Consider the following 139,229-nt stretch of genomic DNA (forward strand, 5'->3'; position numbering starts at 1 on the left):
AAATTTAATGTTTTGCATTAGAGCTCAGTTTTGTCGATGTTTTATGAAAAAGTTTCAACTTTTTACATTAGTTTTCACATACACAAGATGTGAAGTGATCTAATCTTTTGAGAAGTGTAGTCTTCAAGAGAAAGTAGTGAAAAAATGTTTTGTAAACTCACATGAGTAATCTTTATTAGTGAGCGGGAGGAGAGACTTAAAGCAAAAATGATGAAAAATTCCAATTTCTACTAAAATTATGATGAATCTCAGCACCGCAGAGAAATTAATTTTAGTAGAAATTGGTAGACACAGCAATTTTGTAAAGTAGAAATTATGTGCTTCAGAAATCTTGGGCTTCAATTAAATATATATCAATTTGCGCACAGTTTGGCCTTGTATTAAATATATCAATTTGTGCATATTTTTCTTCCTCGCGTTGGTGACAAGTCTAAGTTCGGCGCATGCAAACACCCATGGAAACACTCAGCACACCAAAACTTGTTCAAGCTCAACCGACACCCATGCAATTCCTCAACACACCCAAGCCAGCTCAAACTTATCCAATACTAGAATGACAAGGAGAGCTAGCAAGAAGAAAGGATAAGCCAATGCAAGAAGCTTAGAGAATTACATAACACTCTTGTGAACATCATTGCTTGCTAAATATAAGCTATGTAGGTAACAATGGTAAATGAAGGGTTCACTATGCCACCTAGACAAAGATAAATAATAAAATAGCAGTTGCTTTAGCTATTTGTCTTACCTCTTGGAATAGCAAATTTTTATGGCAAATTAAATGCCACATACATAGGCTTGTCAAAAGGACACATTTGAGGTAGCATAACAAACACTAGTCTTTAGCTCTAAGAGAAGCTATAATGTAATATTTACTATTAATAATAACAATATATATTGTAAATATCATATAGCTAGGTGCAACTCCACTCTACATGTGGAGAGGCAGAGAAATGATGGGGTGAGAGACAAACATATAGGTGCAACTCCACTCTACACTCAACAAACCAACAAATATATATATTTTCCATTTCTTTAATTGCATGCGTTAAACACATCTTTTAATGTATTTATACTTTATCTTTTTTTATTCTTATTTGATTTTTACTTCAAATTTTGCTCACAAAATTGATTGGTGCCTTTGGCTACAATTTAAGGTCACACAACCCCAACATTAAGTACAAAAATGGTATTATAATAAACATTTTGAGATCCTTTGAAGATTTGGAATTTGGAATTTTTGAAGCTACTTGTCACCAAACCACAATTTTAATGACAAACTATATAAAATCTATAAATAAGGAAACCGACTATATGGCACCTTCAGAACCCCAAAATCTTTGAGGACGAAATCAGATTTAGAGGAGAGATTTCATGACATTTTATTTTATCGGTGGATAAGATTTTCATAAGAATCAAATTTAGTGATGCATCTCCTGCATGGTTGCATGCCATGTGCAATATTATTATTAATTAGGGTTCTGTTAACGTTACTAGCATAAGATATTAAGTCACTATAATTAGGTGGGCAGGATTAGGCGACATGATTAAGAGATTAATTTTTCGTGGTTATCCAAGTTACAAATCTTATGCTATACTTGCCATTTTTATATTCACCTAGTTTTTCGAATTTCTGATATTGAACCTGCAAAAGAGTATTTGTACGCTTTGCAATAGTGCTTAAAGATTTTGAACCTCTACACTAATTACCAATTAATTTTAAGTTGGATGCACACACTCTAATACGCCCATGTATGTATCAATCAATTATCTTATAATTATATATATATATTCTCAAAATGATATCACTCTTCTTCTTTTTTTCTTTTTCATATTTCAAAACTAATGCTAGCAAAAATTAATTGGGATGCCAAACAGGATATAAAACTAGCACTTGAAAGTTTCATATTGTTCGATTGAAGATAATAATACACAATAGGTTTTCAATATCGAGAGGGTGCAATTTTTGGCATGAGCAATCCTAGAATGCATCCTCTAGATCTTTCCCCTTTCCAATTTATGCTTTATTAATTTTACTTGATTTTCCTTGGTTCAGAAAATTCCCAGCCAACAAAAGATCTTATAAATCCAGCTAACCATGTTTCAGCTCTAGTCAATCACTTGGACCAAACAAAATTCCCAGCAAGTGCATGATAGTATCTCCTAATTATACAATGATTTTTGTCAATTATGTAAAATAAGAAATTAAATCTCTTCATTAATCAAGGAAATAAATCTTCATGATTAAGTAGGAGACTCATGTTGACACTCCTCCTTAAGTTGGTGCATATATGTCACCAATGCCCAACTTGGTAAGTGAGTCATGAAATACTCTTCCACAAACAGCTTTTGTTAAGGCATCTGCCAGTTGATCTTCTGATTTTACGAATGATAGGCGGATGATTTTATTCTCAATTTTTTCTTTGATGAAATGTCTATCCACCTTAGCATGTTTAGTTCGATCATGTTGAACTGGATTATGGGCAATATTGATAGTTGACTTGTTGTCACAATGCAGATTGGCTTTTCTGGCTTGAAGCTCAATTCTGTCAAGAGTCTTCTAATCCACAATAATTCACAAACTCCATGAGCCATTCCTCGATATTTTATTTTTGCAATATATCGAGAAATCACATTTTATTTATTACTCCACCAAGTAACTAGGTTACCTCTCACGAATGTAAAGTAACCAAAAGTAGAGCGTCCATCTGTAATGGAACCAGCCCAATAAGCATCTGTATATCCAACAACTTCAAGATCTCCATTTTTTGAGAACATTAATCATTTCTCAGGGGCTGACTTTAAGTATCTTAAGATCCGATCAACTGCACTCCTATGAGAAACACTAGATGAATGCATAAACTAACTTACCACACTCATAGCATATGCAATATCTGGTCTTTATTGGTTGATTCTTGGTTCATCTCTTCACACAACTTATGATTTATCTCAATAGGTGTGTCAGTCAGCTTATACCCAAGCATTCCTATTTCAGTTAGTAGATCTATTAATACTTCCTTTGAGACAGAAATTTACCAGTTTTTGACCTTACTACCTCAATTTCGAGAAAGTACTCCATATCACCTAAATCCTTCATCTCAAATCCCAAAGACAAATAATTTTGCAGCTTCAGTTGCTTTCCGGTATCGTTTCCAATTACGACTATATCATCTACATAAACAATCAATGATCGGGTACAAACCAAAGCATATATATATATATATATATATAGATTAATATATCTTCATAAATACAGCATGCTTTATGAGTACAAGTTGAAGTCTAAATAGTTACTAGAGAAAACATGATCGGGTTAATTTCAAGCACTTTCTGTAATCTGCGTTTTTTAGGCAACCCGACCATTAATCCCAAAAACTTTATCTCATCATATATCTTACACCACATGAAGAGGCAGAAATAAGTAGAGAGATAATTATACTGGGGTGCAAGCTTATTATACGTACAGTGCTAAGTGATGATCAAGCAGATTTGTGGTTCGGAACCCAGACAATATGATCAGTGGGAAGGAAATGGCAGATGGGAATTTTTCCGGGCTTAACTTTGAGGATTTGGAAGGCCAAATGCTTTGGGTTCCATTCTGATGTGTCCAGATGGCAGATGGCTACTGCTTTAACCTTCACCCCATCATCGCCTTTCAGGGAGAGAACATAAGCTGCTATTGGTTTTATTGCATGGCAGTAAAACACAGCATAGGGATAGTTCTGCTTATGACACACAACAGCTCTGTCACCTGCCAGCTTCTTCAGTCCCGGCATTGTTGTATACTTGTGCATGGACATGGTGGCTCCTTTTTCCAATACTTCCGTCGAGATTGCTTGAACGTTTCTTGTTCTAAGCTCCGAAGTGCTAAAATCAACCATTGATTCTAAAGATGTGGCGCAATATTTGTCCTCTCCCTTAACGCCTGGAGCTTCACACTCTTCGATTGTTTGCTTAATTGTTTTGGCTTCCATAGATGTTGGCTTCACTGAAAAATGGTTGAAAATTTCTGATAGTTTGTTAGAGGAGAAGGGGATCGATTGAGCACTTTCGCGTGGCAGGAAAATAGCCGTGTTTGAATTTCTAGGGAATTGGAAGTTCGTTATTGCGCCAGGGCGCATGTCCTTCTCCAAGAAGAAAATAGCTACGTTTTTATAATGGAGTTGATTGTCAGCGGGAAGATCATATCTCCTGTTATAAAATATAAGTGCCAATGGGATATTTTCAGGTTTGCCCTTGTGGTCAGTTGGCTTTCCATTCCCAACAGCATTCGTGATATTTGTGCTCTTTTCTTCATTCGTGGAGTCTGCAAATTATATATCAACGTCATAATGGAAAATAAGTAATCAACCGATTGAAGAGTGAGTGACACATTTGTGAATATGTTGCCATACGTACTCTAGTACCATACTATAATTACTCATGCACTATGTTCTTACATGTTATGAAGAGATATCTAAGATTCTAAAGTGCTTAACACAAACCAGGATGCAGAAGTTCACTGATAGCTCTTGGCATCTGTGTGTTTGGCAGGACGGAGTTCCAGTAAAGTTGAGGTGCTGGTTGAGCAGCATGGTTTGCCAGTGCCACCGCTGCTAGCTGCAACATTAATTCGAACTCTAATTAAAATCAAATCTCACAAAGTGTAATTAATTAGTGGACGACACTTAAGTACTAAATAAAATCGGAGAGAATTATAGGAACACAAAACTTTCATTTATATAGAGTACAATGAGAGATAATGGAAAAATTAATCAAATTGCAGAGCTTACACTGAGAAGAGCAAAGATGAGTGGGAGATGAAACCCCATTAGGACTGAAATTAAAGGAAGTCGGAGCTTACTCCCCAGGAAACCCAAACAGCCAAACAGCCACCAAAGAAAAAAAAATTCAAGATCAAAATCCTAAACTGCCACCCAAAAAATCTCAAGATGTTTATTATTAAATTTTGTTTTCCTCTCTGTAACCTTGGCAGGGGGAGAGAGAGAGATGCAAAAAGAGAGAGAGTGGGAGGGAGAAGGAGGAGGGGGTGGGCACATGGGGGAGAAGAGATAGAGGGTGGAGGATGGTGATGTTGGTGGATGTCAAACAGAGGGTGTATATATCATTATTATTTCATTTTTTAATTTTTTAATTTTAATTTATGTATTTATTTTTTAATATTTGAAATTACCAATATGCCCTCATATTTAACGGCAAATTGGATGAAAATTCTTTATTAGATTAGGAAAGCTTGCAGACGTCAGTTTGTTGTGGATTGCTGGTAACATCTGCATTACTCCATTTTCTGTCTTCTTCATTGTCTGCCATCTTGCAATTTAACTATAATATCTCGACGTGGAAAGACGTTCTTTCTTTTTTTTTTTCTCAGTAAATTATGAAACATGCCTGTAGACGTTATATCTAGAATTTAGATGTTACTACTGGATCTAGCGGGCTTGTGGAGTTGTTGGGGAAGAAAACGAAGCTTATGTAGAACGAATAGCAGTAAACTCTTTTAAAGCAAACTTGTCTGACATACCTGCGAATAGTAACCCTGGATGGATGTTCAAATTTCCTTCGTTATTACAAAATATAAGTGCTTAGTTAGTTGTGTGTCTTACATATGTTAAGATATATATAGATGTCGAAATGAAGTAACATGACTGTCCATGATGACCTGTAGCTTGTAGACCGAGAAACATCAGCTCCAAAGAAACTGGATGATCACTTTGTAAAGCTTTGTGTTTAACCTGGTATCTCGAGAGGTGAAAGGAATTTAGTTTGACTGGAGGATAATACACTCTTCTTATCTTGCAAAATTTACTCTACAAGGTTCCAAAGACACGCGACAAAAGGAACCTAACACCATTCCCCAAAGTCAAACTTGCTTTTCCCACTTTGTCTTTGCTTCCCCAAATCCTTCCTCACGCGCATATAGTTTTATCAATAAAAAAACAAAGCCACAGAAAGCACTTTGTGATGCAAACAAAGTCAAGGTAGGTGCCCTTAACAAAACACATCACATGCCATCAAATTTAAGCCAATTCCAACACAATTGAGTCGCCTAGACTTAAATACAATTTTGTTGGGTTTAATATATCCATGAATTTCTTCAATACTTATTTTCCTTCCAACTTTCAGAGTTGTGCAGTGGTGGTGTTTTCGTTGGGGCGGAGTTTTGGTTTGGTAATAGAAGCCAATACCAACGAGAAGAACGTTTTCTGAAATCGAAGAATACGGTATATATTATATTCATCATTAAAGCATCTACAATGGGCTCCCTAAACCATCTCCTTAGACAAATTTTAAGGAGGAATTGGAAAAATACAACTTCAACCATGCTTCTTATCCACCTCTTAAAATAAAGAGACTTCTAGGAGCTTTTAAATCAGGAGAGAGAAATGACTCCTAATGACTCCCTATAATTTAATGCTGCTTTATTTAATGAATATTTCAAATATTTAATTAATGCTAACTATTTTTTATATTATTTTTTAAATAGAGATTGCTTCAGATTATCTAGCGGGCTTGTGAAGGCTTACATTCCTAGTCAAGCCTGGAGTTGTTATATGGAGAAGAAAACGAAGCTTATGTAGAACGAAAAGAAGGACTGGCAGATAAGATTCTTGTTAATAGCAAATTCACAGCATCTATGTTTGCAAAGACATTTAATAATCTTAACGCATGAGGAATTCAGCCAGCTGTTCTTTACCCAGCTGTTAATGTGAATCAGTTGATGAACCCACCAATTCGTATGAGTAACGAGCATGTTTGTATATGGTTTACAGTTTCCCCGATGATTTTCATTTCCTTTCTGTCGATGTACCGTTTTGAGAGGAAAAAGAATATATACTTGGAAAATTTGAGCTTTTGCTATGCTTCGTACCCTTGAATCCTAGCTGTTTCTTGATCCAACTCTGTTTGTATTCCTTTGCTCCTTCCCGTTTGGATTGTTCAATGACATCAAACTTACAGAGAATTTGTTGAGGGTGACCCCAATCTCTGGTTTGAAGAGATGTTCCCTGTGCTGATCTAAAAGCCATGAAACGTTCTTTAAAATAGTTTGAAATGTCAAACTTTAAATCTTGACCACATATTCAGATATGATTCTGCCCAATCAATAACCTTAATTGCTATAGTTCGACAAAAGAATGTATCTAGGCAAAAACAAACATGAAAGCTTCAGCTCCAAAAGTCCCTCAAGGCTTTCAAATGAAAAACCGCATCCTGCTATCTAGCCGCAACAGAGAACTATATGTACCCAACAGACTGTCAGACTCAAACAATCACTATTGACAGAACTATCTCAAAGCAGTTGTAGACATCCCCCTAATTTTTGCAAACTCCGTTATCACGAAACTCATTTTGACAGATTTATTTAGAAACCGAGTGAAAACTTAGAAGAAAACTAGCATTACATATCACCTGCATTATGTGAAGGTTGCAGAACTCAGTGAAGTGATTGCCTCATGGTTTTGGCTACATTATGTGAAGTTAGAAGTCAGAACCTCCAATTGATTATGCACAAGCATCCGAGGATAGTTGAAAGGAAGCATGCTGCAAAATCCATGACATAACAGTAGAAAACTACTGAACTCTCACCGCCCTATGAATCACTTACATAAAGCCCATTGTCATATTGGCACTAAGTTCCAATTTCATTAAAACTTTAAAAACATGCTTGTTTATATACTTGAAGATGGTTTAACGTAGCATCTACACAAATACAAGGTCCACTAACATATAATTACAATCTTCAAGAGCAAGTTGTTCTGATAACCAACAAATAAAATAGTGCAGTGTATGACTATCCAAATTGAATAAAAGCATGCATGCTATGGTATTTCTATGGAGAACCCCAAGCCACCTTATGCCAAAGCATCTTAGATAAAGACTGCCTGAACTCTTACCTAGCATTATTCACAGATGACAAATTTGCCTCAATTTGGATTAGAATCCACAGCTTCAATAGACATACATATTCTAAGATGAGAAAGCTCTTCAGTACTCACAACTGCGCGCGCACACATACACACACACCAATAATCTCACCTTCTTACTCAATATCAATAATTTCGCTATTTGAGTCATCCTCAAGAATGTTGTATGCTACCCGAATCAAACTATAAACTAGAGAGAAAATGTCACAAAAGAAGCACAAATGTATACAAAATCGAAATCTTGACAAAATCCCCATTACCATTCAAATTTGTACACTGAATACTCAGATTAGCAATTTCATCAAACTCAAAATGAAGCCAAAGAAATTTGCACACATAGGTATTTCGTATATTCAAACAGATTGAAAGGCATAAATTCTTGCACCATTTTCCACATAATTTAACAACCAAACTACCAAAGCTCAGTCTAAAGTGAGTTCAGTTGGAGCAGCACATACAAACTCAAAACGAAGCCAAAGATCAAGCTTACTTGCCAAATTCCACGACAAAAATTGAAAAGTTGCCTTAAACCTGGAGATCACTCAAGAGCACTTGCGGCATTTTCAGGGAGCTGCTGCTGTTGTAAAATGGACTTGCGCTGAAGCTCAAGCCATTTGTTGATTCCAACAGTGCAAATAACTACCCAGAATTTAAAATCAGCCAACCATTTAAAAAGGGAGAAGAAGAAGACTTAAAATTGAAATGAAAATTCATGACTTACAGCCAGCGCCGACAAAATAAAGCAGACGGAGGAGCTTTGGCGCTGGGGGGCCCGCTAATTCTTCTCCACTCATTGCTTTTCTCTTCTTCCTCTTACAGACTATTCTGTGTGAGAAGTTGAGAACAGAGAAAGACGACGACGACCCGTTTTATTCCGAAACTGAAATGGGTCGGATCATATCGAACTCAGGTGTGCATTTATGCATGTACAGCCTGTGCCCCGAAGGCCCGAACACAATACTTTGATGTTACAAATGTTGGGTCAGACCCGACCCAGTTTTGGCCCAAGATGGCATAAAAAACCTCTCTTTTGAGACTTTGAATTAGAATTTGCAGAGAATTGAAGGAGACTTTGCTTCCATATCTTGGCTTTAACATATTCATCCGATGTGTCTTGTGCATCTTTTTAGTGTTTTTTGCTGTGATTTCTCACTGATTATTTTCGGGAATTTGAAATTTGTGACCCTTGATTTCTTAATACATAAAAGTTATTTTATCTAGTCTAATATGAATTAATAGAAAAGATTTTTATAACATGAAGGGCATCAACGTATGACTGTTATTTTTAACATTTTGCTCTTCACAACTCAATGCTCTGTTATTTTTATGGAGTTAATGAATATGGACAAAGTGAGATGGAGAATTAAGTTTCAGGGAGTAAAGTGTGATAAATTGAGTTTTAAGTGACAAAGTAATATTCAAATTGAGTTTCAATGACCATATCAATAATTATCTGCTAGAAGGTCCAGTCCTCTCATCATGCTTTAGACCTAATGTGGTTTACAATTTTGGCTACATTAGTTGAAATCTCTGTTCGACATATATAGAAGGGGTTTGAAGAATTTGTATTGTATGGTTATGGTTGTTTGCCAACTTCTTAATTTTCTGTGATGTTTGCATCCAGGGACTAATCAATTGAACAATCTAAACAAAACCCAAAAAGCAATTACATGTATAAATTTTTTATCTCATTGCTTGTGCTTGTGCTTGTGCTTGGCTTAGTAACTTAAATACATGAACAATGGTGAATACAACCCAATTCGTTTCATCATTAGCTCATTCATCCCATTCAACAATACAAACAAAACCCACAAAGCAATTATACAAAGAAATTATTGTCTCTCTCAGTCTCGGTGCTTCTGCTTTCTTTAGTAACTATTAAAGACAAGAACAAGTGATCAGACCTATTACAGTTCATCACCAACTCATCCAATTTCACATCCCAAACAAACCCAAATTCAGAGCGATTATTTAGAAGCAAGATTAGTGGTACAAGTCTACGCACACTCTTCCTTTCAGAATCATTTATAATTGCATTGCTTTCAAGCTAACTATAAGAAAATCAAAAAATTAGATGCAACTTTCACAGAACTGCCTTTTAGCTTGCAGCTTGCTCGAAATTACAGAATTGCTATCTTCCACTACAAATGCAACATCCGCATGCCAACATCCAAACACCCAGAATCATTGTCCACAACTCAACACAATTCACTTATTCCTGGTTGGGGCTCATTTGATTGCTATCAATATGTTCGGCAAGTAGTTGTTAACTTGTGTCCACTCAGAGGGTTGAACATTATTGCTCTACCAAAAAACGTTATTATAGTAGTTGCCTTCTTTTGGGGCAAACAACTTTGAAAGAATGACTATCCTCCAATTTTGAATTTTCTTAGAAGAATCATCAACAAGAAAACAACTTTGAACATGAATAAGATCAGGCTTGACTGGCACTGTCACTCTCAGGCCGGCCGCATCTATCTGGCAAGAAAAATAACACCATCTATCTTCCAAATCCAAGAAAAATTATCATCATAATGAAAGCAATAAACAAGTTGTAAGACATTTGCAATTTAACTCAACTGTCATAAAGTAACGCAACCAGCGTGGATACTGGCAAGGGAAATCAGATATTTCTTGTGCTTGAAAGCGAATGATATAAATTTCTTAATGTCCGGTATTGACCAAGTGGTGAGCGAAGATTGAGAAAATTGTTTAGGATTTGGAATAGGTCAAATTTTCGGTCCCTTATAATATAGTTAAAAATACAATTCATGAAGCCAATAGAGTCTAGTCTAATGGAAAACGACCTTGATTTGTAAATCAGAGGTCTTAATTTCAAACTCTCATGTCACCTTGACAATATGTGTATGTGACAAAACCCTTTCTCTCCAATAACACTTGTGTATATAAAACAAAAGAACAAAAAAGAAAAAGAAATATACAATTCATGAAAATATCAGCTCCCAATCCCTATAAACAAAAGAAAGTGTTACAAACTTACAAAAAACTTAAAATCTTCTCTAAGTTCCAATATAATTAAAAACAGGTTTTTGGCAGATTGGACAGTACAAGAAGATAGGCACAAAACATCTTATGTATGCCATACGGTCACTACAGATCATGGAATTTTATGCCTTTAGGCTTAAAAAAGGTAATCACATCAGAATCCTAGGATAGGATTTACACATGAAAAAGATTTATGCTTGTCCTCTACAACCTGCCTCATTTATATTAATTGTATTTTGATATCATCAATGACATAAAACATAAGAGCAAAAGAATATTGAACTTTTGGGAATGTCCTTCCCAAAAGTAATTCCCCCCCTCATCATATTTCGAGAAACATTATGAAATTCCTTGTCTTTAACCTGGTATCTCGAGAGGTGAAAGGACAATACACTCTTCTTATCTTGCAAAATTTACTCTACAAGGTTCCAAAGAATGCTCTTAGCTCAAAATATTATGTATGGATTGTATGAACTGCCTAAATAAGAATTTTTGAGCCATTACTCACAACATCACAAAATTTTCATAATGAAAGATGTAAATCCAGGTTTTTTTTAATGAAACAAACCCCGCCACGCGACAAACTTGCTTTTCCCACTTTGTCTTTGCTTCCCCAAAGTCTTCCTCACATGCATATAGGAATATGTCCAATGAGGTCTTCTCTTTGGTTTCGTTAATAGGAATATCTCTTCAACCACACAATTTAAATTGTGGTTGCTGTTTGCTGACTTCTCAATTTGTAGTGATGTTTGCATCCTTTTCAAGCATCATTGCTCTTATATATGTAAATACTTGTGAGCAACGGCACATACACAAAGAAACATGCTAGTGCAAGCTTATAACCTAATGGCTCATGCCTTCCTTCTCTTCCTCTTATTCTCTTACATTATATCTACACATATTCATGCCTGCAAACAAACTGAACGCAGCTCCCTCTTGTCCTTCGCCCACACTTTATCTTCTTCTCCTTTAAATTGGACATCCATTGATTGCTGTCGTTGGAAGGGCATCACTTGTGATCAAGATGGTTGGGTCACCCGTTTGCTCTTGCCTTCCAAAGGACTCAAAGGAGGTATCTCTCCCTTTGCACTTGCAAATCTCACCCACTTGAACCTTTCCCACAATTCACTATATGGCTCACTTGAGACTCAGTTCTTCTTGTCTTTGAATAAACTTGAGATCCTAGATTTGAGCTATAACCGTCTTTCTGGAAAGCTACCACTTTCTTTACCATCCAGCAGTATCCAGACAGTTGATTTGTCCAGCAATCACTTCTTTGGTGCAATTCCATCTTCATTCTTCCAACAAGCAAGCAACTTGACTAGTTTCAATGTCAACAACAATACCTTCACAGGGTACGTCCCATCCTCTATTTGTCTCCATTATTCTCCCTCCCTTAGGCTATTGGATTTTTCTTCCAATCAATTTAATGGCGACCTTGCTCCTGGGTTAGGGAAGTGTTCTGAATTGCAGGTTTTTCGTGCCAGTCACAATAACCTCTCAGGATTACTTCCAGAAGATATCTATAATGCTACAAAACTTGAAGAAATTGCATTGCCTTTCAATTCACTACATGGACCCATTAGTGATAAAATTGTCAACCTCACCAACCTTGCCATCCTTGACCTCTCCTTTAATCATTTTGGGGGCGAGCTTCCTCTCAATTTGGGGAACCTCTCCAAGTTGAAGTTTGTGACCTTTGATTTCAACAATTTAGAAGGTGCTTTGCCCACATCTTTGATGAATTGCACAAACCTTGTAGAATTGCGTTTGGGAAACAACAACTTGGAAGGAGATATCTCCATGCTTGATTTCTCAAGATTGAGTCAACTTACTAAACTTGACCTAAGGTTCAATAACTTCACTGGTACATTTCCAGTTAGCCTTTACTCATGTAGGTCCCTAAAAGCCATTCGGCTGGCTAAAAATCATCTAGAGGGACAAATACAAGCTGAGATTCTTTCATTGAAATCCTTGTCCTTCCTTTCACTTGGTGGCAACCGATTCACCAACCTCACATGGGCAATGAAGATATTGATGAGTTTCAAAAGTCTTCACACACTCTCGCTTGCTGGTTCCTATGAAGGTGAGGGAATCCCATCTGATGATGACATGGTTGATTTTGACGGATTCCAAAATCTTCGGCTATTGAATTTGGCTGGTTCTAACCTCAATGGTCAAATACCTTTATGGTTATCAAAGCTCAAGAATCTAGAGATGTTGGAACTGGGATTCAATAAAATCACAGGGCCAATTCCAAGTTGGTTGGGGACTCTTCCTAGGCTATTTTTTATAAACTTGTCAAACAACCGAATTTCAGGTGAATTTCCAAAGAAACTTTGTAGACTACCAAGGTTGCTTCATGGACCTAATATTGCATCTCAAGCAGACCAATATGAATTTGAATTGCCTATCTACGGCAGCAACAGCGTAACCGCAAGTCAAAATTTTCCGGCACATAAATTGTCTTTTTTCCCAGCAACGATTGTCTTATCGAAGAATAACATTGTTGGTGATATACCTACTGATATCGGCCAACTACAGCTTCTCCAGGAGTTGGATCTTGACTCCAACAACTTCTCCGGCGTCATTCCAGACCAAATATCTAACCTGAATAATTTAGAGGTTTTGAACCTCTCCATGAATCTCTTGTTTGGAATAATCCCATCGTCATTGGCGAGCCTAAATTTCTTAAAAGAATTTAATGTCTCATACAATAATCTCGAAGGATCAATACCAACAGGCACCCAGCTCCAAAGCTTCGAAGCTTCTGCGTTTGAGGGGAACCCAAAACTTTGTGGTGTGCCACTTCCAAATAAGTGCGAACCAAATAAGGGCATTGATGCATATAACAAGAACAACAAAGACGTGCACAATGGGCTCCATCAACTTCCATGGTTTTATATATTTGCAGCATTGGGGTTTATAGTGGGATTTTGGGGAGTATGTGGTTCTTTAATAATTAACAAGACATGGAGATATGCATATTTTCAATTCATAGACAATAAGATAGGGTTTATATGATGGTAACAATGCGCATCAACACGATGAAAAAAAGGCTTAGAAGCTAGATATATATTATTAATATTGTACTTTTTATTTTGCATACTCAGTCCAAAGATATGGAAACTGATGCATATTCATGTAATACGGTTGTCAATTGTGAAGGCTTGATGTCTATGTCTATGTTTTGGATTGGAATTCCCTTGCTGCTGTGCTTTGGCATGTGGGGCTCAAAGGTTATGTTTGAATATTGAAGTCGCCATTTGTTTTCATGTCTTTTTAACTTGGTTCCTTGTTTGTTGATATTAAGGAGCGTATGGTGAGCGCCCTCATGCCTTGAATCATTTATCATCAAAATATTTTATATCCTAACTGACCATGCATTTCATACGCTGACAAAAATTTGTGAACTTTGTCTATACACATGAGGAAGAAACACATAAACTCAGGGCTTTTAAGCCAATGAAGACATTCAGAATTTCATTTTGGAGTGAAGGAGCTCATGCTAGGGACATATTTGTGTATGGGAGCATGAGTTATATCCCGCACAAAAATGATAAGAACTACTCTCTCACCAATATGAAGTATCTGCAAAACTAATCACTTAGCTCAAAGGGAAGGGAAATCGCCCCAGTTGTGAATGATCGGATGAAGCAGCCATTGCATCACTAAAGATCAGAAAGAAAATTCAAGAGTTATTAATAGCCTTTCTGTCTTTGGCAATTTAGATGGATTTGAGCCACATTGTTAAGTTAGCAAAATAGATGCTTTTGAATAACTATATGTTCAATTCTGGTGGTTTTTCAAAGTAATTGGAGTCAAATATTATATGTTTATTTAGTCAATTTTATCACAAAATAATTGAAAGGAAATGCATTGCGTGGTAGGTTTGAGTGATTTAAATAGTGAACTAAATACTATGACTTTAGCAAATTTATAGTAATTAATGAAGTGAAATGCGTTTTATATTTGAAAGTTAGAAAATCTTGTGTTTATAAGGAGTTGTAGTATTCTTTTTTCTTAATTGGAATTTTTTAAGGCCAAGTTTTAATGAAACCATATTTGTGGCTCCTCTTTTGTTGTTGACGAAGAATTTTATGTCATACAAATGAAATTATAGTTTAAAGGGAACTAGTTTATTCTGTGGTGGGAATGGCCCTACCCTCTAACTAATCCATTTAAATTGTTTTATGGAGTCAATTACAATTGATTTACTGTAGATTTTTAATTATTTATTTATTTAAGAGTGGGAATTTCCAAGATATCTGCAATTAGCCTCTCTAATATATTATATCTTAACTTAAGCGATAAGATTTAGTCTTCATAATCAACAATCTTCAAGTCAAGATGGTGACTGACAAATAGACCCCCACCAAACCACACAATCATGTAATTTACTATGGGTCGTTGCCGCGCAGAGTTAGAGCATGATTGGTCCAAATAAACTTGATTAACAGTGATTGAATGGGCAGCTAATCGATAAGGGTTCCATCAACTTTGATTAATTATTTCCAATTTGTCTTATGCAGCATGTAATTAGGTAAAATTCGATGATGATAATTTTCCACTTAGGCGGTCAATGTTGGCCTTTGAAGTTCGCATAATTGCTTTTTGAATGCTGGGTATCATAGTAATTGCGTTTTTAATACTGATATTATAGTAATTGTCTACTTGTTTATTTTGTTTGTTTTCAATTGGTCTTTAGTAACTTAAAGACAAGAACATGTGATCAGAACCCATTTCAGTTCATCAGCAACTCATCCCCCAAACAAATCTAAATCAAGAGCGATTTATTTAGAAGCAAGATTAGTGGCAGACATTCCCATATATCTCAGGCCACGTCTCTCTCAAACAAGGTTAGTGAAAAATAACACCATATATCTTCCAAAAATTTCAACGAAAAATTTATCACCATATATCACGGCAACAACTTTTATTACTCTGTGTGAAGGCCTCAAATTAAGTAAGTCAAGTCCTTTCCTGGTGGGCCTCTCGTAAGTGGTGGTTGTGGAAATATATCTTCGATGTATAGAGGGGCTTCAATATTATATCAAATATAGGAGTCTAAATTATAAAATAAAATAAACTTATATGAAATGAACTTTAGAAACACATCCAAGGCCCATTTACAATATAACAAAAAGGTTTTTAACTTTTTTTAAATTACAAAACTGCCATTGATTTCTTAAAACAAATCCAACCTCAAAACCTCATTAAAAAAAATTCAAAACACTCAATGGGACATCAAAGTAATTTAATAATCAAAATTAAATTCAATATGGCTAACTGTCGTTTTTTGGATTTGTTTATAGAAATAAATGGTGTATGGTTTATCTATATTATTAGTGCTAAAAATAGGTATATGACTAAATATCTCTTAATAAATTGCATTGTGTGGTTTCAAGCATGGCTGCTCTTATATATATATATATATATATATATATATATATCTATATATATATAAAGCAAAAGACAGAGAATGGTGAAACATTCAAAATACCAGTAAATGCCCTTGGTTAATTCAATAATTAAGAATTGAAATTATTAATTAAATGAGGATAATATGGTAAATTCACATTTTTTCATATTTAAAAAATTAAAATTAAAAACAAAATTAGATAATAGGTCCTACTTTTAAGGAACATAACTACCCATGTTATCTTTTCTTAATTCTAAAAAAAAAAGAAAAAAGAAAATCAATTGGCACATGCTCAGGCTAATATATATATATATATATATATATATATATATATGCCCTTTCTATTGAGGAATCCCTTAAATAATTTTATTTGAGGGACACCCTTTAGGGTACTCTACAATTTTTTTTTTCCAATGATCCAAACTATCTATTTTTTAGGTTTTCATTCATAGATCATCCTTACAAAAAATTAGACAAATCGGAAACCGTTTCGACATCCAATTGTGTCCTACAAAATCAATGAACATGGTGCTTCAAGAAAGTACTAAAATTTCAATAACTCAATTGAATGGTCAAATGATATCGGATTTAAATGATTTTTTGTAGAGATATCTTTGAATGTGTATCTACAAAATAGACGATTTGAATTAGTGAAATACAATTCGCAATGGGCCCTACAAAATGCGTCCCTCAAATAAGAGGGATCCCTTAATGGAAGCTCTCTGTATATATATATATACACACACACACCTAATTTGCAATGAGCAACGCACATATACTAAGCAACATGCTAGTGCAGCCTTATAACCTAATGGCTCTTCCTCTTATTCTCTTATATTATTTCTACAAATATTCATGCCTGCAAACAAACTGAAGACAGCTCCCTCTTTTCCTTTGCCTCAACTCTATCTTCTCCTCCTTTAAATTGGACATCCATTGATTGCTGTCGTTGGAAGGGCATCTAGTGTAATCAAGATGGTTGGGACACCCATTGCTCTTGCCTTCCAAAGGGCTCAAAGGAGGTATCCTTTCTTCTTCACTTGGAAGGGCATCAAGTGTAATTAAGTTGTTGACAAAGAACTTGATGTCATACAAATGAAATTATAGTTGAAAATGAACTAGTATGGGGTTGTATTAGTTTAATCTGCGGTGGGAATGGCCCCACCCTCTAACTAATGCATTTAAATTGTCTTATGGAGTCAATTACAATTGATTTACTGTAGATTTTTAATTAATTATTTATTTAGGAGTGGGAATTTCCAAGATATCCGTAATTAGCCTCTCTAATATATTATATCTTAACTTAAGCGATAAGATTTAGTCTTCATAATCAACAATCTTTAAGTCAAGATGGTGATTGACAAATAGACCCCCACCCACCCCATTTTAATTCACATCTTATTTTCCTTCCAGATTTTCAAGCAATCTGCAAACATGGATAAAAAAGTAATTTGCATTCAAACCACAAGTTCTTAGAAGGTAGCTCTAGTTCACACAATCATGTAAATTACATCAACTTTGTGGTGATTGAATGGTCCAAATAAACTTGATTAGCGGTGATTGAATGGGCAGCTAACCGATAAGGGTTCCATCAACTTTGATTAATTATTTCCAATTTGTCTTATGCAGCATGTAATTAGGTAGAATTCGATGATGAAAATTTTCCTCTTAGGCACCCAATGTTAGCCTTTGAAGTTCGCATAATTGCCTTTTGAATGCTGGGTATGATAGTAATTGCCTTTTTATTCTATAAGGGTTCCATCAACTTTGTTGGGTATAAAGCAACTTTGTTGGATATAAAGCAAAAGACAGAGAATGGTGAAACATTCAAAATACCAAAAAATGTCATTGGTTAATGCAAACATTAAGGATTGAAATTATTAATTAAATGAGGATAATATGGTAAATTCACACTTTTCATATAAAAAAAATTAAAATTAAAAGAAAAATCAGATAATGGATCCTATTTTTATGGAGCACAACTATCTATTATCTTTTTTAATTCTAAAATACATTAAAAAAATTTTTTTGAAAAAGCCTCTTGCAGGCGCGGAAGCATGTGTGGAGAGGTTAGTATTGATATTATAGTAACCTTAAACTGCCATTCTGTTACATGATTGTATGCTTTCTAGTTATTTTTTGCTTTGGCAGGAGAACCTTTTATTAATGATGTAGTACCATATGCAGTGGCGGACCTACAGAGGCGCAAGGAGGTGCATGAGAAATTGAATATTAATTTTTCCAGTATTTATATAATTGAATTGTGGTTGTTGTTTGCCAACTTCTCAATTTGCAATGATGTTTGCATCCTTTTCAAGCATCATTGCTCTTATATATGTAAACACCTGTGAGCAACGGCACATACACAAAGAAACATGCTAGTGCAAGCTTATAACCTAATGGCTCATGCCTTCCTTCTCTTCCTCTTATTCTCTTACATTATATCTACACATATTCATGCCTGCAAACAAACTGAACGCAGCTCCCTCATCTCCTTCGCCTCCACTTTATCTTCTTCTCCTTTAAATTGGACATCCATTGATTGCTGTCGTTGGATGGGCATCACTTGTGATCAAGATGGTTGGGTCACCCGTTTGCTCTTGCCTTCCAAAGGACCAAAGGAGGTATCTCTCCCTTTGCACTTGCAAATCTCACCCACTTGAACCTTTCCCACAATTCACTATATGGCTCACTTGAGACTCAGTTCTTCTTGTCTTTGAATAAACTTGAGATCCTAGATTTGAGCTATAACCGTCTTTCTGGAAAGCTACCACTTTCTTTACCATCCAGCAGTATCCGAACAGTTGATTTGTCCAGCAATCACTTCTTTGGTGCAATTCCATCTTCATTCTTCCAACAAGCAAGCAACTTGACTAGTTTCAATGTCAACAACAATACCTTCACAGGGTATGTCCCATCCTCTATTTGTCTCCATTATTCTCCCTCCCTTAGACTATTGGATTTTTCTTCCAATCAATTTAATGGCGACCTTGCTCTGGGTTAGGAAGTGTTCAATTGCAGGTTTTTCGTGCTCACAATAACCTCTCAGGATTACTTCCAGAAGATATCTATAATGCTACAAAACTTGAAGAAATTGCATTGCCTTTCAATTCACTACATGGACCCATTAGTGATAAAATTGTCAACCTCACCAACCTTGCCATCCTTGACCTCTCCTTTAATCATTTTGCGGGCGAGATTCCTCTCAATTTCGGGAAGCTCTCCAAGTTGAAGTTTGTGACCTTTGATTTCAACAATTTAGAAGGTGTTTTGCCCCCATCTTTGATGAATTGCACAAACCTTGTAGAACTGCGTGTGGGAAACAACACCTTGGAAGGAGATATCTCCATGCTTGATTTCTCAAGACTGAGTCAACTTACTAAACTTGACCTAAGGGTGAATAACTTCACTGGTACGGTTCCAGTAAGCATTTACTCATGTAGGTTCCTAAAAGCCATTGGATTGGCTGGAAATCATTTAGAGGGACAAATAGAAGTTGAGATTCTTGCATTGAAATCCTTGTCCTTCCTCTCTCTTGATGGCAACCGATTCACCAACCTCACAGGGGCAATGAAGATATTGATGAGTTGCAGAAGTCTTCACGCACTCATGCTTAGTGGTTCCTTTGTGGGTGAGGGAATGCCATCTGATGATGACATGGTTGATTTTCATGGATTCCAAAATCTTCGGCTCTTGGCTTTGGCTCATTCTAACCTCACTGGTCAAATACCTTTATGGTTATCGAAGCTCAAGAATCTAGAGATTTTGTTTCTGGGTTTTAATCAAATCACAGGGCCAATTCCAAGTTGGTTTGGGACTCTTCCAAGGTTGTTATTTATAGGCTTGAGTTGCAACCAAATTTCAGGTGAATTTCCAAAGCAACTTTGTCGACTGCCAAGGTTGCTTTATGAACGTAATATTGCATCTCAAGCAGATCAATATGAATTAGAATTGCCTATTATCACCCAGTACAACAGCAGGGGCAGAAAAACCACAAATCAAAATTTTCTATCGCAAAACTTGGATTTTTATCCAGCATCGATAGACTTATCTGCGAATAACATTAGTGGTTATATACCTGCTGAGATCAACCAATTGCAGCTTCTCCGCAGGTTGACTCTTGATTCCAACAACTTCTCCGGCATCATTCCAGACCAAATATCTAACCTAAAATATTTAGAGGTTTTGGACCTCTCCACAAATCACTTGTCTGGAATAATCCCATCGTCATTGGCGAGCCTTAATTTCTTAAGAGATTTTAATGTCTCATACAATAACCTCGAAGGAACAATACCAACAGGCACCCAGCTCCAAAGCTTCAACACTTCTACCTTTGAGGGGAATCCAAAACTTTGTGGTGCCCCTCTTCCAAATAAGTGCAGACCAAATAAGGACATGGATGCAGATAACAAGAACAACAAAGACGAGGGCAATGGGCATCATCAACTTCCATGGTTTTACATTTTCGTTGCGTTGGGGTTCATAATAGGATTTTGGGGAGTCTGTGGTTCTTTAGTTATTAAAAAGACATGGAGATATGCGTATTTTCAATTCATAGACAATCTACAAGATAGGCTCTATGTGATGATAACAGTCCCCCTCAGCAGGATGAAAAGAAAGCTTAGAGGCTAGATATATATTATTAATATTGTACTTTTTATTTTGCATTTTCAGTTTACTTTACCCTTTTCTTTTCTTTTTTCTTCTTCTTCATTTCAAAGTAACTGGACTCAAATTTAAAGGATATATGTTGTTCGGTTCATAAAGTTATGGGGAAAAAGAAACCCTAAACTCATGCAGACAAGTGAAAATATAATACCATAACCCACTTCAGCTGCAGGAAAAAATCTACAACATCGTCATGAACTCCTCAGTATGCTGTTTCTGATAGACTTGAAGAAAAGATAATATATGATGCTGCTGTCCAACTTATTTTTGAGAAAATAAACTACAAATCTCACAACTCATGGTTTTCTTCCTTCCATGTTTAACTTAAAAAATCATGACACATCCTATACAGCTTATAACAACTCTGCAATAAACAAGTTGTAAGACATTTGCAATTTAACTCTGACTGTCTAAAGTCAATATCACAACCAGCGTGGATATTGGCAAGGCAAATCAGATATTTCCTGTGCTTGAAAGCGGATGATATAATTTCTGGTCATGACAAATTCACCTAACAAATTTTTCACATAAAAACGCTGCACTGTCGCCAGATGGACCTCTTCCATATAACATTGGAATGAAGCCCTGAAAACAAATGACCGGACTCTTGCGACTAGTTGGAAAAATGCGTCCAAGCGCCCGATATTTTCTTCCTACAAACCATCAACAAATGAACATTAAGCTACATAAAAACAAGGAAATTGTCCATTTTTTTGTCAAATTTTTTGCCTTGGACTCAGTCACTCAGAGCAAGAAATAACTTTAAACAAAGAAAAAAAAAACTAAAATAGAAAATGTATATTTCATATATCAAAGATGCGCTGCAACCTACAACTATTGGCTTCTATTGGTCACATTATGTTCATGAAAACAAAAAAATCACGTTTACTCGTTCAACAGGTCTAAAACCTCGACAGGACCAGCCGGATTCCTTGGAACCCGGGACGAATCCGTCGTATTTCCGGCATCATCCCGACGTCGGGCCTACTTACTAAAGACCGAGTCTCCCCTGAAAAATGGACATTTTTCCAAAATTTTCAACATGTTAAAATCACAGTTCAATATCCCAACAGGCAGCATGCTTCAGAACAAATAAATAGTTTACAACAAGGGCCTCCAGCCTCACAAATCAAACCCCACAGGGCGATAATATAGCATATCTAAGAATTCAAAATACAAACAGAAACTGTAGTTAAACAGAAATAAAAGAGTTAAGGAGCCCTACGAAGGTTCGAAGTTCGGAAGCTCGCGACCCGACTCTGCTGATTCGATCAACTCACGGCTAAGAGACGCAAAACAAAAAAGTGTGAGTCGACAAAACAAAGTTTAGTTCAATTGAAACCAAAGTAATATAACCCCACCGTTAAGAAAACGATGCATAAAACCATATGCACTCAAAACCATCATAACCCTATATATATAAAGTTTGGTCAAAACCATAACTAAATCTGAAAACCCATAATGGAACTTCATAAGTCAACCCATCCAAAGTTTTCCTTACAATTCCCAAACTAAACTCTCGAAACACGTACCCATTGGCACAACGAGCGAGGAAGTATCCTCACTAAGAAACAAGAAAGAATGAATAGATATATATATATATGTATATATGTATATATGTATATAATATATATATATATAAATGACATCACCTAGTTTGTACCGGGGAAATAATCCAACTAAGGATTGTTTGACTAGTCTGCATGGAAGAATCCTCAATTGACCATGTGGCTAGGGAACGAGCCGTCCAACTAGGGAACTAACTCTACCAGCACGTACAGCCGAATCTTCAAGACTCGTGCGCTGCAACAAGTCTACGTGTGCGGACTACCCCGCTAAGGGTTTACGAAACACCCCATCAAGGTGCCGGGTTCTAACATATCCAAGTATCTCAATAATCCAATTCTATTCATAATTTCCGTAACCGGGGAGGTACATAGGGTAGTGCGTATAGCACTTCAACTAACATACTATAATCGCAATTCTTTCCAAAATCTCACATCAACAACCCAAGTACCCCAACCATAACCAACATAGATAGAAATTGTCAAAATTCATATATATATATATATATATAGATATAGATAAACTCAAGATACTCAAATATGCCAAAACCCAAAAATATATTGCAATTGCTATATAAAAACATCAAGTTCAACAATTGAATATATAATATATTCAATAAACCAATAAAACATTATGCATAATTTTTCCATAAAAAAAACCATGCTTAGTATTTAAAACCAAAGTCCAATCAAAAGTAGTCCCATGTTGCTTGATCCTGAGAGGGTCCTGTGTAACACCCCGACCCCAAATTTATCCCATGTTTTAATTAATTTAAGTGGAATTGAGGAATCACCCGTGGGATAGGGGTATTTTGGTCATTTTCTTACCCGAAAGGAATTTGGGAATTTCGGTTGTACCGTTGCGTAGAGCACGGTGAGATGAGTTCGTAGACATGTAGTGGGCTCGAATCGGAGTTGTAACGAGAGAGATATGATCAGAAGAAGCTCAGTGGCATAATCGTAAATATTTGGAAAATGGATTTTTGGTTAAAAGACGGAATTGCCCCGTCCTCTCTCTCTCCCCGCGTCTCTCTCTCCCGACAGCAGCTCCCTCCTCTCTCTCTTGAAACTCCGGCCACCGTCCATGGCGGTGGGCGGACCGATGCTCAAAGGACCGGCTCGGCCGCCGTCGAGACTGCCCTTCCCGACGTCGGCCGCCGCTCCCGCCGGAAAATGCGAGGTTTTGGTGGTTTCGCGAAACCGCGGCTCAATCTCCCTCCTCCGGCCACCGTTTCGGGTGATTGAGGTATGGATTCCTACCTATTTTTCATGATCTAGCTGATGGTTGGGTAGGATTACATCAATTTTGAGTGTAGATCATCCGATTTTCGATTTAGGTTTCGGCCGGTTTTGCGATCGCGATTCCGGCCACTTCCGGTCAGTTTTTGGGGTATGTCCAAGAACAAAAGTGACTCCAAATTAGGTGTATTACCTAGGGTAGGAGTCTTGGCTCACAATTTGGAGGTTTTCCGGCGATGCGATATCGCTTTAGACACCCACGTCTGCCGGCGTGTGGCGGCGCGTGGGTACTGTAGCTGAGGGCATTTTTGTCCCATTGTGATCCTCTCGATGTCACGAGCGCGTAGGTGTGCTCGGATCTCATTTTGGATACCGTTAGAGTTCCAAACGGATATCGCATATCGCGTATTTTTCGGGTTCACTAGGTTTGGACCGTTGGATGGTCCTGAAGTTATAATATGTTGATCTAGGTATTACCAGGATCGTGTAGGATTTGACGGATCGTAAAGCGAGTCCCGGATACTCCGGAAATGCCAACCCTAGGGTGAGGGTTTTAGTAACCGTCCGATCGTGCGATCGTGAGCGATCCGACCGTCCGATCTGGACCAAACTTGCAGGACGTGTGTCCTAGACCTTGTAGAACCTATAGGAACTTTCGGATCATAATTTGGAGGTTGTGGGCCCCGCAGGCCTGTTTGACCTTAGGTTGACCGTGAGACTTCCGAGATAGTCTTACCTTTCTTTGAGGGTTAGAATGACCTTAGTGATAGGTCTTGAGCGTTGTCGAACTAAATGGATATTGTGGGTTTAGGATATAATTGATGAATTTAAATGGGGGAGTTTATGGAATGCTTTATTTGTTGAGATTTATATAAGATTAGAAATTATATTTTCTATAATTAATTGTGTGGATGTATAAAGGTAAATAAAGCGATCGAATGTTCGTTTACAGTGCTATACGCACTACCCCATGATATGATTGTGTGAGGTGGTGAGAATGTAGACGAGCCCGGTGTTGAGGTCGCACGCGTCTTTAGATTGGCGGCGTGTTGAGACCCCATACGTGGCGGGTGGGTCGGCGTATGAGAGGAGATGTGATTGTGTGAGGTGGTGAGAATGTAGCGAGCCCGGTGGTGAGTCATAGCGTCTTTGGATTAGCCAACAGTGTTGGCGACCCCATACGTGGCGGGTGCGTCTGGCGTATGAGGAGATGTGATTGTGTGATGGTGGTGAGAATGTAGCGGGCGGTGGTGAGAATGTAGCGAGGCCCAATGTGAGTCGCCGCGCGTCTTTGGATTAGCGGCGTGTTGCGGACCTACGTGGCGGGTGCGTCCCGGCGTATGAGGAGATGTGATTGTGTGAGGCTGGTGAGAATGTAGCGAGCCCGGTGTTGAGTCGCCGCGTCTTTGGATTAGCCGGCGTGTTGGCGGACCCCATCGTGGCGGGTGGGTCGGCGTATGAGAGGAGATGTGATTGTGTGAGGTGGTGAGAATGTAGCGAGCCCGGTGGTGAGTCGCACGCGTCTTTGGATTAGCGGCGTGTTGCGACCCCATCGTGGCGGGTGCGTCCGGCGTATGAGGAGATGTGATTGTGTAAGTGGTGAGAATGTAGCGAGGCCCGGTGGTGAGTCGCACGTGTCTTTGGATTAGCGGCGTGTTGCGGACCCCATCGTGGTGGGTGCGTCTGGCGTATGAGGAGATGTGATTGTGTGATGGTGGTGAGAATGTAGCGAGGCGGTGGTGAGAATGTAGCGAGCCCAATGTGAGTCGCACGCGCGTCTTTGGATTAGCCGGCGTGTTGCGACCCCATACGTGGCGGGTGCGTCCGGCGTATGAGGAGATGTGATTGTGTGATGGTGGTGAGAATGTAGCGGGCGGTGGTGAGAATGTAGCGAGGCTGGTGAGAATGTAGCGAGCCCGGTGTGAGTCGCCGCGCGTCTTTGGATTTGCGGCGTGTTGCGGACCCCATCGTGGCGGGTGCGTCCGGCGTATGAGGAGATATGGTTGTGTGAGGCTGGTGAGAATGTAGCGGGCCCGGTGTGAGTCGCATAGCGTCTTTGGATTAGCGGCGTGTTGGCGGGCCCCATACGAGGCCGGGTGCGTCCCGTCGTATGAGGGGTGATACTGTGATTGTGTTTGATGGGTTGTGATGGATAAATATTAGAATGTATGTAATTGTGTGGTGGTAATGGTTTATTTGATATTAGGAGCCAGGATAGATACGAAAGAGCTACGTGTGGCTTGATCCCTTAGTAGGGTACGTAGGCAGCCTGAAGTTACTAGGTGCAGCCACAGATTAGACCCCACTTAGGTGGTCTTATTGAGATTGGTTTGGACCTCGTTGATGGTCCCGAAACTTGGTTGAATTGAGACTCGTCCTGTGGACTGAGCAAGTGAAGGTGTGCATAAATAGATTTGGAATTTGGTATACGCATGTTTGATGCATTAAGTTATTTTAAAAGCATTGTGGGCAGTTCTGCTAGAATCATTTGAAGGCCGGAGGCCATTTATGTAAATTGCATGAGATTATATTGTGCATGCTGCCGGTTGGGTTATAAATGTGTTTTATGCAGGTGGAAATTTTGGGGAAATGTTCAATTTACAGGCTGCGAAATTTGTGAAAGTCTCGTGCCCTTAATCCTCTATGGTAAATGAGGACATAGATTTAAGGAGTGAACCCGGCGTGGGTGTGATGCCGGGGTCTCCGCAGGTTAAATCTCGGGTTCCGGAAAATTCGGGACGGGTCACATCATCCGCTGTTTCGTGCGAGTAGCCAAAGCACCTATTTGACAGTGCAAATTAATACAAAATGCATCAAAAGGAAACTTTAAATTAAAATCCTAGTTTCCCGGGTTTCACGTAAAGTACGAGGAATGAGACATTCTTAAAGTCTAACTACGTGTTTCGAATGAAGAGATAGCATCGGAAGACGCTCGGTCAGCACCGGCAGTCAAACTTTCCAAATTGGGTCAACTGGGCCCACGGGGTCCACGACCCCTGATTTCTAATCTGGAAGTTCCTATGAGTTCCACAAGGTTTAGAATACACGTCCTACAAGTTTGGTCCGGACTGAACGGTCGGATTGCTCGAGATCGTACGATCGGACGGTTATCGTTTAACGCAAACTTTAAGTTATTGAATCAGAACATCCGGGGCTTTGATTCACGATCCGCAAAATCCTATACGATCCTAGAAATGTCTAGATCAACATATATTAAATTGGAGTCGATCCAACGGTCCAAACATGTTGAACCCAGATAACGCCTGATATGCAATATCCAATCAACTACGGTATAAAAGATATGATCACTCTCTAAAGTAGTTCACATTGCTTGTATTAATTGATTGATGCATTTGTTTGTGTCTCAACTACAGTGAGGAAGAAGCAAGGATGAAGATCTACTCAGTTACAACTAGGTGCTATTATGCATTTGGGGCACTTGTATCTGAAGAGACTTCGTACAAAATCAAAGGTACTTCTGCATCAAATTATTGCTTGGGCTTTTGCTTCTTTTTTTTTTAATATCAAATTATTCCAGAATTGCCTAGAGTCCGGTGGGTACTTCCTGATTCTACTTTATTTTCCTGGGAAATGATAGTGTGGGGCTAATTAGCTAACTGGAGTTATGATTTGGACTAAGGCCTCTGCTATTTTGAGGATCTCTTAGTTGGGTCATGTCTCTAAAGCCTGTTTGATTCGTATTTCTAATTCTGTGTAGTTGCTTCTGGGGTGCATTGCCCTCCCAACGCCAGTTCACAAAGAAAAAATATATATACATGGATACATTTTTGCCAAACAGACAAAAGCTCATTTTTATTTTGTCGGTCAAAATAATTAAAGTTTATTTTAGTAACATATAAATCATTTTTATTTTGTCAGTCAATTACCATTTATCATTAGATTAATTCAATGACCTTTATTAAAAATTTAAGTGAGCAACAAGTAGAAAAGATACTCATATCCTCATTTTTATGTCCTTAAGTGAGCGGGAATGTTCTTACAATATATTCATATAAATGTGCAAATAGAAAAGATACTCCCTAACATTATTGGTGAGGCCTCTCCATCATAAACGACACAGGATGTGATGATGTATTTTTAGTGAGCAACAAGTAGGAAAAGAAGTTGCCGCTAAGAAGTCTTGGACTCGGAGGCTATCCATAAAAGGAAGGATGTGGCCGCTTGCTTTGTCTCCACGAGATCCTATTAGCCAATGCCATTCATCTGTGAATGCGATGAAGCGAATATATGGACAGTAGAAAAAGCCAATTTGGCAACTATATATAATTCATACCAAACTCACATGTCCTCATTTTTATGTGGATCATCGCCGACCTTGAATCCCACGCAACCTCAGCATACTAACTATAAGAAAATCAAAAAATTAAATGCAAGTGGTTATTGATATTTCGAGAAACATTATGAAATTCCTTGGTGAACAGAAGTTTGTGCTTTAAATTAAAACAAATCCAACAGTTCTACGTTTAATTAATTATGGCCCTTTGTTCCCCATATATTTTAACAGAAGTTTGTGCTTTAAATTAGGCACCTTCTCCATCTTTGGTCCTGGTTGGGGCTCATTTTCTTAGAAGAATCATCAACAAGAAAAACAACTTTGAACTTGGACTTTAGAAGATGCGCTGGTATCAGCTGTCAAAACATGTTCCAGTTTGAATTCAACAAGGATTCTGTTTAACACTTATATCTTCTTTCTTTTTTGTGGAAAAAAGGAAAACGTTTATCACATATATGATATATTCGTATCACGGCAACAACTTTGAGTACTTTGTGAAGGCCAAGTCCTCTTCTGCTGGTCCATATCAATAATTTGCATTCTGTGGTTGTTGAGCCAATAGGTCAAGATCACTCCTGGTGGCATTAGTGGGAATATCTCTTAAGACCCAATGAGGTCTTCTTTCTGGTTTCATTAGTGGGAATATCTCTTCAACCACACAATTTGCATTGTGGTTGTTGTTTGCCGACTTCTCAATTTGTACTGATGTTTGCATCCTTTTCAAGCATCATAGCTCTTATATATATGTAAATACATGTGACCAACGGCACATACACAAAGCAACATGTTAGTGTGCAAGCTTATAACCTAATGGCTCATCCCTTCCTTCTCTTCCTCTTGTTCTCTTGCATTTTATCTACAAATATCCATGCCTGCAAACAAACTGAACGCAGCTCCCTCCTGTCCTTTGCCTCCGCTCTATCTTCTCCTCCTTTAAATTGGACATCCCTTGATTGTTGTTGTTGGAAGGGCATCACTTGTGATCAAGATGGTTGGGTCAACCATTTGCTCTTACCTTCCAAAGGGCTCAAAGGAGGTATCTCTCCCTTTTCACTTGCAAATCTCACACATCTCACCCACTTGAACCTTTCCCACAATTCACTATATGGTTCGCTTGAAACTCAGTTCTTCTTTTCTTTGAATCAACTCGAGATCCTTGATTTGAGCTATAATAATCTTTTTGGAGAGTTACCACTTTCTCTACCATCCAGCAATATCCGAACAATTGATTTGTCCAGCAATCACTTCTTTGGTGCAATTCCATCTTCATTCTTCCAACAAGCAAGCAACTTGACTAGTTTCAATGTCAGCAACAATACCTTCACAGGGTCTGTCCCATCCTCTATTTGTCTCAAACATTCTTCTCCCTTTCTTAGGCTATTGGATTTTTCTTTCAATGTGTTCAGTGGCAACCTTGCTCCTGGCTTAGGGAAGTGTTCCAAACTGCAGGTTTTTCGTGCCGGTCACAATAACCTCTCAGGATTATTTCCAGAAGATATTTATAATGCTACCAAACTTGAAGAAATTGCATTACCTCTCAATTCACTACATGGAGCCATTAGTGATAAAATTGTCAACCTCACCAACCTCGCAACCCTTGATCTCTACTATAATCATTTTGGTGGCAAGCTTCCTCTCAATTTGGGGAAGCTATCTGAGTTGAAGTTTGTGACCCTCGATTTCAACAATTTAGATGGTGTTTTGCTCCCGTCTTTGATGAATTGCACAAACCTTGTAGAATTGCGTTTGGGATCCAACAACTTGGAAGGAGATATCTCCTTGCTTGATTTTTCCAGACTTAGTCAACTTACTAAACTTGACCTACGGTTCAATAACTTCACTGGTACGGTTCCAGTAAGCCTTTACTCATGTAGGTTCCTAAAAGCCATTCGGTTGGCTGGAAATAATCTAGAGGGACAAATACAAGCTGAGATAGTTTCATTGAAATCCTTGTCCTTCCTCTCGCTTGGTTACAACCGATTTACCAACCTCACAGGGGCAATGAAGATATTAATGAGTTGCAGAAGTCTTCACACACTTTTGCTTAGTGGTTCCTTTGTGGGTGAGGGAATGCCATCTGATGATGACATGGTTGATTTTCATGGATTCCAAAATCTTCGATGCTTGGCTTTGAATCGTTCTAACCTCACTGGTCAAATACCTTTATGGTTATCAAAGCTCAAAAATCTAGAGATCTTGTCTCTAGATTTTAATCAAATCACAGGGCCAATTCCAAACTGGTTGGAGACTCTTCCTAGACTGTTTTATATAAGCTTGTCATACAACCAAATTTCAGGTGAATTTCCAAAGCAACTTTGTCGACTACCAAGTTTGCTTTATGAACCTAATATTGCATCTCAAGTAGTCAAATATGAATTTGAACTTCCTGTCCTCAGCAAAGGCATCAGCATAAAAGCAAATCAAACTTTTCTACAGCCAAAATTGTATTCTCCACCCGGATGGATAGACGTATCTAACAATAACATTAGTGGTTATATACCTGTTGAGATAGGCCAATTGCAGCTTCTCCGCAAGTTGGCTCTTGATGACAACAACTTCTCCGGCATCATTCCAGACCAAATATCTAACCTAAAAAATTTAGAGGTTTTGGACCTCTCCACGAATCACTTGTCTGGAATAATCCCATCATCATTGGCGAGTCTTAATTTCTTGAAAGAATTTAATGCCTCATACAATAATCTTGAAGGACCAATACCAACAGGCACCCAACTCCAAAGCTTCAACTCTTCTGCCTTTGAGGGGAATCCAAAACTTTGTGGTGCCCCACTTCCAAATAAGTGCGGACCAAGTAAGGGCATTGATGCATATAACAGGAACAATATAGACGTGGACAATGGACCTCATCAACATCCGTGGTTTTATATTTTCATTGCATTGGGGTTCATAGTAGGATTTTGGGGAGTTTGTGGTTCTTTAGTTATTAACAAGACATGGAGATATGCATATTTTCAATTCATAGACAATCTACAAGATAGGCTCTATGTGATGATAAGTCGATAACAGTCCACATCAACATGATGAAAAGAAGGCTTAGAGGCTAGATATATATTATTAATGTTGTACTTTTATATTGCATTTTTAGTTTGCTTTTCGTTTTTTTTTTCCTTCTTTGGAAAGTAACTGGACTCAAATTTAAAGGATATATGTTGTTCTATTCATAAAATTATGGGGGAATTTGTACCTAACTGTTGATTTGCCCCCTGAATTTGTTTATATCTTTCGATTTACCCATATCCTCTTTTTGAAAAATTATTGATATGAACTTTATTTTTCACTAATTTCCTCCATGCCGTCTAAATCCTCAACATTTCATCCAATTTGCCGTTAAATAAGTGGGAAAAATTGGTCAATTTGTACATTAAAAATAACTAAATACTGAAAAATAAAATAACATGAAATAAAATAGAAAAAAATAGAAGAATTTTAATAAAAATCAACCCAACACTCCCACAGGCTTCTCTCTCTCTCTCTCTCTCTCTCTCTATCTCCCCCAAATTCCATCCAATTCCACTCAACCACTACCCTAATTCCAACTCCCAAAGCCATCAACACCCACCTTTAATTTTAAAGACTTAAGGCCCCGTTTTGGTGGGCTGGACTGGACTAGTTAGGATTGGGCTTTGAGTGTTGGACTGGTTTGGCTTTGATTGGGTTGGACTTTAATAAGTTCTTTGGCACATTAAGTTGGACTAGGCTGCACTGGACTAAAGTCCAATCCATTGTTTGGTACAAGCATGGACTGGACAGCATTGGACTTCAAATAAAATTTATTTTTAAAATTTATTTTAACGTTTATTAAAATTATTTAATATCAGAAATAATTAAATTTAATAAATAAAAACTTGTACACAAAATTAAAAATAAGAAATCACATGAAGAAACCATAAAAATAGTCCAAAAATTCACAAAATTCACTACTACAAAAAAGGAAAACCACGACGGGAATTCACCTTCGTGTATTCTGTTTTCAAATCATCGTAGAATCCACCGACATCTTTTCCATAACCAAACCACGACGGTGAATAACCGTCGTTGTTAAAACAAAAAACATCATCAAAAAATAAAAACCGACGTCTTTGTGCTGCAAAAAGACATAAAAATCGAGGATGAGAATAGACGACCAACTCCAACAAAAAAGCGTCGTTAAAAAGGAAACATATGACAAATATAAATACGACGTCTTTACAATCATAATAGACGACGTTATTGACACCTACTACGTCACAACATTTCCCACAACCGTCGTAAAATAAATTTTCCACTTCGATTTTTTATGAATTATGACGTGGAAATAGATGTCGGGTCATTAATTACGACGTATGTATTTACTTAGACGACGTTGAAATGAATAAACAACGTCGGTTCCAAATAAATGAGAGCCGTATTACAGAATTTATACGTCATATTTTGAAAATAAACGACGTGGAAAAAATGATGGGGTCATTAATTACGACACAGTAATTTATAAGGACGACGTTGTCGTCTATATACAACGTCGGTACCATGAAAAAGACCGTCGTGTTTAATAATTTATACGTCTTCATTAAAAAAATTAACGTCGTCTAATTCATCTTAACGTCGACGAATTTAATGGACTTCAAATACCGTCGTGAATTCATCCTTTTCCACTTCGTTTATTAAAGAACTTACGACGTGGTAAATTCATGACGACGTCGTCTTTTGTAACGTTCAGGTTAAAATTCTCATCTTTTAGACGTCGGTATTATGGGATTGGAGTCGTGTTATTTTGAATTACATGGCGGTTCTTTATGCTTGTCCGACGTGTTATCCTGGATTACTGTTTCACAATAGCGTCGTGGTTCTTCATTGTTACTTTGCTTTAAGACGTCGGTAAATATATTGCGGTCGTTGAATGCTCCAAAACGTCGTTATTTATTAGAACAGACGTTTGTTTTTCACATTTTTATCAAAACCGTCGTGTTTTGTAATCTGGAACCAGTAGTTTTTGTTCGATTGTTTTGTGGCCAAAACTGTATAATGAAAGTGAAGAAATCACATTACAATATATTACAAAATTAATGTCATACACTGCCAATTAAAAGCATCATTCAACCCATATATCTTCACACCCATCTCGAATATTTTGACTCCTAACTCAACCACCACTTCATCAAATGTGTCAACATTTGGCATCCCCCTAGTAAATGGCTCACACTCAATTCTCACATCACCTAAGACATCATCACCAATAACATCATTATATTCTCTATTAGGCATTGATAACACTACCGACCAACCACGATGCATCGGGTCGTCAACAAAAAATACTTGTTTGACTTGAGAAGCCAACACAAATTGGTCATTCCTATGTCCAATTTTACTCAAATCTACAAGGGTAAATCCAAGTTAAATCCACTACAAGACCAGAAGTATTATCAATCCAATCACACCTAAAGACTGGGATTGTAAACTTTTGGTAGTCAAGGTCCCAAATTTCTTGAATGACACCATAGAAACCCATATTTGAGAGAATTGGGTTTTTATCCTTGGCACTAGCAACTTGCATAGTATGTGCAAGTAAATAAACTCCACTATTTTGAGTTGTCCGCACATCATCTTGTGCCTTGATGTTGAATTTAATACCTTTAATGAGATAGCTCCTATATAATGGCACTGCCATGTTTGGACCAGCTTGCTAGCCACCTTAAATTTTCTGATACGCCATGATTGTCTTCCTCATTAAGTTCACTTTGAACCTGCAAATTAATCATATAACTTAATTCAATCTAACATAGAAAGAAGAAAATTAAAAGTCCAATATGTTATTCAATAACATATACCTTGAAGCGTAGCCATTGAATGAAAGTGCTATTGTGCTTATCCTGCAGCCACTTTGTTCTCTTTCTAAATTTTGGATAAGTGGTCTGGATGTGGATCATATGTTGCCTACATGACACACAAAATTCAAGTATTACGGTCCCAAACATATAAGATAAACATAAGAAATAATTTAAAATGGAAACTTAAAGAATAAAACTCATACGTACTCGATATAAGGTAGGACTTCCTCCGTATTCTCCAAGACATATAGATGTGCTTGGTTCAACAGGTCCCGATCAACTACGCTCACTGTGCAACCTGATAATGGCTTTGAAACTCCCATCTTTTGGCTTGAAGGCACTCCAACTGTACTAACATCAGATAAATGCTCGGTACAAAACTCTACAGCTTCTTCAGCTATATACCGCTCAGCAATGCAACCTTCGGGACGAGTACGATTCTGAACATACCCCTTTAGCACTTTCATATATCTTTCAAACGGATACATCCATCTAAAATATACTGGCCCACACAGACGAACTTCTCTGACAAGATGTACTACTAGATGAACCATGATATCAAAGAATGAAGGGGGAAAGTACTTCTCAAGCAAACACAAAGTAACTACTACATCTTCTTCCAACTTATCTAGCTTGGAAACATCAACAGTCTTTGCACATATAGCATTGAAGAAGAAGCACAAGCGAGTTATTGCATACCTTGCAGGCTTCTCCAAAACAGAACGAATTGCCACAGGGAGCAATTGTTGCATTAAGGTATGACAATCATGTGATTTAAGGCCAAGAAGTCTTGAATCTTGTAAAGATACAAGATTTTTTATATTTGAAGAATAACCTTCAGGGACCTTCATACCATAGAAAGAATTGCAAACCTCTCTCTTCTCTGCTCTTGACAAATTCCAAGGCCCGGGAGGCAAACGAGTACGTCTTTCTCCATACTCGGGTTGCAAATCAGTTTTGACCCCCATGTTCAATAAATCTAATTGAGCAGCAATCCCATCTTTATTTTTTCCAGGGATCTCCAGCAATGTACCAATGATACTATCGCAAACATTCTTCTCAATGTGCATAACATCTAGGACATGCCTCACAGGAAGGTATTTCCAATACTCGAGATCAAAGAATATTGATTTCTTCTTCCAACAAACTCTGTCACCATCTTCAACCATATGTAGCACTTCTTCTCCGGTTAATGGCTCAGGAGGCGTGCCATATTCAGGTTTCCCATTAAAAGCTGCACGTTGCCTCCTATATGGATGATTGATCGGTAACCATTTTCTATGCCCAATGTAACAAATTTTGTGGCCATTTTTCAACCTGTGACTAGGTGTATCATCGCCGCATATTGGACAAGCTTTATATCCTTTAACAACACAACCAGATAAGTTTCCATAGGCGGGGAAATCATTAATTGTCCACATTAATGCAGCTCTGAGTGTAAAGTATTCTCCATTATGTGCATCATACACTCCTCCAATCCCATCCCACAAAGATTTTAAATCATCAATCAAAGGCTCCAAGTAGACGTCTATATCATTTCCGGGTTGTTTAGGACCGGAAATCAATAAGGTCAACATCATGAACTTTCGTTTCATGCACAGCCATGGAGGGAGATTATATGTAACTAAGATAACTGGCCAGCAACTATATCTGCTACTTAGAGAACTGTGGGGATTGAATCCATCAGATGACAGAGCCAATCTCAAGTTTCTCGGCTCATTACCAAACTCGGGCCATTTATCATCAAGAAGTTTCCAAGACGGGGAATCCGCTGGATGAGACATATAACCGTCAATTGATTTTCTAGCAGCATGCCAAGTCAAACTCTTAGCGGTCTCATGTGATCGAAACATCCTTTTAAACCTTGGAATTGGAGGAAAATACCACACCACCTTCGCTGGCACACCCTCTTTCAAGATTGAATCTTTGCCTTCCTTCCACCTTGAGATACCACAATTAGGACAATGAGTTAAATCCTCATACTCCTTCCTATACAAGATGCAATCATTGGGGCATGCGTGCATTTTCTCATAACTCAGCCCCAATGCACACAAAGTCTTTTTTGCCTCATACATAGAGGCCGGTATTGTATTTCCTTCTGGAAGCAAATCGCCTTGAAGTATCAATAATTCTGTAAAACAGCCATCACTCATCCCATATTTTGCCTTCAAATTATACAACTTCACTAATGCCGATAACTTCGTGTACTTTCTACAACCAGGGTACAATGGTTGATCTCCATCCCCAATCACATTGGCAAACTCATAAGGATCAGATCCAAAATCACCAAAATCATTATCATCCATCTCTATTTCTTCGGACACAAAACTTGTACCTACTATGGTCATCATCTTCTTCAACATTTCTACTAGCATTAGTAGCTGCTTCCCAAGGTTCTCCGTGAAATGTCCAATTCTTATAGCTTTGGTCAACTCCATTAAAGTATAAGTGATCCCTTATAATTCCAACCCCAAACAATTTCAAATTAACACACTTAACACATGGACAACGGATATGTGTGGTAGTTAGAAGATTTTCTACAGAAAAGTTCAAAAATGCTTCCACCCCTAACTCATATGCCTTGATCTTCTATCCGAGTGCATCCATGACTTATCCATCTCCGACACTATACCCTATTATATATAATAAATTGAAAAGGAAAGCAATGACCATCACTATAGCAGATTATATAAAGTCTAATAGCAAGTAATATACAACATAGGCGGCGGTTTTAAACAAAAGCAGACGTATTTGACATATATAGACGACGGATTTTACGTCGTCTAATTATAACCACGACGGTAGTTACATAACACCGTCGTGTATAAATAATAAAAATGACGGTTTAAAGTAAAAACCGTAAATCGCGTCGATATCAGTTTATTTTCAAGATCCCAAAACCCTATTAAGAACACAACATAGACATGAAACCAAGCAAGAAACCAACATATACTAAGCATGAAAACAATAAATCCATTCCCAATTCAACATAACAGAGAGTGATTAAAAGATCCGACAAAATGAAATCCATTCCCAATTCAACATAACAGAGAGTGATCAAGAAAACATTAAACAGAAAATCCATGAACCCATACCTCCAACAACATTATTAACAGATCGCAAAACATATACCTAAAACCCTTTAACAAAACAACGTAATATATCATTCAATGAATTTACAAGGGGAAGAGAGGGTTTGTACTTACAGGTTGGCAGAGCTCACAGATTATGACCAAATTGGATTTGACATAGCCTGGCCCAACTTTGAATTAGAGATGAAGTGAGAGAGCGAAATGTTATGTTGCGCGAAATCTGACAATTTTAGGGTTCAGGGTTAGAAGTATAAAAATAAGAGCCAAATCTGAAAATTTTAGGTCCCGCGAATATTTTAAGAAAGCGCGCTTTTTAAAACATCGACCGAAAAAACACGCGTCGTTAAAATTTAACATTAAACATGACGCTTATTACATTAAGGACGTCGTGGTAAAACTATGTACCACGCAAAATCAAAAAAGGCGTTAAAACTATGAAAAACCACGGCGGGGTTAATTAACTACCGACGTAGTAAACAATAATAAACGACTCACGTGTAAACAAAACGTCGTTTAAAAGAGAAACGACGTCGGATTTTTCACCATACGACGTAAACTCAATATTCCACGACTCAATCACCGTCGTTAAAAGTAATACCCTAAACTTTAAAACCCTAAATTATATATTTGTAAAATTTAATTTTATAAAATTGTTTATGGTTTTACATCCTAAGAAATAACAAACATAAACCCTAAACCCCAAAAATTATACTTTAACCATAAACCCTAATAAATAACAACCCTAATCCCCAAACCCTAGACCCTAAACCATCAAACTATGTAAGTGATGCTATGACTCATCAAAACAATTTTATTTAGGTTGGACATTTTAATCTTTTATTACACAAACTGCATTTTTTTGGGTTTTAGGGGGAAGAAAATATATCAATGACTTCATAGGAGTTGAAGTTGAATTTTTTGAATTTATTTTAAATTTATTTTTAAAATTTTGAATTAAAAATAATAAAATATTCTTATGTCAACAACAAACCACGGCGGGGTTAATTAACTACCGACGTTGTAAACAATAATAAACGACTCACGTGTAAACAAAACGTCGTTTAAAAGAGAAACGACGTCGGATTTTTCACCATACGACGTAAACTCAATATTCCACGACTCAATCACCGTCGTTAAAAGTAATACCCTAAACTTTAAAACCCTAAATTATATATTTGTAAAATTTAATTTTATAAAATTGTTTATGGTTTTACATCCTAAGAAATAACAAACATAAACCTAAACCCCAAAAATTATTCTTTAACCATAAACCCTAATAAATAACAACCCTAATCCCCAAACCCTAGACCCTAAACCATCAAACTATGTAAGTGATGCTATGACTCATCAAAACAATTTTATTTAGGTTGGACATTTTAATCTTTTATTACACAAACTGCATTTTTTTGGGTTTTAGGGGGAAGAAAATATATCAATGACTTCATAGGAGTTGAAGTTGAATTTTTTGAATTTATTTTAAATTTATTTTTAAAATTTTGAATTAAAAATAATAAAATATTCTTATATCAACAACAAACCACGACGTTGTAAATAATAATAAACGACTCACATGTAAAAAGGACGTCGTTTAAAAGAGAAACCATGGCGGATGTTTCACCATCAGACGTAAAATACATATTCAACGACCTAATCACCGTCGTTATAAGGTATTAACCTAAACCCTAATAAACGACTTACTTGTTCAAAAGCACGTCGTTTAAAAGCGAAACCATGGCGAAATTGTCATCAAAACGACGTCTTATGTACGTCCCATCACGTCTAAATATCATTTTACGTCGGTTTTTTACATAATTATGTCGTTGGAAAGTTATTACACGTCGGTTACGCAATTTGTTTTTTCTTTTATATTATGAAAACCTCAACAAATTTTCAGGGAAAAAAAGGATGTATATTATAGACAAAATTTGGACATTATATATTATAGACAAAATTAGTACATATAAAAATATCAAGTGTTCCAAAAATCCTCTAATCCATATGAAGGCAAACAAACTCTGCCCATTCTTTCCTGACTTCATCAATGGCTGCTTGGGGGTATGGCGCTTGATCTTTTCCCTTGGCAAACTGCAATCCATAAACAATGATTATTAAGCTTTACAAAATAAAAAGAAATTCGACACAGACGACGTTTTTTCATAACCGACGTAGTATATCGATTCAACGACGGTAATTTTAAATGACCGTCGTTGATAATACAAAAAACCACAAAAAATGTTTCTGAAAATTTTATTCTTACCTTCTTCTCAAACTCCAAGGAAGGATCCATGATGATGTCCCTCATGAAGCGCATCACATAATACCCGCATTCGACAACTTCTTTGGGTTGCTTTGGTGTGCTGGCGAGTTTTCCAGATTGGTGCTTTACGGCCAGTCGCCTATGTAGGGAATTATAAATTTTTAAAGCACTGTTCACGATGTTTTTGCCCTCCTCATCAACCACACGATTTCCAGGCAGAGGATCCAGAAAATAGACGGTTTCCCTCTTTGCCCTCACAATCAGCAAGACCCAATGACGGCTGCACAAAAATAAAATAAAAAACGACGGTTAATATAAAAGTCAGCACGAGGGAAAACGCAGCGTTTATTTATAAAAACCGACGTATTATATAGTTTCACACGACGTAATAACTTAATCATCGACGTCATTATAAATTTATCACGACGATAATTAACTACCGACGTGGTTAGTTGTTTCAAACGACTCAATAAATAAATAACCGACGTGGTTAGATGTTTCAAACGACACAGAATTAGTTAAACAGTTTTATAAGTGGTCAATTAGTGAAAATCATACAAACAAAATCCTTTTAAGGAGACTAACCCTGGATTGTAAGGCATCATGAAAATCTGTTCACCATCTGTTTTTGAAGTCGACTGGCTACAATTCGTGATCATCGCTTAGTGACCCAGCGTTGGCACTAACTTGAGCAGGGTCGATAAAGCCAACCATGCTGCACATATTTGCTTCTCTCAAAACATCATATAAGCACCTAAATATATAAAACAAACGACGGTTATTTATACACAAACGACGTATTATACAATTTCACACGACGAATGAAATAGAAACAGACGTGATAACTAATTTATCACGACGGTAAAAAAAGAACGACGTGGTTAGTGGTTTAAAACGACGTAATAATTAAACAACCGACGTCTTATGATATAATGTTTGATATTTGATTAGGACAAACCTCATATATACTGCAACCACAGTAGCCCCAATTTCTTCCATGCACTGCAAACTGTGTAATATCTTCATGCAAGACGAAGGTACTTCGATCTGCACCAAACACCTCCTTCTCAATGTTGAAGGTCATGATCTTCTCCTGAGGCTTTAGTGTCGTTTCCACATAACGACAAAGGGACTGTAAGGAAGATGGCACCTCCACATTCGAATAATCAACTACTTGATTACCCTGTTTAAAGAAATAAAGCAAAATAAAATGACGTGGTAATTCATTAAAAACGACGGTTTAAATTAAAAAACGTCGTCTTATTATAATTTAAACGACGATAATTAAATACCGTCGTTTTAGATAACTATCGACGTCGTAGAAAATAAATTCCGACGTCTAATGTGAAAACAAACGACGGTTTAAAGAAAAATATCGACGTCTGAAATGTGAAAAACAAATTAAAAAGGCAAAGTTATGAGAATATACCTCCTCATCATGCTTTTCTTCTTCTTGTTTTTCTTCTTTCTTCTCTTCATCATTTGTGTCTTCCTTTTGGCCTTCATCTTTTTTCTCTTTTTTTTCTTCCTTCTTCCCTTCATCTTTGTTTTCTCCTTTCTTCTCTTCATCTTGATTATCTAAAGCCCCAGATTTCTGTTTTAAATAATAAAGAAATATATATATAAGACAGATTGTACAGAGAGTAAAAAAATTAAACCAAAACGTCGTGGTAAGGCATAACCTAAGACGGTATGTAAGAATTATGGACGTCTTAAAATTATTAAACGATGGTAAATAATAAACGTCGTGGTAATTGTATATTACGTCGTTAAGGACTAAAACCGTCGTCTAAAAACCACAAAGTACGACGTCTAGTGGCGTGTAAAACAAGTAAACTAAATACGACGTGATATTTAAATAAACACGACGGGTTATTTATAAAATCGTCGTGGTATGTTTTTAAAACGACGGGTTTATTCATAATAAGGACGTCTAATGTAAAAAAACAGAGAATTCAAAGTTCAGTTATGTTAGCGTTTCTTCATGCTATTCCCCATTTTTGGCAGTATCATCCTCTAAATGTTGGGATCTCCCTTCAACCCCAGAACAGCTTGCTTTATCAGACATTGGATTTATGGGACTTTGCTGTAGACCTTGGTTTTGAGAGGGGCTAGTTTTCGGTTTAAGCATGCTTGGATCAAAATTGGGGATGAGGTGGGAAAGCTGACTTAGTAAATGTTCCCTCTCAGCCTCTACTAATTGTTTGGTTCTAGCTTCCATCTTCTTAGTCTCCTCTTGAAGGACAAGTCTTACACTTTCCTTCAATTGATCAGCAAACTTTACCCTCTGTGGTCTAGGTAAATTGAAGAATTGCCTAGGGGAAATCCCAGCACCTACCCCTCTTACTCTTCCCTGGATGCTCGGGACCCAAAGCCAAGGTCAAGACATCATTACTGCGATTACACTCAGGTGCCTTCAGCCACTTGTTTTTGCAATTCATCCTAAAACAAAGACATACAAAAAAGTCAGCACAAGAAAACACACGACGGTTATTTATAAACAAACGACGCAGTATATAATTTCACACGACGCACCAAAATAGAAATCGACGTTATAATATATTTATAACGACGTTAATTAAAACCGACGTGGTTAGATGTTTAAAACGACGCAATAAATAAACCACCGACGTCTTTTGCTTTAATTACAGAAAACAGAGTTGTGATTCTAGATTTAGATCTTTCACGACGTTTTTGAAAACATTTCGACGTAGTAATAACATTAAAACGACGAAAAAATTAACCACCGACGTCTTATCTATAATTACAGAAAACAGAGTTGTGATTCCAGTTTTAGATCTTTCACGACGTTTTTTAAAATATTTCGACGTAGTAAAATCATTGACACGACGAAAAAATATAACATAAGACGTAATAAGAATTATATATACACAGTTTAATAAAATTTTAAAACAGAGTGTGTAGGCTTACAATTAATTTTGCTTTCTCTGCCACCTTTGGATCTGGGATGTTACCATGTTTGTCCTGTCTAGCTTTCTTAAGATAGATCGATCAATTTCTACCCCAGGCATGGTTTCCTCCAATTGATCCTCCAAACCAGCATATCCTTTTCGAGACAATCGATGATTGTACTCAAGTTTCTCCCTAATCTGTGAATGTTGAGAATGCACAGACTCAAATTCTTTGGATAACCTTGAAGCTACAAAGGCATCTCATTCTGCTTTCTCTATGAATTTATATACTTCAGGGGGTTGGCTTAATTTCTCCCTCTCCTTGATGTATGGAAGGATATAATGCCTCGTCAGTGTAGACTTGAAATCCTTCCATTTCTTGGCAGCAGAAGATAACACCGAGGTCTTGCCCCCTTGACCTACCACAAAAGCCATGTCAACGGCTTCCCAAATCTGCTCCTTTATATCATTGGGGATTTCAGCCCATTTCTTGTCCACAAGTGGGACTCTGGAGCGTGCCAACACACCAATGTAGGACTGCATCTCAGTATGTGCAGGGCCACATCCTTTCCCCCTTTTATTGTACTCAACAACTGGCTTGATTTTCTGCAATTTTCTCTTCACAACACGAGGCATTGTGCTCATACCTCGACCTGACTTTGAATCCTCAGAAATTGTTGTCGGGCTGCTTGGTTCTGTCTCAGCAGATGAAACAAACTTCATCTTCTTCAAGGGCTTGTCTTGAGGAGTTACCATTCCAAGCTCCTTACCTCCATTTTTTTTGGAGCCAGAGTACTTACTTTGGTCTTGAGAAACCATGGTTACAGAATAAACAAACCTGCAAGTGAAAATATTTGGGAAAAAATTAGAACACAAACGACGGTTATTTATAAACTACGACGTATGATAAGATGTTACACGACGTAATAACATAACATCAAGCGTAATAAATGTTTAAAGAAGAAACAATATAAATGTTTAAACAACGACGAAACAATATTAAATAAGACGTAATAAGAACTTATTACGGCGATATTTACACGACGTCGTGATATTCATATTAACACGACGTAAATATTAATATACCGTCGTGTTATGGATATTCACACGACGTGAATAATAAGCTACCGTCGTATTTATAAGAAACCAAAAACATTTTTCTTTCTCTGTGCATGTTTGATTGCAGGTTTAATTTCTCTGAAACATGGTTTTTGTTTTTCCTAATTTGATAAAATACAAAGAAAAAAAGCTTTGGCATCTTTTTATAGACGACGGTATCTTAAAACAACGTCGTGGTATGAACATTCACACGGCGTCAATAATAAGATACCGTCGTCTATATAAGATACCAAACCCTACTTTCTTTCTCTCTGTATTTTATCAAATTAGGAAAAACGAAAATCATGGTTCAGAGAAATCAAACCTGCAACTAAACAAGCAAATAAAAATTTGACCGTCATTTTAAAAACAACTTAGATCAATTTTAAGACGACGCTAGGACGACTGACGAACCGTCGTGGTCTACATATTTAACCATTTAAATACAAAGCTACCGTCGTCTTATTTAGTTGAATTAGTTGTGTTCAAAGTTGAAACTTTCCCTCTCTTTCTGTGTATTTTATCAAACTTGAAAGAATAAAAATGATTTTCACCGGAAAAAAGGTAAAAAGATTTTCAAAACAAAAACAGTATGAGCATGCAAAATAGCAACAAAAATAGTGAGAAATGAAAGCTTACCTTTTGCGTGCAATGAAAGCTTTCTCTCGGATTTTGGTGTTTAAGTTCAGAGGCGGCACGAAGACAAGAGGAAGACGATAGGATACTCGGTGCTCGACAAGGAAAAAGACGAAAAGTTTTCTCTGGGAGATAGAAATTTTTCTCGGGTTTGGAAACAGTGCATGTGTAAGTCGGTAGACGAAAAGTTGTATATGTATACAAACCGTTTCATAGTAATAAGACGGCGGTTTACATATAACGACGATGTATTAATAGACAAACTACGACGTTAATTTGAACTTATGACGTGGTACATAATACGACAGTAGTGTTGTAGGTACCGCCGTAGTAAACTCCTAAATAAAAGTCGATAACTCAATATCTCGCGTCATGGTAGAAATATTTAACACGACGGTTGTTTTAAATTTACGACGTATATTTTTATAATATACGTCGTTTTATTGTAATATACCGACGTGGATAACACTAAACTAAAACGACGTATTATTTTTTTCGCGACGTGGATTCGTTTTTACACGTCGTTATGTGTAATATAACCGACGTGGATTTTATTTTTTTATTATAAATATAATTTTTTCTCCTTTTTCTTATAGTTTATTTTTCAAAAACAGTTGCCTTATACATATAGTTTTTTCCCGAGGAAATTAATGTTCTAGAATTTATAAAGTTTCTTTTCTAGGTGACTGATTTAAATCAAATAAAAATATAAAACAACGACTGTTTTTGTTATACCGTCGTTGTTTCTTGTCGTCTTAAGTAAGAAGAAAACGACGTAATGTATTTGTTACCGACGAGGATTATTTTTGTTAAACGTCGTTATGTGTAATATAACCGACGTGGATTTGGTTTTTTAATTATAAATAGGGTTTTTTTCCACGGGTTCTTTCAGTTTTAGTATTCGATTAGGGTTTCAACTTCTTCTTGCCCCTTTCTCTGTCTCACCTCATCTCTTGGGAGGCAATTGTTTGAATGTTGGTTATCTGTGGCTGATTGGAAATCTGATTGCAAATCACCAATTTTCAATAAATTGTCTCGCTGATTGCAAATCTGTGGCTGCCGTCGTGAAGTTTTAGGAGGCAATTGTTTGGATGTGAATGTGTGTGTGCGTTTGTGTAGATACACAAACGCACACGCATCATTCACTTCCAAAAAATTGTCTCTCTCATTGCAAATCTGAGGCTGCCGTCGTCAAATTTCAGATGCAATTTTTTGGATGTTAATGTGTATGTGCGTTTGTGTATCTCAAAGACACAAATACACATACATCATTAACCTCTAAAATATTGTCTTCTGGTAAGATTATGATGAGCAACAGAGTTCCATCTTGTAAGATTTCCTAACCCTTGCGATCTCAGAATAATCTGATTATGTCGGCGGTTTTCTATATAAACCGTCGTGGTTTTCTATATAAACCGACGTAGGATAACAAAATCCAAGAAATAAATTGTTAAAAACAATTCTTATTCAGACGACGGTTTAAATATAATGTATGACGTATAAAGTGGACAAATACGACGTTAAATTCTATAACACGTCGTTATATGAAAACCCCAACTTGGTAAGAATTAAAGATGTCGTCGTAGAAATACGAGAAAGACGTCGTTATATTTACCTTTGCCGTAGTTGTACATTAATTTAATACGGCGGTATTTTGTATTTTACCGCCGTGGATTTATTTGTAATTATACGGCGCCTTATACGAAAACTTGGTCGTGTTAATTTCGGGTAAAAACGACGGCTTTTTTTGAAACCGTCGTCTTTACTTTCTACGTCGGTCGGTTCATAACTTCCGCCGTTATTTGTTGGCTTCGATTTTACCTCTTGAAAAACCTATTTCAATAAGACGTCGGTTTTTAAATTAAGTACGTCGTGTTTTATGAACAGCCATTTGAAACTCCATTGTTTAGTTGTCTAATGCGTTATTACACGGCGGTTTTATAAAACCGTCGTCTTTTAAAAAACAACGACGGTTTTCACTTAGACCGTCGTGTTTTTCTGGTCGTCTTTTTCACTTTTTGTAGTAAATAATAACACGAAAATTCTTTTAAGTACATTCAAATGATCAACAAATACTTATGTTATGTTGCTCTATTTGCATCCACTCATTAAACTTCTCAATAGCCAAATTATCCCTCCATGTAGACCATTGATCGGATGCGGCAATGGTATCAATAGTGGCATGATCTACATTGTTCGCAATGAGGGGATCATAATAAATTTCTTGCTCCATTGGATCTATAGACATCTCTCTCCTAATTAAGTTGTGTAGAAGATAAGGAGATATTTTGGAACAGATTGGAGCTTGAGCTTCAGCCAATGAACCTTCCTTGGTTTTGTGACGGGGACTTCAATGAGATTTTGTGATCTTTAGAAAAAAGTGGGGGGCAACTTTACCCACCAAATCGTCCGAGATATCTACGTGACTTTATGGAGAAGGTAGCATTGGTGGATCTAGGATATAATGGGTCGCGCATCACTTGGCGAGCAAGACGGCAAAATGATCAGTTTATACAGGAAAGGCTTGATAGAGGCCTAGTTAACTGCTTGTGGTAAGAGGAATGGCCAAACACAATGGTTACCCATTACCATGCAATTGGGTCAGACCATAATCTTATCATTGTGGAAACTGATCATCATTTTAGCAGGGGGAAACGAGCTTTTAAATTTGAAGCCTTTTGGGTGGAGGATCGCGAGTCTCGTCAAGTTATCGATCATGGCTGGAGTACTAATACCAACGGACGGTGGATTGATAAGTGGCAAACAAAGCTTCAAAAGTGTACTGAGTTGCTTACCCAGTGAAGCTGTGAAAAATATACAAACAACAGGAAACGAGTAGCAGTTTTGCAGGCTGAGCTTCAAGATAAACAAGGAAGGTGGGAGGAGAACTATGAGGAGATCAAAAGGATCACAAGTAATTTAAATGAGGCTTGGGCTAGGGAGGAGACATACTGGCACCAGCGATCTCGAGTAAAATGGCTCAATGAAGGAGACAGGAATACTACTTTTTTTCACCACTCCACCATTGCTCAACGGCAGAACCGTATTCTGCAAATCCAAGGAATAATGGCCAGTGGTACTCCGGGCAAAATGCTACAAGAAGAGTGATTGAGGAACATTTTAAAGGCCTTTTCTCAACTGATTGTGTGGAGGATGACTTGGATATTACAGGAAATCTCCTCTCAAGAAATTAAAGATACAGCAATGCAAATTGGATCCCTTAAGGCCCCGGGGCCGGACGGGTATCATGGGATTTTCTACCAGCATTACTATGACATAATCCACAAGGAGGTTCAAGGCATTGTGAAGGATTTTTTGCTAAAAGTTGTAATCCCACTACCCTAAACAACACCAACATTGTATTAATCCCCAAAGTCCCAAATCCTGAGTCATTACTCAGTATCGCCCAATTAGCCTGTGTAATTATTCCTATAAAATTATCTCAAAAGTGATGGCTAATAGACTGAAACAGTTTCTAACCGAGATTATTTCCCCTGCTCAAAATGCTTTTGTCCCAAACCGACAAATACAAGACAATATCCTTTTCGCTCATGAGGCTTTCCATTTGTTAAAGATTAGAAAGTCCACCAAGTTATATGAATTGGGCATGAAACTGGATATGAATAAAGTGTACGACAGGGTTGAATGGAATTTTTTGGAGGCCATGATGAGGAAGTTGGGCTTCACTGATAAGTTGGTGAGGCTGATCATGAGCATGGTCAAATGTATGGAGTTAGCTTTGGTTATTAATGGCAAGCCAGGAAGCTATTTCAAGCCTACCCGCAGGATTCGTCAAGGCGACCCCATTTCACCATATTTGTTCCTTTTTGTAAGTAAGGCTCTGTCTTCCTTAATAATAAAAAAAGCTTGTGATGCACAGCTATTGCAAGGTCTCTCTTTTTGCAGGAATGGCCCGATCCTTTCTCACTTACTCTTCGCAGACGATACCTTATTATTTCTTAGGGAAAATGCTCAAAATTGTCACAACATGATGAATCTTCTAAATGGGTACTGCTTGAAGGAAGAAAGATCATTCTTCAGGGAGCTCGGTGGCAAATTTTAAATGGTAGACAAGCAAAGCTTTGGACTGACCGTTGGATTCCCACCCTTCACGATGGTAAACTCCACCCCCACTTAAAAGTCTCAGTTGATCCTAACACTAGGGTTGAATCTCTAATTGATTGGGATTCCAAAACTTGGAACTTAACCCCGATTCAAGCTTCAATTACTGACGGGGAGAAGCTTGCTATCCAACTTATCCTTATAGGGAATGAAAGGGAGGAAGACAGATTAGTGTGGCCTAGAGAAAAGAACAACAGATTTTCTGTGCGGTCCAGGTACCATTGCATCCATGCCTTACAAGGTGAAACCACCGCCAAAAAAGCCTCCACCTCATCACAGATAGACCCCTTGGTGTGGAAAAATATTTGGAAAGCTGAGGCCCCGCCAAAGATAAAAAAAAACCTTCCTATGGCGTGCGACCCATGATAGGTTGCCGACGGCGATGGCTCTCCACAAACGCAAAATTGCTCGAACCCCATTATGTCCTATATGCCAAGCTCATGAAGAATCTATTGAGCATTTGCTCCTCTTTTGCCCGTGGGTCGAATTGATTTGGTTTGGAGGCCCTCTTAATTATAAAATTGACAAGCAGGGAATTACCACCTTTGACCAATGGTTGCTGAAATGTACCACGGATGGGCTCCAATCTAAGGAGGAAAAAAGGCGCATATCATGCATTATTGCTGTTACTTGCTGGATTATTTGGAAAACAAGGAATCATTTTGTTTTTTTATCAATGTAAACCACAACCTCTCTTGGCCATCAAAACCATTCTTTCTCAAGTGGAGGAGCTGGAAGCATTGAATAACAAAAGGAGTGTGAGGAGGCTTTGTGAAGGACCATCTCCAAATCCTACCTCTTGGACCGCACCGGATGCCCATGTTATTAAAGTTAACTTTGATCTTGCTTGGTTGGCATCCTCTTGCAAAGCAGGAATAGGTCTTATTGCACGAAATGCTAATGGTGAGTTCGTGGGAGCGAAATGCTTATCCTTTCAAGCGGAATCTGCGATCATGGCTGAGGCAATTGCTGGTTTGGAAGGTTGCAAATGGGCATTTGAGTTGGGCTTATCTGAGGTTTGCTTTGAATCTAACTCCAAAGAACTGATTGAGAGCGTGAAAGGAAATATAAAACGTGGAAGATGGAATCTATACCCACTTCTATCAAGGATTCGTGAATGCAACTCCATCTTCTCAAACTGTAACTGGGCATGGACCGGTAGGAAAAACAATGAAGCGGCAGATCACCTTGCGTCGGGCACTATCGAGTCGAGTCCAGAAGTTTGGGTATCCAGGCCCCCCACCTCTCTTGTGCATATCTTAAATCGTGACAGTCTTCCCTGCCCTCCTCCAGCCTCCACATAGCATGCGCTGTTTCAAGATGGCCATGACTCTCTGTTTCTGGATTGTCGTACCACTCCCATAACGTGGGGCTCTTTCTTGTAGCAGCTTGTATGAGTTTATTTGAGTTTATGGCTTTACATGCACTTTCTGTTATGTCGCATGGTTCTATTTCTCCTTGTTCTTTCAGTTGTATTCTGTTTTGGAGTGCTCTCCTGTTAATGAAAGTTTCTTATTGACCAAAAAAAAAAAAGAATGTTACATTGAAGCATGTAATAAAGAGCAAATAATAAAAGAAATGCCATTCTGTTCTTTATAGCTTTACTATTAGGAACTTCAAATAAAACCTCCTAATCCTATCTTTCTTTATGCCTTTTTTAACTAAGCTTTCTCTGGTTGAAAGGGTTTATGAACTGGCCAAAGAACTATATGCCTTTGAAAAACTACATAAAACAGCAGATCAAGCAACTGACACAAAAACTTTTCATAATTAAAAAAAATAAAATATGACTTTAGAAAATTGCTTTTGAACCCGACTCACTCATAAGACTTGAAAAAATATTTTAAACTAATAGCAATAAGGACCAGCACTTGAAACTGATGTTCATAATGCAAGTATATATGAACCCAAAATTCAGACTTGTAGGTCCAACACTAAACCCTAGAAGATTTGTGGACACAAACAAACAATCATAAATTCTACACCAGATATTTCTCAAAACCCACCCTGCAAAACCCCAACCATCCACAATATCTCTTTCTTCTTCCAACAAACAAAAGAATTAACAAAAACAAGAAAACCCCAAAACAGCAAACTCTTCTGCATATATCTTCCACCAAAACAGCAAACTCACACACTCCCCTAAAAACTCTAATCCTCCAAAACCCATTTCACAAAAACAAGAAAACTCCAAGTCCAAGCTCCCCTACCCATCAGTCAAAGTTTCAGACCACACCCTATTAGCCAGTAATTAAAACACTCTGAAAATATATCAGGCCATGATAGTGTATGCCAACCCTACTAAATCTATAATTTTGAAGAGAAAACATACACAGCATATCCAACTAATAGTATTAGTCATCAGATTACTAGATAGCTCTTTCACTGCTTGCTCAGGATCCAACACTTCTGGGTATGAAATAGCCGATAGCCGAGGACAAAAGCCAAGGAGGAGGAGGAGGAGGAGGAAGAGGCGTAGACAATCGAAATAGCAGAGGCGAAGGCAGGGGCGTAGAAGAATGAAGGAGGGAGGAAGCGTAGGCCGTAGACGATCGAAGGAGAAAGGAGGCGATGTCGTTCTAAACCCGTGGTTCCCCTCAGGTTTACAATACTAGCGTTTGCTGGATTGTTATCCAATAGGAAATATGAATCCAAACCAGTCTCATTGTGCATTTAAGCTCACCAAACGACGGATAAGATTGTAATCCATTTTAATTGAAAAAGTCATGTCCAGTCCAGCCCACCAAACAGGCCCTAACAGGATTGTTTTCCCCAATTGAAGCAATACACATTTATTATTTTAAATACCCATTTGACTTGGCCATTGATAGGTTAAGAGACATAGAGAAAAACATTATCATGTTTATGGATGTTATTTCCACCCCTCTGTTCTATTTCTCCACCCACCTTATTCTTAATATTTTAAAGACAAGTTTATCCATTGATAAAATGACTTCTAAAGACTTACATTACCCACCTAAAAAAGGCTAGAAACTGAACTTATTTGAAGAATTAATCCAACGTGGATGCTAACAACTTTAAAATATTATATTAAAATTTTAAAAAATGCTAGACTTACCACATTTTTCATACCACAATTGTACCACCTCTCTAATAGAGGTGGGCCTCATTGTATTGGTGGGCTCCACCTCTATTAGAGAGGTGGTACAATTGTGGTATGAAAAATGTGGTAAGCCTAACATTACTCTAAAATTTTAAAAAACATTAAAAATTATTGTAAAAACACCCTAACAAGACCCATCCGTCCCAGAGTTCTCCCGCCCAACGACCACTATCTACCAAAACCCCAACAGCACTTACCAGCCCAGCTAACTCTCAAGACATCTAACCCCAAAAATACGAAAACTCCCCAAAATGGTTCACACATTCCACCCGTACGCCGCTGCCTCCACTCGCATCCGCAACTTCTCGACCCCATTCGGCTCTGGAAAAGTACTGTGGTGGTACGATCCTCGAACCGAGATCCGAACGCGTGACCCTCTGGAACCACAAATTTTTCGTCATCTGCATCAAGAGCCTCTTCCTTGACCCCATATACTTCTTCCTCCCCAACATCGGCGAATCCTCTTGCATGAAAATCGACATGGGGTTTCAGCCGCTGCAATAACTCTTTAGATTGGAGACTGGCCAAACTCATTCATATGTTTTTGCTTCACAAACGTCTTCTGCTCAATTAGTAGCAAATTGATTTCACCTTAAGTTTTGATGCCCACAAAGACTTTTTAGTACTAAAAAATTGTGGTTAGCAAATCCCTTTGAATGTGAAAAGAGAAAAAGACGAACAAATAAAAAAGGGTAAATTTTACTTTACTAATTGGAAGTTTCCTAAAATTCAGACTTTACTGCATCAAGTTTTTTTCGTATCAATTTCGTACTAAAAGTTTGACTCTTCTACTATTTTCATACATCTATCAGTCATTCTGTCAAATGCTGTATTAGATGATGACGTGGCAAATGATGTGGGATTAAACAAACCCACAAATTATTTAAAATAATAAATATTTAAAAAAAATTGAAAGAAAACTCTCTCCACCTCTTTTCTCTTCTTCTATCTCTGTACATGATCACCCATTCCATCCCTCCCCTCTCTCCGATAGCCACTAACCCAAACCACATCAATTGAATCAATCCTTAACCAGCATCTTTCCTTCTCCTTCATTTAATCAAACTTATTGATGCTAAAAAATGGTCGGATACATTTGGGCTCAACTTAGTGATGATATCACATTCGGCCTCGTATGAGCTTAAGTAAGGCTCTCTGATGCTTAAATTAGAACAAGTACGGAGGGAATAATGATCTGGACAAAATAATGGCAAGATTGCCGAATGTCGCAGTTACCTCCTTATTAGGAATTGTGCCTCATCTTATAGACTTTGGGAGGCGTGCATCTTGAGTGGAGTTTCGATGTGGGACTCTGGACATTGTCTGAGGAAGCACCATGTATACTTGTGAGAAGTTCCGGATGAAATGAGTCTTTTGCCACGATCGACAATCCTGGGTGCTAAGGGCTAGCCCTGCCGATGGTCCTTTATGGGATGTAATCAACTATTGGCTTTTTGGCGGATCACCCTTGTGAGTCCCTTTTTCCACATGTAGTCTTCTGATTGGTTGGTCGGATATGGTGTAAACAAAACCCAAAAAAAATTCTTGTGTTTCTTTTACTCATCAAACTTACTTTCTCTTATTCAATTAATGAAACCAGTCAAACAAAAAATGATTACCAAACAAACCCAGCAGACGACATCCACACCATTCTCTCCTCCGCGCAACGCATAGAGCTAACGGCAGTAAAAAAAACCCGAGACTCTGAACTCGACATTGCCTTCAAGCTCCAAATGCAAGAAGCCATAACCGCCTCTCTTGCTCTCAAAACCCTCGTCGTCGGCCTCCGTTTCGAGTTCTCGCAACTTGAACGAACTACTCTGTTTTGGACCTCTCTGCCACCACGCTCATGCTCCTCCTCGAGGACGTCTAGCGATTAGCTCAGCAGAGCGAGATGAAGACCTAGGAAGATCTCAGACGTTGGATTCACGATCAGAAGTTCGCCGCCCAACCCACTGTACGGATGGATCGTCTTCGTCGTCACCGACTCGCATTAAGATCTGGTGCAGAGGGTGGGGTGGGGTTGTTGGAGGTCCAAGAAGGGGAAGGGGCTGATGAGATCTCGACATGAAGCTGGTAGATGTGGAATGTGAGCGGGAGATGGGTGCTACTGCTAGAGTAAAGTCTGAATTTCTGAAACCTTTGGGTAATAAAGTGAAATTTACTCAATAAAAAAGAAAAAGAAATAAAACGTAGTCAATCTCTAATTTGATAATTAGTTTATAAATGTTTAAGCAATTAAATCTTTTATTAATTATTTTTAAAGGATATTTTAAGAATAATGATGGGTGGGAATTCAAATTTATATGGTGAGTGAAAAGATAAGGTCCGTGACCATCTTATGGATATGAGCTTCTTTTACTCCATTGACCATAGAGAGAGAGAGAGAGAGAGAGAGAGAGAGAGAGTTTTGTAGTGGCTGAGCTGGGGATGGGGAGGTGGGTATGAGTGGGAGAGGAAAGGATTGCGTCCTTTGGAGGAGGAGGATTTATTTTCTCTGTTTTTTAATTATGTCTTCTGATGTAATAAGGCACTGCTTGTTCTTATAATTATGTCTTCTTTTCGGATGTGATTTCTTCACGCTAAAAAAAAAAAATGAGGCAGTGGTCACCAGTTCAAGGTAACCAATTATTTTGTGTACTCTTCGCACATATTAGTAAATTTGTAACATTTGATTTTAATAAAGTTTGCCGTAATTATCATGCTGATAACAAAGTTGATTTTGGTAGATTCTTGCACAACTACCAGAGAATTGAAGACTGTACGGCCCCAACCCTATTATTGGTGGTGGAAGAGCTAATATTGGTGGTATTTAATAAAGTTTGAAATGGTTGGTTTCGTTAATTTCATTATAGGGTAGTGAGAATGTTAAAAGGAACAAAGATTCCTCTGTCAAAAGAATCAATCCATCTTCAAAATGCTTGACAGGATGCGTGTAGAACATGGGAAGATTTGTATGTAAGTGAACTCGTTCACTTGCCTTTGCGGCGGCGTTTTGTCTCATTTATGCAATCACCAGGCAAAACTGTAGAACATTCTGATGCCCTGGTCAATTGTTTGCTCACCCGCTGTCGTGTTCATATATATGGTTGGAGGTTTTACAGAGAATTTGTTGAGGGTTGACCCCAATCTCTGGTTTGAAGAGATGCTGATCTAAAAGCCATGAAACGTTCTTTAAAATAGTTTGGAATGTCGAACTTTAAATCTTGACCACATATTCAGATATGAGTCTGTCCAATCAATGACCTTTATTGATATAGTTCGACAAAAGAATGTATCTAGGCAAAAACAAACACGAAAGCTTCAGCTCCAAAAGTCCCTCAAGGCTTTCAAATGAAAAACTGCATCCAGCCATCTAGCCGCCACAGAGAACTATGTGTACCCAACAGACTGTCAGACTCAAACAATCACCATTGACAGAACTATCTCAAAGCAGTGGTAGACATCCACTAATTTTTGCAAACTCCATTATCATGAAACTCATTTTGACAAATTATTTTGAAACTGAGTAAAACTTTGAAGAAACCTAGCATTACATATCACCTGCATTATGTGAAGGTTGCAGAACTCAATGAAGTGATTGCCTCATGGTTTTGGCTACATTATTTGAAGTTAGAAGTTAGAACCTCCAATTGATTATGCATAAGCAAGACATATCGCCTGCATTATGGATAGTTGAAAGGGAGCATGCTGCAAAATCCATGACATAACAGTAGAAAACTACCGAACTCTCACCACCATACAAATCACATACATATCGCCTATTGTCATACTGGCATTAAGTTCCAATTTCTTTAATAACTTAAAAAACATGCTTGTTTATATACTTGAAGATGGTTTAACGTAGCATCTGCACAAATATAAGGTTGTTCTGATAACCAACAAATAAAATAGTGCAATGCATGACTATCCAAAGTGAATAAATAGAAGCATGCATTCTATGGTATTTCTACGGGGAACCCCAAGCCACCTTATGCCAAAGCATCTTAGATAAAGACTGCCTGAACTCTTACCTAGCATTATTCACAGATGACAAATTCGCCTCGATTTGGATTAGAATCCACAGCTTCAACAGACATACATATTCTAAGATGGGAAAGCCCTTCGGTACTCACAATAGAAACACCCACTGCGCGCGCGCCCATACACACACACACACCAATAATCTCACCTCGCTATTTGAGTCATCCTCAAGAATGTTGTATACTACCCGAATCAAACTATAAAGTAGAAAGAAAATGTCACAAAAGAAGCACAAATGTATACAAAATCGAAATCTTGACAATCCCCATTACCATTCAAATTTGTACACTGAATACTCGGATTAGCAATTTGATCAAACTCAAAATGAAGCCAAAGAAATTTGCACACATAGGTATTTCGTATATTCAAACAGATTGAAAGGCATGAATTCTTGCACCATTTTCCACATAATTTAACAACCAAACTACCAAAGCTCAGTCTAACGTGAGTTCAGTTGGAGCAGCACATACAAACTCAAAACGAAGCCAAAGATCAAGCTTACTTGCCAAATTCCATGACAAAAATTGAAAAGTTGCCTTAAACCTGGAGATCACTCAAGAGCATTTGCGGCATTTTTAGGGAGCTGCTGCTGTTGTAAAATGGACTTGCGCTGAAACTCAAGCCATTTGTTGATTCCAACAGTGCAAATAACTACCCAGAATTTAAAATCAGCCAACCATTTAAAAAGAGAGAAGAAGAAGACTTAAAATTGAAATGAAAATTCATGACTTACAGCCAGCGCCGACAAAATAAAGCAGACGGAGGAGCTTTGGAGCTGAGGTGCCCGCTAATTCTTCTCCACTCATTGCTCTTCTCTTCTTCCTTTTACAGACTCTCCTGTGTGAGAAGTAGAGAACTGAGAAAGACGACGACGACCCGTTTTAGTCCGAAACTGAAATGGGTCGGATCATATCGAACTCGGGTGTTTATTTATGCATGTCCAGCCCATGCCTTGAAGGCCCGAAGACAATACTTTTATATTCCAAATGTTGGGCCCAATTTTGGCCCAAGATGACAGAAAAAACTTCTCTTTTGAGACTTTGAATTAGAATTTGCAGAGAATTGAAGGAGACTTTGATTCCATATCTTGGCTTTAAAAATTCATCCGATGCGTCTTGTGCATATTTTTAGTGTTTTTAGCTGTGATTTCTCACACTGTTTATTTTTGGGAATTTGAAATTTGTGACCCTTGATTACTTAATACATGGAAGTTATTTTATCTAGTCTAATATGAATTAATAGAAAAGATTTTTATAACATGAATGCATCAACGTATGGCTTGACTGTTATCAATTTCAACATTTTGCTCTTCACAACTCAATACTCTGTTATTTTATATGGAGTTAATGAATATGGACAAAGTGAGACGGAGAATTGAGTTTCAGGGGGTAAAGTGTGACAAATTGAATTTTAGATGGCAAAATGAGATTCAAATTGAGTTTCAAGGGCCATATCAATAATTAATCCTTTTAAATTTTACATTGTGCCATTTGTGTAGAAAGGACTTCTTTGTGAATGACTGCCACTTGTCAGTGATACGTGATATTTTTTTATGTAGTTCCCTTCATGTGCGGCAAACAACTTGGAAAGAATGACCATCTTCCAATTTTCTTAGAAAAATTTTCAACGAGAAAACAACTTGGACTTTGATTGACATGGAAGATGCGCTTGAGAATTCATTTAAGATGCACTTAACTTTGCATTTATTACTTTTTGGCAACAAACACAAACTTCTAAATGTCCTCTCTCTGAAGGCGTTGTAGATCAAGTCATCTCCTGGTGGCATTAGTGGGAATATCACTTGGACGAATATAGGGGTTTCAATATCAATAATTTGCATTGTGTGGTGGTCGTTTGCCAACTTCCAGACAGTCAATAACTTTGCTGGTACGTTTTCAATAAGCCTTTACTCATGTAGGTCCCTGAAAGCAATTCAATTGATTTTAAATCATCTAGAGGGGCACACAACCTCAGATTCTTCCAATGAAATACTTGTCCTTCATCTCAATTGGTGGCAATAGATTGACCAATGTCACAGGAGCAATGAAAATACTAATGTGTTGCACAAGTCTTCGCACACTCTTCCTTTCAAAATCCTTTATAATTGCATTGCTTTCAAGCTAACTATAAGAAAATCAAAAAATTAGATGCAACTTTCACAGAACTGCCTTTTAGCTTGCAGCTTGCTCGAAATTACAGAACTGCTATCTTCCACTACAAATGCAACATCCGCATGCCAACATCCAAACACCCACCACCCAGAATCATTGTCCACAACTCAACACAATTCACTTATTCCTGGTTGGGGCTCATTTGATTGCTATCAATATGTTCGGCAAGTAGTTGTTAACCTGTCCCCACTCAGAGGGCTGAACATTATTGCTCTACCAAGAAACGTTATTATAGTAGTTGCCTTCTTATGGGGCAAACAACTTTGAAAGAATGACTATCCTCCAATTTTGAATTTTCTTAGAAGAATCATCAACAAGAAAACAACTTTGAAGGACTTCAATGTATAATGTTGGATTAGGCTTGACTGGCACTGTCACACTCAGGCCACATCTATCTGGCAAGAAAAATAACGCCATCTATCTTCCAAATTCCATGAAAAATTATCATCATAATGAAAGCAATAAACAAGTTGTAAGACATTTGCAATTTAACTCAACTGTCATAAAGTAACGCAACCAGCATGGATACTGGCAAGGGAAATCAGATATTTCTTGTGCTTGAAAGCGGATGATATAAATTTCTTACTTTGAGCACTTTGAAGGCCTTGTGGACTTTAAATTAAGTAGGTCAAGTCCACTTCTGGCGGCAATAATGGGAATATCTCTTCAACCACACAATTTGCAGTGATGTTTGCATACTTTTCAAGCATCGTTGCTCTTATATATGTAAATACATGTGAGCAACGACACATACACAAAGCAACATGCTAGTGCAAGCTTATAACCTAATGGCTCATGCCTTCCTTCTCTTCCTTTTATTCTCTTACATTATATCTACAAATATTCATGCCTGCAAACAAACTGAACGCAGCTCCCTCCTGTCCTTTGCCTCCACTCTCTCTTCTCCTCCTTTAGATTGGACATTCATTGATTGCTGTCATTGGAAGGGCGTCACTTGTGATGCAGATGGTTGGGTCACCCATTTGCTCTTGCCTTCCAGAGGGCTTAAAGGAGGTATCTCTCCCTCTTTACTTGGAAATCTCACACATCTCACCCACTTGAACCTTTCCCACAATTCACTATATGGTTCACTTGAAACTCAGTTCTTCTTGTCTTTGAATCGACTTGAGATCCTTGATTTGAGCTATAACCGTCTTTCTGGAAAGCTTCCACTTTCTCTACCATCCAGCAATATCCGGACAGTCGATTTGTCTAGCAATAACTTCTTTGGTGCAATTCCATCTTCGTTCTTCCAACATGCTAGCAAGTTGACAAGTTTCAATGTCAGCAACAATACCTTCACCGGGTATGTTCCGTCCTCTATTTGTCTCCATTCTTCTCCCTCCCTTAGGCTATTGGATTTTTCTTCCAATGTATTCAGTGGCAACCTTGCTCCTGGGCTAGGGAAGTGTTCCAAACTGCAGGTTTTTCGTGTGAGTCACAATAACCTCTCAGGATTACTTCCAGAAGATATCTATAATGCTACCAAACTTGAAGAAATTGCATTACCTCTCAATTCACTACATGGAGCCATTAGTGATAAAATTGTCAACCTCACAAACCTTGCCATCCTTGACCTCTACTCTAATCATTTTAGCGGCGAGCTTCCTCTCCATTTGGGGAAGCTCTCCAAGTTGAAGTTTGTGACCTTTGATTTCAACAATTTAGAAGGTGCTTTGCCCCCATCTTTGATGAATTGCACAAACCTTGTAGAACTGCATTTGGGATCCAACAACTTGGAAGGAGATATCTCCATGCTTGATTTCTCCAAACTTAGTCAACTTACTAAACTGGATCTAAGGAACAATAACTTCACTGGTACGGTTCCAGTAAGTCTTTACTCATGTCAGTCCTTAAAAGCCATTGCATTGAGTAAAAATCATCTAGAGGGACAAATACAAGCTGAAATTCTTTCATTGAAATCCTTATCCTTCCTCTCGATTAGTTTCAACCAATTCACCAACCTCACAAGGGCAATGAAGATATTAATGAGTTGCAAAAGTCTTCACACACTCATTCTTTCTAGTGCCTTTGAAGGTGAGGGAATGCCATTTGATGATGACATGGTTGATTTTGACGGATTCCAAAATCTTCGGTTTTTAAATTTGGCTAGTTCTAACCTCACTGGTCAAATACCGGTATGGTTATCAAAGCTCAAGAATATAGAGATATTGCAACTGGGTGATAATCAAATCACAGGGCCAATTCCAAGTTGGTTGGGGACTCTTCCTAGACTATTTTATATAGACTTGTCAGACAACCAAATTTCAGGTGAATTTCCAAAGCAACTTTGTAGACTACCAAGGTTGATTTATGAAGCAGAAGACCAATATGAATTTGAATTGTCTGTCTTCGGCGGGATAAATCTTGAAAGTCAACTTTTTCGAAAATTGTCTTCTTTTCCAGGAGTAATAGACTTATATAACAATAACATGAGTGGTCATATACCTACTGAGATCGGCGAATTGCAGCTTCTCTGCGAGTTGGATCTTCATTCTAACAACTTCTCCGGCGTTATTCCAGACCAAATATCTAACCTAAAAAATTTAGAGATTTTGAACCTCTTCATGAATCACTTGTCTGGAACAATCCCATCGTCATTGGCGAGCCTTAGTTTCTTGAGAAGATTTAATGTCTCCTACAATAATCTTGAAGGACCAATACCAACAGGCACCCAGCTCCAAAGCTTCAACGCTTCTGCCTTTGAGGGTAATCCAAAACTTTGTGGTGCCCCACTTTTAAATAAGTGCAGACCAAATAAGGACATGGATGCAGATAACAAGAACAACAAAGACGAGGGCAATGGGCATCATCAACTTCCATGGTTTTATATTTTCGCTGTGTTGGGGTTCATAGTAGGATTTTGGGGAGTCTTTGGTTCTTTAGTTATTAACAAGACATGGAGATATGCATATTTTCGATTCATAGACAATCTACAAGATAGGCTCTAGAGAGTAGATATATATTATTAATATTGTACTTTTTATTTTGCATTTTCAGTTTGCTTTTCCTTTTTTTTTTTCTTCCTTTCAAAGTAACCGGACTCAAATTTAAAGGATATATGTTGTTCTGTTCATAAAGTTATGGGGTAAAAGAAACCCTAAACTCATGCAGACAAGTGAAAATACAATACCATAACCCAGTTCAGCTGCAGGAAAAAATCTACAACATTATTATGAACTCCTCAGTATGCTGTTTCTGATAGATTTGAAAAAAAGAAAATATAATATATGATGCTGCTCTCCAATTTATTTCGGAGAAAATAAACTACGAATCTCACAACTTATGGTTTTCTTTCTTCCATATTGAACTTACAAAAGCTTGGGTCTCTATTGTGGAGTTTGAATCCATCACACAACCCCTGCAGAACAATCAAATTGTTTACAAACTAAAAGAGAAGAACCAAACCGGTGAGGGTTTTTACTACTGTTAAAAAAATCATGACACATCCTATAAAGCTTATAACAACTCGACTGTCTAAAGTCAATATCACAACCAGCATGGACATTGGCAAGGCAAATCAGATATTTCCTGTGCTTGAAAGTGGATGATATAATTTCTGGTCATGACAAATTCACCTAACAAATTTTTCACATAAAAACGTTGCACTGTCGCCAGATGGACCTCTTCCATATAACATGAATGAAGCCCTGAAAACAAATGACCAGACTCTTGCGACTGGTTGGAAAAATGTGTCCAAGAGTCCGATATTTTCTCTTCCTACAAACCATCAACAAATGAACATTAAGCTACATAAAAACAAGCAAATTGTCCCTCTTTAAAGAAGAGAACAAGAATAAAGTTGCCCTCCATACACCTCTATTTCAACTGCTGCTAGGGATGTGGAAATTTAAGCATACTCCCCTGGTTTCTTGCTGGCTGCATGAACAGAGGATGAGGCTTCCATAGTTAATTCCATTCTTTTGTTTTTGGCAGCTCTGATCTGGTCTGCGAATGAAAATTCTTTCTGCATTTTTTCTCTCTTTATAAGCTCTAGATCCAGTTTCTCAAAAGCTGAGATACGTGACATGACTATGTCCCCTCGAGCAGCAGCTTGTCCATTTGTTGAAGTTTTTCTTTCAAACTATTAAGAAGAAAGAGAATTCAATAACACACTCAAACAAACAACATTGGAAAAGGTGATGCCATTTAAAAGCAGCAGATTAGAAAAGATGAAGGAAAATAATTAATATACTGATCTAGCAAGGTTCCCTAAATGTTTAAAGCCTGATCAAGAACAGAGGGTGAGATAGTGCGGATTTCAAATTGGCCTCAAGAAGAAGAAATTTTACAAGCTGGTTTATGAATCAGGAAAATAATTTTGCAATATACAAGATTTTAACTTTAGTCCTGTCTCAAATATGAAAAGCAATAATTACCCATTTTTTCTATCCACCGTCAGTTTCTTTACATATATCAAAGCATTATGGTGCAATGTTAAACAGATTTCATCTGTAATTTGAATACTCCTCCCCCTCCAAAACTCACTTCTCTTGACCTCCTCATGAACTTAATATTGTATGCTTAGCGATACTATTTATTTATGCTAAGTTTGTGAGTGATATGTCATGTGTTTCTAATTTATATATGGTGAACTACATAATTGCTTCTAGCTATAATTTAGTATGGAAAATGCTAGAGGCACCAACTTTGGGCACCAACTCTCTAATAGAGCGTGGGACCCGGTGTATTGGCGGGCTCCACCTCTATTAGAGAGTTGGTGCCCAAAGTTGGTGCCTCTAGCACCACCCATTTAGTATTGTCTTGGCTACCGAGCAATTACCTTCATTAATCTCTGCTTACAATTCCGCCCTTGAAGAACTGTCAACTCTTCAGTATCTTCATAGACTTCTCCATCTTTTCTCCTCTCACAAGCAATCCTTGCCATATTTTTTTCTTTAACTTGTTCTGCTGTCATTGCTCTTTTCTTTGCCCTCTCCTTCACCTTTTCCTTTTTCTTTTCAGCGCCCATACACACACACACACCAATAATCTCACCTCGCTATTTGAGTCATCCTCAAGAATGTTGTATACTGCCCGAATCAAACTATAAACTAGAGAGAAAATGTCACAAAAGAAGCACAAATGTATACAAAATCGAAATCTTGGCAATCCCCATTACCATTCAAATTTGTACACTGAATACTCGGATTAGCAATTTGATCAAACTCAAAATGAAGCCAAAGAAATTTGCACACATAGGTACTTCGTATATTCAAACAGATTGAAAGGCATGAATTCTTGCACCATTTTCCACATAATTTAGCTGGAGCAGCACTTACAAACTCAAAATGAAGCCAAAGATCAAACTTACTTGCCAAATTCCGTGACAAAATTTGAAAATTTGCCTTAAACCTGGAGATCACTCAAGGGAATTTGCGGCATTTTCAGGGAGCTGTTGTTGCTGCTGCTGCTGTTGTAAAATGGAATTGCGCTGAAACTCACGCCATTTGTAGATTCCAACAGTGCAAATCAGCCAACCATTTAAAAAGGGAGAAGAAGAAGACTTAAAATTGAAATGAAAATTCACGACTTACAGCCAGCGCCGAAAAAATAAAGCAGACGGAGGAGCTTTGGCTCTGGGGGGCCCTCTAATTCTTCTCCACTCATTGCTCTTCTCTTCCTCCTTTTACACTCTTCTGCGTAAGAAGTTGAGGACTGAAAAAGACGACGACGACCCGTTTTAGTCCGAAACTGAAATGGGTCGGATCATATCGAACTCGGGTGTTTATTTATACATATACAGCCCGTGGCTCGAAGGCCCGAACACAATACTTTTATACTCCAAATGTTGGGCCCAGTTTTGGCCCAAGATGGCAGAAAAAACTTCTGTTTGAATTAGAATTTGCGGAGAATTGGCTTTAACATATTCATCCAATGCATCTTGTGCATCTTTTTAGTGTTTTTTGCTGTGATTTCTCATGATTATTTTTGGGAATTTGAAATTTGTGACCCTTGTACATGAAAGTTATTATATCTAGTCTAATATGAATTAATAGAAAGATTTTTATAACACGAATAGGGCATCAACGTATGGCTTGACTGTTATCAATTTCAACATTTTGCTCTTCACAACTCAATATTCTGTTTTTTATGGAGTTAATGAATATGGACAAAGTGAGACTGAGAATTGAGATTCAGGGGGTAAAATGTGACAAATTGAGTTTTAGATGACAACATGAGATTCAAATTGAGTTTCAAGGACCATATCAATAATTAAGCCTTTTAAATTTTACATTGTGCCATTTGTGTAGAAAGGACTTCTTTGTGAATGCTGCTTGCGAGCCGTCCAACTAGGGGACTAACTCTACCAGCACGTACAGTTCAAGATTTTATATTCACTGCGTCACCTAGTAAATCCGATAAGTATTCATTAGGGTAGGTTCAAGTCCAAAAGACACCTCTCCTGATGTGTGTTATATCAAAGTTTTCTCTCAATTACACACGTTATAATTTTCCTATACAAATGTGGGGTATTGTTAGAGTTGTTGTAAAAAATAATAGTTTTCCTCTTTCTGTAAAGCCAAATACAAAAACATTTATATTATAAATAACTTATAAATAAAAAAATAGAAAGTTTTAAGGTACAATGAAATTTAAGAAAACAAAATAATAGGTAAGGAAAAGCAAAATAAATAATAAGTAAGAAGGTGAGTTTGGTACGGTGAAGCACGTCAAAGACGATATTCTAAAGCCTTTGTAGCCTCCCTACATGCAGGTACTGACGGTCTATAAGACTCCAAGATACGACCCCTTGTACACAAACTCAAGATCCGCTATGAGCACGTTCATAGACAGATATTGCCCAAAATAATAATATTATAAAGTAGAGAATATATGTAAAAGTAGAAAAGAAGAGAATTAGAATGTGTATGTGATATTCTGATAGTGTATTGTGTGTCTATCAAATGTGAAGGAGGAGTGGCCTTTTATAGGCATCCAAAAACATGTAACATTCACTAACAAAAAAAATTAAGGCATTCACCAACCAAAAATAAAACATGAATATTAAATATTTATAACCCCCACAATAAATAAAATAAAACAGTCAAAATAATTAATTAAATAAAACGGTTAAATTTTTAAAACCTTTTAAAATTCCAACATTTGTATAGGAAAATACACTTGCATTTAGTCCCACATTGGAAGAGAGGTGTTTCCTTCCATGGTTTATAAACACCAACACTTTAGAAATACTAAATAGAGTATGAGCCTAGTGGAGGCAAAGTTGGGCCTCATTATGGTTTGGGCTTGGATTATATACATATTTGTGTGATAAATAAATAAATAAATATATATATATATATAATTGTCAAAAGATGGGCTCTGTTGATTTAATTAATAATTTATTTTTATTAATTGAAAATTTGTTTATTAAGATAAAACCAAAATCTGAAATTCGAAAAAGTTAAACAGTTAACATAACTGTTGGATGAAGATGTGTTAGACCTTTATATATTGATAATACGTTCAAACTAGAGAGATACTTTTGAACAGTATTATCATTCTCACATTTTAAACACTTCCTGAGAAAATTCATACCACTGTTCACCAGACTCCTATCAAACTACAAGCACAAGGGGTAGATGAGAAATCATCTAAAGGACACTGCAATGACAGACCTATCCCAAATTTCTAACCCGAGATTTAACCTCGGAGACCCCGACATCACACCCACGCCGGGTTCACTCCTTAAATCTATGTCCTCGCTACCATAGAGGATTAAGGGCACGAGACTTTCTGCAAATTTCGTAGTCTCCTGTAAATTGAACATTTCCCCAAAATTTCCACCTGCATAAAACATATTTTATAACCTAACCGGCAGCACGCACAATATAATCTCATGCAATTTACAAAAGGGCCTCCGACCTTCAAATGATTCTAGCAGAACTGCCCACAATGTTTTTAAAATAACTTAATGCATCAAACATGCATATAATAAATTCAAAATCTATTTATGCACACCTTCACTCACTTAGTCCCCAGGACAAGCCTCAATTCAACCAAGTTTTGGGACCAACAACGAGGTCCAAACCAAACTCAATAAGACCACCTAAGTGGGGTCTAATCTGTGGCTGCACCTAGTAACTTCAGGCTGCCTACGTACCCTACTAAGGGATCAAGCCACACGTAGCTCTTTCGTATCTATCCTGGCTCCTAATATCAAATAAACCATTACCGCCATACAATTTCATACATTCTAGGATTTATCCATCACAACACACCAAACCCAATCACATATCTCCTCATACGTCAGGATGCACCCGCCACGTATGGGGTGCCAACACGCTGCGGCGACTCACACTAGGCATGGCTACATTCTCACCACCCTCACACAATCATATCTCCTCATACGTCGGGACGCACTGTGCCACGTGATGAGGTCTATCAACACGCCGGCTAATCCAAAGACGCGCGGCGACCACACCGGGCCCGCTACATTCTCACCACCCTCACACAATCATATCTCCTCATACGCCGGACGCACCCGCCACGTATGGGGTCCGCCAACACGCCGGCTAATCCAAAGACACGTGTGACCTCACTGGGCTCGCTACATTCTCACCAGCCCTCATACGCTCACTTTGGCTCGGCTACATTCTCACCACCATCATACCGTTCACTTTGGCCTGGCTACATTCTCACCAGCCACACGGGTTTAAAGGCCTCAACATGATCACAATATGGGGGGTACGTGGGGTAGTGCGTATAGCACTGTAAGCTAACATTCAATCGCTTTATTTACCTTTATACATCCACACAATTTAATATATAATGTATAATTTCTACTCCTATACAAACCTCAACCCTGGCATAATATCTGATAATTCCGCAATTTAAATTATATAATAATATCCTAAATTCGCATATAAACCATTTAACTCGACAACGCTCAAGACCTGTCGTTAAGGTCATTCTAACCCTCCTGGGATGGTAGAACTACAACGAAAGTCTAGCGGTCAACCCAGGGTCAAACTACCCAAACTCGGTCAAACAGCCCGCAGGGCCCACGACGTCCAAATTATGATCCGAAAGTTCCTATAGGTTCTACAAGGTCTAGGACACACGTCCTGCAAGTTTGGTCCAGATCGGATGGTCGGATTGCTCACGATCGCACGATCGGACGGTCACTAAAACCCTAAACCTAGGGTTGGCATTTCTGGAGTATCCGAGACTCCATTTTACGATCCGTCAAATCCTACATGATCCTGGTAATACCTAGATCAACATATTATAACTTCAGGACCATCCAAAGGTCCAAACCTAGCGAACCCGGAAAATACGCAATATGCGATATCCGTTCGGAACTCTAACGGTATCCAAAATGAGATCCGAGCACACCTACGCGCTCGTGACATCGAGAGGATCACACCGGGACAAAAATGCCCCTCAGCCATACACCACGCGCCGCCACACGCCCGGCAGTGGGTGTCTAAAGCGATATCGCATTGCCGGAAAACTTCCAAATTGTGAGCCAGGACTCGTACCCTAGGTAATACACCTAATTTGGAGTCACTTTTGTTCTTGGGCATACCCCAAAAATTGACCGGAGGTGGCCGGAATCGCGATTGCAAAATCGGCCAAACCCTAAATCGAAAATCGGATCATCTACACTCAAAATCGATGCAAACCTACCCAACCATCAGCTAGAGCTCAGAAAATAGGTGAGAAACCATACCTCACTTGCCGGAATCGGTGGCCGGACGAAGGAGAACGGCCGCGGTTTCGCTAAACCGAGCTGTTTTCTTGATTTTCCGCGAAATCCCGACGGCTGGAGGTGAGACCTGGCTGGGGTAGGAAGAGGACGGCGGCCGGTCATTTTGGTACCGCCTCAAGTTTGGTGGTCGGACGAGAGCACGGCCGGCCAAAACGTGGCCGTGGCGCCGCGAAACCAGAGGAGAGAGGGAGAGACGCGGGGGAGAGAGAGAGAGAGAGAGAGAGAGAGAGAGAGACGGGGGCAATTCTGTCTTTTAACCAAAAATCCATTTCAAAATATTTACAATTATGCCACTGAGCTTCATTTGATCATATCTCTCTCGTTACAACTCCGATTCGAGCCCACTACGTGTCTACGAACTCATCTCACCGTGTTTTACGCAACGGTGCAACCGGAATTTCCAAATTCCTTTCGGATAAGAAAATAACTAAAGTACCCCTATCCCACGGGTAATTTCTCAATTCCACTTAAATAAATTAAAACATTGGATAAATTTGGGGTCGGGGTGTTACAGCAACTCTGCAGGACTCTATCTACAATTCAGGTCAGTATTCTACAATTTATATTAATGTTGTATTGATTCAGTTGTATTTATATAAAGCCAATTTCATTTGTTTTTATTATTCTGTTATTTCGGTTTTATACTCGATTGTTCTACAACACTACGTGCGCTGACTACCCCGCTAAGGGTTTACGAAACACCCCGTCAAGGTGCGGGATTCCAACATATCCAAGTATCTCAATAATCCACTTCTATTCCATAATTTCCGTAATCTGGGTGGTGTACATAAGGTAGTGCGTATAGCACTTCAACTGACATACTATAATCACAATTCTTTCCAAAATCTCACATCAACAACCCAAGTACCCCACACATAACCAACATAGATAGAAATTGTCAAAATCCATATATATATATATATATATATACACTCAAATATGCCAAAACCCAAAAATATATTGCAATTGCTATATAAAAACATCAAGTTCAGCAATTGAATATATAATACATTCAATAAACCATTAAAACATTATGCATAATTTTTCCATAAAAAAACCATGCTTATTATTTATACAAATTTATAAATAAACACAATCCTAAACATGTATTTATAAAAAAAACCCAAACACTATTTAAACATAGAAACACACCCAAAATCAACAATTGTATATTTTTTGGGTGTGTTTATAAATGGGTTTTGAGTGTGTGTAATGATGGGTTTTGGGTGTTGGGTTTTTTTTATAATTTCAGCCCCCATTTTGGGTATTTTAGTGAAACCCCCTATTATTTAAAAACAAAGTCCACTCACAAGTAGTCCCACACTGCTTGATCCTGAGAGGGTCACTGCAGTAGTCGAAGCACCTATTTGAAAACGGGTACGAAATTAATACAAAATGCTTTGAACGGAAACTTTAAATTAAAATCCTAGGCTCCCGGCTTACAAGTAAAGTACGAGGAACGAGACATTCCTAAAGTCTAACTGCGTGTTTCGGATGAAGAGATAGCATCGGAAGACGCTAGGTCAACCGAGCAGTCAAACTTTCCAAATTAGGTCAACCGGGCCCATGGGGCCCACGACCTCCGATTTCTGATCTAGAAGTTCCTGTGGGTTCCACAAGGTTTAGAATACACGTCCTGCAAGTTTGGTTTGGATCGAACGGTCGGATTGCCCGCGATCGTATGATCAGACGGTTGTCGTTTAACTCAAACTTTAAGTTATTGAATCGGAACATCCGGGGCTCCAATTCACAATCCGTGAAATCCTACATAATCCTAAGAATGTCTAGATCAACATATATTAAATTTGAGTCAATCCGACTGTCCGAACATGTCAAACCCGGATAACGCCTAATATGCGATATCCGGTGGGTACTTCCTGATTCTACTTATTTTTCCTGGGAAATGATAGTGTGGGTCTAATTAGCTAACTGGAGTTATGATTTGGACTAAGGCCCCTGCTATTTTGAGGATCTCTTAGTATTTCTAATTCTGTGTAGTTGCTTTTGGGGTGCATTGCCCTCCCAACCCCAGTTCACAAAGAAAAAAATATATACATGGATATACATTTTTGCCAAACAGACAAAAGCCCATTTTTACTTTGTCGGTCAAAATAATTATAGTTTATTTTAGTAACACATAGATCATGAGTGAGGGTTTAAAGTAGATCGGTTACCATTTATCATTGGATAAATTCAATAACCTCATTTTTAAGAAGCTTATATATCCTCATTTTTATGTCCTTAAGTGAGCGGGAATGTTGTTACAGTATATTCATATAAATGTGCATATAGAATAGATACTCCATCATAAACGACACAGCATGTGATGATGTATTTTCCGTGAGCAACAAGTAGGAAAAGAAGTTGCCGCTAAGAAGTCTTGGACTTGGAGGCTTATCCATAAAAGGAAGGTTAGCCAATGCCGTTCATCTGTGAATGCGATGAAGCGAATACATGGACAGTAGAAAAAGCCAATTTGGCAACTATATATAATTCATACCAAACTCGCATGTCCTCATTTTTTATGTGGATCATCGCCGACCTTGAATCCTTCCTCATTTTTATATGGCCAGTAGAAAAAGCAAATTTGGAGAGCTTAATTACAAGAAGACTCATCGTGTCAACTGTCCTCCTCACGCATTGTAATTGTGTATATGAGGAAAAGAAGAAGGGTAAAAGTGGAAGAATGTTTTTCTGTTTCTGAGAGGGAACGTGTCAAAATCAGAGCCATACGTTCATTGTCACCAAACACGCATGATTTGAGTTTGAGTAGGCGAATTGCAATCTGTCTTTCCCAAACCTTCATTAAATAAACAAGAAAATCAAATGAAAATACTAATGTCTTCGCGCATTCTTCCTTTCAGAATCCCTTATAACTGCATCGCTTTCAAGCTAACTATAAGAAAATCAAAAAATTAGATGCAAGTGGTTATTGATAACTGATTACTTACTTTCGATGGATATTGTATTCAAAAAATATTTGTAATTAACGAGTTTGGAAACAAAAACATTAGTTTGTTACTAATCATGGAGGTAACAAAGAATTGATGTTCCTAATCATGTTTGATTATTACCAAAAGATTGACAAAATAAACAGAACAAGGTGGTGGGGTCCACATCTTTGGTTATCAATATATTTAGCAAGTAGTTGTTAACACGGAAGATGCAAGTGGTTGAACTTTATTGCTATCAATTTTGAATATTTTCTTAGAAGAATCATCAACAAGAAAACAACTTAATATCTCTCTCGTTTCATTAGTGGGAATATCTCTTCAACCGTACAATTTGTTGTAGTTTGCCGACTTCTCAATTTGTACTGATGTTTGCATCCTTTTCAAGCATCATTGCTCTTATATACGTAAATACATGTGAGCAACGGCACATACACAAAGCAACATGTTAGTGCAAGCTTATAACCTAATGGCTCATCCCTTCCTTCTCTTCCTCTTATTCTCTTGCATTATATCTACAAATATCCATGCCTGCAAACAAACTGAACGCAGCTCCCTCCTGTCCTTTGCCTCCGCTCTATCTTCTCCTCCTTTAAATTGGACATCCCTTGATTGTTGTCATTGGAAGGGCATCACTTGTGATCAAGATGGTTGGGTCACCCGTTTGCTCTTACCTTCCAAAGGGCTCAAAGGAGGTATCTCTCCCTTTTCACTTGCAAATCTCACACATCTCACCCACTTGAACCTTTCCCACAATTCACTATATGGTTCACTTGAAACTCAGTTCTTCTTGTCTTTGAATCAACTTGAGATCCTTGATTTGAGCTATAACCGTATTTTTGGAGAACTACCACTTTCTCTACCATCTATTAATATACGGACAGTTGATTTGTCCAGCAATCACTTCTTTGGTGCAATTCCATCTTCATTCTTCCAACAAGCAAGCAACTTGACTAGTTTCAATGTCAGCAACAATACCTTCACAGGGTATGTCCCATCCTCTATTTGTCTTCATTCTTCTCCCTCCCTTAGGCTATTGGATTTTTCTTCCAATGTATTCAGTGGCAACCTTGCTCCTGGGCTAGGAAAGTGTTCCAAACTGCAGGTTTTTCATGCCGGTCACAATAACCTCTCGGGATTATTTCCAAAAGATATCTATAATGCTACCAAACTTGAAGAAATTGCATTACCTCTCAATTCACTACATGGAGCCATTAGTGATAGAATTGCCAACCTCACTAACCTTGCTATCCTTGACCTCTACTTTAATCAATTGAATGGCGAGCTTCCTCACAATTTGGGGAAGCTCTCCAAGTTGAAATTGTTGACCCTTGATTTCAACAATTTAGAAGGTTCTTTGCCCCAGTCTTTGATAAATTGCACAAACCTTGTAGAACTGCATTTGTTAAACAACAACTTGGAAGGAGATATCTCCATGTTTGATTTCTCCAGACTGAGTCAACTTAATAAACTTGACCTCAGGATGAATAACTTCTCTGGTACGGTTCCTATAAGCCTTTACTCATGTCGGTCGTTAAAAGCCATTGGATTGAGTAGAAATTATCTAAAGGGACAAATACAAGTTGAAATTATTTCATTGAAATCCATGTCCTTCCTCTGCCTTGGTCACAACCGATTCACCAACCTCATAGGGGCAATGAAGATATTAATGAGTTGCAAAAGTCTTCACGTACTCATGCTTGATGGTGCCTTTAAAGGTGAGGGAATGCCATATGATGATGACATGGTTGATTTTGACGGATTCCAAAATCTTCGGTTATTGAGTTTGTTTAATTCTGACCTCACTGGTCAAATGCCTGTATGGTTATCAAAGCTCAAGAATCTAGAGATCTTGCGATTGGATTTTAATCAAATCACAGGGCCAATTCCAAGTTGGTTGGGGACTATGCCTAGACTGTTTCATATCTACTTGTCAGAGAACCAATTTTCAGGTGAATTTCCAAAGCAACTTTGTAGATTACCAAGGTTGGTATATGAACCTAATATTTCATCTCAATTAGACGACACTAGTTATGAATTTGAATTGCCCATCTTCAGCAGCAGCAGCTTCGGCATATTCTCAAAGCAAACTGTTCTACAACAAAAAATGTCTTCTGTTCCAGCAATGATACGCTTATCTAACAATAACATTAGTGGTTATATACCTGCTGAGATCGGCCAATTACATCTTCTCCGCCTACTTTTTCTTGACTCCAACACCTTCTCTGGCGTCATTCCAGACCAAATATCTAACCTAAAAAATTTAGAGATTTTGAACCTCTCTATGAATCACTTGTCTGGAATAATCCCATCGTCATTGGAGAGCCTTAATTTCTTAAAAGAATTTAATGTCTCATATAATAACCTCGAAGGATCGATACCAACGGGCACCCAGTTCCAAAGCTTCGAAGCTTCTGCGTTTGAGGGGAACCCAAAACTTTGTGATGCCCGACTTCCAAATAAGTGCGTACCAAATAAGGACATGGATGTAGATAACAAGAACAATAAAGACGTGGAAAATGTGATTCCATGGTTTTATATCTTTGCAGCATCGGGATTCATAGTAGGATTTTGGGGAGTTTGTGGTTCTTTAGTTATTAACAAGACATGGAGATATGCGTATTTTCGATTCATAGACAATCTACAAGATATGCTCCTCTATGTGATGATAATAGTCCCCCTCAACAGGATGAAAAGAAGACTTAGAGGTTAGATATATATTATTAATATTGTACTTTTTATTTTGCATTTTCAATTTGCTTTACCCGTTTTTTTTTTTTCTTCTTCTTCATTTCTAAGTAACTGGACTCAAATTTAAAGGATATATGTTCGGTTCATAAAGTTGTCATGACACATCCTACAGCTTATAACAACATGGATATTTCCTGTGCTTGAAAGCGGATGATATAATTTCTGGTCATGACAGATTCACCTGACAAATTTTTCACTGCATTGTCGCCGGATGGACCTCTTCCATGAAGCCCTGAAAGAAAACAAATGCAAATAACTACCCAGAATTTAAAATCAGCGAAACATTTAAAAACGAAGAAGAAGAAGACTTTCTCTCTCTCTCAAAAACCAAAGAGTTAAAATTGAAATGAAAATTCATGACTTACAGCCAGCGCCGACAAAATAAAGCAGACGAAGGAGCTTTGGGGCTGGGGGGCCCGCTAATTCTTCTCCACTCATTTCTCTTCTCTTCTCTTCTTCAGATTTTTCTGTGCGAGAAGTTGAGAACTGAGAAAGATCACGACCTGTTTTTGGTCCGAAACTGAAATGGGTCGGATCATATCGAACTCGTCCAGAACCCAATACGTTATATTACAAATGTTGGGCCAGAACCGACCCAGTTTTGGCCAATTAGCAGAAAAAGTTTATCTTTTGAGACTTTGAATTAGAATGCAGAGAATTGGAGAGCTGAAAATGGCGAAGGAAGGAAGCTGAAAGTTGAACGTTGCTATTATTTTCTGGGCATAGGTAATTTCTACTTCTTTTTTCTTTCTATTGTTGTTGAAGGTTGTAAAGAAGTTGTTTTGTGTTTAAGCTGTATTTATGAATTTGATGTGTAGGTGGAGCTGAAAGACTAATTGTTGATGTGGCTGTTGAACTTGTATCCCATGAAGTTCACCATGACAAAAATGGAGACCGTTTCTGGTGTGTGTGCTTTCTCTGTTTCAATTTTATGTTTGATATTATGGATTCATGGTATCTGTGTAAAAAAGTAGTGGGGTTTACTTGAGGTTGGATTGTGTATGGTACAAAACATCGAACAAGAGTAACTCTGTTTTTTCTTTTTCTTCAGCCATAAAAGCTCATGGCACTGTAAAATTTTCCCCTTTCTTGTCATGCTGTCTTTTTTCATATGTAAGTTTGTTTGAAAGTTGAATGAAAGATTTACATGATGACCCATTTTACAATAAAATGTTGAAAATGACAGTTTCAAGTCGTCTTGGTGTGTGTACTCTGAGAAACAGGATTAGAAACACAGACCTGCCATACGAATTTCATTAAATAGGGTATTACATAGATAATGGATGCTACACCGTGGGATCGGAAGATGGTTTAGACATAGTTAGAACAAACATATCAAATTTTTTTTTTTTTTCTCATTTCACGGACATCAACCGTCATTTAAAATCAGTGCATCATTTGATGTTTTAATGTCACTAGCAATGGTGCCCGCGCGATTTTGCGGGTTTTAAAACTGTGTGAAATGTGTACGAAGTTGTGAAATGTGTAGAAAAGATGGTACTATTTATATAGTCATAGAGATCTAAATAGTGGCATCATGCTTTGTTTAGCAAGTCTAAGTTACAAAAAAAAAAAAAAAGGATAATAACATGTTTTTTATGTTGTTTGTCATGATTAAAATACTGACCATATTTTAATAAATCAAGTAGCAGTCAAAACATCAAAATATCAACAATATTGAGCTGCTCATTGTTCAAAAGAGTTTGGATAGGTCTTTATATATATGCTACTGGGTGGTGAAAGAGGATTTTTCTGCCTTGATCTCTATTAGAAGGGGTTCTCTCTCTTGTTAGCTCTGTTGTAGAGGTGGCTTATGTTCTTTGTTGTCATCTGCAGAGGTTTTAACTCTGTTGGTACAAATTTGGAAAATGACAGGTGTTTTTTTTTTTGGTCAGGGAATACTATTCATTAATAGTGGAAAGCATTACAAATTGAGGAAACTCATTTCCAATGCAGCCCAATACCAACAAATAAAACAGGCCCAAGGATAGAAAAGCAAATAAACAGCAGAAACCCATAAAATATTAAACAAAGAAACCCTAGATCTAGAACACAGGAGCAGCCACACATAGCATGCCGACAACACCACCAGGAACAGATCTGCCACCACCAAGGAGGAGTAACCGACACCAGGGGGTATCAAAGAGGCCAACGGAAGATGGGGGTGAGCAGGCCACCCGCGCGGAAGCGCTCCCATAATCCAAGTGTTAAGTGCATGATGCACTTTAATCGCAGCCACGGACCACCACACACCACCGAGGAAGAACAACGGGAGCGGTGGATGAGGAACCGAGAGGCAAATGGTGGTAGCTGAGAACTGGCGCCCAGATGAAATTGCTGGCCATGTATGAACGGCATCACTACATAGAAGAGATGAGGAGAGTGTGGATGTAAGAAGTGGAGGGTGAAAAGTGAAGGTGGCTGGGGAAGAAAGGAGATGGATAGATGGGAGATAAAGGGTCTCACAGGGTAGGGTTAACTTGAGGAAGAGCAGAAAAAGACTAAAGGAAACCGAAGTGGAGGCAAGAAACCCCAGATCTGAGACAGAGCTCAGGGGAAAAACACCCATTCTGGGTGGGAACCACAGAGGGTGAGCAAAATCACCACGGGGGGTGAGGCAAAATCACCACGGAGGGTGAAGAGGAAACAAGGAAATATAAACAGAGAGAAAGGAAGAGGAGGGAAAAGAGAGAAGGAGAAAACAGGAGGAAGAGGAGGGAGGGGAGGAGGGGCAGACCACCTCCCCAAGAGCGGCGCCAAGGGTTGGGGACTAGCAGAGAGAGATTGTCTGCTTTTTTTTTTTTTTTTTTTTTTTTAATGTAAGCAGAATAAAGGCAGAAATAACAGGCTATGGGTTATAGTTTTGTTCATTACATCTAAAACATCTGATAAGGGCATCAAATTAGTATTAGGCCACCAAATTTAAGCACCACATTAGTATTAGGCCATCAAATTTAAGCACCACATTAGTATTAGGCCATCAAATTTTCTCCATCTCTTTCATTTGTAAACTCTAATGGGTTTGAACAAAATGTACTCACCACCTACCCCTCAATTGGTGGGAACAGTTTTTTCACTAACGCCCTCAACTATGTAAATAACTACATTTAAAAAGCAGGCAAACAGATAATAAAATAAACAAACAGGAATTCTCATGTTATTTCACCAAAAACAAATAGTTTCACCTCTGAGCAACAATAAATTGCAGAAATTGTAAATTGAAATAAAGTTATGCTCCTGTATTCAATGAAAGAGAGCAAACTTACATTTGAATCTGCAGTGAAGTTGAAATACTGGAATAAGATTCCCAGGACCAAGAAAACAATTCCAACAATAGTACCCAATGACTCAGGCCTGCAAAACACAAATGGAACACTAACTATAAAAGATAAGTTGGGGGTATGAAACATCATACTAATATAACAGACTATTTATATTATGGAAAAGCAAAAAGAGGATCTTCTCCGGTGCACACTTCATAATATTTGGATTTTGCATTTTCTAAAACAAACCTTCTAAAATGGAAATCCAAATTTTGGGAATGGACCCAAGCTAATTGAGTACACCAAAACAAAGATAAAACCGAAAAGAAAATACAACAAGTAGTGAACAAAACAAAACAACCTAAGACGCGTCATCAAATGGGTCAGGAACGGCATCCGAGGTAGGCCCAGCACAAGTGGAAAATCCAACAGGTGAGGTGAAGCCCGTAAATCCAAGGATGGGCCCAGTGTTGGCAATAGACGATGCAACATTAGCGCCAGGGACAACGGTCCTAACTGACCCACCGGATCGGTTGAAGCGCAAAGGAAAAATAAGAGAAATTTGCATGGGGTCCATCTGGGACTGGCTGGAGTGAGAAAAATCCAAAAGCAATGCGGGATCGGGTGAGGTGCAAAAATCCAAAATAAAGAGAAAGGGTTCGCGCATGGGATTGGTTGTCCGTACTTGGATATTTCACATGGGGTTAAAAGTCCAAAGTTGAAACTTGAAAAGTAAGCAACGTGCATAAAAATTCATACTTGGATATTTCACGTGTAGGATATGAAAGCAACATGCATGGGTTGGTAATGATCCAATAGGAATTATATTTTTGGGTTTGACCAGCAAGCCCAAGAAAGAAAACAACTGGTTTATTTGGGCTCAGCCATGAGCCCACCACAACATCATGCGTTCAATTAGAAGAAATCTTATTCCAAAGTCCCACTTAACTCACTTCCCTCCCACGAGAGAAGTGTGAAGTGGAGGATGGGATGCACAAGGCTAGGGAAGTGGGGCTAAACCCAAGAACTCGAAGCGCTATAAAAACCCAGCTAGACCTCCAAAAGGTACGAGAAATTCAATTGAACACTCAGAGTCCGCTGCATAAACACTGACCTGAGTGTCAGAGTGACTTTTGCAGGTACTCACCCCATTTTCATCGTTCGTCCTTGGGAACACAATCCGGAGTTCTTTTTCAACCGAGGAAGCGTGCGGACTTCACCAAGAACCTGTGGAGGTATTTCTTCTTGAAAGCTGTGGAGGTATATCTTCTTGAAAGAAATCCTGCTCCAACAGAACCTGGTTGCCTTTTCATTTGAATATGATTACACTTTCAGAGTCAATGAAGACATTCAGAATTTCATTTTGGAGTGGAGGAGCTTGTGCTAGGGGCATATTTGTGTATGGGAGCATGAGTTATATCCCGCACAAAAATGATAAGAACTACTCTATCACTTTTCTGTTAATATAGTAGTATCTCTATGATAACATATGTTACCAATATGAAGTAGCTGCAAAACTATTCGCTTAGCTCAAAGGGAAGGGAAATTGCTCCAGTTGTGAATGATCGGATGAAGCAGCCATTGCACCACTCAAGATATAAGAAATAAAATTCAAGAGTTATTAATAGCCTTTCGGTCTTTGGCAATTTATGAAGAGGTTGTACTTGAGCTACTACAAAAAGTGACAAAGACAACCAGAAAAAAACGTCGGTCTAAGGGAAAACCGTCGTTGTTTTTTAAAAGACGACGGTTCTATAAAACCACCATGTAATAACACCTTAGACACCTAAAAAATGGAGATTCCAATGGTTGTTCCTAAAAAACCACGCACCTAATTAAAAAACCGACGTCTTATTGAAATAGGATTTCCGCATAGTAAAATCTAAGTCAACAAAGAACGACATAAGTTATGAATAGACCGACGTAGAAAGTAAAGACGATGATGTCAAAAAAAGCCGCCGTTTTTACTGAGAAATTAACACAACCAAGTTTTCGTATAAGGCGCCGTATAATTACAAATAAATCCACGGCGGTATAATACAAAATACCGCCGTATTAAATTAATGTACAACTACGGCAAAGATAAATATATCGACGTCTTTCTCATATAGTTCTACGACGGTATCTTTAACTCTCACCACGTTGGGGGTAACGACTTATTATAAAATTTAATGTCGTATTTATTCACTTTATACGTCATACCTTATATTTAAACCGTCGTCTTAATAAGAATTTTTTTTAACAATTTATTTCTTGGATTTTGTTATCCTACGTCGGTAGATCAACTTAACGACAAGAATTGAAATAACCATGACGGTTTATATAGAAAACTGCCGACATAATCAGATTTTTCTGAGATCCCAAGGGTTACGAAATCTTACTAGATGGAACTCTATTTCTCATCATAATCTTACCAGAAAGACAATATTTTAGAGGTTAATGATGCATATGTATTTGTGTCTTTGAGATACACAATCGCACATACGTATTAACATCCAAAAAATTGCCTCTGAAATTTGACGACGGCAGTCTCAAATTTGCAATCAGAGAGACAATTTTTTGGAAGTTGATGATGTGTGTGCGTTTGTGTATCTACACAAACGCACACACACAACAACATCCAAACAATTGCATTCTAAAATTTCATGACGGCAGCCACAGATTTGTAATCAGATAGACAATTTTTTGAAAATTGGTGATGTGTGTATGTTTGCGAATTAGACACACAAAACATACACACACACCAACATCCAAACAATTGCCTCCTAAGAGGTGAGGTGAGACAGAGAAAAGAGCAAGAAGAAGTTGAAACCTAAAACTGAAAGAACTCGTGAAAAAAAAACTGTATTTATAATTAAAAAATCAAATTCATGTCGGTTAAATTACACCTAACGACGTTTAACAAAACGAATCCACGTCGCAAAACAAATATATTGCGTCATCTTAGTGAAAAAAGAGGACAGTAGAACAAAAAACCGTTGTTGTTTTTATATTCGTATTTGATTTAAATCAGTCACCCAAACAAGAAACTTTACAAATTCTAGAACATTAATTTCCATCATTTTAAATTTCCTCGGGAAAAAAAACTCTATTTATAATGCACTGTAATTGAAAACTAAAACTGAAAGAACTCGGGAAAAAAAACTCTATTTATAATTAAAAAATAAAATCCACATTGATTATATTACACTTAACGACGTTTAACAAAAATAATCTACGTCGGTAATTATAAACCTACCGCCATCTTACTTTAATATACTACGACGACAAAAAAGACGACCAAAAAAGACGACGGTATAACAAAAAACCGTCGTTGTTTCAATTTTAATAGTTTGGTCTGTTCTCTTTCTGCATGACTTGGATAGTTCAAAGCATTGACAATGTCTTTACAAATTCGATTGCTTAGGCTTTAGAGGCCATCTGAAGCCATTTATATTCTTTATCGCATTCTTGAAAACCCATCTTTTTCTTCTGAAGCTCTACGGATAAAGGAACAGGCTATCACAAATCTGACGGATCTTCTTAGCCAAGAAAATCGAGTAGAGGATCAGGCACATCTGATCTTCAGATTTCCCTTTGCAAAGAAATGGTGTAGTGGACCCGTGCTGAGAAACGAACTTTCCTTCGACAGAGTGGAGGCCAGCTTGCATCTCTTTGATGGAAAGCAAGGAGTATTCAGAAGCACTAAGTCTTCTATTAGGCCTGATCACTGAAGTGAGAAGGCTAGATGACAAGCTTCTTCTTGTGGACATAGATTTGTTAGAGAGTAAACTCCATTTCTCTTTGAGAAAGACATCCAAATTATTGTCTTTGAGATGTGAGAGAGAGTGTCTGTGAGAGAGGAAGAACTTGGAAACCTAAATGAAAACTGAAACGAAGAAAGCGACAAATTTATACAATAAATTTTTAAAACCCACTGCAGTCCTTACACACAAACTGCCGTTTAATTGTAAAATCAACGTTGGTTATTATTTAATATACGTCGTATATTATAAAACCCACGCCAGTATATTACAAAAAAAAAACCTGTTAAATCCTTGTACCATGACGCGATACATTAATTTACCGACTTTTATTTTGAAGTTTGCTACGACGGTACCTACAACACTACTGTCGTATTTATTTACCACGTCCTAAGTTCAAATTATCGTCGTAGTTTTTTATTTATACGTCATCGTTCTCTATAAACCGCCGTCTTATTTTTATGAAACGGTTTGTGTATATATTCAACTTTTCGTCTACCTGACTTACACATGCAATCGTTTCCAAACCCGATAAAAATTTCAATCTCTGAAAGAAAACTTTTCGTCTTTTTTCCTTGTTAGAGAACCGTTAGTGTATCTAATCGTCTTCTCTCGTCTTCGTCTTCATCTCTGAACTTAAACACCAAACTCGAGAGGAAGCTTTCATTGCATGCGAAAGGTAAGCTTTCATTTCTCACTATTTTTATTGCTGTTTTGCATGCTCATACGGTTTTTGTTTTGAAAATCTTTTTATCTTTTTACCTTTTTTGTTTTAATTCTTTCCAAGTTTGATAAAATATACAGACAAAGAGGGAAAGTTTCCAACTTTGAACACAGCTTTAATTCTATTTACATGGTTAAATATGTAGACCACGATGGTTCGTCAGTTGTCCTAGCGTCGTCTGAAAATTGATCTAAGTTGTTTTTAAATTGACCGTCATTTTTTTATTTGCTTGTTTGATTACAGGTTTGATTTCTCTGAACCATGGTTTTTGTTTTTCCTAATTTGATAAAATACAAAGAAAAAGAAAGTAGGGTTTGGGATCTTATATAGACGACGGTATCTTATTATTCACGTCGTGTGAATGTTAATACCACGACATTATATTAAGATACCGTCGTCTATATAAGATTCCAAAACCTTCTTTCTTTGTCTTTGTATTTTATCAAATTAGGAAAAACAAAAACCATGGTTTAGAGAAATCAAACCTGCGATCAAACATTCACAGACAAAGAAAGAAGGGTTTGGAATCTTATATAGACGACGGTATCTTATTATCACGTCGTGTGAATGTTAATACCACGACGTTATATTAATATTAACGTCATTTGAATTTAAATATCATGACGGAGTGTAAATATTGCCTTAATAAGTTCTTATTACGTCTTCTTTTATATTGCTTCGTCATTGTTTAAGTATCATCGTTTTAAACATTTATAACGTCTGATGTTATGTTATTGCGTCGTGTAAAATCTTATCATACGTCATGTTTTATGAATAACCGTCGTTTGTGTTCTTAATTTTTTCCTGAAATATTTTCACTTGCAGGTTTGATTTGTCTCAGAACCATGGTTTCTCAAGACCAAAGTAAGGACTCTGGCTCAAAAAAAAAAATGAAGGTAAGGAGCTTGGAATGGTAACTCCTCAAGACAAGTCCTTGAAGAAGATGAAGTTTGTTTCATTTGCTGAGACAGAACTAGCCCGCACGACAACAATTTCTGAGGATTCAAGTTAGGTCAAGGTATGAGCACAATGCCTCGTGTTGTGAAGAGAAAATTTCAGAAAATCAAGCCAGTTGTTGAGTATAATAAAAGGGGAAAGGATGTGGCCATGCACATACTGAGATGCAGTCCTACATTGGTGTGTTGGCACGCTCCAGAGTCCCACTTGTGGACAAGAAATGGGCTGAAATCCCCAAGGATATAAAGGAGCAGATTTGGGAAGTCGTTGACATGGCTTTTGTGGTAGGTCAAGGGGGCAAGAACCCAGTGTTATCTTCTGCTGCCAAGAAATGGAAGGATTTCAAGTATACACTAACGAGGCATTATATCCTTCTATACATCAAGGAGAGGGAGAAATTAAGTCAACCCCCTGAACTATATAAATTCCTAGAGAAAGCAGAATGGGATGCCTTTTAGCTTCAAGGTTATCCCAAGAATTTGTGTCTGTGCATTCTCAACATTCAAAGATTAGGGAGAAACTTGAGTACAATCATCAATTGTCTCAAAAAGGATATGCTGGTTTGGAGGATCAATTGGAGGAAACCATGCCTGGGGTAGAAATTGATCGATCTACCTCATAGAAGAAAGCTAGACAAGACAAAGATGGTAACATCCCTAATCCAAAGGCGGCAGAGAAAGTAAAATTAATTGTAAGCCTACTTACTCTGTTTTAAATTTTTATTAAACTCTGTATTGCCCTGATAATTCTTATTATGTCTAATGTTATATTTTGCGTCGTGTGAATGATATTACTACGTCGACATGTTTTAAAAAACGTCATTACATGTCTGAATTTGGAATCACTACTTGTTGGCTGCGCAAATCTCACGGCCTGGTGCTCCGGTCGAGGGGATGTGCTTTAACACGTGGCATCCTACTTTTGGATACAAGCGGTTGTGCACGGCGTGTCAAGACGGCCACCGTAAGGCCGAGATGGTGATGAGGTTTGGGTAGAAGATGGTTAAATGATGCGCTGTTTGCGCTCGACTCTAATCAAACGATTGTAGCCGAGAGAGGAACCGATCTCAATGATCGTGTTCACGGCCCGAGCTACAATGCCGCTTTGTGGTGGAGTTGGTGGCGGGTTTTAGGCGATGCTCCAGTGCGTTGCTCGAGAGCGACGGTATTATGATATATAGGGTGAATGAGATGATAACAGAGATGGTGCTCCGGCGCCTTCAAAATCAAGGGTCGTATGATATATTGATGAATGAATTTTCCTTACAATCTACCGCTACTCCTAGGAAAGCAAATAAATGTATTGAAAGTGCATTACAGGAAAATATAATTTGCTCCGTGGGAGGCTTTTGGTTTGGTGTTTGAACCCTTTGAATGTAGTCTTGAGCTTAGTATTTATAGGGGGAGTCCTGGAGGGACAATCAAGGCTGAAAAGACTCAAGTGGTGGACCCCGATCGGGGCAAGTGGGTAGTCAAATCGGCATTTGGGATCGTGAAGCATGGTGGTGTGACCCCTATAAATCCCGGTAAATCTCGGCCACCGCCTTGATCGTGGGTTCTGCCCTCTTAGTCGTGGGAACGCATTTAATGCCCTGGTTTGGTGGTTGGTGATTTGACCTCAAATTGTAAGATTACTTGTGAGAATGTTTGCGCCTAACCACTCTGATTTCCATCACCAAATCCTGACTTCACTACTTCTTCTTCCCTCGCATTAAATACTTCTTGCGACTAGTGGGTTTGCTGCGATAGTCAGAGGCATTACTTCATTAAATGGGGCGTGAGACCCTGAGGCCACGTGGCGATTTAACCACGATCTTCGGCCGTGTCTTTACGACTTCGCTCGTAATACCGCGGTCGCGAGGCCGAGAGGATTTTGCCTTTACAGCTTTTGTTTTGTTTCCAGGAATGCGAAATGCCTAACGAAATGGTAGGTGCTAGGGCCGAGAGGAAGTCCCTTCAGTCAGTTTATGACCGTGATTTATTAGGCACAAACACTACTCTGTTTTTGTAATTATAACATAAGACGTCGGTGTTTTATTTATTGCGTCTTTTGAATGATATTACTATGTCGAGATGTTTTAAAGATGTCATTACAGGTCTGAATTTGGAATCGCTACTCTGTTTTTTGTAATTATAGCATAAGACGTCGGTGGTTTATTTATTGCGTCGTTTGAAACAACTAACCACGTCGTTCTTTAAGTAACGTCGTGATAAATATATGATAGCGTCGATTTCTATGTTATTGCGTCGTGTGAAATTATATAATACGTCGTTTGTTTATAAATAACCGTCATGTGTTTTCTTGTGCTAACTTTTTTATATATCTTTGTATTAGGATGAATTGCAAAAAAAAGTCTCTGAAGGCGGTCTCAATGTATCTGGCAAGTAATGATGTGTTGACCTTGGCTTTGGGTCCCGAGCATCCAAGGAGAGTAAGAGGGGTAGGTGCTAGGATTTCCCCTAGGCAATACTTCAATTTACCTAGACAACAGAAGGTAAAGTTTGCCGATCAATTAAAGGAAAATGTAAGAATTTTCCTTCAAGAACAGACTAAGAAGATGGAAGCTAGATCAAGGGAAGAGACTTTAAGGATGGAGGCTAGAACCAAGCAATTGGTAGAGGCTGAGAGGGAACATTTACTGAGTCAGCTTTCCCAACAAATCCCCAATTTTGATCCAAGCATGCTTAAACCGAAACTAGCCCCTGTCAAAACTAAGGTCTAGAGCAAAGCCCCAAAAATCCAATGTCTGACAAAGCAAGCTGCTCTGGGGATGTGAGATCCCTAAATTTTGAGGATGATATTGCTAAAAATGGGGAAAAGCAGGAAGAAATGGTAACATATCTGAACTCTGAATTCTCTATTTTTTTTTAAAAAAAAAGCAATTAGACGTCGTTATTATGAATCAAACCATCGTTTGAAATGCATACCACGACGATTTTATTAATAAACCGTCGTTTGGATTTCAATACCACGTCGTATTTAGTTTACTTGTTTTACACGCCATTGGACGTCGTTATTTTTTAAAACTTTTGTGGTGATTTAGACGACGGTTTTAGTCCTTACCGACGTAATATATAAATCCCCACGACATTTATTATTTACCATCCTTTAATAATTTTAAGACGTCCATAATTTTTACATACCGTCTTATTTTATGCCTTACCGCGACATTTTGATTTAATTTTTTTACTTTCTGTACAATCTGTCTTATATATATATTTCTTTATTACTAAAAACAGAAATCTGGGGATTTAGAAAATCAAGATGAAGAGAAGAAAGAAGAAAAAAAAGATGAAGAGAAGAAAGAAGAAAAACAAGATTAAGAGAAGAAAGAGAAAAAAGAAGATGAAGAAAAGCATGATGAAAAGGTATATTCTCATAACTTTGCCTTTTTTATCTGTTTTTCAAATTTCTGACGTCGATAGTTTCTTTAAACCGTCGTTTGTTTTCAACTTAGACGTCGGAATTTGTTTCCTATGACGTAATAAATTATTCAACATGACGGTGTTTTGTTACCGTCGTTTAAATTATTATCAGACGACGTTGTTTTCTTTAAACCGTCGTGTTTATTGAATTACCACGTCATTTTATTTTGCTTTATTTCTTTAAACAGGGTATTGAAGTAGTTGATTATTCAAAGGTGGAGGTGCCATCTTCCTTACAATCCCTTTGTCGTTATGTGGAAACCACACTAAAACCTCAGGAGAAGATCATGACCTTTACAATTGAGAATGAGGTGTTTGGTGCAGATCGCAGTACCTTCATCTTTCCTGAAGATATTACACAGTTAGCAGGCATGGAAGAAATTGGGGCTACTGTGCTTGCAGTATATATGAGGTTTGTCCTTATCAAATATTTATTTCACACTCAAATTTGTGTTGAAAAAAAAAAAATCATTATAGCATAAGACATCGGTGGTTTATTTATTGTGTCGTTTGAAACTACTAACCACGTCGTTAGTTATGTACGGTCGTGATAAATTAATGATAACGCCGATTTCTATTTCATTGGGTCGTGTGAAATTGTATAATAAGTCATTTGTTTATAAATAACCGTCGTGTGTTTTTTTGTGCTTACTTTTTTATATATCTTTGTTTTATATATTTAGATGCTTATATGATCATTTGAAAGAAGCAAATATGTTCAACATGGTTGGCTTTATCGACCCTGCTCAAGTTAGTGCCAACGCTGGGTCACTAATCGATGATCACGATTGGTAGCCACCAACTTCGTAAGACAGATGGTGAACAGATTTTCATGATGCCTTACAATCCAGGGTTAGTCTCCTTAACAGGATTTTGTTTGTATGATGCACTGCGTATAAAATTGTTTAACTAATTTTGTGCCGTTTGAAACATCTAACCACGTCGGTTCTTTATTTATTGAGTCGTTTGAAACCTGTAACCACGTCGTTAATTAATTACTGTCGTGATAAATTTATAATGACATCGATTGCTATGTTATTTCGTCGTGTGAAACTATATAATACGTCGTTTTTATAAATAACCGTCGTGTGTTTTCTTGTGCTGACTTTTTTATATATCTTTGTTTTATATTAATTTTGTGCAGCCGTCATTGGGTCTTGCTGATTGTGAGAGCAAAGAAGGAAACCATCTATTTTCTGGATCATCTGCACGAAAATCGTGTGGTTAATGAGGAGGCCAAAAACATGGTGAACAGTGCTATAAAAATTTATAATTCCTACATAGGCGCATAAGGTCAGTAAAGCACCCATTTGGAAAACTCGCCAGGCACACCAAAGCAACCCAGCAGTGTCGAATGCGGGTATTATGTCATGCACTTCATGAGAGACATCATCATGGATCTTTCCCTGGAGTTTGAGAAGACGGTAAGAGGAAAATTTTCAGATACATTTTATGTGATTTTTTGTATTATCAACGACGGTCCTTTAAAATTATCGTCGTTGCATCGATATACTACGTCGGTTATGAAAATAGCGTCGTCTGTGATTGAATTTCCTTTTATTTATAAAGCTTAATAATCATTGTTTATGGATTGCAGTTTGCCAAGGGAAAAGAGTAAGCGTCATACCCCTAAGCAGCCATTGATGAAGTCAGGAATGAATGGGCAGAGTTTGTTCGCCTTCATGTGGACTAGAGGATTTTTAGAACACTTGATATTTTTATATAATGTATAAATTTTGTCTATAATATATAATGTACAAATTTTGTCTATAATATACATCCTTTTTTTCTCTGAAAATTTGTTGAGGTTTTCTTAATTTAAAAAAAAAACAAATTATGCGTAACCGACGTGTAATAACTTTCCAATGACATAATTATGTCAAAAACCGTATGTCAAAAACCGTCGTCTTCTGGTGTTGGAAACAACGTCATCGTTGAAACAAATCCGACGTAAAAAGATATTTAGACGACCGATATGATGTGGTAATTAAATTACACGGCGATACCTTTTTTGTTTAAGTCGTGATATACCGTTTGTATGTCGATGGGACGGCGTTTTAGTGAAAATTTCGCCATGGTTTCGCTTTTAAACGACGTCCTTTCAACAAGTAAGTCGTTTATTATATTTACAACGTCGTTACTTTCTTAAAGTGGACGTGGTTTGTTGTGTTTATAGGAATATTTTATTCTATTTCATTCAAAATATTCATAATAAATTTAAAATAGATCAAAAAATGCAACGTCAACTCCTATGAAGTCATTGATATATTTTCTTCCCCTTAAACCTTAAAAAAATTCAGTTTGAGTAATACAAATTTAAATGACCACCCAAAAATAAATTGTTTTGATGAGTCATAACATCACTTATAGTTTGATGGTTTAGGGTTTAGGGTTTAGGATTGTTATTTATTAGGGTTCAGGATTAAAGGATAATTTTTGGGGTTTACAGTTTATGTTTGTTATATATTAGGCTGTAAAACCATAAACCCTTTTATAAAATTATACTTTAAAAATATATAATTTAGGGTTTAGGGTTTAGGGTTTAGGGTATTACTTTTTAACAACTGTGATTGAGTCGTGGAATTTTGAGTTTACGTTGGATGGTGAAACATCCGCCATGGTTTCTCTTTTAAACGACGTCCTTTTTACAAGTGAGTCGTTTATTATGATTTACAACGTCTTTAATTTCTTAACCCCGACGTGGTTTGTTGTTGATCTAAGAATATTTTATTATTTTTAATTCAAAATATTCAAAATAAATTTAAAATAAATCCAAAAAATGAAACGTCAACTTCTATGAAGTCATTGATATATTTTCTTCCCTCTAAACCTTAAAAAAATTCAGTTTGAGTATTACAAATTTAAAATGACCACCCGAAAATAAATTGTTTTGATGAGTCATAACATCACTTATAGTTTGATGGTTTAGGGTTTAGGGTTTAGAATTGTTATTTATTAGGGTTTAGGATTAAAGGATAATTTTTGGGGTTTCCGGTTTATATTTGTTATATATTAGGCTGTAAAACCATAAACCCTTTTATAAAATTATAGTTTAGTAATATTTAATTTAGGGTTTAGGGTATTATTTTTTAACGACGGTATTTATGTTTTTAGTCGATGTTTATTTTTTTGACGACGGTGTTTATGTTCCTTTAAAATGACGTTGTACACGAATAACAACGTCATCAATTTTAAAAAAAACGTAAAAGGTTATTCAAACGACGCTATTGGTTCAACAAACGATGTGGTTTCTTTAAAATAAACGGTGTTAAGTTCAGTGTTTGAGTCGTGGAATAATGCATTTACGTTTGGTAAAACTTTCGCCATAGTTTCTCTTAGTTTTGACGACTGCTATTTGATTTTGCGTCGTACATAGTTTTACCACGACGTCTTTAATGTAATAAGCGTCATGTTTAAAGTGACATTTTAACAACAGTTGTTTTTTCCGTCGATGTTTTAAAGAGCGCGCTTTCCAAAAAAAATTCGCGCGACCTAAAATTTTCAGATTTCGCTCTAAGTCTTATACTTATAACCCTAAACCCTAAAATTTTCAGATTTCACGCAACATAAAATTTCGCTCTCTCACTTAATCTCTAATTCAAAGTTGGGCTGTCCAGGCTCCGTCAAATCCAAGTAGGCCATAATTTGTGAGCTTTGCCAACCTGTAAGTACAAACCCTTATCTTCCCCTTGTAAATTCATTGAATGATATTAGGTTGTTTTGTTAAAAGGTTTTAGATATATGTTTTGCAATCTTTTAATAATGTTGTTGGAGGTTTGGGTTCATGGATTTTATGTTTAATGTTTTCATGATCACTCTCTATTATGTTGAATAGGGAATGGATTTAATTTTGTCGGATCTTTTAATCACTCTCTGTTATGTTGAATCGGGAATGGATTTATTGTTTTCATGCTTAGTATATGTTGGTTTCATGCTTGGTTTCATGCTTAATACCCAACATAAAAATTAATGTATATGTTGTGTTCTTAATAGGGTTTTGGGTTCTTGAAAATAAACTGGGATATCGACGCATTTTTAGGCATACAACCACAGTTTTTTCATAAACCGTCGTCTGTATTACTTATACATGACGGTGTTCTTTAACTACTGTCATGGTTATAATTAGACGACGTTTATTGAAAAACCGTCGTCTATATATATGTCCAATACGTCTATTTTTGTTTAAAAACCGTCGTCTGTGTAGTATATTACTTGCTATTAAAACTTTATATAATTTGCTATAGTGATGGTCATTGCTTGTCTTTTAACTTTATTATAGATAATAGGGTATACTGTCGGAGATTGATAAGTCATGGATGCACTCGGATAGAAGATCGAAGGCATATGAGTTAAGGGTGGAAGCATTTTTGAACTTTTCTGAGAAAATCTTCTAACTACAACACATATCCGTTGTCCATGTGTTAAATGTGTTAATTTGAAATTGTTTGGGGTTGGAATTATAAGGGATCACTTATACTTTAATGGAGTTGACCAAAGCTATAAGAATTGGACATTTCACGGAGAACCTTGGGAAGCAACTACTAATGCTAGTAGAAATGTTGAAGAAGATGATGAACATAGTAGGTACAGTTTTGTGTCCGAAGAAATAGAGATGGATGATAATGATTTTGGTGATTTTGGATCCGATCCTTATGAGTTTGCCAATGTGATTAGGGATGGAGATCAACCATTGTACCCTGGTTGTAGAAAGTACACGAAGTTATCAGGATTAGTGAAGTTGTATAATTTGAAGGCAAAACATGGAATGAGTGATGTCTGTTTTACAAAATTATTGATACTTCAAGGCGATTTGCTTACAGAAGGAAATACAATACCGGCCTCTATGTATGAGGCGAAAAAGACTTTGTGCGCATTAGGGCTGAGTTATGAGAAAATGCACGCATGCCCCAATGATTGCATCTTGTATCGGAAGGATTATGAAGATTCAACTAATTGTCCTACTTGTGGTATCTCAAGGTGGAAGGAAGGCAAAGATTCAATCTTGAAAGAGGGTGTGCCAGCGAAGGTGGTGTGGTATTTTCCTCCAATTCCAAGGTTTAAAAGGATGTTTCGATCACATAAGACAGCTAAGAGTTTGACTTGGCATGCTGCTAGAAAGTCAATTGACGGTTAGATGTCTCATCCAGCGGATTCCCCGTCTTGGAAACTTCTTGATGATAAATGGCTCGAGTTTAGTAATAAGCCGAGAAACTTGAGATTGGCTCTTTCATCTGATGGATTCAATCCCCACAGTTCTCTAAGTAGCAGATATAGTTGCTGACCAATTATCTTAGTTACATATAATCTCCCTCCATGGATGTGCATGAAACGAAAGTTCATGATGTTGACCTTATTGATTTCTGGTCCTAAACAACCCGAAAATGATATAGACGTCTACTTGGAACCTTTGATTGATGATTTAAAATCTTTGTGGGATAGGATTAGAGGAGAGTATGATGCACATAATAAAGAATACTTTACACTTAGAGCTGCATTAATGTGGACAATTAATGATTTCCCCGCCTATGGAAACTTATCTGGTTGTGTTGTTAAATGATATAAAGCTTGTCCAATATGCGGCGATGATACACCTAGTCAAAGGTTGAAAAATGGCCACAAAATTTGTTACATTGGGCATAGAAAATGGTTACCAATCAATCATCCATATAGGAGGCAACGTGCAGCTTTTAATGGGAAATCTGAATATGACACGCCTCCCAAGCCATTAACCGGAGAAGAAGTGCTGCATATGGTTGAAGATGGTGACAGAGTTTTTGGAAGAAGAAATCAATATTCTTTGATCTCGAGTATTAGAAATACCTTCCTGTGAGGCATGTCCTAGATGTTATGCACATTGAGAAGAATGTTTGCGATAGTATCATTGGTACATTGCTGGAGATCCCTGGAAAAAATAAAGATGGGATTGCTGCTCGATTAGATTTATTGAACATGGGGGTCAAAACTGATTTGCAACCCGAGTATGGAGAAAGACGTACTCATTTGCCTCCCGGGCCTTGGAATTTGTCAAGAGCAGAGAAGAGAGAGGTTTGCAATTCTTTCTATGGTATGAAGGTCCATGAAGGTTATTCTTCAAATATAAAAAATCTTGTATCTTTACAAGATTCAAGACTTCTTAGCCTTAAATCACATGATTGTCATACCTTAATGCAACAATTGCTCCCTGTGGCAATTCGTTCTGTTTTGGAGAAGCCTGCAAGGTATGCAATAACTCGTTTATGCTTTTTCTTCAATGCTATATGTGCATAGACTGTTGATGTTTCCAAGCTAGATAAGTTGGAAGAAGATGTAGTAGTTACTTTGTGTTTGCTTGAGAAGTACTTTCCCCCTTCATTCTTTGTTATCATGGTTTATCTAGTAGTACATCTTGTTAGAGAAGTTCATCTATGTGGGCCAGTATATTTTAGATAGATGTATCCATTTGAAAGATATATGAAAGTGCTAAAGGGGTATGTTCAGAATCGTACTGCCTCAAGGTTGCATTGCTTGAGCGGTATATAGTCAAGAAGTGAGAGTTTTGTACCGAGCATTTATCTGATGTTAGTACAGTTGGAGTGCCTTCAAGCCAAAAGATGGGAGTTTCAAAGCCATTATCAGGTTGCACAGTGAGCACAGTTGATCGGGACCTGTTGAACCAAGCACATCTATATATCTTGGAGAATGGAGGAAGTCCTACCTTATATCGAGTACGTATGAGTTTTATTCTTTAAGTTTCCATTTTAAATTATTTTTTAGGTTTATCTTATATGTTTGGGACCGTAATGCTTGAATTTTTCGTGTCATGTAGGCAACATATGATCCACATCAAGACCGTTTATCCAAAATTTAAAAAGAGAACAAAGTGGCTTCAGGATAAGCACAATAGCACTTTCATTCAATGGCTACACTTCAAGGTATATGTTATTGAATAACATATTGGACTTTTAATTTTCTTCTTTCTATGTTAGATTAAATTAAGATATGATTAATTTGCAGGTTCAAAGTGAACTTAATGAGGAAGACAATCATGGCGTATTAGAAAATTTAAGATGGCTAGCAGCTAGTCCAAACATGGCAGTGCCATCATATAGGAGCTATCTTATTAAAGGTATTAAATTTAACATCAAGGCACAAGATGATGCGCAGACAACTCAAAATAATGGAGTTTATTTACTTGCACATACCATGCAACTTGCTATTGTCAAGGATAAAAACCCGATTCTCTCAAATATGGGTTTCTATGGTGTCATTCAAGAAATTTGGAACCTTGACTACCAAAAGTTTACAACCCCAATATTTAGGTGTGATTGGATAGATAGTACTTCTGGTCTTGTAGCACTACTACAAAAAGTGAAAAAGACGACCAGAAAAACACGACGGTCTAAGTGAAAACCGTCGTTGTTTTTTAAAAGACGACGGTTTTATAAAACCGCCGTGTAATAACACATTAGACAACTAAAAAATGGAGTTTCAAATGGCTGTTCATAAAACACGACGTACTTAATTTAAAAACCGACGTCTTATTGAAATAGGATTTTCAAGAGGTAAAATCAAGCCAACAAATAACGGCGGAAGTTATGAACCGATCGACGTAGAAAGTAAAGACGACGGTTTCAAAAAAAGCCGTCGTTTTTACCCGGAAATTAACACGACCAAGTTTTCGTATAAGGCGCCGTATAATTACAAATAAATCCACGGCGGTAAAATACAAAATACCGCCGTATTAAATTAATGTACAACTACGGCAAAGGTAAATATAACGACGCCTTTCTCCTATTTCTACGATTTACATCTTTAATTCTTACCAAGTTGGGGTTTTCATATAACGACATATTATATAATTTAACGTCGTATTTGTCCACTTTATACGTCATACATTATATTTAAACCGTCGTCTGAATAAGAATTGTTTTTAACAATTTATTTCTTGGATTTTGTTATCCTACGTCGGTAGATCTACTTAACGACAAGAATTGAAATAACCACGACGGTTTATATAGAAAACCGCCGACATAATCAGATTATTCTGAGATCACAAGGGTTAGGAAATCTTACAAGATGGAACTCTGTTGCTCATCATCATCTTACCAGAAGACAATATTTTAGAGGTTAATGATGTATGTGTATTTGTGTCTTTGAGATACACAAACGCACATACACATTAACATCCAAAAAATTGCATCTGAAATTTGACGACGGCAGCCTCAGATTTGCAATCGAGAGACAATTTTTTGAAGTGAATGATGCGTGTGCGTTTGTGTATCTACACAAACGCACACACACATTCACATCCAAACAATTGCCTCCTAAAACTTCACGACGGCAGCCACAGATTTGCAATCAGCGAGACAATTTATTGAAAATTGGTGATTTGCAATCAGCCTCCCAAGAGATGAGGTGAGACAGAGAAAGGGGCAAGAAGAAGTTGAAACCCTAATCGAATACTAAAACTGAAAGAACCCGTGGAAAAAAACCCTATTTATAATTAAAAAACCAAATCCACGTCGGTTATATTACACATACCGACGTTTAACAAAAATAATCCTCGTCGGTAACAAATACATTACGTCGTTTTCTTCTTACTTAAGACGACAATAAACAACGACGGTATAACAAAAACAGTCGTTGTTTTATATTTTTATTTGATTTAAATCAGTCACCTAGAAAAGAAACTTTATAAATTCTAGAACATTAATTTCCTCGGGAAAAAACTATATGTATAAGGCAATCTGTTTTTGAAAAATAAACTATAAGAAAAAGGAGAAAAAATTATATTTATAATAAAAATAAAATCCACGTCGGTTATATTACACATAACGACGTGTAAAAACGAATCCACATCGTGAAAAAAATAATACGTCGTTTTAGTTTAGTGTTATCCACGTCGGTATATTACAATAAAACGACGTATATTATGAAAATAAACGTCGTAACTTTAAAATAACCGTCGTGTTAAATATTTCTACCATGACGCGAGATATTGAGTTATCGACTTTTATTTAGGAGTTTACTACGGCGGTACCTACAACACTACTGTCGTATTATGTACCACGTCATAAGTTCAAATTAACGTCGTAGTTTGTCTATTAATACGTCGTCGTTATATGTAAACCGCCATCTTATTACTATGAAACGGTTTGTATACATATACAACTTTTCGTCTACCTGACTTACACATGCACTCGTTTCCAAACCCGAGAAAAATTTCAATCTCCCGAGAAAACTTTTCGCCTTTTTCCTTGTCGAGTATCTCATCGTCTTCCTCTTGTCTTCGTCGCCCTCTGAACTTAAACACCAAAATCCGAGAGAAAGCTTTCATTGCACGCAAAAGGTAAGCTTTCATTTCTCACTATTTTTGTTGCTATTTTGCATGCTCATACTGTTTTTGTTTTGAAAATCTTTTTACCTTTTTTCTGGCGAAAATCATTTTTACTCTTTCAAGTTTGATAAAATACACAGAAAGAGAGGGAAAGTTTCAACTTTGAACACAACTAATTCAACTAAATAAGACGACGGTAGCTTTGTATTTGCGTGGTTAAATATGTAGACCACGACGGTTCGTCAGTCGTCCTAGCGTCGTCTTAAAATTGATCTAAGTTGTTTTTAAACAGACGGTCAAATTTTTATTTGCTTGTTTAGTTGCAGGTTTGATTTCTCTGAACCATGGTTTTCGTTTTTCCTAATTTGATAAAATACAGAGAGAAAGAAAGTAGGGTTTGGTATCTTATATAGACGACGGTATCTTATTATTGACGCCGTGTGAATGTTCATACCACGACGTTGTTTTAAGATACCGTCGTCTATAAAAAGATGCCAAAGCTTTTTTTCTTTGTATTTTATCAAATTAGGAAAACCAAAAACCATGTTTCAGAGAAATAAACCTGCAATCAAACATTCACAGAGAAAGAAAAATGTTTTTGGTTTCTTATAAATACGACGGTAGGTTATTATTCACGTCGTGTGAATATCCATAACACGACGGTATATTAATATTTACGTCGTGTTAATATGAATATCACGACGTCGTAGAATATCGACGTAATAAGTTCTTATTACGTCTTATTTAATATTGTTTCACGTTGTTTAAACATTTGTATTGTTTCTTCTTTAAACATTTATTACGTCTGATGTTATGTTATGACGCGTGTAAAATCTTATCATACGTCGTAGTGTATAAATAACCGTCGTGTGTGTTCTAATTTTTCCCGAAATATTTTCACTTGCAGTGTTTGTTTATTCTGAACCATGGTTTCTCAAGACCAAAGTAAGTACTCTGGCTCCAAAAAAAATGGAGGTAAGGAGCTTGGAATGGTAACTCCTCAAGACAAGCCCTTGAAGAAGATGAAGTTTGTTTCATCTGCTGAGACAGAACCAAGCAGCCCGACAACAATTTCTGAGGATTCAAAGTCAGGTCGAGGTATGAGCACAATGCCTCGTGTTGTGAAGAGAAAATTGCAGAAAATCAAGCCAGTTGTTGAGTACAATAAAAGGGGGAAAGGATGTGGCCCTGCACATACTGAGATGCAGTCCTACATTGGTGTGTTGGCACGCTCCAGAGTCCCACTTGTGGACAAGAAATGGGCTGAAATCCCCAATGATATAAAGGAGCAGATTTGGGAAGCCGTTGACATGGCTTTTGTGGTAGGTCAAGGGGGCAAGAGCTCGGTGTTATCTTCTGCTGCCAAGAAATGGAAGGATTTCAAGTCTACACTGACGAGGCATTATATCCTTCCATACATCAAGGAGAGGGAGAAATTAAGCCAACCCCCTGAAGTATATAAATTCATAGAGAAAGCAGAATGGGATGCCTTTGTAGCTTCAAGGTTATCCAAAGAATTTGAGTCTGTGCATTCTCAACATTCACAGATTAGGGAGAAACTTGAGTACAATCATCGATTGTCTCGAAAAGGATATGCTGGTTTGGAGGATCAATTGGAGGAAACCATGCCTGGGGTAGAAATTGATCGATCTACCTTATGGAAGAAAGCTAGACAGGACAAACATGGTAACATCCCGGATCCAAAGGTGGCAGAGAAAGCAAAATTAATTGTAAGCCTACACACTCTGTTTTAAAATTTTATTAAACTGTGTATATATAATTCTTATTACGTCTAATGTTATATTTTTTCGTCGTGTCAATGATTTTACTACGTCGAAATATTTTAAAAACGCGTGAAAGATCTAAAACTGGAATCACAACTCGCTTTTCGTAAGTATAGATAAGACGTCGGTGGTTAATTTTTTCGTCGCTTTTAATGTTATTACTACGCCGAAATGTTTTCAAAACGCCGTGAAAGATCTAAATCTGAATCACAACTCGCTTTTCTGTAATTACGAAAAGACGCCGGTGGTTTATTTATTGCGCTGCTTTAAACATATAACCACGCCGGTTTTAATTAACGCCGTTATAAATATATTATAACGCTGAGTTCTATTTTGGTGCGCTGTGTGAAATTATATACTGCGTCGCTTTGTTTATAAATAACCGTCGTGTGTTTTCTTGTGCTGACTTTTTTGTATGTCTTTGTTTTAGGATGAATTGCAAAAACAAGTGGTGAAGGCAGTCTGAGTGTAATCGGCAGTAATGATGTCTTGACCTTGGCTTTGGGTCCCGAGCATCCAGGGAGAGTAAGAGGGGTAGGTGCTGGGATTTCCCCTAGGCAATTCTTCAATTTACCTAGACCACAGAGGATAAAGTTTGCTGAACAATTGAAGGAAAGTGTAAGACTTGTCCTTGAAGAGGAGACTAAGAAGATGGAAGCTAGAACCAAACAATTAGTAGAGGCTGAGAGGGAACATTTACTAAGTCAGCTTTCCCACCTCATCCCCAATTTTGATCCAAGCATGCTTAAACCGAAAACTAGCCCCTCTCAAAACCAAGGTCTACAGCAAAGTCCCATAAATCCAATGTCCGATAAAGCAAGCTGTTCTGGGGCTGAAGGGAGATCCCAACATTTAGAGGATGATACTGCCAAAAATGGGGAGCAGCAGGAAGAAACGGTAACATAACTGAACTTTGAATTCTCTGTTTTTTTTTTACATTAGACGTCGTTATTATGAATAAACCCGTCGTTTTAAAACCATACCACGACGATTTTATAAATAAACCGTCGTGTTTATTTAAATATCACGTCGTATTTAGTTTACTTGTTTTACACGCCACTAGACGTCGTACTTTGTGGTTTTTAGACGACGGTTTTAGTCCTTAACGACGTAATATACAATTACCACGACGTTTATTATTTACCATCGTTTAATAATTTTAAGACGTCCATAATTCTTACATACCGTCTTAGGTTATGCCTTACCACGACGTTTTGGTTTAATTTTTTTACTCTCTGTACAATCTGTCTTATATATATATTTCTTTATTATTTAAAACAGAAATCTGGGGCTTTAGATAATCAAGATGAAGAGAAGAAAGGAGAAAACAAAGATGAAGGGAAGAAGGAAGAAAAACAAGAGAAAAAAGATGAAGGACAAAAGGAAGAAACAAATGATGAAGAGAAGAAAGAAGAAAAACAAGAAGAAGAAAAGCATGACGAGGAGGTATATTCTCATAACTTTGCCTTTTTAATTTGTTTTTCACATTTCAGACGTCGATATTTTTCTTTAAACCGTCGTTTGTTTTCACATTAGACGTCGGAATTTATTTTCTACGACGTCGATAGTTATATAAAACGACGGTATTTAATTATCGTCGTTTAAATTATAATAAGACGACGTTTTTTAATTTAAACCGTCGTTTTTAATGAATTACCACGTCATTTTATTTTGCTTTATTTCTTTAAACAGGGTACTGAAGTAGTTGATTATTCGAATGTGGAGGTGCCATCTTCCTTACAGTCCCTTTGTCGTTATGTGGAAACGACACTAAAGCCTCAGGAGAAGATCATGACCTTCAACATTGAGAAGGAGGTGTTTGGTGCAGCTCGAAGTACCTTCGTCTTGCATGAAGATATTACACAGTTTGCAGGCATGGAAGAAATTGGGGCTACTGTGGTTGCAGTATATATGAGGTTTGTCATAATCAAATATCAAACATTATATCATAAGACGTCGGTTGTTTAATTATTACGTCGTTTTAAACCACTAAAAACGTCGTTATTTTTCTACCGTCGTGATAAATTAGTTATAACGTCTGCTTTCTATTTCATTTCGTCGTGTGAAATTGTATAATACGTCGTTTGTGTATAAATAACCGTCGTTTGTTTTATATATTTAGGTGCTTATATGATGTTTTGAGAGACGCAAATATGTGCAGCATGGTTGGCTTTATCGACCCTGCTCAAGTTAGTGCCAACGCTGGGTCACTAATCGATGATCACGAATTGTAGCCACGACTTCAAAAACAGATGGTGAACAGATTTTCATAATGCCTTACAATCCAGGGTTAGTCTCCTTAAAAGGATTTTGTTTGTATGATTTTCACTAATTGACCACTTATAAAACTGTTTAACTAATTCTGTGTCGTTTGAAACATATAACCACGTCGGTTATTTATTTATTGAGTCGTTTGAAACAACTAACCACATCGGTAGTTAATTATCGTCGTGATAAATTTATAATGACGTCGATGATTAAGTTATTCCGTCGTGTGAAACTATATAATACGTCGGTTTTTATATTAACCGTCGTATTTTATTTTATTTTTGTGCAGCCGTCATTGGGTCTTGCTGATTGTGAGGGCAAAGAGGGAAACCGTCTATTTTCTGGATCCTCTGCCTGGAAATCGTGTGGTTGATGAGGAGGGCAAAAACATCGTGAATGCTTTAAAATTTATAATTCCCACATAGGCGTACCAGGCCGTAAAGCACCAACTGAAAACTCGCCAGCACACCAAAGCAACCCAGAAGTGTCGAATGCGGGTATTATGTGATGCGCTTCATGAGGGACATCATCATGGATCCTTCCTTGGAGTTTGAGAAGAAGGTAAGAATAAAATTTTCAGAAACATTTTTTGTGGTTTTTTGTATTATCAACGACGGTCATTTAAAATTACCGTCGTTGAATCGATATACTACGTCGGTTATGAAAAAACAACGTCGTCTGTCTCTGAATTTCTTTTTATTTTGTAAAGCTTAATAATCATTGTTTATGGATTGCAGTTTGCCAAGGGAAAAGATCAAGCGCCATACCCCCAAGCAGCCATTGATGAAGTCAGGAAAGAATGGGCAGAGTTTGTTTGCCTTCATATGGATTAGATGATTGTTGGAACACTTGATATTTTTATATAATATATAATTTTTTCTATAATATATAATGTCCAAATTTTGTTTATAATATACATCCTTTTTTTCCCTGAAAATTTGTTGAGGTTTTCATAATATAAAAGAAAAAACAAATTGCGTAACCGACGTGTAATAACTTTCCAACGACATAATTATGTAAAAACCGACGTAAAATGATATTTAGACGTGATGGGGCGTACATAAGACGTCGTTTTGATGACAATTTCGCCATGGTTTCGCTTTTAAACGACGTGCTTTTGAACAAGTAAGTCGTTTATTAGGGTTTAGGTTAATACCTTATAACGACGGTGATTAGGTCGTTGAATATGTATTTTACGTCTGATGGTGAAACATCCGCCATGGTTTCTCTTTTCAACGACGTCCTTTTTACATGTGAGTCGTTTATTATTATTTACAACGTCGTGGTTTGTTGTTGACATAAGAATATTTTATTATTTTTAATTCAAAATTTTAAAAATAAATTTAAAATAAATTCAAAAAATTCAACTTCAACTCCTATGAAGTCATTGATATATTTTCTTCCCCCTAAAACCCAAAAAAATGCAGTTTGTGTAATAAAAGATTAAAATGTCCAACCTAAATAAAATTGTTTTGATGAGTCATAGCATCACTTACATAGTTTGATGGTTTAGGGTCTAGGGTTTGGGGATTAGGGTTGTTATTTATTAGGGTTTATGGTTAAAGTATAATTTTTGGGGTTTAGGGTTTATGTTTGTTATTTCTTAGGATGTAAAACCATAAACAATTTTATAAAATTAAATTTTACAAATATATAATTTAGGGTTTTAAAGTTTAGGGTATTACTTTTAACGACGGTGATTGAGTCGTGGAATATGGAGTTTACGTCGTATGGTGAAAAATCCGACGTCGTTTCTCTTTTAAACGACGTTTTGTTTACACGTGAGTCGTTTATTATTGTTTACAACGTCGGTAGTTAATTAACCTCGCCGTGGTTTTTCATAGTTTTAACGCCTTTTTTGATTTTGCGTGGTACATTGTTTTACCACGACGTCCTTAATGTAATTAGCGTCATGTTTAATGTTAAATTTTAACGACGCGTGTTTTTTCGGTCAATGTTTTAAAAAGCGCGCTTTCTTAAAATATTCGCGGGACCTAAAATTTTCAGATTTGGCTCTTATTTTTATACTTCTAACCCTGAACCCTAAAATTGTCAGATTTCGCGCAACATAACATTTCGCTCTCTCACTTCATCTCTAATTCAAAGTTGGGCCAGGCTGTGTCAAATCCAATTTGGTCATAATCTGTGAGCTCTGCCAACTGTAAGTACAAACCCTCTCTTCCCCTTGTAAATTCATTGAATGATATATTACGTTGTTTTGTTAAAGGGTTTTAGGTATATGTTTTGCGATCTGTTAATAATGTTGTTAAAAGGTTCATGGATTTTCTGTTTAATGTTTTCTTGATCACTCTCTGTTATGTTGAATTGGGAATGGATTTCATTTTGTCGGATCTTTTAATCACTCTCTGTTATGTTGAATTGGGAATGGATTTATTGTTTTCATGCTTGGTTTCACGTATATGTTAGTTTCTTGCTTGGTTTCATGTCTATGTTGTGTTGTTAATAGGGTTTTCGGATCTTGAAAATAAACTGGATATCGACGCGTTAGATACGACGGTTTTTACTTTAAACCGTCGTTGTTATTATTTATACACAACGGTGTTATGTAACTACCGTCGTGGTTATAATTAGACGACGTAAAATCCGTCGTCTATAATGTCAAATACGTCTGTTTTTGTTTAAAAACCGTCGTCTATGTTGTATATTACTTGCTATTAGACTTTATATAATCTGCTATAGTGATGGTCATTGCTTTCCTTTTCACTTTATTATATATAATAGGGTATAGTGTCGGAGATGGATAAGTCATGGATGCACTCGGATAGAAGATCGAAGGCATATGAGTTAGGGGTGGAAGCATTTTTGAACTTTTCTGTAGAAAATCTTCTAACTACCACACATATCCGTTGTCCATGTGTTAAATGTGTTAATTTGAAATTGTTTGGGGTTGGAATTATAAGGGATCACTTATACTTTAATGGAGTTGACCAAAGCTATAAGAATTGGACATTTCACGGAGAACCTTGGGAAGCAGCTACTAATGCTAGTAGAAATGTTGAAGAAGATGATGACCATAGTAGGTACAGTTTTGTGTCTGAAGAAATAGAGATGGATGATAATGATTTTGGTGATTTTGGATCTGATCCTTATGAGTTTGCCAATGTGATTGGGGATGGAGATCAACCATTGTACCCTGGTTGTAGAAAGTACACGAAGTTATCGGCATTAGTGAAGTTGTATAATTTGAAGGCAAAATATGGGATGAGTGATGGCTGTTTTACAGAATTATTGATACTTCAAGGCGATTTGCTTCCAGAAGGAAATACAATACCGGCCTCTATGTATGAGGCAAAAAAGACTTTGTGTGCATTGGGGCTGAGTTATGAGAAAATGCACGCATGCCCCAATGATTGCATCTTGTATAGGAAGGAGTATGAGGATTTAACTCATTGTCCTAATTGTGGTATCTCAAGGTGGAAGGAAGGCAAAGATTCAATCTTGAAAGAGGGTGTGCCAGCGAAGGTGGTGTGGTATTTTCCTCCAATTCCAAGGTTTAAAAGGATGTTTCGATCACATGAGACTGCTAAGAGTTTGACTTGGCATGCTGCTAGAAAATCAATTGACGGTTATATGTCTCATCCAGCGGATTCCCGTCTTGGAAACTTCTTGATGATAAATGGCCCGAGTTTGGTAATGAGCCGAGAAACTTGAGATTGGCTCTGTCATCTGATGGATTCAATCCCACAGTTCTCTAAGTAGCAGATATAGTTGCTGGCCGCTTATCTTAGTTACATATAATCTCCCTCCATGGCTGTGCATGAAACGAAAGTTCATGATGTTGACCTTATTGATTTCCGGTCCTAAACAGCCCGGAAATGATATAGACGTCTACTTGGAGCCTTTGATTGATGATTTAAAATCTTTGTGGGATGGGATTGGAGGAGTATATGATGCACATAATGGAGAATACTTTACACTCAGAGCTGCATTAATGTGGACAATTAATGATTTACCCGCCTATGGAAACTTATCTGGTTGTGTTGTTAAAGGATATAAAGCTTGTCCAATATGCGGCGATGATACACCTAGTCACAGGTTGAAAAATGGCCACAAAATTTGTTACATTGGGCATAGAAAATGGTTACCGATCAATCATCCATATAGGAGGCAACGTGCAGCTTTTAATGGGAAACCTGAATATGGCACGCCTCCTGAGCCATTAACCGGAGAAGAAGTGCTGCATATGGTTGAAGATGGTGTGAGTTTTTGGAAGAAGAAATCAATATTCTTTGATCTCGAGTATTAGAAATACCTTCCTGTGAGGCATGTCCTAGATGTTATGCACATTGAGAAGAATGTTTGCGATAGTATCATTGGTACATTGCTGGAGATCCCTGGAAAAAATAAAGATGGGATTGCTGCTCGATTAGATTTATTGAACATGGGGTCAAACTGATTTGCAACCCGAGTATGGAGAAAGACGTACTCGTTTGCCTCCCGGGCCTTGGAATTTGTCAAGAGCAGAGAAGAGAGAGGTTTGCAATTCTTTCTATGGTATGAAGGTCCCAAGGTTATTCTTCAAATATAAAAAATCTTGTATCTTTACAAGATTCAAGACTTCTTGGCCTTAAATCACATGATTGTCATACCTTAATGCAACAATTGCTCCTGTGGCAATTCGTTCTGCTTTGGAGAAGCCTGCAAGGTATGCAATAACTCGCTTTGTGCTTCTTCTTCAATGCTATATGTGCAAAGATGCTTGATGTTTCCAAGCTAGATAAGTTGGAAGAAGATGTAGTAGTTACTTTGTGTTTGCTTGAGAAGTACTTTCCCCCTTCATTCTTTGATATCATGGTTCATCTAGTAGTACATCTTGTCGAGAGAAGTTCGTCTGTGTGGGCCAGTATATTTTAGATGGATGTATCCGTTTGAAAGATATATGAAAGTGCTAAAGGGGTATGTTCAGAATCGTACTCGTCCCGAAGGTTGCATTGCTGAGCGGTATATAGTGAAGAAGTAGAGTTTTGTACTGAGCATTTATCCGATGTTAGTACAGTTGGAGTGCCTTCAAGCCAAAAGATGGGAGTTTCAAAGCCATTATCAGGTTGCACAGTGAGCGTAGTTGATCGGGACTTGTTGAACCAAGCACATCTATATGTCTTGGAGAATACGGAGGAAGTCCTACCTTATATCGAGTACGTATGAGTTTTATTCTTTAAGTTTCCATTTTAAATTATTTCTTATGTTTATCTTATATGTTTGGGACCGTAATACTTGAATTTTGTGTGTCATGTAGGCAACATATGATTCACATCCAGACTACTTATCCAAAATTTAGAAAGAGAACAAAGTGGCTGCAGGATAAGCACAATAGCACTTTCATTCAATGGCTACGCTTCAAGGTATATGTTATTGAATAACATATTGGACATTTAATTTTCTTCTTTCTATGTTAGATTGAATGAAGTTATATGATTAATTTGCAGGTTCAAAGTGAACTTAATGAGGAAGACAATCATGGCGTATCAGAAAATTTAAGGTGGCTAGCAATGGTCCAAACATGGCAGTGCCATTATATAGGAGCTATCTCATTAAAGGTATTAAATTCAACATCAAGGCACAAGATGATGTGCGGATAACTCAAAATAGTGGAGTTTATTTACTTGCACATACTATGCAAGTTGCTAGTGCCAAGGATAAAAACCCAATTCTCTCAAATATGGGTTTCTATGGTGTCATTCAAGAAATTTGGGACCTTGACTACCAAAAGTTTACAATCCCAGTCTTTAGGTGTGATTGGATTGATAATACTTCTGGTCTTGTAGTGGACGAACTTGGATTTACCCTTGTAGATTTGAGTAAAATTGGACATAGGAATGACCAATTTGTTTTGGCTTCTCAAGTCAAACAAGTATTTTTTGTTGACGACCCAATGCATCGTGGTTGGTCGGTAGTGTTATCAATGCCTAATAGAGAATATAATGATGTTATTGGTGATGATGTCTTAGGTGATGTGAGAATTGAGTGTGAGCCATTTACTAGGGGGATGCCAAATGTTGACACATTTGATGAAGTGGTGGTTGAGTTAGGGAGTCAAAATATTCGAGATGGGTGTGAAGATATATGGGTTGAATGATGCTTTTAATTGGCAGTGTATGACATTAATTTTGTAATATATTGTAATGTGATTTCTTCACTTTCATTATACAGGTTTTGGCCACAAAACAATCAGAACAAAAATTACTGGTTCCAGATTACAAAACACGACGGTTTTGATAAAAATGTAATAAAACGACGTCTGTTCTAATAAATAACGACGTTTTGGAGCATTCAACGACCGCAATATATTTACCGACGTCTTAAAGCAAAGTAACAATGAAGAACCACGACGCTATTGTGAAACAGTAATCCAGGATAACACGTCGGACAAGCATAAAGAACCGCCATGTAATTCAAAATAACACGACTCCAATCCCATAATACCGACGTCTAAAAGATGAGAATTTTAACCTGAACGTTACAAAAGACGACGTCGTCATGAATTTACCACGTCGTAAGTTCTTTAATAAACGAAGTGGAAAAGGATGAATTCACGACGGTATTTGAAGTCCATTAAATTAAATCGTCGACGTTAAGATGAATTAGACGACGTTAATTTTTTTAATGAAGACGTATAAATTATTAAACACGACGGTCTTTTTCATGGTACCGACGTTGTATATAGACGACAACGTCGTCCTTATAAATTACTGTGTCGTAATTAATGACCCCATCATTTTTTCCACGTCGTTTATTTTCAAAATATGACGTATAAATTCTGTAATACGGCTCTCATTTATTTGGAACCGACGTTGTTTATTCATTTCAACGTCGTCTAAGTAAATACATACGTCGTAATTAATGAACCTGACATCTATTTCCACGTCATAATTCATAAAAAATCGAAGTGGAAAATTTATTTTACGACGGTTGTGGGAAATGTTGTGACGTAGTAGGTGTCAATAACGTCGTCTATTATGATTGTAAAGACGTTGTATTTATATTTGTCATCTGTTTCCTTTTTAACGACGTTTTTTTTGTTGGAGTTGGTCGTCTATTCTCATCCTCGACTGTTTTTTATGTGTTTTTGCAGCACAAAGACGTCGGTTGTTATTTTTTGATGACGTTTTTTGTTTTAACAACGACGTTATTCACCGTCGTGGTTTTGTTATGGAAAAGATGTCGGTGGATTCCACGACGATTTGAAAACAGAATACACGACGGTGAATACCCGTCGTGGTTTTCCTTTTTTGTAGTAGTGTAGTCGACGAACTTGGATTTACCCTTGTAGATTTGAGTAAAATTGGATATAGGAATGACCAATTGTTTTGGCTTCTCAAGTCAAACAAGTATTTTTTGTTGACGACCCGATGCATCATGGTTGGTCGGTAGTGTTATCAATGCCTAATAGATAATATAATGATGTTATTGGTGATGATGATGTCTTAGGTGATGTGAGAATTGAGTGTGAGCCATTTACTAGAGGGATGCCAAATGTTGACACATTTGATGAACTAGTGGGTGAGTTTGGGAGTCAAAATATTCGAGATGTATAGATTGAATGATGCTTATGTAATTGGCAGTATATGACATTAATTTTGTAATATATTGTAATGTGATTTCTTCACTTTCATTATACAGGTTTTGGCCATAAAACAATCAGTACAAAAAATACTGGTTCAAGATTACAAACACGACGCTCTTGATAAAAATGTGAAAAACAAACATCTGTTCTAATAAAAAATGACGTTTTAGAGCATTCAACGACCGCAATATATTTACCGACGTCTTAAAGCAACATAATAAGAAGAACCACGACGCTATTGTGAAATAGTTATTAAGAATATCACGTCGGAGAAGCGTAAAGAGCCGCCATGTAATTCCAAATAACACGACTTCAATCCCATAATACCGAGGTCTAAAAGACAAGATATCTAACCTGAACGTTACAAAAGACGACGTCGTCTTAACTTTACCACATCGCATGATCTTTCATAAACGAAGTGGAAAATGATGAATTCACGACGGTATTTTAAATCCATTGGTAAATTTGTCGACGTTAAGATATATTTGGACGTCGTTCCTTTACAAAAACAACGTTATATGAATGTATCCACGTCTCTTTTCTTATGATAATGTCGTTAAAATTTCTTTACACAACAAATTTCGGATAAATAACGTAGTCTAATAGGAATTAGACGACGGTAATTTTGTTAATGATGACGTATAAATTATTAGGGCTGCACATTTAAATCGAAAACCCGACCGAACCGGACCGATTTTGGTAGTTTGGTCCAGTTTTTTAATTAAAATTATTAAAATCGGCATAAACCCGAACCGGATCGGTAGTAAATCGGTTTTGAACCGGTTTGAATTTTTTTAAACCGACGAAACCCGAACTGGACCGATTTCAAGCAAATTGCCTAAAAATTCAGACTATATGCACTCATGAAGAATTGAACTTTGGTCAGAGTTCACACACAAAGCCCAAATACCACTGGACTAATGTGCCTTCTTGTGCAATGTGTGTATAATTGTTTTATTTATTACAATCTAAATATTTTTTTAAAAAAGTTAGGGTTTTCCCTACCCCACACACTCTCCTTTTCTTTTTCTTTTCTCCCATCCCAGCTGACATCCCCTTCTTTCTTCTCCTCTCTCTCTCTCTCTCTCCATCTTTTTTTTCTTTCCTCTTCCTCCCGCCACTGCATCTTCTTCTTTATTATTATTATTATTATTATTACTATTTTGGTAAATAGCTGCATCTTCTTCGTCTTTCTCTCCATCTTCTTCTTTCCTTCTTCTTCCTCGGCTTCTTCTCCCTCCCTATACACTCAACCACGAAGTGGTCCTCAAGCTGCTGGCTGCATCTTCTTCTTCTTCTTTCCCTCTTCTCTCCATCTTCTTCTTCTTTTCTTCTTCTTCCTCCCCATACCCTCAACCAGAAGTGGTCCTCGCTCGCTCAATCCGCTGCCATCGATGCTCGCCAACCAAACCAAACCGCACCGACTTCTCGGCGTGCCGATTGTAGTCGGTCTTGCATCAACTCGGCGCGGCGGTGGTCTCCAAAATAGGTGCGCCGATGACCTCCGGTTCGGTGATTGGCAACTCCTCCAAGACACGGTTATCGAACTGTGAACAGCCCTATAAATTATGAAACACAGAAGTCTTTTGCATGACAACGACGTTATATATTGACGACAACGTCGTCTTTATAAATTAATGTGTCGTAAGTAATGACCCCAACATATTTTCCATGTCATTTATTTTCAAATTGTGTCGTTAAAACTATTTTACATAGCGGTGGACTGAGAAACGTTGCCGTCTCTGATCCGTTAGACGACGATTATATTTTAAAAGATGATATATAAATTCTGTGATACGGCTCTCATTTATTTGGAACCTACGTTGTTTATTAGTACAACGTCGTCAGTTTAAATACATGCGTCATAAGTAATGACCCATACATCTATTTCCACGTCATCATTAATAGAAAAATTGAAGTGGAAAATTCATTTCACGACGGTTGTTGAAAATGTAGTGACGTAGTAGGAGTCAATAACGTCGTCGATTATGTATTTAAAGACGTCATATTTTTATTTGTCGTGAAAGGTATATTTAACGGCGGTGAGTTTTAGTTTTCATCGTTGTATGTATATCTTGCGGCCATGCTCTGTTAATATATGTCCTATGTTTCCTTTTTAACGACTTTTTTTTGTTATAATTGGTCGTCTATTCTCATCCTCGACTGTTTTTTATCTCTTTTTCCATTACAAAGACGTCGGTTATTATTTGTTAATAATGTTGTTTGTTTTAACAACGACGGTGATTTAGCGTCATGGTTTGACACCCAAATAGATGTAGGTCGATTTCATGACGGTTTGAAAACCGAATACACGACGGTGAATTCCCGTCGTCTTTTGCCTTTTTTGTAGTAGTTGTTACCTTAGCAAAATAGATGTATTTGAATAACTCTAGGGGCATGTCATTACCCAATCGTGCTTGAAGACCAAACGTATGGCCTAATGTCAAATTCATGTTGAAGACAAAACTTGGGGCCGAAGGCAAAATTCAAAATCATGGTGGAAGACCATATGATTGACCGAGGGCTAAACAAGATACTCATGGCTGAAGGCCGAATTCTTGACTAATTTCTTCCGATAGCATGCGCATGTTTCACTAAGGCTATATTGTTCGTCTATATTAGCTGCGAAGTGTGGGATTACAAATCTTGGTGATTGGCAATATGGTTGGTAGTTCTCCAGAAAAGAAAAACTCTCAACTCCTTCCGAGGCCTTTAGTCTTTAAAATCGGACCTGTAATAACTCTATATCATGAGCATAATGGTCTGATGTATATAGCATGGTTTTGATCACTTTTACATACACTAAATTTTAGATAGATTGATATCTTCGACGTTTCAACAAGTACCTGCAATTGTATCATATACATCAATTATTAATGTTGCCTGAAATTTATGTTTGATGATGAAAATATAATTCTGTGTAGTTGCTGCTGGGGTGCATTGCCCTCCCCACCCCAGTTCACAAAGAAAAAAAGACAGTGTTGCTCTCTAGAATTCGATGATGAAAATTTTCCTCTTAGGCAGTCAATATTAGCCTTGGAAGTTCGCATAATTGCTTTTTGAATGCTGGGTATACCCATTACTAAGCCTACGTTGAAGTCCAATTCTATACTTTATAAAACTCAACTCTAAAGCTATAAGAAAACTCATAATCAAGCATTGGGGGTTAGGGCTTTAGAGAATCGCACCTTTGGAATGTCACTGAGAATTTAGCTTTGAAGCAATAGGGCTCCAGCAATAGTCTTCTTGCGAATGAGGAATTGGAGCTCTTGATTAACAACATGCAGAGAGAGAATCCAGAAATTGTGGGAGAGAATTCAGAAATTGTGAGAGAGAGATGGAGAGAGAAGTGAAGAGAACGTTCACGTATGAATGAAAAATAAAACGAGGGAAATTATGTTTTTAGCGGATTGAAAATATATCGGGGGTTTTCGGCAAAAATAAAATAAAATTGAATTACAAATTACGACATACTCAGTCGTACGCCATAATATATATAGGCTTATATTCAATCATGACGTTAAAAGACACAAAAATTACTTTTTTTAAGGCGTGTTTTCACATGCCGTAAATATTAGTTATTAACGGCATGTTTTACTATCTTTTTAAGGCATGCTTTGTCATATGCCGTAAATGTCAATTATTAACGACTAGCACAAAAAGCATACAGTAAATATCCAGTCGTAAAAACTTCAATTTGGTGTAGTGGTGTGAAAATAATTGCCTTTTTAATACTGATATTATAGTAATCTTAAACTGCCATTCTGTTGTACATTGTCTACCTGTTTATTTGTTTGTTTTCAATTAGTTTTTCGGCAATTAAGTATTCATTTATACACGATTGTCTACTTTCTTGTTATTTTTTGTTTTGGCAGGAGAACCTTTTATTAACGGTGAAGCAGTACCATACGATCCCAAGTACCATGAGGAATGGATAAGAAGCAATAGCCGAGCAAACGAGAGAAACAGACGCAATGACAGACCTCGAAATTATGACAGATCAAGGAACTTTGATAGGAGGAGGGAAAATATGCAGAAACCGAGATTTTCAGAACAGGGGTCAGCCTCCTATGCCTAATCAAGCTAGGCAAAATCCTGGGCCTAACATGCCTGGACCTGCCAACAACATGAGGACTCTCAACAATATGGGCCCCCCGGCCCCAACGTGGGTCCAATTCCTCCCCACAACAACATGGGTCCAAACTACAGTAATGTGCAGCAGCCATAGAACTGGAGTGGTGGGCAGCCCAACAACAATAGCAGTCAAAGTTGGCCTCTTAAATGCTTGCCCAACAACAATAGTATTTGTACATCTTTTTTTCGGTGAGAATGTGAAGTGAAATGCATTTTATATTTGAAAGTTAGAAAATCTTGTGTTTATAAGGAGTTGGACTATTTCTCTTATTGCCAATTAATTTTAGAAGGGAACCTCAATTTTCATTTGCGCTACAGTCTTGAATTAGCTGTAGTATTCTTTTTTCTTTATTGAATTTTTCTCTTTTTTGGAATTTTTTAAGGCCAAGTTTTAATGAAACCATATTTGTGGCTTCTCTTTTTTCTTTTTTTTTGGTAATTAAGTAGTTGACGAAGAACTTTATGTCATGCAAATGAAATTATAGTTTAAAGGGAACTAGTATGGGGTTGTATTAGTTTAATCTGTGGTGGGAATGGCCCTACCCTCTAGCTAATCCATTTAAATTGTTTTATGGAGTCAATTACAATTGATTTACGGTAGATTTTAATTATTGATTTATTTAAGAGTGGGAATTTCCAAGATATCAGTAATTAGCCTCTCTAATATATTATATCTTAACTTTCTTTCTTTTTTTTGGTCCATATTATATCTTAACTTAAGCGATGAGATTTAGTCTTCATAATCAACAATCTTCAAGTCAAGATGGTGATTGACAAATAGACCCCCACCATCCCCATTAGAAGTCACATCTTATATTCCTTCCAGATTTTCAAGCAATCTGCAAACATGGATCAAAAAGTAATTTGCATTCAAACCACAAGTTCTTAGGAGGCAGCTCTCGTTCACACAATCATGTAATTTACTGTGGGTCGTTGCCGCGCAAAGTAATTTGCATTCAAATCTAACATGGCTTGTGTTGGTATCTGAACTCTTCCAATGGGACTACTGAGGGAACTGAGGCCAAGCCATTGATATGTCAGCTTAGCGTTAATGAAGAAATAAATATATTTGCTAACCATCGATGCCTCCGTTCAGCTTCAGCTTACTTTATTTTGTTAGGTCTTACAACTTTTTTATTTTACTTTTAAATACAAGCGATAGTCTAAACTTAAGTGGAGGGAGGTTTCTCACAAACTACCAAGGTGATATGGGACTAGTGTGCAAATAAATGTCATTATTCACTCGGCTCGACTCTGTTAACATTATGCCAACAGTATAAAAAAAATAAAATAAATATAAAAAAAAGATGTATCACTGAATCACTCTATGTACGGTATTATTTCGCTTTCATCTTTTGCTATCTACTTTCACCGTACTATATCACTATGGGAACAATGCAAAATTTTTGGAATCAATTAGGGAACGAAGGTGTGAATATTATATCTCCGTTCCCTTTTGTAATAAAATATGTATAGAGTTGAGCAATGGTCACAAAATTCGTTGCTTTCCAAAAGATTGCTATTTCATTTCTGGTTAAATAGTCGTGTAGTGGAAAAAAGCGAGTCTTCAGCGGCCGCGTTTCTTGATTTCCCTCATGGATTGGTCCAAATAAACTTGATTAGCAGTGATTGAATGGACGGCTAACTGTAATTAGGTAGAATTCCATGATGAAAATTTTCCTCTTTGGCAGTCTTAATTGCTTTTTGAATGCTGGGTATTATAGTAATTGCATTTTTAATACTGATATTATAGTAATTGTTTTCTTGTTTATTTGTTTGTTTTCAGTTGGTCTTTAGTAACTTAAAGACAAGAACAAGTGATCAGAACCCATTTCAGTTCATCACCAACTCATCCAATTTCACATCCCAAATTCAGAGCGATTATTTAGAAGCAAGATTAGTGGCAGACATTCCCATATATCTCCGGCCACATCACTCTCAAACAAGGTTAGTGAAAAATAACACCATATATCTTCCAAAAACTTTGTGGTGTCCCACTTCCAAATAAGTGTGGACCAAATAAGGGCATTGATGAGGATAAAAAGAACAACAAAGACGTGCACAATGGGCTTCATCAACTTCCATAGTTTTATATTTTCACTGCGTTGGGGTTCATAGTGGGATTTTGGGGAGTATGTGGTTCTTTAATTATTAACAAGACATGGAGATACACATATTTTCGATTCATAGACAATCTACAAGATAGGGTCCATGTGATGGTAACAGTGCACATCAACACGATGAAAAAAAGGCTTAGAGGCTAGATATATATTATTAATATTGTACCTTTTATTTTGCATACTCAGTCCAAAGATATGAAAACTGATGCATATTCATGTAATACGGTTGTCAATTGTGAAGGATTGATGTCTATGTCTATGTTTTGGATTGGAATTCCCTTGCTGCTGTGCTGTGGCATGTGGGGCTCAAAGGTTATGTTTGAATATTGAAGTCGCCATTTGTTTTCATGTCTTTTTAACTTGGTTCGTTGCTTGTTGATATTAAGGAGCGTATGGTAAGCACCCTCATGCCTTGAATCATTTATCATAAAAATATTTGATATCCTAGCTGACAAAAATTTGTGAACTTTGTCTATACACATGAGGAAGAAACACATAAACTCAGGGCTTTTAAGCCAATGAAGACATTCAGAATTTCATTTTGGAGTGGAGGAGCTCATGCTATGGACATATTTGTGTATGGGAGCATGAGTTATATCCCGCACAAAAATGAAAAGAACTACTCTCTCGCTTGTCTGTTAATATATTAGTGTCTCTATGATAAACACGTGTTACCAATATAAAGTATCTGCAAAACTAATCGCTTAGCTCAAAGGGAAGGCAAATTGCTCCAGTTGTGAATGATAGGATGAAGCAGCCATTGCACCACTCAAGATAAGAAAGAAAATTCAAAAGTTATAATAGCCTTTCTGTCTTTGGCAATTCATGAAGAGGTTGTACTTGAGCTAAATTGTTAAGTTAGCAGAATAGATGCATTTGAATAGCTATATGGGTTTTTTTTTTTTTGGGTACAACTTTGTGTTGACGAAGAACTTTATGTCATACAAATGAAATTATAGTTTAAAGGGAACTAGTATGAGGTTGTATTAGTTTATTCTGTGGTGGGAATGGCCCTACCCTCTAACTAATCCATTTAAGTTGTTTTATGGAGTCAATTACAATTGATTTACAGTAGATTTTTAATTATTTATTTATTTAAGAGTGGGAATTTCCAAGATATCCGTAATTACTAGCGTCTCTAATATATTATATCTTAACTTAAGCGATAAGATTTAGTCTTCATAATCAACAATCTTCAAGTCAAGATGGTGATTGACAAATAGACCCCCACCCAACCACACAATCATGTAATTTACTGTGGGTCGTTGCCACGCAGAGTTAGAGCATGATTGGTCCAAATAAACTTGATTAGCAGTGATTGAATGGGCAGCTAACCGATAAGGGCTCCATCAACTTTGATTTATTATTTCCAATTTGTCTTATGCAGCATGTAATTAGGTAGAATTCGATGATGATAATTTTCCTCTTAGGCAGTCAATGTTAGCCTTTGAAGTTCGCAATTGCTTTTTGAATGCTGGGTATGATAGTAATTGCCTTTTTAATACTGATATTATAGTAATTGTCTACTTGTTTATTTGTTTGTTTTCAATTGGTCTTTAGTAACTTAAAGACAAGAACAAGTGATCAGAACCCATTTCAGTTCATCACCAACTCATCCAATTTCACATATATCTTCTTAAAATTAGTGGCAGACATTCCCATATATCTTCTTAAAATTTCCATGAAAAATTTATCACCATATATCACGGCAATAACTTTTAGTACTCTGTGTGAAGGCCTCAAATTAAGTAGGTCAAGTCCTCTCCTGGTGGCCCCCTATTAAGTGGTTGTTGTGGAAATATATATTCAATATTAATAATTTGAATATATAGTGATGTTTGCATCGTTTTCAAGCATCGTTGCTCTTATATATACACACCTAATTTGCACTGAGCAACGGCACATACACAAAGAAACATGCTACTGCAAGCTTATAACCTAGTGGCTCATGCCTTCCTTCTCTTCCTCTTATTCTCTTACATTATATCTACACATATTCATGCCTGCAAACAAACTGAACGCAGCTCCCTCCTGTCCTTCGCCTCCACTTTATCTTCTTCTCCTTTAAATTGGACATCCATTGATTGCTGTCATTGGAAGGGCATCACTTGTGATAAAGATGGTTGGGTCACCCGTTTGCTCTTGCCTTCCAATGGACTCAAAGGAGGTATCTCACCCTTTGCACTTGCAAATCTCACCCACTTGAACCTTTCCCACAATTCACTATATGGTTCACTTGATACTCAGTTCTTCTTGTCTTTGAATCAACTTGAGATCCTAGATTTGAGCTATAACCATCTTTCTGGAAAGCTACCACTTTCTTTACCATCCAGCAGTATCCAAACAATTGATTTGTCCAGCAATCACTTCTTTGGTGCAATTCCATCTTCATTTTTCCAACAAGCAAGCAACTTGACTAGTTTCAATGTCAACAACAATACCTTCACAGGGTACGTCCCATCCTCTATTTGTCTCCATTATTCTCCCTCCCTTAGGCTATTGGATTTTTCTTCCAATCAATTTAATGGCGACCTTGCTCCTGGGTTAGGGAAGTGTTCTGAATTGCAGGTTTTTCGTGCCAGTCGCAATAACCTCTCAGGATTACTTCCAGAAGATATCTATAATGCTACTAAACTTGAAGAAATTGCATTGCCTTTCAATTCACTACATGGAGCCATTAGTGATAAAATTGTCAACCTCACCAACCTTGCCATCCTTGACCTCTCCTTTAATCATTTTGGGGCGAGCTTCCTCTCAATTTGGGGAAGCTCTCCAAGTTCAAGTTTGTGACCTTTGATTACAACAATTTTGAAGGAGCTTTGCCCCCATCTTTGATGAATTGCACAAACCTTGTAGAATTGCATTTGGGAAACAACAACTTGGAAGGAGATATCTCCATGCTTGATTTCTCAAGGCTGAGTCAACTTACTAAACTTGACCTAAGGTTCAATAACTTCACTGGTACAGTTCCAGTAAGCCTTTACTCGTGTAGGTCCCTAAAAGCCATTGGATTTTCTAAAAATCCTCTAGAAGGACAAATAGAAGCTGAGATTCTTGCATTGAAATCCTTGTCCTTCCTCTCTATTGGATTCAACCGATTCACTAACCTCACAGGGGCAATGAAGATATTCATGAGTTTCAAAAGTCTTCACGCACTCTTGCTTACTGGTTCCTTTGTGGGTGAGGGAGTGCCATCTGATGATGACATGGTTGCTTTTCATGGATACCAAAATCTTCGGGTTTTGAGTTTGGGTTCTTCTGACCTCAATGGTCAAATACCTTTATGGTTATCAAAGCTCAAGAATCTAGAGATGTTGGAACTGAGTTTCAATCAAATCACAGGGCCAATTCCAAGTTGGTTGGGAACTCTTCCTAGGTTGTTTCACATAAACTTGTCACACAACCGAATTTCAGGTGAATTTCCAAAGAAACTTTGTAGACTGCCAAGGTTGCTTTATGAACCTATTGCATCTCAAGTAGACGAATATGAATTTGAATTGCATGTCTTCGATGTGACTGCCATAACCCCAAGTCAGAAATTTTCTTTTTTTTCAACAATGATAGACTTATCTAATAATAACATTAGTGGTTATATACCTGCTGAGATCGGACAATTGCAGCTTCTCCGCAAGTTAGTTCTTGACTCCAACAACTTCTCCGGCGTCATTCCAAACCAAATATCTAACCTAAAAAATTTAGAGATTTTGAACCTCTCTATGAATCACTTGTCTGGAAGAATCCCATTGTCATTAGTGAGCCTTAATTTCTTAAACCAATTTAATGTCTCATGCAATAACCTCGAAGGACCAATACCAATAGGAACCCAACTCCAAAGCTTCAACGCTTCTGCATTTGAGGGGAACCCAAAACTTTGTGGTGCGCCACTTCCAAATAAGTGTGAACCAAATAAGGACAGGGGAGTAGATAACAAGAACAACAAAGACATGGAAAATGGACTTCATCAACTTCCATGGTTTTATATTATTGCAGCATTGGGGTTCATAGTAGGATTTTGGGGTGTTTGTGGTTCTTTAGTTATTAACAAGACATGGAGATATGAGTATTTTCGATTCATAGACAATCTACAAGAAAGGTTCTATGTGATGATAACAGTTTGCATCAACACAATGAAAGGAAGGCTTAGAGGGTAGATATATATTATTAATATTGTACTTTTTATTTTGCATTTTCAGTTTGCTTTTACCTTTTTTTTTCCTTCTTCATTTCAAAGTAACTAGACTCAAATATAAAGGATATATTTTGTTTGTTCATAAAGTAATGGGCATAGAAAAGTATCAAATTAGTCTCAACCCATTGGACTTTTCTTATTAGCTATCAAGGTATCAAGATGAATTCTCACCGTTGGTAACTAAACTCCAAATAGTTTTGATGACCTCGATAGCTCGAAATTAAGGTCGGCATGGCCTTAGTTGGAGGGTTTTTTGAGCATCATATTCACTTCAGTTCAGGCCTCTCTACAAAAAGGAACGATCAGGAGACATTCAAGAACTTTGATGAGCGAAAGCCAAAAACGATCAATGCATTGATTGACAGAGCCTTTTTTTGCCACTTTGCATTAAAATAATAAGGTTTAGCCTAAGTCTGAAAATATCTACATTTCCTCATGACATTTTCTTCTATAAATACAAGAGTGCCTGGACCTGGACTAAACAAAAGACATCCAACCAACCAACCGATCAGACAAAACAAAAACTCAAAAACCAGCCCAGGCTGACCCAAGAAATCAAAGATCACAAGATCTTACAAGCTACCAAAAGCAAACAAGCAATCTTCCTCAAGAAGGAGTCCACCTCAAGAAAGAGTTCATATAACCAAGAGGAAACCAAGCATTCCTTCGCAAAGCCAGATAAGGAAAAATTAGACATAATTCAAAAGAGAGTGAACTCTCTTACAAACTTGGTTCAGCAAATTAAATGAAACAAATAGGAGTCAAGTCTTTCATCATATGAAAACCTCAACAAATTTTCCAAAGACATCTAAATGTCTTAAAGATATCTAGATAACTCAAAACCAACCAGAACAGGTCCTTGCCGGCAGTTCTGATCACTTTTAAAGGCCTCTTTATGGCCCAACTTGTTTCATTAATGAGGTCTTCTCTCTGGTTTCATTAACGAGAATATCTCTTCAACCACACAATTTGCATTGTGGTTGTTGTTGTTTGCCGACCGACTTCTCAATTTGTACTGATGTTTGCATCCCTTTCAAGCAATCATTGCTCTTATATATGTAAATACATGTGAGCAACGACACATACACAAAGCAACATGTTAGTGCAAGCTTATAACCTAATGGCTCGTGCCTTCCTTCTCTACCTCTTATTCTCTTGCATTAATTCTACAAATATCCATGCCTGCAAACAAACTGAACGCAGCTCCCTCCTGCCCTTTGCCTCAACTCTATCTTCTCCTCCTTTAAATTGGACATCCCTTGATTGTTGTCGTTGGAAGGGCATCACTTGTGATCACGATGGTTGGGTCACCCGTTTGCTCTTACCTTCCAAAGGGCTCAAAGGAGGTATCTCTCCCTTTTCACTTGCAAATCTCACCCATCTCACCCACTTGAACCTTTCCCACAATTCACTATATGGTTCACTTGAAACTCAGTTCTTCTTGTCTTTGAATCAACTTGAGATCCTTGATTTGAGCTATAACCTTCTTTTTGGAGAACTACCACTTTCTCTACCATCTATTAATATATGGATAGTTGATTTGTCCAGCAATCACTTTATTTGGTGCAATTCCATCTTCATTCTTCCAACAAGCAAGCAACTTGACTAGTTTCAATGTTAGCAACAATACCTTCACGGGGTATGTCCCATCCTCTATTTGTTTTCATTCTTCTCCCTCCCTTAGGCTATTGGATTTTTCTTCCAATGTATTCAGTGGCAACCTTGCTCCTGGGCTAGGAAAGTGTTCCAAACTGTAGGTTTTTCATGTCGGTCACAATAACCTCTTGGGATTATTTCCAGAAGATATCTATAATGCTACCAAACTTGAAGAAATTGCATTACCTCTCAATTCACTACATGGAGCCATTAGTGGTAGAATTGTCAACCTCACTAACCTTGCAATCCTTGACCTCTACTTTAATCAATTGAATGGCAAGCTTCCTCACAATTTGGGGAAGCTCTCCAAGTTGAAATTGGTGACCCTTGATTTCAACAATTTAGAAGGTTCTTTGCCCCAGTCTTCGATAAATTGCACAAACCTTGTAGAACTGCATTTGTTAAACAACAACTTGGAATGAGATATCTTCATGCTTGATTTCTCCAGACTTAGTCAACTCACTAAACTTGACCTCAGGATGAATAACTTCTCTAGTATGGTTCTTGTAAGCCTTTACTCATGTCAGTCGTTAAAAGCCATTGGATTGAGTAGAAATCATCTAGAGGAACAAATACAAGCTGAAATTATTTCATTGAAATCCTTGTCCTTCCTCTGCCTTGGTCACAACCGATTCACCAACCTCACAGGGGCAATGAATATATTAATGAGTTGCAAAAGTCTTCATGTACTCATGCTTGATGGTGCCTTTAAAGGTCAGGGAATGCCATCGGATGATGACATGGTTGATTTTGATGGATTCCAAAATCTTAGGTTATTGAGTTTGTTTAATTCTGACCTCACTGGTCAAATGCCTATATGGTTATCAAAGCTCAAGAATATAGAGATCTTGCGACTGGATTTTAATCAAATCACAAGGCCAATTCCAAGTTGGTTGGGGACTATGCCTAGACTGTTTCATATCTACTTGTCAGAGAACCAATTTTCAGGTGACTTTCCAAAGCAACTTTGTAGACTACCAAGGTTGGTACATGAACCTAATATTGCATCTCAATTAGACGACACTGGTTATGAATTTGAATTGCCAATCTTCAGCAACAACAGCTTCGACATATTTGCAAAGCAAACTATTCTACATCAAAAAATGTCTTCTGTTCCAGCAGTAGTACGCTTATCTAACAATAACATTAGTGGTTATATACCTGTTGAGATCGGCCAATTACATCTTCTCAACTAGCCTTTTCTTGACCCCAACACCTTTTCTGGCGTCATTCCAAACCAAATATCTAACCTAAAAAATTTAGAGATTTTGGACCTCTCCATGAATCACTTGTCTGGAATGATCCCATTGTTATTGGCAAGCCTTAATTTCTTAAAAGAATTTAATGTCTCATATAATAACCTCGAAGGATCGATACCAACAAGCACCCAGCTCCAAAGCTTCGAAGCTTTTACGTTTGAGGGGAACCCAAAACTTTGTGGTGCCCCACTTCCAAATAAGTGCGGACCAAATAAGGACATGGATGTAGATAACAAGAACAATAAAGACATGGAAATGTGATTCCATGGTTTTATATCTTTGCAACGTCAGGATTCATAATAGGATTTTGGGGAGTTTGTGGTTCTTAAGTTATTAACAAGACATGAAGATATGCGAATTTTCGATTCATAGACAATCTACAAGATATGCTCCTCTATGTGATGATAACAGTCCCTCTCAACAGGATGAAAAGAAGGCTTAGAGGCTAGATATATATTATTAATATTGTACTTTTTATTTTGCATTTTCAGTTTGCTTTACCCTTTTTATTTTCTTCCTCTTCATTTCAAAGTAACTGGACTCAAATTTAAAGGATATATGTTGTTCGGTTCATAAAGTTGTCATGACACATCCTATACAGCTTATAACAACATGGATATTGGCAAGCCAAATCTGATATTTCATGTGCTTGAAAGCGGATGATATAATTTTTGGTCATGATAGATTCACCTGACAAATTTTTCACTGCATTATCACCGGATGGACCTCTTCCATGAAGCCCTGAAAGAAAACAAATGCAAATAACTACCCATAATTTAAAATCAGCCAAACATTTAAAAACGAAGAAGAAGAAGAAGACTCTCTCTCTCTCTCTCTCTCTCTCTCTCTCTCTCACAAAAGCCAAAGACTTAAAATTGAAATGAAAATTCATGACTTACAGCCAGGGGCCGACAAAATAAAGCAGACGAAGGAGTTTTGGGGCTGGGGGGGGCCAGCTAATTTTTCTCTACTCATTTCTCTTCTCTTCTCTTCTCTTCTTCAGATTTTTCTGTGCGACAAGTTAATGATTGAGAAAGATCACGACCTCTTTTTGGTCTGAAACTGAAATGGGTCAGTTATCTAGTGAGAGCACATATATGAGAACATTACATGAGAACACCGTTGGATCTAATCTAACGGCTGCATGAAAAGCAATTGTAAGTGTAAGTGTTGTATTAGAACGAGGCCTTCTTCTCTCTCCTCCCTCCAAAACGTCCAGTCAAAAACAGACGTCCCTTCTAAAACAGACGTCCCCTCCAATCCAGCTGTTCGATTTGTTCAATTAGGAGGCCAATTTTTTTATCAGCTTTGATTGAGGAAGAGCAATAACACTGAAGAGAGAGCACCCCTGTTATTCCTTATTCGATTCGAGGAAGAACACAAAAGTATAGCCCTCATTTTTCTAGGTTTCTCTTTCAGGCGAAACAAAGTGTTCATCTATTTTATATTATCATCTTTGTGGTTCGGTCTTTCTAGTCGGAACATTCGTCAATCCTTAAGCAATGTCGAAACTAGCGTTGAGTTAGAAACTGGCGACCACGACCGTTGTGGTTTTGTTCTCTTTGTTCCGTTCCAGAAGATATCTATAATGCTGCCAAACTTGAAGAAATTCCATTACCTCTCAATTCACTACATGGAGTCATTAGTGATAAAATTGTCAACCTCACCAAACTTGCCATCCTTGACCTCTACTTTAATCATTTTGGTGGCAAGCATCCTCTCAATTTGGGGAAGCTCTCCAAGTTGAAGTTTTTGACCTTTGATTTCAACAATTTAGAAGGTGCTTTGCCCCCATCTTTGATGAATTGCACAAACCTTGTAGAACTGTGTTTGGGATACAACAACTTGGAAGGTGATATCTCCATGCTTGATTTCTCCAGACTTAGTCAACTTACTAAACTGGATCTAAAGAGCAATAGCTTCACTGGTACAGTTCCAGTAAGCCTTTACTCATGTCGGTCCTTAAAAGCCATTGCATTAGGGTAGAAATCATCTAGAGGGACAAATACAAGCTGAAATTCTTTCATTGAAATCCTTGTCCTTCCTCTTTGTTGGTTACAACCGATTCACCAACCTCACAAGGGCAATGAAGATATTGATGAGTTCAAAAGTCTTCACACACTCATTCTTACTAGTGCCTTTGAAGGTGAGGGAATGCCATATGATGATGACATGGTCGACTTTGACGGATTCCAAAATCTTCGATTTTTGAGTTTGGATGATTCTAACCTCAATGGGCAAATACCTCTATGGTTATCAAAACTCAAGAATCTAGAGATCTTGAGTCTGCGTGCTAATCAAATCACGGGCCAATTCCAAGTTGGTTGGGGACTCTTCCAAGACTGTTTTATATCAACTTGTCCGAGAACTGATTTTCAGGTGAATTTCCAAAGCAACTTTGTAGACTACCAAGGTCGAATTATGAACCTAATATTGCCTCTCAAGTAGAATTTGAATTGCATGTCGTCAGCAACATAAATCCTGCAAATCAACTTTTGCTACCTCAAAAATTGTCTTCATTTACAGCAGTGATAGACATATCTAACAATAACATTAGTGGTTATATACCTGCTGAGATAGGCCAATTGCAGCTTCTCCGCGAGTTGGCTCTTAACTCCAACAACTTCTCCTGCATCATTCCAGACCAAATATCTAACCTTAAAACTTTAGAGGTTTTGAACCTCTCCATGAATCAAGAGTTATAATAGCCTTTCTGTCTTTGGCAATTCATGAAGAGGTTGTACTTGAGCTAAATTGTTAAGTTAGCAGGATAGATGCATTTGAATAACTATATGGGCATGTCAGTACCAAATCAAGTATCCGCATGATATGTTCAATTCTGGTGGTTTTTCAAAGTATTGGAGTCAAATATAATATTATATGTTTATTTAGTCAATTATCTACTATTTTATCACAAAAAATTGGTAGGAAATGCATTCCATGGTAGGTTTGCGTGATTTAAATAGCGAATTAAATACTATGACTTTAGCAAATTTGTAGTAATTAATAAAAGAAGATTAAAAACATCATAATTTTTTATATATATAATATTTTACTACACCTTCTTTACCTACCTTTTGCTTTATATATAGATAGATAATAGATAATAGATAATACACCTCCATTATAATATAATAAATAATATTAAACAGATTAAATATATCATAGGAAATATTAAAATAATAAAGCTTGTAGAAATTTTTTTTCCCTTGTTTTTGTCAAAACGCTGTAGAAAGTTTAAGAGGCAGTATATTCACAATCAACAATCTTCAAGTCAAGATGGTGATTGACAAATAGACCCCCACCCAACCACACAATCATGTAATTTACTGTGGGTCGTTGCCGCGCAGAGTTAGAGCGTGATTGGTCCAAATAAACTTGATTAGCAGTGATTGAATGGGCAGCTAACCGATAAGGGTTCCATCAACTTTGATTAATTATTTCCAATTTGTCTTATGCAGCATGTAATTAGGTAGAATTCGATGATGATAATTTTCCACTTAGGCGGTCAATGTTGGCCTTTGAAGTTCGCATAATTGCTTTTTGAATGCTGGGTATGATAGTAATTGCCTTTTTAATCCTGATATTATAGCAATTGTCTACCTGTTTATTTGTTTGTTTTCAATTGTCTGCCTTTTTAATACCGCATGCCCACTCAGTGGGTTGAACATTATAGTAGTTGCCTTCTTGTGGGCCAAACAACTTGGAAAGAATGATTATCCTCCAAATTTGAATTTTCTTAGAAGAATCATCAACAAGAAAACAACTTTGAACTTGGACTTTGAGTGATTAACGTGGAAAACGACTTTGCTAACGTATAAGAAGATCTTTGCTTGAGGACGAAACTACTTTGGTCTCTAGAGACAATTAAGAACGGTGAAACTACTTTGGTCTCTAGATTATACATATAAATATACATGTGCGCAAAGACACATACACAAAGCAACATGCTAGTGCAAGCTTATAACCTAATGGCTCATGCCTTCCTTCTCTTCCTCTTATTCTCTTACATTATATCCACAAATATTCATGCCTGCAAACAAACTGAACACAGCTCCCTTCTATCCTTTGCCTTCACTCTCTCTTCTCCTCCTTTAAATTGGACATCCTTTGATTGCTGTCGTTGGAAGGGCATCACTTGTAATCAAGATGGTTGGGTCACCCGTTTGATCTTACCTTCCAAAGGGCTCAAAGGAGGTATCTCTCCCTCTTCACTTGAAAATCTCACACATCTCACCCACTTGAACCTTTCCCACAATTCACTATATGCTTCACTTGAAACTCAGTTCTTCTTGTCTTTGAATCGACTTGAGGTCCTTGATTTGAGCTATAACCGTCTTTTTGGAGAGCTACCAATTTCTCTACCATCTAGCAATATCCGGACAGTTGATTTGTCCAGCAATCACTTCATTGGTGCAATTCCATCTTCATTCTTCCAACAAGCAAGCAACTTAACTAGTTTCAATGTTAGCAACAATAGCTTCACAGGGTATGTCCCATCCTCTATTTGTCTCCAACATTCTTCTCCCTTCCTTAGGCTATTGGATTTTTCTTCCAATCTATTTACTGGCGACCTTGCTCTTGGGTTAGGGAAGTGTTCTGAACTGCAGGTTTTTCGTGCCAATCACAATAACCTCTCAGGATTTCTTCCAGAGGATATCTATAATGCTACCAAACTTGAAGAAATTGCATTACCTCTCAATTCACTACATGGAGCCATTAGTGATAAAATTGTCAACCTCACCAACCTTGCCATCCTTGACCTCTCCTTTAATCATTTTGGCGGCAAGCTTCCTCTCAATTTGGGGAAGCTCTCCAAGTTGAAGTTTGTGACCTTAGATTTCAACAATTTAGAAGGTGCGTTGCCCCCATCTTTGATGAATTGCACAAACCTTGTAGAACTGCGTTTGGGAAACAACAACTTGGAAGGAGATATCTCTGTGCTTGATTTCTCAAGACTGAGTCAACTTACTAAACTTGACCTAAGGATCAATAACTTCACTGGTACGGTTCCAGTAAGCCTTTACTCATGTAGGTTCCTAAAAGCCATTCGGTTGGCCGAAAATCATCTGGAGGGACAAATACAAGCTGAGATACTTTCATTGAAATTCTTGTCCTTGCTCTCGTTTGGTTACAATCGATTCACCAACCTCACAGGGGCAATGAAGATATTGATGAGTTGCAAAAGTCTTCACACACTTTGTCTTAGCGGTTCCTTTGTGGGTGAGGGAATGCCATCTGATGATGACATGGTTGATTTTGATGGATTCCAAAATCTTCGAGTCTTGGGTTTGGTTCGTTCTAACCTCACTGGTCAAATACCTTTTTGGTTATCAAAGCTCAAGAATTTAGAGATCTTGGCTCTGGGTTTTAATCAAATCACAGGGCCGATTCCAAGTTGGTTGGGGACTCTTCCTAGACTATTTTATATAAGCTTGTCACACAACCAAATTTCAGGTAAATTTCCACAGCAACTTTGTCAACTACCAAGGTTGCTTCATGAACCAATTGCATCTCAAGGAGAGAATTATGAATTTGAACTTCCTGTCTTCAGTGCCAATTGCTTCAGAATAATCGCAAATCAAAATTTTCCATCGCTAAAATTGGATTTTGTTCCAAGAACGATAGACTTATCTACGAATAACATTGTTGGTGATATACCCATTGAGATTGGCCAATTGCAGCTTCTTCACACGTTGGGTCTTGACTCCAACAACTTCTCCGGCGTCATTCCAGACCAAATATCTAACCTAAGAAATTTAGAGGTTTTAAACCTCTCCATGAATCACTTGTCTGGAATAATCCCATCATCATTGGCGAGCCTTAATTTCTTAAAAGAATTTAATGTCTCATATAATAACCTCGAAGGATCGATACCAACAGGAACCCAGCTCCAAAGCTTTGAAGCTTTTGCGTTTGAGGGGAACCCAAAACTTTGTGGTGCGCCACTTCCAAGGTGCGAATCAAATAAGGACATTGCTGCAGATAACAAGAACAACAAAGACGTGCACAATGGGCTTCATCAACTTCCATGGTTTTATATCTTTGCAACATTGGGTTTCATAGTAGGATTTTGGGGAGTCTGTGGTTCTTTAATTATTAACAACACATGGAGACATGCATATTTTCGATTCATAAACAATATACAAGATAGGATCCTCTATGTGATGATAACAGTCCCCCTCAACAGGATGGAAAGACTTAGAGGCTAGATATATATTATTAATGTTGTACTTTTTATTTTGCATTATAAGCTTGCTGTAATTGTTTTTAACTATTGCAAACCCATCTTGTATTGTCGAAACCGTGGTATTTTGCTTGTCAGTCCAAACTGTCATGATGATTAAATTCCTTTTGGCTCCACTTTCTGCCCATCCCCACTGGTTTTCTGGAATTTCTCTACCTCCTTTCAGCTTTATCTCACGTGGGCATTGTGATAGTGGAGAAATTTCCTCATTTTTTGTCTGTTGGTCTGGAGATCAACGGTGGTGATTGACTCTCTTGGTCTTTCGAAACAAATTGGAGGCAAATTGGAAGGTGGGTATTTATTCGAACCAAGACTAGGCTTTGTTAAATTAATTTACCAAGAATGGTAATTAATTTTTACCAGAGTAAGCTCTTTGTAATTGCCAAAATTGATCTGGACTTCTTCACTGTTTTGGGCTGATTCTCAAGTTCAATTAAATACCAAGCTCAAGCTGAGTTTGTCTTTGTGAGAATTGATCTCTAGTGCCCAAATTGGACCTGGGCTCCTTCAATGCTTTGGGCTCCTTCTTAGTGGGCTGGTTCGTAATCATTTCAATCCTAAAGCCCAAGAACTATTCTGGCATGATGGGCCAATTTGTTTATGAACTAGCTTGTAAGTACATAGTAGCTGATACAGAGAGGGATCTTAATGCCCTTCTTTTAATTTGCTTCTCTAACTTTTCATGAAGCCCTGAAAGAAAACAAATGAAAATAACTACCCAGAATTTAAAATCAGCCAAACATTTAAAAACGCAGAATAAGAAGACTCTCTCTCTCTCTCAAAAACCAAAGACTTAAAATTGAAATGAAAATTCATGACTTACAGCCAGCGCCGACAAAATAAAGCAGACGGAGGAGCTATGGGGCTGGGGGGCCCGCTAATTCTTCTCCACTCATTTCTCTTCTCTTCTCTTCTTCTAATTCTTCTGTGCGTGAAGTTGAGAACTGAGAAAGATCACGACCTGTTTTTAGTCCGAAACTGAAATGGGTCGGATCATATCGAACTCGGCCAGAAAGGAAGGTGAAAGTTGAACGTTGCTATTATTTTCTGAGCATAGGTAATTTCTACTTCTTCTTTCTGTTGTTGTTGATGGCTGTATTATGAATTTGATGTGTAAGTGGAGCTGAAAGACTAATTGTTGAACTTGTATCCCATGGGCATAAAGTTCACGTTTTCACTGCACACCATGACAAAAATCGATGCTTTGAGGAGACAGTTTCTGGTGTGTGTGCTTTCTCTGTTTCAATTTTATGGATTCATGGTATCTGTGTAAAATAGTAGTGGGGTTTACTTGAGGTTGGATTGTGTATTGTACAAAACATCGAACAAGAGTAACTCTGTTTTTTCTTTTTCATATTTAAGTTTGTTTGAAAGTTGAATGAAAGATTTACATGATGACCTATTTTACAATAAAATGTTGAAAATGACAGTTTCAAGTCGTCTTGGTGTGTGTACTCTGAGAGAAACAGGATTAGAAACAAAGACCTACTATAGGAACTTCATCAAACAGGGTACTACATCGATAATGGATACTACACCGTGGGATTGGAAGATGGTTTATACGTAGTTAGAACAATCATATCAAATTTTCTTTTCTTTCCTTGTCCTTATTTCTCAGTTTCACAGTGTTCAACCGTCATTTAAAATCAGTGCATTGTTTGATGTTTTAATGTCATCTGGTTTCCCAGTGTCTTTCCTGTTACTGTATATGGTGCTTTCCTACCCCTACGTATATTCTATCGTCTTCATGCTTTGTGTGCATTTCTACGGTGCCTTTTTGTTGCTCTCTGTGTGCTGGTCCTGTGGCCATCATTTGATGTAATACTAGCAGATCAGGTTTCTGTTGTCATCCCAATGCTAAAGCTTAAGAAGACAACAAATGTATTTGCACCTATTTGATATCATGTTGTTTAATATGTTACATCTTTATGTCCAGGTTTTTTTTATTGTCATTTTCCAGATTTATTGCTAGCTCAACACACACACACACACACACACACACACACACACACACTATTTTGAGGAGTGCATATAGGAAACCTTTAGATTTCATAGAAGAAATGACAACTGGTCTGATTCCATATCTTGGCTTTATCATATTTATCTGATGTGTCTTGTGCACCTTTTTAGTGTTCTTTTGCAGTGATCATACTACTATTTCTCACTGATTTTAAAAAAAAATTAAGTATGGCTGCAGGAATGGCAGATAAGATTCATGTTATAGCAAATTCACAGCATCTTTGTTTGCAGAGACATTTAGGAATCTTAACGGATGACGAATTCAGCCAGTCTTTACCCAGCTGTTAATGTGAAACAGTTGATGAACCCACCAATTCGTATAAGTAACGAACATGTTTGTATATGGTTTACAGTTTCCTTGATGATTTTCATTTCCGATTTTATGTGGTAGCTTACCGTTGTTTTCCTGCTTTGATATTTTCCTTGTTGTAGGATAAATTTTCTGTCGATAAACTGTTTTGAGAGGAAAAGGAATATAGACTTGGAAATTTCAGCTTTCAGTGTGCTTTGTACCCTTGAAAGAGATGTGCTTCAAGTTCCTAATCTAACTGAAACTTCCCTGACAAGTTCCTATCACTGAGTAATCTATTAATCTTACTGATAGACATGTTATACTAAGTTATCAACTAACAGGTAAGAGAAAAAAAAAATTTATAGGGATATGCGTTCATTACCATATAACCTTGTCGAAAGACCACATGATATTAATGGACTATCAATAACCAAGCAGAAGCATGCAGTAATCACGTGGTCGTGATATTAAGCTTTTCCTTTAGGTTCATTTGTGTGTTGAAAGCTTTGTGGATCTTGCAATTTAACTATAATATCTCGACGTGGAAAGACTTTTTTTTTCTCTCAGTAAATTATGAAACATTAGCCTGTAGATGTTTTATCTAAAATTTAGGTGTCACTACTGGATTGCTTCAGATTATGTAGCGGGCTTGTGATGGCCTACATTCCTAGTCAAGCCTGGAGTTCTTATTTGTGGAAGAAAACGAAGCTTATGTGGAATGAATAGCAGTAAACTATTATGCTGTTATCTGATTTAGTATCAGATGGCTCTTTTAAAGCAAACTTGTCTGACATACCTGCGAATCGAAACCCTGGATAGATGTTCAAATTTCCTTTATTATTACAATATATTAGTGCTTAGTTAGTTGTGTGTGTGACATATGTCAAGATATATAGAGATGTCAAAATGAAGTAACAAGACTGTCCATGATGACCTGTAGCTTGTAGACCGAGAAACATCAGGTCCAAAGAAATTGGGTGATCACTGTGTAGAACTTTGTGTTTTACCTGGTATCTCGAGAGGTGAAAGGAATTTAGTTTGACTGGAGGATAATACTCTTCTTATCTCTCAAAATTTACTCGGCAAGGTTCCAAAGAATGCTCTTAGATCAAAACATTATGTAGGGATGGTATGAACTGCCTAAAGATAAAATTCTTGAACAGCGAACAACCATAGCTATTACTCACACTACAGCAAAAAAATTCCATTAATGAAAGATTTAAAACCAGGTTTTTTTAATGAAACAAGCCCCATAGTTTCAGCAAATCTGTATTTAGCTTAAACAAAAATTGTGTACTGTATTAGCTATAGTCTAAACATTTTGGGATATTAAATCTTGTCTTAATGTACAGTTAGGTCATATTGGGATTCTTATGAGTTTGTCACTCAGATGTATGAGGTTTCCTTTTACCAATTACTGTGTAGACAAGTTATAACAGCCGGGTCAGTTTCGAATACCCAACCCTGCCACGCAACAAAAGGAACCAATGCTATTTCATATTTGATTGGTAGAAGTGCATAACTTCTCCACATTCGGGAGTGATAAATTCAATACATGTCCAATGTTTTAGGTGGCTTTGATAAGCGCTTGAAAGAAGATGCTGAGTACTTGAAGGAGCTCAGAAGTTTAGCGGAAAAGGAAGGAGTTTCCAATCAGGTTAACTTCATCGCATCTTGCTCAACAGCTGAAAAGAAATGCACTTCTCTCCCAATGCCTATGTGTCCTTCATACACCAAAGGTCCAAATTACCACTGTTTTGTTCCGTTTGATGGGATATAGGTTGGAAAATAAAATTGATATGAGATAATCTGATTGAAGACCCGCAGATGGCACAGAGACTTCTGCTTGGCTATTGCTAAACTGATCGAAGAACCACAGATGGCGCAGAGAATGGGCATCTATGCCCGACGGCATGTGACAGATTCATGCTCTACAAAAATATTTGGTTGGCTTAAGACTGAATGACCTTGTAGTATAAGTTGTTCAATTTAATCGCCTAGACTTAAATAAAATTTTGTTGCGTTTAATATATCCATGAATTTACTCCGAGTGTGTCATCTTTTATGCCTTTCGTCTTTTGCTTGATGTACCATTTTTCTAAAGTTCATTTATTTGATCATGTAGTTGACAGATGGTAGTGACTTGTGAATGAAGAGCGAAGAATGAGATTTTCTGCGAAGGTTATGCTTCTCCTCAGTGTAACATGAATAGGATGTCAATGTATGTAATGTTAGGCCATCTCCAATCATGTTGAGGCTAAACTTAAATTTCCACCCTTCAAAATACAACTATTCATGTATTTTCAGGACTCAATTTTTTTTTTCCTCCAACCTTGTAGACTCATAATTTGAGTCCGCAATTTTATTAAATTGTTTAAGAATCATTAACTCCTAATTTTTTTTTTGTTAATTTTTCTTGACATTATTTTTATTTCAACACTCGTGATTTAATTTTCTAAACATTATAACCTAAAAAAATTAAAATTCCAAAACATAATAGAATTTCACTTTTTTAAAATAAAAAAAAACAGCAAATCAGATTTGTTTTGAAAATATAGCTGCTGCCCAACAAGATTGAAATGTGCACCAGCTTTATTTGCATGCCCAAACAGAAATATCAGCGGCCCCAACAATGTTGGTCAGCACGTGGGCTTCTAGCCAAGAAAAAAAGAATAAAAAACATATTTTGGGCCCACAAAAAATATGAGTCCAGGCAATATTGGGACTGGAATTCCACCCCAAGTTTGAGATTTCTCAAATTTCCACCCCCAAAATACATGAGTTGGAAAAGTTTTTTGGACTCAAAACTCAAAATTTGAGTTTCCACCCCTTGGGTTGGAGATGGTCTTAAGATAAGGCTTGACCAGCATTGGAACTCTCAAGCCATGTCTGGCATGCATGCCGTATTAAATAACACCATATATCTTCCAAGTTTCCAAGATTCTAGCTCAAATCAAGAAAGTGGTAGCTCTTCAGAGAGACGGTTATAGCTCAAATCAAGGATCTCAAGTCGGTTCAAAGACAAGAAGAACTGAATTTCAAGTGAACCATAAAGTGAATTGTGGGAAAGGTTCAAGTGGGTGAGATGTGAGGGATTTGCAAGTGAAGAGGAAGAGAGACCTCCTTTGAGCTTTTTGGAAGGTAAGAGCAAACAGGTGACCCAACCATCTTGATCACAAGTGATGCCCTCCTAATGACAGCAATCAATGGATGTCCTATTTAAAGGAGGATAAGATAGAGTGGAGGCAAAGGACAGGAGGGAGCTGTGTTTAGTTTGTTTGCAGGCATGAATATTAGTTGATATAATGTCAAAGAAAAAGAGGAAGAGAAGGAAGGCATGAGCCATTAGATATAAGGCAGCACTAGCATGTTGCTTTGTGTATGTGCCGTTGCTCACTGGTGTATAGGTAGAGAGATAATAGATCCTCCCCCTAGGATGGTAGCTTTTATTCCTTGATTGCCCTGTAAGTTAAATAAGGGATTCTGGGTGCCATTTCCCAAAACGCAATATGACCTAATATAAGACATAAACCTAACATTGTTATCTACGAAGAGCAGGCATGTGTGGGACTGTAGTTATACATTAACACATTATGATGACATGGTTGATTTTGACAGATTCCAAAATCTTCGGTTCTTTAGTTTGGCGGGTTTTGACCTCACTGTTCAAATACCTGTATGGTTATCAAAGCTCAAGAATCTAGAGTTCTTGGCTCTGGGTTTTAATCAAATCATAGGGCCAATTCCAAGTTGGTTGGGGAACCTTCCTAGACTGTTTTATATAGACTTGGCACACAACCAAATTTTAGGTGAATTTCCAAAGCAACTTTGTAGACTACCAAGGTTGCTTTATGAACCAATTGCATCTCAAGCAAAAGACCAATATGAATTTGCATTGCCTATCTTCTGCAACATAATAACTGCAAATAAAATTTTTCTTCCGCAAAAATTGTCTACTTTTCCAACAACGATAGGCTTATCTAATAATAACATTAGTGGTTGCATACCTAATAAGATCAGCCAATTGCACCTTCTTTGCTGGTTGTTTCTTGGCTACAACAACTTCTCCGGTGTCATTCCAGACCAAATATCTAACTTTAAAAATTTAGAGATTTTGGACCTCTCCATGAATCACTAGTTTTTCTTGGAAGAATTTAATGCCTCATACAATAATCTTGAAGGACCAATACCAATAGGCACCCAGCTTCAAAGCTTCAACGCTTCTGCCTTTGAGGGGAATCTAAAACTTTGTGGTGCCCCACTTCCAAATAAGTGAGGACCAAGTAAGGCCATTGATGCAAATAAAAAGAACAATAAATGACTGGACCCGCCCAGAATTTCCCAAAGGGCGGACCCGTCTTAGTGCCGACATCACACCGATGCCGGGCCCACTTACTAAAAACCCAAGACATCCTACCAAAATTTTGGCAGAGTCTCCATAAAATGCTCAAACCCAACATTATTTAACCTGCATAATTTACATAAAATAAAACCCAACTGCCAGCATGCTTTCAACATACAACAATCCAAAATAAAGTGGCCTCCGGCCTCAAGTAACAACCTAACATGGGCGATAACAGAGCATCTAACAGAATTTGTTTACAACAAACAGTTGAGTAGAAGGAATTTACACAAGTCCTATCTACGGATGAAATGTTTTGAGCTCGCAACCTGCTCGAACGCTTCCAAAAGCAACTCTGCAAAACAGAAATATGTGAGTGGACAAAAATAAAGTTTGCATTTTAAAACAACATAATAACCCCACCGTGTAAAAATAATGCTCTAGCATGCAGTTTCACAATTCATAAACCAAATACTCAAAACACATTATCCCAAAGTCCAATAAATCTCCAAATCTCAAAACCACAACTCTACTCCCAAAGATATGCAACTCTCAACAACCCGTAAACACACACACACACACACACATATATATATATATAACTATAATATAATATATACTTCTCTCCATACTAATGTACCGGGGAAACAATCCAACCGGGATTGTTAGGCGTCTGCAGGATTTCGAACACTAACCCCGTCCGGGATGAGTAGTCCAACCGGGGGACGGAACTCCATAGCTCACACGCCGGCACTGCCAACGACACGTGTAGCTCACAAATCTCATAACAAGTCCTACGCGCGCAGACAGTATCATCACCCCACCGGCACTGCCAACGACGTGTGTGATAATACTAAGCAATATACATACTCTTCCCATACGCCGGCACTGCCAACGACACGTATGGGAAGTGTCTCACACACCGGCACTGCCAACGACATGTGTGAGACCCACAATCTCATAGCCTTCCCACCCCACCGGCACTGCCAACGACGTGTGTGGGAAGCCTAGTAACTAGGGAATGGTACTCACCTAACATACTCATACATCTCACAACCATCCCTCAAACTCATATCTTTCCACAATCTCACCACAACAACTCCTCATACTTTATACATAGGCAATATAGATAGACATCCCAAAATCCATATAAACATATTCATCATACTCAAATATATCCATACTCAAAATATATTGCCAATACGCATAAGAATATTCAAATCCATCAACCAAATAATTATTAAATCAAAATCACCATTTAAAATATATGCACAAATCTTTTATCAATAAAACCATGCATATGCGTAAAACAAAGTCCACTCACAGATAATCCCAAGCTGCCCGAGAGGGTCACTGCTTGCTGCGAATGATCGACCGAAGTACCTATTTCGATATACGAACTCTTGATTAAAATAACGCACTTCTAAACGGAAATTCACAAAAGGAAATACTTAAATCCCCAAGTTCCCGGTGCATGTACGTCCAATGGAATATCCTAAGGTCCGGTTACAGGTTTGGGAATCGCTTCATATCGTACGGTTATCACTAATCCCCAAACTTCGAATTATTGAATCGGAACATCCGGGGCTCCAATTCACGATCCGCGAATTCCTATAGGTTTCTAAGAGTACCTAGATCGACATACTTCAATTTGGAAACGATCCAACGGTTAGGACTTATCGAACCTGGATAACGCACAATATGCGAAATCCGTTCGATAGTCAAAAGACATCCAAATTGAGATCCGCAAAATCCTACGCACTCATGACAACCTAAGGATCTCATCAAAATAAAAAGTAACTTCACCAGCCTTGCCCACGCGCCGCCACACGCGGCGGCGTGGGTGTGTAGAGAAATTTCCGGCGACGGAAAATCTCACACCAACGCTCACCCTTCCTACCCTAGCTTCTTCTCGTGTCGGGATCACTTTCTTCAACCGCCACAAGGTCCAATTAGACGGGAACTGGCCGAATTTCAAATTGAAAACCGCCAAAACCTAATTCAAAATTAACTTCCAAAACCTCCAAATCGTTCCAATTCTAAGCAGCATCACTAGAACACGTAAAAGAGGAAGAAAGCCCATCAATTTTACCTGAAATGGAAGGTGGTGGCGGCGGCACAACGTGATCGAAACTTCCGGTTCAACCAATCCGACGTCGGGATTCGAGGTTTCGGTGGGGAAATGGGTGGGTCGAGATCGGGACTTCACGACGAGTCGAACGGGACGGTGCCGGCCCTTTCCGTGGCCGGAGTTGAGAGAATCGAAGAGAGAGAAAGTTGGTGTCGGGAGAAAGAGAGAGCGTCTGGGGAGAGAGAGAGAGTGAGGTAAAAATGAAAAAAATCTGATTTTTACTCCAAACTTTTCGAAATAATTACGGTTCGCTATCGAGCTTATTTTGATCGCCAAAACTTCGTTAAATCTCCGATTCAAGCCTACCGCCTGTCTACGGTTTCGTCTCAGTACCATCTACGCAACCAAACCACTCATGGTCCCAAAATCTTCCCGGATAAGAAAATGACCAAAATTACCCTTAACCCAAGAGTAAATTCATAATTTCTCTTAATTTAATTAAAATAGGAAAATAAATGGAGTCGGGGTGTTACAATAAAGATGTGGACAATGGACATCATCAACTTTAGTGGTTTTATATTTTCACTACATTGGTTCGTAGTGAGATTTTAGGGAGTTGTGGTTCTTTAATTATTAACAAGACATGGAGATACACATATTTTCGATTCATAGACAATCTACAAGATATGGTCTATGTGATGGTAACAGTGTGCATCAACACGATGAAAAAAAGTCTTAGAGGCTAGATATATATTATTAATATTGTACTTTTTATTTTGCATTTTCAGTTTGCTTTTAACTTTTTTTTATTCCTCTTCATTTCACAGTAACTGGACTTGAATATAAAGGATATATTTTGTTTGTTCATAAAGTTATGGGCATAGAAAAGTATCAAATTAGTTAAATCGAAGTACTAAACACACCTAGATTGATTGTATGAGAAACACGAGCATTGTAGCACTAAACATGCACTTTACTTATTTTAGAGAGAATCAATGCGTCTTGAGCCACTAAACTCAGTTTTGATTAAAACATCTTCATTAGCACATTTAGAGCTCATTACTTGAGTGTCCATGAACATGAGTAGGATTGTTTAGGGTGGATTTCGAAAACCCTAGTGTTTTTCACATATTAATTTCACACTTTGATAATCGCTCTTGTTAGGCTTGTCAAATTAGCATTGGGTTACATTTAAGCATCTAGTATCTCGAAAGCTACGATATGCGACATGACTATGTCCCCTCGAGCAGCAGCTTGTCCATTTGTTGATGTTTTTCTTTCAAACTATTAAGAAGAAAGAGAATTCGAGTGGACCAACCATGCTTGTCTCTGATTCCAACCGAAGTCTAGATTCTTCAAATTCTTGATCTCTTCTAGGATTCCTCTTAGTGTTTACGACCATACAAAACCTAGTGGTCCCACTGGGCATGCCAAATTATGTTTCCCTTTTTTCGGCCGGGGCGGCCGACGGAAAGAACTTTTGGTCATTCTTCTTTTGGATTCGGGGCGTGCCACCACCAAGCCCCAAATTGGGCTTGAATGGAATGTGAATAGATGGATGTGTTGCGCTTCTAACCTCTTACCAAATGATTGATCGACCAAGCAAGGAACCTCCTCTTGGCCTAGATTCTTTCACTTTCTCGAGCTCGAGAATGGTTAGGTTTCGTACAAATGTTTTTGTGATTTTTGTGGTTTAAGTAAAAATAATGCAATTAAACTAAATATGCGTATAAACGTAAACAAGAGTTGAAGTGTGATAAAGTAAATCAAAGCGATAAATAAAGCAAGAACAAAATGAAACCGATAAGAACGATAAAATAAAATAAACTTGAAATTAAACTTAATTGAAGAGCTATAACAATGAAAATTAAGACTATTGAAATAAACTTGAATTTAAATGACAAGAAGTATAAATCAAAACAAGAATTTAAATGACAAGAGAAATATGAACTTACACTGGAAATATGAAGAACTCACTACACTAGGTGCTTGAAAAATAAAATCCTAAGGCTAGGAAAAGAAAAGTGTGAGACGAAAGATAAGTTTGTTTGTCTGATGTTGTGTCTGATGCCTTTGTTGAGCAAGGTTTATATAGGGCACTAGTCAGCCCATGGGCTGGCCATTGAATGGCCAAATGTCAACTCTTTTAAAACTTCTTTCCTTCTAAGGCCCCCCTAAATTCGTAGGAAAATATTCTGACAAACTTGATTCTTCTTTATTTTGAAACACTCGGAATTAATATAAAAAATTCCCTTGATTTCTTTCCTTGTGAGGTCTCCATCACGTGCACATAATCCTCCGAAAATCTGGGCTCGAATCGGTGTCTTGGGCCAAGACTTTTGATCTCTTAGCATGACATGAGAGTGCCCTTCATGATCTTTGAATTTTGAAGCTCTGAAATTAGTCAGCCGAAGAACTTAATTCAATCTTTATTTTCATTTATATAATATATATATATATATATATATGTATGAATTATAAACCCAAGCTGCTTGGCCCAGCAACTATACATAGAAACATGCATGTAAAAATTCATGCTTGTTGCTGCTGACTTTAATAACAAAAGGGCCCACGCGTGTAATATATATATATATATATATATATAAAACTTTAACTTTCAAACCCTACAACGTAGGGATGGGCGTAATGCGGTGTGGTACAAGATTGAGCTCATCTGCTACCGATACTGAAATTTAATCGGTATGGTAGTGCGGTATGGAATTATGGTTTACAAAATTGTACCGTCTTATCAGATCTAAATCGATATCGGTATGGTATTGGTACCATTTTGGTACCAAAATGATACAACTAAAAATGAACAAATTCAATATTCAATACCAAAATAAGTGATACCTAAATTACAAATTCAAAGATTCAGCATATTCAATATCCAAATCCTAATCAACATATTCAATATCCATCAATATATTCAATATCCAAATCAACCAAATCAATATTTATCCATACATATTCATCAAATCCAAATGGTTAAAACTCATGCCTTATGGCTTACAAACCAAAATAGTTAAAATTATGCCTTATGTCTTACAAACACAATCCAAACATAAATGACAAAAACATAAAGTTATAATATTCGGTACAGTACGGTATTGACTGGTACCAAAATCTTGATACCGCTACCATACCATACTCTATTGGTACAGTATGGTACGGTACCAAATATCTCTCCATACCAAATGAAACGGTATGAAATCGGTATGGTGTGGTGCGGTTAGGGTACGGTTTCGATATTTCGGTTTAAGATGTCCACCCTACTACAACGTATAGACTTCAGTGGCAATAATTCTAATATTCAAACCAACACAACTCGGCCGCCACTTCTTCAAGATTTGGCCGCATGTTTATATATCTATATATATTTAAATATATATTAAAACAATCAGTTTTAATCCCAAAACTCTAGGGCCGATTTGTAGAGCTCTCAAAAACCTCAACCTCCAAAAAGCTCGGCCGCCACTCCAAAACAGCTGCCTATCCTCATATATATATATATATATATATATAAACAAATAAGACAATTCGATTTTTTTTCATAATTTTATTGCCAAAAAAATGACAGCCGTTGGATTGGAGGAGGAGAAGCGATCGGAGCGCCTAGGGCTTGATACACTGTCTTCTACCCGTTGGAGCTTGACGGTGACGTCGACGCGAGTTTAAATTTTTTTACCGTTAAAAATATTAAATCCCGCTGAAGTCACCAGCCCTCGAGGCTAGCCCGACTGTGGGTCTCACTCCCAACTTGGGCTTGGGCTCCTCGAACGTCGTTTTTTCTTCTCCCTAGCCTTGGGCTCAGCCCTCCCCTGGAGTTGCTCTAAACACACACTCAAACAAACAACATTGGAAAAGGTGATGCCATTTAAAAGCAACACATTAGAAAACATGAAGGAAAATAATTAATATGCTGATCTAGCAAGGTTCCCTAAATGTTTAAAGCCATGGGATCAAGAACAGAGGGTGAGATACTGTGGATTTCAAATTGGCCTCAAGAAGAAGAAATTTTGAAAGCTGGTTTTTGAATCAGGAAAATAATTTTGCAATATACAAGATTTTAACCTCAGCCCTGTCTCAAATTCCGGAAAGCAATATTACCCATTTTTTCTATCCACCGTCAGTTTCTTTACATATATCAAAGCATTATGGTGCAATGTTAAACAGATTTCATCTGTAATATGAATACTCCTCCTCCCCCTCCAAAACTCACTTCTCTTTGACCTACTCATGAGCTTAACAATGTATGCTTTGCGATACTATTTATTTATGCTAAGTTTGTGATTGATATGTTATGTATTTCTAATTTATATATGGCGAACTACATAATTGCTTCTAGCTATAATTTAGTGTTGTCTTGGCTACTGAGCAATTACCTTCATTAATCTCTGCTTACAATTCCGCCCTTGGAGGTTCAATATTACTTTTGACATCTCAAAAACAAGATGTGAAATGAATATTTTATTATTTTTTAAAGACAATGGCTATTACTTTCATTTTTTATTTTCCTTTTTTATTTTTTTCTTCTTTATCTTAAATGATTTGGTATTCTGTTACAATAATTATTTATTTGACATATTGGGTGGAGTGTAAAACCGTGTAAATGTCAAATTAACTTTGATGGCTGATGTGGTAATTTGACATCTTACACAACTTTACACTCCACCCGATATGTCAAATTAAATTATTACTTTATTACATTTTAGTGTTGATTCATTTTTAATTAATAAGAAAAGAAAAGAAAAAATAATAAAATATTCATTTGACATCTTGCTTTTGGGATGTCAAAAATAACATCTCAACCTCCAGCTTTCATTCCACATAAGCTTTGACATACCGGTTAGAGTGATGTGAGATGTTATTTTTAAATGTTAAATGTACATGTGACACATTTGACACATCGGTTGAAGATGCTCTTAGGCAGTCAATGTTAGCCTTGGAAGTTCGCATAATTGCTTTTGAATGTTGGGGCTCATTTTATTGCCATCAATATATTTAGAAATATTGCTAAATATAGTTGTTAAGTTGTGCCCACT

General features: G+C 37.4%; 4 protein-coding genes, 1 long non-coding RNA gene and 7 pseudogenes across 15 annotated transcripts in view; 9 read left to right on the forward strand and 3 right to left on the reverse strand.

The window, feature by feature from the left end:
- LOC103326085 (BURP domain protein RD22-like) overlaps positions 1 to 5,068 on the reverse strand; it is a 20,806-nt gene extending 15,738 nt beyond the window's left edge. The window contains exons 1-3 of one of the 2 annotated variants that reach the window (XM_008228293.3): positions 4,770 to 5,068; positions 4,482 to 4,596; positions 3,193 to 4,303 (exon numbers count right to left, since the gene is read on the reverse strand). In XM_008228293.3, coding sequence (XP_008226515.2) covers positions 3,477 to 4,303; positions 4,482 to 4,596; positions 4,770 to 4,808 — 981 coding nt within the window. In that variant the 5' untranslated portion in view covers positions 4,809 to 5,068 and the 3' untranslated portion in view covers positions 3,193 to 3,476. Of the gene's footprint in view, positions 1 to 3,192; positions 4,304 to 4,481; positions 4,597 to 4,769 lie in introns of those variants that run through there. The other variant, XM_089048954.1, reaches the window with a different exon arrangement.
- A 3,075-nt stretch (positions 5,069 to 8,143) lies between these two features.
- On the reverse strand, positions 8,144 to 8,855 carry LOC103326084 (uncharacterized). Its single transcript, XM_016792943.2, has 2 exons — positions 8,641 to 8,855; positions 8,144 to 8,558 (listed from the first exon to the last, which is right to left on the reverse strand). Exons 1-2 carry the CDS (start codon positions 8,711 to 8,713, stop codon positions 8,458 to 8,460), a joined length of 174 nt encoding a protein of 57 aa, XP_016648429.2. The 5' UTR covers positions 8,714 to 8,855; the 3' UTR covers positions 8,144 to 8,457.
- A 2,813-nt stretch (positions 8,856 to 11,668) lies between these two features.
- LOC103326144 (tyrosine-sulfated glycopeptide receptor 1 pseudogene) lies at positions 11,669 to 14,200 on the forward strand (annotated as a pseudogene).
- Positions 14,201 to 18,613: 4,413 nt separating this feature from the next.
- Positions 18,614 to 21,044, forward strand: LOC103326143 (tyrosine-sulfated glycopeptide receptor 1 pseudogene; annotated as a pseudogene).
- A 5,466-nt stretch (positions 21,045 to 26,510) lies between these two features.
- LOC148918776 (uncharacterized) lies at positions 26,511 to 110,083 on the forward strand (annotated as a pseudogene).
- LOC148918777 (receptor-like protein 2 pseudogene) lies at positions 28,305 to 31,280 on the forward strand (annotated as a pseudogene).
- LOC103326141 (tyrosine-sulfated glycopeptide receptor 1 pseudogene) lies at positions 58,103 to 60,363 on the forward strand (annotated as a pseudogene).
- LOC103326083 (uncharacterized) lies at positions 60,566 to 63,068 on the reverse strand. Of its 2 annotated transcripts, none has more exons than XR_016125426.1 (3): positions 62,908 to 63,068; positions 62,154 to 62,804; positions 60,566 to 61,454 (listed from the first exon to the last, which is right to left on the reverse strand). It is a non-coding gene; the product is annotated as an uncharacterized LOC103326083 (long non-coding RNA). The 2 variants fall into 2 exon arrangements; XR_016125427.1 differs by having other exon boundaries at positions 62,154 to 62,810; positions 62,908 to 63,056.
- Positions 70,373 to 74,827, forward strand: LOC148918778 (receptor-like protein 2). Of its 2 annotated transcripts, XM_089049114.1 has the most exons (4): positions 70,455 to 72,747; positions 72,966 to 73,516; positions 73,609 to 73,693; positions 74,686 to 74,827. In XM_089049114.1, exons 1-2 carry the CDS (start codon positions 70,485 to 70,487, stop codon positions 73,016 to 73,018), a joined length of 2,316 nt encoding a protein of 771 aa, XP_088905240.1. In that variant the 5' UTR covers positions 70,455 to 70,484; the 3' UTR covers positions 73,019 to 73,516; positions 73,609 to 73,693; positions 74,686 to 74,827. The 2 variants fall into 2 exon arrangements, with proteins under 2 accessions (XP_088905241.1, XP_088905240.1); XM_089049115.1 differs by lacking the exon at positions 74,686 to 74,827 and having other exon boundaries at positions 70,373 to 72,747; positions 73,609 to 73,961.
- Positions 110,084 to 113,993: 3,910 nt separating the features above from the next.
- Positions 113,994 to 116,419, forward strand: LOC148918779 (receptor-like protein 2 pseudogene; annotated as a pseudogene).
- An 897-nt stretch (positions 116,420 to 117,316) lies between these two features.
- On the forward strand, positions 117,317 to 119,779 carry LOC148918780 (receptor-like protein 2 pseudogene; annotated as a pseudogene).
- Positions 119,780 to 123,103: 3,324 nt separating this feature from the next.
- On the forward strand, positions 123,104 to 127,979 carry LOC107880813 (tyrosine-sulfated glycopeptide receptor 1-like). 8 transcript variants are annotated; one of them, XM_089048087.1, is made up of 3 exons: positions 123,104 to 126,517; positions 126,626 to 126,682; positions 127,647 to 127,979. In XM_089048087.1, the coding sequence occupies exon 1, from the start codon at positions 123,131 to 123,133 to the stop codon at positions 125,423 to 125,425; it is 2,295 nt and encodes a 764-aa protein (XP_088904213.1). In that variant the 5' UTR covers positions 123,104 to 123,130; the 3' UTR covers positions 125,426 to 126,517; positions 126,626 to 126,682; positions 127,647 to 127,979. The 8 variants fall into 8 exon arrangements, with proteins under 8 accessions (XP_088904213.1, XP_088904214.1, XP_088904209.1 ...); XM_089048088.1 differs by having other exon boundaries at positions 127,711 to 127,979; XM_089048083.1 differs by having other exon boundaries at positions 123,104 to 126,682.
- The last annotated feature ends 11,250 nt before the right edge of the window (positions 127,980 to 139,229 follow it).

Source organism: Prunus mume, linkage group LG3 (genome assembly GCF_029339155.1).
Source record: "Prunus mume cultivar Tortuosa linkage group LG3, ASM2933915v1, whole genome shotgun sequence".
In the NCBI taxonomy this organism is placed as follows: Eukaryota; Viridiplantae; Streptophyta; class Magnoliopsida; order Rosales; family Rosaceae; genus Prunus; species Prunus mume.

Excerpts from the sequence above, each read along its gene's own strand:
- LOC107880813 (XM_089048083.1), top strand. The coding sequence starts at position 123,131 with ATGTGCGCAAAGACACATACACAAAGCAACATGCTAGTGCAAGCTTAT.
- LOC148918778 (XM_089049115.1), top strand. The coding sequence starts at position 70,485 with ATGTTAGTGCAAGCTTATAACCTAATGGCTCATCCCTTCCTTCTCTTC. Across the intron at positions 72,748-72,965 it reads GATGAAAAGAAGACTTAGAG|ATTCACCTGACAAATTTTTC; the intron begins GTTAGATATATA and ends TGGTCATGACAG.
- LOC103326084 (XM_016792943.2), bottom strand. The coding sequence starts at position 8,713 with ATGAGTGGAGAAGAATTAGCGGGCCCCCCAGCGCCAAAGCTCCTCCGT. Across the intron at positions 8,559-8,640 it reads TTATTTTGTCGGCGCTGGCT|TTATTTGCACTGTTGGAATC; the intron begins GTAAGTCATGAA and ends AATTCTGGGTAG.